We start from the raw sequence: 116,039 nt of genomic DNA, 5'->3' as shown, positions 1-116,039 counted from the left end.
TAAAGACACTACGAATCCTAGAGAGGACAGTTTTGTCATATATATAAGATATCCATTAGCCATTCATGACCAACTTACCCAGGCTAAGAACCCACGAAGTTTCTCACGCAGGAACACTATCTTTAATTCATTCCATTTTCTTCCCCTTTTTAACAAAAAAACCCATAGCTAAGGGTCAAATATCGGTACGCTTTCTGCCTCGGACGTGGGAAGATTTTGGTCTTACAGATAGTGGCCAATGGGGTTGGGCCCCGTAAAGACGCAGAGAGAGAGAGAGAGAGAGAGAGAGAGAGGTGTTTTGCTAGCGATGGGTCTTCCGTTTGCTGCAGCTTTGTTGTGTTGCGTTTTGAGTGGGGGACGGCCATTTGATTGTTGTCATTTGTTTAACTTGAGAAATTATACAGTGCGCACTGCCCCATCACTGTCACCCTGTCTATTAGTCATCACTTATCAGTTTCTAATTTCTTGTATTTATCAGCTTTTAAAAAAGCACTTTTAAAGATTTATTTTATTTTTATTATTTAATTAAACTATTTAAAGAAAGTTAATTTTTTTCAACTGGGCCTTCGTTAGAATGCCTAACGATGATCTTGGGTGCGGTTGCGTGCACCTATTATCTGATGTATAGAGTTACACGCTACGTTCAAATAACATGAACCATGCGATTATGAGATTTGATCTTATTTTTTATTGAGAAAATGGTAGAGTGGATGGAAGTTGAAGCTTTGGGCATTTAAAGCTACGAAGGGATGCCGGCCATGTCAGGAAAGTCACGTGAGCAATTAAAAAGCAAAAAATACGCGAGTTTTTTGAGACGTGGCCTGCGGTCACTGGTTGGTGCCCACTTGAAAATCACCGTCTGATTCGAATAAAAAATTATATTGTAGATCACTAAATTTCAAATTTGTAAGAATTCAGAATGTAAATGAAATCTAACTATTTAGAAAAAATTATTTAGTGATTTTTTTACAATGATTTTTTTCTTTGTAGGATTTTTTTTTCTCATTGAATTTTTATTGACTTACTGGACTATGTATAATTGCTAAGTAGTTGTCTTTTTCTAATAATAAAAAGAAGTTAAAAAAAAAACAGTAGCAGGACGTGAGTTCTGCTGATGGTAAAGTGCGGTGCATTAGTGAAGGGATGAAAATTGATGGAGAGTGGAGATAATATCACAGCCGAAAATCTCGAATAGATCCTACAACCTTGCTGACAGTTGTAAGATCGCCCTCGCCCTATACTACGGATCAGCTTGCTGACTCTTGCGGGGCCTCGAAATAGTGACGCGTGTTTTTTTATTTTTTGAAAATTTAGATGGGCATACTGGTGCTGAATAGCTAATCTTGTAAACGGTTTTCTGCTATTTTATGCATGAATTGCCTTTAGTATTAGTTTTTTTACATCAGATATTGATTGCTTGCTTCATGGTGTATGACTATAGGTTACTGCTACTGGTGAAACAGCTAGCACCACCACCAAGAAGTCGAGAAGAAAGAAGGTATTGTCATTTAGTTCCCATTTTAAAACCTCTTGACTTGCCCTGGCTAATTTGAAGCCTTTTTTGTTTTGTGGTGTATTGCTTCTTCCTTTTACAATTGGGGTCTATTTAATTGGCACTTCACAATGATGTTTGATGTGTTGTAGTCCTAAGAATTACAAAATAATTAAATAACTCTGTTTTCAAATCCTTTTTTTTCTCTCTCTAGAAGCAGATTTCTTCCTTCTTTTGGCTCTGTAGTTGTAGTGCGTGGTTCATATAAGTTCAATGGAAATCATTTTATGAGTTTAACACCTTGCGATCTCCTAACTCAATTGACATTTTCCAGACGTTTGCTGAACTTAAAGAAGAGGAGAGTGTTCTGTTGAAAGAAAGGATGCATCTCAAAAAGGTTTGATCATTAAAATCTAAATTATTGCCTTTCCCACTTTGCTTCGGCTTATTTTTCGTCGCTGACTTCTTTTGTGCCAATTGAACAGGAATTAGCAACCATAAATGCCACATTTAAGGAACAGATAGAAAGAAATGAGAATTTAAAGCGATTGAAGGTATAATTTCTTGCTTTCCTCCGTGTCTTATTTTCTTCTCTCACAATGTATTTATGTTAGTGCTGTAAAACTGAAATTCTTTTCTGTTTTTTAGATTGATTTGAGTTTGCAATTTGCAAAGACCTCAAGTTCACTCTCTGATTTACTGGACAAAGCAATTTGCAACCAGCCCTGTAAGAGAGAACCCTCTTCTCCCAACCACATTAGTTCAATGTCGAATATGCATGCTCAAGATGATGACAACACTGAGTCGGATTCTTGTGAAAGACAAGAGACAGTTTCAAACCATGATAGATCCTTCTTGTTACCTGATTTAAATATGATGCCATCTGAGGATCCTCACTCTGAAACTCTTCCTGTACTGAGATGACAAAAATGTGTAAGCAGTCCTCCGCACCTACTGAGGATGTGAAATATCAGATCAGCGATGTGGTAGTTACTTTGTGCTTGGACAAGGAGCTATTTGCTGTATGCACATTCAAGATTGGCATCCCAGAACAGCAAACTTGGTCAAAGCCTCAGAAGTGATAGCTTGGCCTTGATCTATAAACAGTTTGCCCAAGCCAAAAGATGTTAAATCAGTCACGAAGAAGCTTTTAAGGATATTGTGGAGACCATGGCTAGTCGTAGATGTAGAGATATTCTTGATTTCTTGGAGACGTCTACATTCCTCTGGAATTTTATGGGGGTAAACCCTTATTGGTTCTATTTTGGAATTATGTAGAAATAATTTTTCATTTTCTTTTCTTGTGTAGGTGAATGGCTGCTGGACTCCATTGTTAAATGGCTTTTTGCTACTAATTTTACAATTTTGTTTTAGGTTCTAGTTTCCATTTCCACATTCTTTTATTGGGGAAAAATTATGGTGAATAGAAGTGACTAATGTTCATGTACTGCCATTGCCATTGGAAGAACAGACTTCTCTGCAGGAAATTTCAGGTCATATGCAGCCCAATCGTGTAAATTGGCTTGCAGACTTTGTTTTGCTTTGAAAAGTATCATCTCGCAAACAAAAATAATTATCAGATCCCGGGGTATGTTAGAACGAAAGATAGAAGAAAGGACACAGCATGAGGAAAAGCTACCTTGGATGACAAAGCTGCCAAATCTAGTATTTGAATTACTCGGATATCAGTATGGCAAAGATCATTTCTCGTGCCAAAGGTGAGAGATGAACTTTTCCAATATGGGTTCATCTTATAGTTTTCCGCATTTCTTGTTTCGTTTCACTGCTTTCCGTATGGACCTGGGAAAAAAAAGAGTAGTCAATCAAACATAGATATGTATGAAGGGGTATAGAATTATAATCTACATGATTTCAGAAGCCGAATTGGTATCAGGCTTCACATATCGTCCAAGCCTCCAAAGTGCAGCAAATTCTGCAAAACTTGTGGGGGAAAAGTTTAGAGAGAGGGAACTGATGTGGGCTTGGAGGGGATTTGAGAGAAAGGCCAGTGTCGACCGGGAATTGGAGGAGGAAAGGAAAAAGAGGATGATATTCGAGGAGAAAGCTTCAGATGTCAAGGCTGATTGAGTTTGCAAGGGAAACTATCCAAAATTATCTTTCATTAATCATACTATTAGTTGAGGGCCCAACTCATCTCCAAACTATAATATAATGTTAAAAAAGCTAAATTATTTTTTTTTTAAAGATTAGAGCCTAAAATTTTATTAATAATAATAATAATAATAATTGAAAAGATACCACGTGGACATGCTATGAAAAGATGGAGGTCCGCCCTTTTGTACGTGAGTACTCTCAAAATATTTGGAATATTCTCGTATTAATTTTTTTTTTTCATAATTCTCGTATTAGTAAGAGTTGAAGAACACATGTTTCATGATGAGATAGAAATACAAAAACATGTATTTTGAGATCAAGGCCAGTATAAAATTATTCATAAATTTAGAACTCTAAAAAAATAATTTTCATATGTTAACAAAAATATTTTTGAATTCTAAAGAAAGAATGTCAATCTCCTGTATGCACCGGAAAGCTGGAATTTCTGGTTGATTTTGAAATCTTAACCCCAAAAAAAAGAAGCCAAGGAGCTTTACTTCGTCCCTTCCCTTGGCAATGGTTTTTTTTTTTTTTTTTTTTTTTTTTCTGTTATGGGCTTCTGGAGAGTCCTTCAATCGAACAATAAAGTAATTTCTGTTTCAACTTCTTCGTGTTTTTTGTGGTTTTCTCGTTGGTGGGCCTGCAATAGGCATCAGTGATTGTGCACTTTGCTCTGGCAAGGTGGAACCCGGCGGCATAACTTTTTCACGGTCCCTCATTCAAAGCGCAGCTCTAGGGTTTCTTCAGTTGTGGGCCTTGTGCTTCTTACGAATTTAAGTTTTCTTGCGGCTCTCTCTGCTTCGAGCTTTTACAGCTGGGCCTGAGAAACATTTTCTTAGAAGATCTTGAGCCTCTGATTTAATTTGTTCAGCCTTAGCCCTATTAATCAATGAAGCATTTATATCTTGTGAAAATAAAAGGAATAAAATAAAAAAGCTATCCCCTTCACTATATCGCAAATCCGACCAGAGAGTATCCGTTGCCTTCTCTCCCTTGCACAATCGCGATGACGGACCGAAGACCAGTCTTAAAACGACATCGCTTTACTATCCCCTCTTTCCTTCCTTTATCTAGCGCTCTTTCGCGGTTTCACTGAACCTGCTTCTCCACTTTCTCACCGTCACCGTCTGCTACCGAAATGGAGCCAGACGTAAGCATCGAGACATCCTGCATGATCCGCGTCGCAGTCCTCCCTATCGGTCCTGTCCCGCCCAACATCCTGCGCGACTATTACTCCATGTTCCTGCGTTACCACACGATTTCTCTCTCCTCCATCAGTTCCTTCTACACTGAGCACCAGAAATCCCCCTTTGCCAATCAGCCATGGGACAACGGCTCTCTTCGATTCAAGTTCATACTCGGAGGCTCCCCTCCCAGTCCATGGGAGGATTTCCAGTCAAATCGCAAGATCCTCGCCATTATCGGCGTCTGCCACTGCCCCTCCTCGCCTGATCTTGACTCTGTCGTCGATCAATTTACCGCTGCGTGTAAAAGTTATGCCTCTGCGCTTGTGACGCGGTGTTTCTTTTGCCCCTGCGATTCTCAGGTTGGCTTTTGAATGTTTCTCATGGTTTAATTATAAGCTTTATTACCTAATATTTGTTTTCTATAATTTCCCGCTTTTATTTCTATTGAAGCTGGAGGATGGTGCAAAAAAGGGAGAGAAACTAAAATTGTTTCCTCCGGCAGACCGCCAAACGCTGGATATCCACTTGCAAACTATGATGCAAGAAATTGCCGCTTCATTGTTAATGGACTTCGAGAAGTGGGTTCTACAGGCTGAATCTGCTGGAACTATTCTCAAGACGCCTTTAGATTCTCAAGCCAGTCTATGCTCAGAGGAGGTATATGTCTAGGTGTCCTAAAGATTTGAATTTGAATCTACACTTTTTCCACAGGCCATGCATTGCGTGGAAAAGCTTTAGTAAGTTTATTTTGGTAAAACTGCAGGTGATCAAAGCCAAAAAGAGAAGACTGGCTCGTGCGCAGAAGACAATGGGGGATTACTGTTTGATGGCGGGGTCACCTGTTGATGCGAATGCCCACTATTCCACTGCCTTAGAATTAGCTAGATTGACTGCGGATTTCTTCTGGTATGCTGGGGCTTTGGAGGGTAGCGTTTGTGCATTGCTGGTATGCTCAATTTTTCAGCTAATAGCAAATGTATCATATGTGGATATTGTATCGTTTAGGATGTGTTCTTTTCTTGAGGTTTTATGAATTTGTCAAGGAACCAATTAATTCAATTAATATAGTCATTTGTCTTGACTACATGTAGGGTAATAAAGACGAATATGGTAGTTGTAAAATGTGATGCTGTGAACCCTGTTTCAGTGTGATGTTAGATGCTCAGAATATGGTTCCATAGTTATCTTGATAAATAACTCATCAACTGTATTTAGTATCTACTTTTGTGAATAATGTAATTATGATAATTACACAAAGTGCTGAAATCTGGCTGCTTGCAGAGTGATTGAATATACTATCTGTTCATACACATGGACTTGTGCAATTACTTACCTTTTCATTTTACCTTCTATCAGATAGATCAAATGGGCCAAAAGGATGCAGTTTTTGAGGATGAGGTCAGGTGTCGCTACAGTAGTGTGATATCACATTACAAAAAGTCGTTTACACCAGACAATGCGCAAAGGTGGTTATTGTTCTCTCATTTTGGTTAATGCTGCAATACTTATTTTCTGAGGTGGTTTAATGGATAACAATGATCATAGGCAAGGTGGGTTTTGTTTGGAAATTGCAAGTTTGAATCTATTATCTTTCCCCTATTATCATGTTAGACGAACGTAGACCTCTTCTTTGTTAAATTTTTAATCCATTCTTCTAATCAAATTACTGAATATTAACTATGCCTATCAATTTTATGTATGTTTTAGTTCTAGTATATAATGCCCATGGGACTCATAGTTTTTAGGTCTTTTTTATATTTGGTTATGTTGACTGCAATGTTTTATGATATTTTTCTTGCAGAGTTTCACCTTTAAGCTTTGGACTTGAAGCTACTCTGAAATTGGCAAGATTCCTTTGTAGGTAAATGTGTCTCTTTATGTATGTGGGTATTGTTTATTTCCACAATTGAAGTAGTTACTTCCAATTTTAAAGCTGGGGTGAGATTATGTTTTCCTTATGTTTGCATATTGACCTGATCATATCCTCCTTTTGCATGCCTTTCTCTTGTCATGCCTTTCTCTCGTCCTTTTACACTCATTGAACTTTTTATTGGATTTTCTCCCATCTGAGATTAATTGTTCTGCTTTTGCCTTCCCTGGTTACTCCTCTCGTTTTTCTTATTTCTTTAATTTAAAAGATTTTCTGATTCCAACGTAGAGAACCAACTAATCTTGTATGGAAATGTAAATAAGTTAGTGGTAGAATGCATGAGCAGGAAAATGATGTGGACGAAAGTAGTATAAGAAGACTTGCAACTTTTTTTAATATTGCAATAAAAAAGAGATCCATATAGCCACACCCAACTTGTTTGAGGTTGAGGCGTAGTTGTTGTTCTACAAGATTTTCTGATTGATTGGAAGTTGGATTGTTGTATGATTGTTTTTGAGTTTGATGCTGTTAGTATTGAGTCATGGTAGGATAGCTTCATTTTTTAGCATAGTAGGATAGCTTCATCATGGACACTTGTGAAAGCTGAAATAACTGGAGTAGCTTGAGTCTGTGAATATTTCTTTAGATAGCTTCAATTAAAATAGGACCTTTGAGTCTATGCTAATATCTTGTTTTGGATTTTGAGATCAACTGGTCGGGTTGTGTTCTTCTATGCGTTCCAATTATAGACCATATGGAATTTCTCTAGTGCCTTTTGTTGGAAAAGCTTGAAGTTTGCAATGGAATGGAAGGACCCCTAGTTTCTTATAGAACAATGTCGTGGAAACAATATTTTGTTGTTTGTTGTATTTTTTTTTCTAGAAGAGGAATCACTAAGGATGTGGTGGAGTTGCTAACCTGTGCTGCGAATGGTGCGAAATCCTTGATTGATGCCAGCGATAGACTCATATTGTATGTTGACATAGCTCGCTTATTTGGGTCTCTCGGTTATCAGAGGAAAGCTGCCTTTTTCTCAAGGCAAGTGGCACAGTTGTATATACAACAAGAAAATAGCTTGGCAGCTATCAGTGCTATGCAAGTTTTGGCAATGACTACAAAAGCCTATCATGTTCAGAGTAGAGCGTCCTTCAATCATCCTCGTTCAAGTGTAAGTGCAACTAATGTGGGGAAAAATAATAATGATTGAAAGAACTATTGTATCTGTTTGGTAGTTGGAAAATCAGTTTCCATAACTTACCGTTGCTTTAACTGCATGTTCTGGAATCATACACAATGCCCTCAAATGATCTCTGGAGATTTTTTTTTTCTTGAGCTTCAGTTGTTCTTATATTTATTGTTCTAGACTTTTTTGTAATTTTCTTTTCTTTGCAGGAGGAGATTGGATCAAGCTGTGCTGATAATTGGAAAATGCATCACCCATCAGTAGTCTCTTTATTCGAATCTCAGTGGAGCACTCTGCAGATGGTTGTACTGAGGGAGATACTTCTGTCTGCCATTCGTGCAGGAGATCCCCTTGCTGCATGGAGTGCTGCTGCACGGTTACTAAGATCATATTACCCTCTAATCACGCCAGCTGGACAGTATGGCCTTGCTAGTGCACTTAATAATTCAGCTCAGAGGTTGCCTTCCGGAGCTCGCTGTGCTGACCCCGCCTTGCCTTTTGTAAGGTATTTTCTCCTGTGCATGCATCTTGTCTAACTACCTTCATCTTGTTAAATATAATTTAGGTCCTTGTATAAACGGTTCTTTTATTATTATTATTATTATTTTTTTTTTTTTGGGGGGGGGGTTGTTCAGGACATAAATTTTCTTAGCAGTTTGTCCGGCATTTACAGATCTATCAACAATGAGCAGACTTTGGAGTCATTAAGCATTTCACTTGGGTTTCCAAGTTGGTAATCTTTTTTCATTGATGTTGTCTTTCTTTCAGGTTATATTCCTTTCCATTCCATCCCTGTCAAATGGACATTATAAAACGCAATCCAGGAAGAGAAGACTGGTGGGCCGCATCTGCACCTTCAGGGCCTTTTATTTACACCCCATTCAGCAAAGGGGAGCCAAATGACAGCAGCAAGCTGGAGCTGACATGGATTGTTGGAGAACCAGTCCATGTCTTGGTGGAGTTGGCAAACCCCTGTGGCTTTGATTTAAGGGTTGATAGTGTATGCCTATCTGTTCATTCAGGAAATTTTGATGCTTTTCCTGTTGCTGTAGATCTTCCACCTAATTCATCAAAGGTGATCATCTTATCTGGAATCCCCACGTCTGTGGGGTCGGTGACAATTCCAGGATGTATTGTTCACTGTTTTGGTGTTATAACTGAACACCTTTTCAGGGATGTTGATAATCTGCTTCTTGGTGCAGCACAAGGACTTGTGCTTTCTGACCCTTTCAGATGTTGTGGATCTCCAAAGTTGAGAAATGTGTTGGTTCCAAATATTTCTGTTGTACCTCCACTGCCATTATTAGTTTCTCATGTTATAGGTGGTGATGGTTCAATAGTTTTATATGAAGGTGAAATACGTGATGTCTGGATTAGTCTGGCTAATGCTGGCATGGCTCCAGTTGAAGAAGCACATATCTCACTCTCTGGTAAAAACCAGGATTCTGTTGTTTCAATAGCATATGAAACCTTAAAATCTGCACTTCCTTTGAAGCCTGGTACAGAAGTGATCCTACCTGTGACATTGAAAGCCTGGCAGCTTGGACCGATAGACCCTGATATTACTGGGAGTAAACTTGCCTCTGGAAGTATCAGGAGGAAGGACGGTAGCAGCCCCACATTGTTGATTCATTATGCTGGTATTTCTTCCAACTTAGATTACAATAAGGCTCTCACTTATTATTTGGTTATGTTTATGCAGAAGAACATGCCCTAGTAGATTTTATAATAAGTCTTTGTTTGTCTGCAATTGTGAAATGTCAGCCATATTATCTTCTTTTTTAAGATCAAATAAATGCCATGTTACTTCTTGTAAGAGTAGTTGCACTAAAGATTATAATCTCAGTTGATCTCTTTTAACTGGACTATTCACAACTCGGTGTCACTGTCAGGTTTCAGAATCCTTTGCCTGCTGTTTGCCAGATTATTAAAACAAATAAATAGTTGAAAAGTCAATTGAGTGTTGGTTGTCTGAGACCTGGAATTTGACTTCTAAATCAGTTTCTTGTTTGTGGATGTATTCCATGGAGCACAAATCAGCTTATAGTTGTTTATTCTTAATTTTGAGCCTCTTTGTATCATCTTGTTCATCGGAGGATTGACTTCTCTGAATGTTACTATAGTCAGCTATTAAATCATTTGTGACCCTATTCTGTTTGGTTGTCAGGGCCATCGATCGACTCTGGAGATCCTCCAAAAAAAGAATCTGTTTTTCCTCCTGGTAGACGCCTGGTAGTTCCCTTGCACATTTGTGTTCTGCAAGGTTTGTCTTTTGTAAAAGCTTGCTTACTTTCAATGGAAATTCCTGCACATGTTGGCCTAAATCTTCCAAAACCAGTTTGTGTTGGGAATAATGGTAGTAAAGAAGCTATTGGTTCAAAAAGCAAGATGGATGGATTGGTAAAAATTGATCCATTCAGAGGAAGTTGGGGGCTACGTTTTCTTGAATTAGAATTGGCTAATCCAACTGATGTTGTGTTTGAAATTTGCGTTTCTGTTCAGCTTGCCAACTGTGAGGATAAGTTGGATAACCTTTCTGCTATTGAAGATGCTGCTGAATCCAGTTATCCAAAAACAAGAATTGATAGGGATTACTCTGCAAGGGTATTAATACCACTGGAGCATTTCAAGTTACCCATTCTTGAAGGTTCCTTTTCCATTAAGGATCTTCAGCCTGATGGTGCTTGCAGAAGTTCAAGCTTCTCAGAAAAGAATGCTAAGGATGAATTAAATGCTTCAATTAAGAATCTCATTTCCAGGATAAAGTTGAGGTGGTATTCAGGACAGAACAGCTTTGGAGAACTGAATGTGAAGGATGCCATACATGCAGCGCTTCAGACATCTGTTTTGGATGTATTGTTGCCGGACCCATTGACATTTGGCTTCAGGCTTATTAGAAATAATGTCCCAGAAGAATCTGCCATGCACCATGACTCCAGGTCTGAAGATTCTGTAAATGTTCATGACATGACACCGATGGAGGTCATAGTTCGCAACAACACTAGGGAAATCATTAGGATGAGTCTTAGCGTTACGTGCAGGGATGTGGCTGGAGAGAATTGCATCGAGGGTACGAAGGCCACTCTCCTATGGGCTGGTAAGATTTCATTTTGATTCCTTTCTCCAGATACAAGTCACAAGGCTGGAAAATGACTTGCTTTTGAATATTTATACGATTGAAATTTTTGATGTGCAATGCTGGCTTGCTCTAATTTATTGTAGGTGTTCTGAATGGGATTGCCATGGAGGTTCCCCCACTTAAAGAATCTAAGCATTCTTTCTCGTTGCATTTTCTCATCCCTGGGGAGTACACTCTAGTAGCTGCTGCTGTGATTGAAGAGGTGAATGATATCCTCAGAACCCGTGCAAAAACTGATTCAGTTGATGAGCCGATATTCTGTCGAGGTCCCCCATTCCATGTACGTGTTATTGGAACTGGTTGACTGTTGTACCCAGAATGGTCAAATCCTCTTACTGTAGATTATATCAGTTCCGAAGAGTGCTCCACGAAATTGGCAGATGTTTTCATAGCCTTTCAGCATCGTTATTGATCCACATTGAATGCATTCCAGAAGCGATTCCCTTCTGGTTGATCTGCAGATGGATTTAATTTATGTATATTTAGGATTTTGATGCGCTTGTAAATTTGTTTTCTGCCACATACCATTTCAGCTTTTCCAGTGGGGGAATCAATTGATTCCAGACCTCGAAGGAGTAGAAAACTGGAGGGAGATTTTATTGATATTATTGTAATTTTGTATGATCATTGACATGGGCGAGTACATGTGGGTATGGTTGCGTGATCAATTTATTATTCAGAAAAACAGCATTTGGGAGAAGAATTTATCTTGTAATTCTATGGTTGCGTCAAAATTAAAATGTTACATCATCATTTTAGGCCATTTCTGCTTCAAATTTACGATCCTTTTGCATTAGATCTTGGAACTCTGGATGGATGGTACACCATTTGAAGGTTGGGTGGAAAGAGACTGGACCGCAAGAAATCTCCAGCTGTTTTGCTCAAACATCCAATGGAACCAATGCCTGCTAATGTAGTTTGCAGCTATTGTATTGTGTTGTGTCCTCCCTCTTCAGCCATTGGAGCACTTGAAATATATGCATTCTTATTTATAATTCCATAAATTTAATCTCATTTTTAATAAAGAATTTACTTTTTTTTATGGATTGGTAAGCATTGCACATTTCTATTCTAGAAGTAAATGATGGCGATTCCACAGTGTGTGCTCAAGTATTAATGGGTTGTTTGTCTTGAAAGTGACTGAACGCAACAAGCTTTACTAGGGACTTAAAAAGTCTTGAGACATAATTAACTAGAATTAGAATAATATGGATTTCCGTAAGCGACAACATATCAGATTATTGCATTCAATTTTTCTTTTCAACTCTTTTTTCAAGTGGGATTCATCAGAATGTCAAATTTACCCATTAATTTGGGAAGGAGAATATGCAATTGCACAAGTAACTGAAGTGCTTTTTATTGGTGGGTTCCTCATTAGATTGGGTTAATATTAGAAGGCCAAAATGCTACTGAAATGTGAAGACATAAGGTTAGGAGCAGGCGTAAACCTCCATGATGAATTTGGTTGTTAGGAGGCGACTGCTTCTAAATTAGCACTTTTCTTTTTTTATTTGTCAGAAACCACAGTTTAATTTCTGTTGGTTCTGTATGTGAATATACTTAGGACCTCAGCAAATGTCAATGACAGTGGCTGATTTGATTGATTGGGTGCTTGGTCTTCTTCTTTCTTAATCTTAAATCTATGGTTATAATTGATAATTGATAAGCAATGCTTGGTAAAGAGCACAATTTCTTCAATTAGGAGAAAAAGAAAGGAGAAAAGGGTAGGCAAAAAGCAAAGCTCAAGGTAGAGAGAAGTAGAAATTTCCCCTTATAATTAGTGCAGCCTATGTGTGCAATGTGTCTGTTAATTTTCCTGATATACTAATTTCCATATTCTGAGTTTGCTTCTTCATGTTTCCACCTTCCCAACTGTTAACCATATTCCAACTACCAATCTCCCCAGCTCCCTACTCACCATCAAGATCCTTCCATTGCTTCTATCCAAAGAATGAGCAGACAAAAATTCTTGAACAAATTAACTAAAAATGTAAATTTATTGGAAAATGAAAAAATTATGTATGTTAGATGAAATGGCGGTTGCTACTATTTGCTTCCATAATGAATTATTAGTTTAAATGATAACTAAATTTAACATATAGATCATTCTCTTCGTCTCGAGAGTCAAGATTTTTTTTGAAATTAATCTTAAATTTTATTTGGTTAATTTGGACTTAATCAGCTCCAGTAACCCAGATTATTGCTCCATTGTCCACATGTTTCCACTATAAATCAATCCTGCTATGTCCCAATTGAGCCATGTGGTTTCTGTCCCATTCTGGCAGTGGCAGTCAACATTTGGTTAAAAATTCCCAACCAAATAATTATCATCAAGATGTTTACATGTCCTCACTGTACCAATTGATACCCTCATGCAAATTTATGAAAAGAAATTTCCTCACAAGTCATCAATCCTCTTATAGCTTTACTCTATCCTTCCCTATTGAGCAAATGCTGGCTTTGATTTACTATTGTCAATGTTCAACTTCTCCCTATCAGACAAAATTGTCCCAAAATTTCTCAGCCTTGAGCCTTCCACACCAATTTTTTAGCATCCTTCAATGTCTCTGTTGACAATGAATTTTCACCCATAATGCATCTAAAATACCTTATCTCTTCCTCTCTTTCTTTCCAATTGTGTGTGTTTGAAAATCCCATCAACATCAAATGAACAGGAAATGTTCTCTTATCCAAAGTACGTGTCTGTGAAACTTCTCACTTTCTTCAAGCAAGCAAAACGGTATCACATCACATGACATGAGAGACTGAAAAAAAAAAAAAAAGGAAAAAAAAACACAACAGATCATTAAAACCATGCCTGAATTATATGTCCTTTGATGCCTTTTTCCTCATCTATCATATCACCTACATTAACTGGTGGGGTAGTTGCTATCCTTTACCAATTTTTTGTATTTTCTTTGTTTCACTTCTCTTACAGTTGAAGCTGCACACTGCTTCTCCATAGATTCATACAAGCAATGAAAAAGACCCTCTAACTATTTGAGCCTTAGCCATTAGTTTCAAAGCTTTCAACTTTGTTTTGAATGTCATTTTGTCCCTCCCATTATATCAAATTTAGGAGATTTTATATATTTTTTTTCTTACATAGGACTTCATTTTATGCTTTACCCATGTGGAATTATCTGGTACTTATATATAAGTATTAGAAAAATTAATTAAATTTATTCATAATTCGATTGAATGAAACTGAAATATTTAAATTTTAAATTAGATAACTTAAATGAATAGATTATTGTTGATTTAAATTAAAATATTAAATTAAAATTAAAATCGACTGATATAATTTATTAGTCTAAATTAGAATGAGCTGGTAACGGATCTAGTGTTAACTATTGGCAGAAAGGGATAAAGGGGAGGGGGGCAAGTGGGTGTGTGGTCCAGGGAGGAGAGGGTGTGTCTACACTGGCTTGCTTTGAAGTGCTTGAGTGGTCCATGGAGAGAGAGGAAAGCCTAATTTGAGGGTAGATGAACATGGAAGTGGGAAAAATGCCAAGGAGTGGGCTACCATTGTATAGGGATAAAAACTCTTCAAAATTTTAGCACATTCTCATCCTTTCGAAAAAGCCATCAAAAGCTCTAAAAGTTGAATACGTAATCAATCCGTATGACATTATGCATTTACTAATTACTCCCAATATCTTTTGGGTTGTTTTTGTCATTCATACTCAAAATTAAGCATTTATTTAAAATTATGAGAAATATGCTTTTTTTTTAGTCAGAAGCTGAATTAAAATTTTATTATTAGAGAGATTTTAAAAAAAAATAAATATATAATATACTTTTTCATATTTTTTTCACCGAAAGTCAATTTATTTTCTCCACTTTATACATATTTTATTAATCTCTTCTAACAGAGTTTCCATCTCTAGAATTGGAGCATGACATTCACGTGTTCCAAGTTACAATGATCAGTTAAAAATAAAAAAAAAATAGTATTTTTGTGAAAAAGATGTTGGGAAATTATAAAAGTTGATGAGTTGTACTACTCTTTGTCTAATCTTTACACTGTGTTTAAAGGTGTGATAAGGCCATTGCCTAACTTGTGTTGTCCCCTCTCATCAACATGCAATAAATTAAATAAATGCTTTCAAACTATCTCTTACTTGTATTTCATTCTAAAAATTTTGTGTTTTTGGAATTTGGGACTATTTTTAGATGCCCTAATTTTCTTTCATAATTAAATATATAGAGATCAAAATTTATATTATAAGGTTTTCACTAGTTCTCATTCATTTAAATTTCACAGTTGATTTTTTTTTTATTATTTTTATCAATATAAAATTAATTTTAAATAAAATAAAATTAACCTAATTTTTTTTTTTTTTGCTTTTGGATTCCAACTACATAGGTACTTTCATTTTCAAACACAGTAGTCAAATTGGAATCCTACAAATGTTTCATCTCTTTGTCCATGGAAGACTTTTATTTTTCCCTTATTCTATAAAATATTTTAATTATAATAATTCGATTCAAATTTATTTAAATAACTTTTATATTTATTTCTTATTTAATTAAAATAATTAATTTAAATTATTTAATAATTATTAAATTGGTTTTTGCCCTCGTCTTGCATTAGGTCTGTAACATCCTCTGGGCCCACAACAGTAGATATTGTCCGCTTCGGGTTCGAGGGCCTTGGCCCAGCCTTCCCCTCACGGTTTTGTTTCTAAGGGTTCACGCCCAGGGTTCACGCCCAGCGTCCTTCCCCCGCATCCTTCCCCTTACAACGCGTCTACTGTGATCTATTGGGGCTTGCCCTTATAAGGCTTCCCCCCTCCTTACCTCTTTCCGATGTGGGATACTTTCAATCCACCTGCTTAGGGCTTCTACCCCCCTTACAGGCCTGAGCGTCCTCGCTCAGCACACCGTACTCGTGAGGCCCAGGCTCTGATACCAATTGTAACATCCTCTGGGCCCACAACAGTAGATATTGTCCGCTTCGGGTTCGAGGGCCTTGGCCCAGCCTTCCCCTCACGGTTTTGTTTCTAAGGGTTCACGCCCAGGGTTCACGCCCAGCGTCCTTCCCCCGCATCCTTCCCCTTAAAACGCGTCTACTGTGATCTATTGGGGCTTGCCCTTATAAGGCTTCCCCCCTCCTTACCTCTTTCCGATGTGGGATACTTTCAATCCACCTGCTTAGGGCTTTGAAGGCTGGGCCAAGGCCCTCGAACCCGAAGCGGACAATATCTACTGTTGTGGGCCCAGAGGATGTTACAATTGGTATCAGAGCCTGGGCCTCACGAGTACGGTGTGCTGAGCGAGGACGCTCAGGCCTGTAAGGGGGGTAGAAGCCCTAAGCAGGTGGATTGAAAGTATCCCACATCGGAAAGAGGTAAGGAGGGGGGAAGCCTTATAAGGGCAAGCCCCAATAGATCACAGTAGACGCGTTTTAAGGGGAAGGATGCGGGGGAAGGACGCTGGGCGTGAACCCTGGGCGTGAACCCTTAGAAACAAAACCGTGAGGGGAAGGCTGGGCCAAGGCCCTCGAACCCGAAGCGGACAATATCTACTGTTGTGGGCCCAGAGGATGTTACAAGGTCATTTTTTTATAGTTAAATTACAATTTAATTTCTTTATTTCAGAAAAAAGAAAAAAAAATGTTTTTGAAAGTGACATTGTTGATTAACAAGTATGTGGAGATATACATTTGTGAGGAAATATAATTAAGACCCAAGATAGAGGTCTCTTTCAATTACTTTATTTTATTTTTTTTATAACATTATTGATAAATTTATTTTATTTTTTTCACAATGTAAAATTTTAATTTTCTTTTATGTGTAGAGCTAAATTTATTATACATAAGCTTTCTTTTTTTTGTTTTTTTTTTAAAAAAAAAAACATTAGAAAGAAATTAAGGAAAGAAGCATTAAGAAATAAGTAAGAATAAGATATGAACATCATTGCTTCCAAAAAGCACTACAACTTTCTTACCTTATTACCAACATATATCTCACCTCATTTCCTATATATTAAATATTCAATTTATATTTTAAACTTTAAATAATAATACTAATGTTCAATATTATATTTAAATTTTTCTAATTAAGAATAAAATAAGTTGGTTATTTATTTATTTATTTTAAATAAAAAATTAAAGGGTTTAAAAAATAGGAAGAAAAATCTAGAAATAATTTGTCCTAAATTATAATATACATAGAAAATCATGCTAAGTTAATTAAACATATAAAATAAAATATACTCTATAAAATTTAATAAAAATAGTAAATATTTTTATTCTATTAATTTATCATATGACATTATAATTTTAGTTTTATTATATAATATCTGGTTCTTTCCCCCTCTTAAATATGAATTTTACTTGCACTTGAGCTGTAGCTAGGGGAGCTATGTCTTCTACAACTCCTTGGAAATCCTGTGTCTGAGTCACTTTCCACTCTCTACTACTATCCTTCCCAAATTCAACTGATTTGCCACCCTAATAGCTAGCCTCTATGCACACTAAACTTTCCAAAGACGTGATCATTGGATTAAATTTTTAAATTTTTTTATTTCAAATAAAAAATTAATATGGTTGCCAAAGACATGATCGATCATTGCAGAGTTATTCAGATGAATCCAAGTATCCTCCATCAATCAGCTAGCAACCACTCTTGGCCAAGCAAAGGAAAAATGATGCGTAAGTGTTTATGGTTCTTCTCCATAAAATTTGCACTGGATGACATGTATCTGGGTATAGGAACATTGTTTATTTAGTATTTAATAATCTATCTTCATGAATGATGTCAGGGGTTAGATAATTTATAGTATTAAATTTTTATTACTTTTTTAAGCCAAAGATTAGTCCACGCAACCAATTTGGTTATTACAATAACAAAATCTAGCAACCTAATTTTTTTATTAGTTATTAAAAAATAATAATAAAAAAAAGGAACACCGTGGGCGTTGTCTTGTTGGATCGTGTAAAAGTAAAAGGAGTGGGTCCCAAACGGACCGCCACAAAAAACAGCAGGCGTGTGGTGAGTTTTAATTGGTCAGTGAATGGTGACAATCCCACGAATTGCAAGCTGGGGTAACAAAGGTAGCGGATACCCTACGAAACTCTTAAGACACCCGTCTCATTTGATTCTTTTATTTTATGGCTTTACAGCTGGACACGTGTCGTTTAGCGAACCATTCACTAACTGTTCTCGGATATTTTTAATTTTCATGGGAGTTACTTCACGGCCTTCATCGTCGCGTGACACCACCCTACTCCGGCTCCTAATTATTATTGTTTTAATTAAATTACATTTGGTATTTGATGGATGAAATATCAACTTAAATTAATAGCGTTTCTAGCTGAATTGATTAAACAAAAAAGAAGAAGAAGAAGAGATTAAATTAAAAAGTGCATTGCCGGAAATCGAAAGAGCAGTAATAAATGAGTGGAAAGAAGAGAGAAATTGAAAAAGAAAAAGAGGGTGGCACGTGAATGGCATTTCTCTTTTGTTGTGTTTAATGAAACAGGGGAAAAACATTATATGTGAGATCACACGCGTGGCTATAAAAAGCTAGGCTACTTGCATGATTATTTTGCATTGCAAGTCCAGTGGTCACCGCCGGCCGATCATTTCACTTCAAAGTCTACAAGAGTTCAATTAAAACTATATGATTTTTATTTTCAAAATCTAAAATTTCATTTTAATTATTTTTTCTAAAAACGTGGGAAGTATTCTATGTTTTTGGAACTTCTTAATTGTCATTGTCGAAAGAGAAGAATAACTGCAGGACTAGAATATACCTCTCCTATGTTTCTTTTGTTACGTGAGAACATCTAATAGATCCAATTAATCTATAAATATATATTTATTCCAATACTATATAGTATAATTATGATCGGTAATCCTGTAGGGTAGGTGCTCATTAATTTAAATTAAAGTTCATTTATATCTGATGATTCTAAGTTCAACACAGCATTTAAAAAATAATAGTAAAACGCAGGTTCATGGTAGTTGGAACATCTGGAGAATTTCTTGGCAAGTGTAAGAAGAGACAAGAGCCCAACCCACGCTCCTCCGCATGCCGTTACCCCGACGCCAGGTTCTCACCATCGGAAACGGAGAACAAGTTAGAGAGAAAGAAAGAGAGTACTGTAGCTAGTGAGGGGACCATTCTCATCTCTAATTTTATAGGTGGACAGTTTGCCATAAATACAATACAGTACCCTCTCTCTCTATATGTCTGGTCCCACGCCAATTTTCCCTCATTCGGGACCACACAACAGTCTCCATTAATTAAGCCGGCGGCTGTCAGAGAAGTCAAAATTCTAAGTGGTCCCTACCCATCCGATCCCTACACGTGTACGGAAGTGATACGCTTATCCTCAGCGCGTGCTTCTAGCTGGGGACCACTTGTGGTCCGGTCGACCTATGGCTGACGCGTGTCAGAGGTCCTTTTCCCGCGAGTGGCGGAGAGAGAGGCGACGTAATTCATGGTCCCCTCCTCTCGGTCTCCGCCCCTTTTCTCCATCGACATTTTCCCCTATCTTCTCCCCTCTTCTATCACCGGTTATTACCGGTCGTCACCACCGGACTTACCTGACCAAACCCGTGGGGAGCTGGATCATTTTGTTGTTATTTGATTTTTTTAAAAGTAACAGTAAAAAACAAACTGATAATTGCCACGCAAAGTAAAGTGATGTGGAAAGCACGCTCCAAGTTTAAGGGATGATGATGTACTGATTGACGACTACGCTTTCTGGATACAATCATATAGTACCTTTTCTTTTTTAACGTTGTGGCTAAGTTGTGGTACTATTTTACGTGTGCATGTTACCAGGCAGTTATTGCTGCCCTTCCTGTATTTCACAGCACGTGTAACCCATAAAAATTAATATTTTATATTATTATTAAAAAAAATCTCTGGAAAGTTAAAAAAAACAAACGAATTTGTATTTAATCTTTAATTTCTTTCTTCTGCTGCTATGAAATTCACATTACTCACCACTGGCACAAAATAGTTTCGCCGTAACATGATGGTTCATAAAAAAAACTAATTTGAAATAGCGCCTGTGCTGTGAGTAAAAATAAAAGCCATTCTAGTTCGAAATGAAAAAGGAAGTAGGAAAAAAAAACGTTTTAAATACTATTGAAAAGTCTAGAATAGCATTTAATTATTTTATAATTAAATAATAAAAATTTTAACAAAAATACAAAATAAATATAATACATACCAATGACGAAGAAAATATTTAAATATAAAACCCTGTAGGGAAATATTCAAGTGTTGGCAATTTCCGCAGATTTAAGATAGGAGCCGCTGTTCCTCTCGTACGGCAACCTGGATCCTTGCCACCCACCTACTGATACACTTGGACCGACGTGTAGGCAGAGCGTGGTGGTCACGCGCATATCTTCCCAACTGAGGCGTCACGGCCTGATTGGCAGCCCCAATCAACTGTAAAGAGGTCGACGCATATAAACAAAGCTTTTTTTTCCTAAAAAAAAAAAAGGAAAAAGGAAAAACATGATTAGAATTGGTACTATTAATAATATAAATAAATTATTATGTATTGTGGAAAAATGAAATGATTATAATCCGATTTGGGAATGCTCCGATCCATATGCAACTAAAACGACCATGCCATTTTGTAATTAATATTTTAAATCAAGCCACGTAGGCTCTAAACTTTACCCATTTATCTCTTTCTTTGACAAATGGAGCATTACTGATAATTAATTATAAATATAGATAATCTAATTTAAACTGCTATTAGTTTTGTAACCATTATGTCAAATACTACTTCTCATTTTGTAAAAAAAAAAAATATTCATTTTAAATTTATAAAATTGGATCAATGATTAGATTAATTATAAAGTGAATGACAAAAAAAAAAAATGAAATTTGAAATTTTAAAAATTCACTTCAAACAAAAAAGATAGGCCACCTTATTGCTTTTCTTGAAAATTCGAAAAATTATAGAATAATATCAGGTCACTGTAGATTCATATTCCCTTAAATTTGGAAGTAAATTAGATATAATTGTTAAAGAAAATATAATAATATATTTTTCTAAAAAGTTATTAGTAATTTTTTATTAACTAATAACAGATATTATATTTACCCTTTTTTTTTTCTTAAAATAAAAAAGGGATGATTACATGCTAATAATGGGATGCCAAAATGATAATTTGAAAGGCTAGATGGAAGGTTAGGTTAAATGTTTTGGCAGCTCAACGTCTCATATAAAAACCCATCCTTCTGAAACAAAGCTGTTTACTTCGCCTGAAAACCACTCTTCCAAAACCACTCTTCGCTCTCCAGCTCTCTTCCTAGGTCCCCGTCTTCTCTTTCTAAGAACCCTTCTTCCTCCTGATACGTTTTATTGCCAATCCATATATCATCATCATCATTATCATCTTCTCCCTCTTCCTTGTATCTGTACATACACGGAAGCTGTGATAAAAAAACGACCATGATCTCTGCGTTTCTTTGACTCCCTATAGTCTATGCTTCCACTGTCTCTGCTGCTTCAAGTACATAGCATCAGTCTTCTATTTCTCTTTCTATCTGTGTCCATGTGTTTATAATCAGCTTTTCTTTCTTTGCTTGGTTTTTTTCAGATACTGATACAAAACAAGCAACAATTCAAACATGGCGTTTCATCACAATCTTTCTCAAGACCTTCCTCTTCACCATTTCTCTTCTGAACAAACCCAACAGCAACAGCAACAAAATATACCCGAAAGCAACGCCGCACCTAATTGGCTCAACACTGCTCTCCTCCGTACCCAACAACCACAACCACCATCTCACTCTCACTTCACCGATACTAATTTTTTAAACCTTCATACCACTTCTACTACCAACTCCGATTCTACTGCTTCTCAGAATCCTACCCAATGGCTCTCCCGCTCTTCCTCTATACTCAACCGTAACCACAGCGATGTTATCGATGATGTCACCGCTGCAACCGCCGCTGACTCCATCATCGTGGGTACTATTTCCCATGAATCACCTGATTTGAAAACCAACACAAATAACAACAGTGGGACCATGAACAACAAGAGCGAAGGAGGGGTGGTTGAGAGTGGTGGAGGAGGGGAGGGTGTCGTTAACTGGCAGAATGCGAGGTACAAGGCAGAGATACTGTCTCACCCGTTGTATGACCAGTTGTTGTCGGCACACGTGGCTTGTTTGCGAATCGCCACTCCGGTGGATCAGTTGCCAAGGATTGACGCCCAGCTTGCCCAGTCACAGCACGTAGTGGCTAAATACTCCGCCCTCGGTGGCGGGACTCAGGGCTTGGCCGGTGATGAAAAGGAGCTTGATCAGTTCATGGTATGTTGTTAAGTACCCTGTTTTCTCTCTTTATTTATATTTGAACCTTCTTCATCCGCATCATGAGCTTAAAAGCTCAAACTCTTTCTTATCAATATATTGCTACTCTTTCCAAAGCCTATCAATTTACTGCCTGGTTCCATTTCATGACATGGGTAGTCAATTGAAGTGGATGGAGCTTAACGGGTTCATGAATTTGGATTTCCTTAATTACTTGAAATGGGTTTTGGCTTTCAATAAGTTAGCAATTGGAAAACCTATTGTGTAGCTTTCTGAGTGGAGATGAAAGCACCGACAGAGGATTTTGGGGAAATTTAAGAGTTTTCATGGTGGCTTTGTGGGTGGCTCTTAGGCACTATGTGGGTCTATATCAATGCTTTGAGAAGGTTTGTGACTAAAAAGGTCGCATCTTTGGTCTCTCAAATTCCAGCCCCTATCATAACTGGAAGTGGTTTCTGTTTCAGAGCTCGAATTTGAATTTTGGATATAATGATGCAAATACATTTGAGCTCATGCAAAAGATGTCAAATTTGATGGGTTTTTATTATTGGGAAATTGAAAATTTTTGTATTTTGGAGCTGAGAATGGAGATATATCTATATATATGGACTAGGGCCACCATTGACACGGCTTTAATATTCATTTCTTGACTCTTTATGGCAATCCTGAAGAGAGGGTTTCTTTTACTGAAAGGATATAAGTTACAAGATCAAAGTTTGAAGTTTGTTCTGAATTTTGAGCAAATGGGAAATTGTCACCTGTGATTATATGCGAGAGCTGGGAAATATCTGGTACCAACAGAGTTCAGAATTCTCCAAATCGAAGTTAGGCGTTGCTTAAGCTAACAAGCGAAGGATTAACTTATTGATTAAGTATTACTAATAATCATCCTGCCTCATTACGAAGGTTACTGATTTTCCAAGTCAATGGAATTATTGGATAGGCAGAAAGATTATTCAAAGAGATGGGAAAATAAAAAAGAAAAAGAAAAAAATTCCCTGATGTCCAACACCATGATTTCTCCAGTATTTCTCTGTTTCCAGCTTGGGATGAAATTATGGTTGACATGAAATGGAGATTAATAGATAATTAGCTAGGTCTAGGAGTAAGAAAATAATCTGATTTTCTATACTTCAGAATTTTCCATTTAGAGTAAATGCTGCTAGATTCATCAGTGACCAATACCAATACATTAATAAAAGTCTCAAGGACGAACAATATTTTTGGAGATAGGAGGCGCTGGGCTAATCATGGCCCTTTCTGAAAAATTACTGGATATATTTGGAGTAATACTTCTTACTCATATAAATATGAAAAAAAATTTCAAATTTATTTTTTATAAATTTTGTTATGGATTAGAAATATTTATATAGTAGTATTTTGTTTTATTTAAAATTAAATTACTGTTAGCTTCTTAATTTTTAGTATCAATAAGTCTAGTTATTTTATTATATTTAAAATATTTTATATAGAGTTTATTATTATGATTAGGATTAAAATTAATAAAGATAGAAATTTTATTTTTTTTAAAATTTATAAATTTGTTTTTCTTCCTCTCTTATCATTATTATTATTATTATTTGGTTTCTTCTTGTCCTCCATCAAGAGGATTATTGAATTTTGATTAATGTAATAGAAATTGTTCTCCACCATCACAATCCTAACTATCTAAGAATATTGAGTTTAATTTGTTTTGGCTCTAGGAATCATGAGTTTGTTCTATTGTTGTAAGCTTGATTATTTTCTCACATGATTGTTGCCCATTTATTTAGTCTTTTTTACTCTCTCAAAGTCGCAAATCAAGCTCACAAGGCATCAAGCTTTCACCTTTACATTCCCCATACCGTTGTAATAAATCAACTCTGTTACTTCACAACCCACAGAGTACATTATAATTTAAAAGAGTGAAAGTATTGATATTTCTTTCTTGCTATTGTAGACACATTACTTTCTGTTGCTTTGTTCTTTTAAAGAACAATTGCAGCAACATGTTCGAGTCCATGCAATGGAAGCAGTAATGGCCTGCTGGGAGATAGAGCAGTCTCTGCAAAGCTTAACTGGTAATGTTTCCTTACATTATCTACTTCATTTACTTGTTTAATAAAGTACTTAACTGCTTCATCTTATGAGAGTTATCACTGTTGGAGCAGCTATATTTTGTTTAAAATTCTAGCCATCCCCAGATATTAAGTCCTGATGTTGATTCCTATTTTGCATGACCAGGGGTTTCTCCTGGTGAAGGAACAGGTGCAACAATGTCTGATGATGATGAAGACCAAGTTGATAGTGATGCAAATTTGTTTGATCCAAGTTTGGACGGTTCAGATGCCATGGGATTTGGTCCCCTTATCCCAACAGAGAGTGAGAGATCTTTAATGGAGAGGGTGAGGCAAGAACTGAAGCATGAATTAAAGCAGGTAAAAGCTGGAACTCTATATTGGATTTCACTGAGAAGTATGTATATATCTTGGAACATTTTCAAATATGCTCTATTCTTCCTTTGTTTTGCAGGGTTACAAAGAGAAAATTGCTGACATTAGAGAGGAAATTTTGCGCAAGAGAAGAGCAGGAAAGTTACCTGGTGACACAACCTCTGTTTTGAAATCTTGGTGGCAATCACATTCCAAGTGGCCATATCCTACTGTAAGTATTTGGAGAAGTTCTTTTGGCTTGAATTGGATTGCTTGGGAGCTGCTCTTTGCCTTTGTGGCATGTCTAACAGCTAAGCATCAGCTTTAATCATTGAATCCCCACCATGGTTGTGATGTGTATGGAGACAACTGAAAAGGAAATTACATGTGCCTAGAATTTAGTACAAGCAATTCCCAATATTAGTGCCAAAAAGTCATGAAATTTCCTCCATTAAATTATCAGAAAGATCACTGTAGCTAGATGTGCACATGAGAGGGCAGACAAACAAACAAACAGAGAGTTTGTGAAAACTGATCCTGACAAGACATTAGTGGGTGAGTTGCTGAGGGAGTGGTAGTTAAGCCAAAATCTAGGCTCTCTAACTAAGTCGTACACTTTTATCTTAGAAAAAAACTTGGTAAATGGCATCTTTTGATTATATAATGATGCCTTTTCAGGAGGAAGATAAGGCAAGATTGGTACAAGAAACAGGCTTGCAACTAAAGCAGATAAATAATTGGTTCATCAACCAGCGGAAGAGAAACTGGCACAGCAATCCTTCAACTTCAACAGTCTTGAAAAGCAAACGCAAAAGGTATATTTTGGTTAAAGCACAATGAATTTGTCATCTTTATCATTGATTTTTATGAGCTCTGGCACCAACCTTAATTTGAAAAGAAGTAATGCAGGTGATAGCAGTGGTGATCGTTTCATGTAAATCAAAGAACAACATCTCCTGTGATCGATCAATCTTTGATCATTCTTCTCTGCTCCAGCAATCAATAAAGACATCCAACATTATATATATATAGATAGAATCTGTGGCTGTAGCTGCAGTATGAATTCGAGCGAAGGAACCAAATATTTTGCTTCTAGATAAGAAGGCTAACATAGGGAGACGGTAAGGGAAGCTCAAAACAAGAGCATATATGCAGATGGTAGAAGCAGATGTGATCATGAGAAAATGTTATTAGGAACTTGAAAATTTTCAGAGATTTTATTACTGTAGCTGAGTTAGATAAAGCACCTTGTGGATCTTGATACCTTGCAGGTTTATGATTTTTGTTTATATCTGTGAATAATAAAAAAAATAGCTAGAGGAGGTTATGGGGTGTACAGTGTAATAATCTTTGCATGCTTGATTGTTAAGGCCATTATAAATATTAGATTATTGCTCTTTTCTTGGCAATGTAGATGCATTTGGGATATCTATGAATTTTGTTTTTTCATGGATAACGCGATTTTTTCTATTTCTATATCTAGGATTCGACTAATATCAGCTATACTAATTGGAAGTTAAATTTTATAATAAGGAAAAGTTTGATTAATGGAATCTCGAGCATAATTTACATAAGAACAATTCCTTTCGATTTGGATTTCGACTTAAGACCTCGTAACCTTGAAAACGATTCGTCATTTGAAGTTCCATTATAATGATTCATTAGGTTATTTGAAATATTAACAAACAGAAGATAGCAAATATGCATGTTCAGAGTGAAGAGAAGTTTATAAGTTAATAATTAAATGGAATAAATAAATAAACCCAGGAAACAACAAAATTTTAATCAGCAAAAAATAGATCTAAAAACCAGCTGAATCAAACTCCATTAGCTTTTGGAGTAGCAAATCTAGCTGAAAAATCAGGACATGAATCTTCAACTTCTTTATCAATCCCATTATCAAAATTAAGTGCATAGCTTTGAGGATCATATTGACATTTTATCCTTCTTTTCTTGTTGAATCCATGCACTGTAGTAAACCTGCGAATAAAATTCTTCCACCTGGGACCAGCCAAAATCTCTGAAATTTCCTTTAGTTTCTTTGCTTTTTCAACAAACCAACCATCATTTATCTCCTCTTGTTTGGACAAGAGATATCTATGTGATCCGTCGTTGTTTGTTTTCCAGCAAAATCTGTGGAAACAGCAACAGCCAGAGGAGATAACAGCCTCATAATCCTCACTGAAATGGGTTTCTGCTAATGGTGAACTTTCGCTAATGGGTGCTGCTAGTTTTTCTTGCGGATTGGCCATAAACAAAGTTGCAACATATATGAAGAAGAAAGCTAGCTAGATACACCTCAGAGAAGCAGAAAGGAGCACTGGAAAAGGCTAGAGGAATCAAAATATAAGAAATGAGATTTGTAAAGGAGATTGTGGGGGACAATTTCAATGTTTCCAACCTGTGTTTGACAGCTTAGAAGCTTGATGATAAGTTAGTTGTTTGCTCGTTAGGTATTTGATTAGGCTGCGTTTGCCGGCCAATGGCAAGTGCAGCTGTGGCTTAGCTATATATGATATTGATACATAAATAATAAATAGAAAAAATTATTTTTTATTGCTAAGAAGAAAAATTATTATACAATCAATAAAACAATAAAATCAAAGAAGACTATCCAACTCATCCTAACAGTAGAGGTCCCAAAACTTCAGCCATATGACACCTCCATCTCCTGAGGCATCCATGCTAAACCCATCTCCTTCTGTGATACTAGCTCAAGCCAATCCCGAAAATAAAAGAGTGCATCAATATGCGGAGACCATCACCACACACTACACCATATAACAGCAAATTAAATCCAACAGTAAGCCACCACCCAAAAGATACAGACATTCATATGGCTCTGCTGGATATATAAGAACAAGCAAGAATTCATAAAATTACAATAAAATAAACCATCCAATGGCTTGACAAGAAAATGCCTTCCAACCAGTACCCACCCAAACCAGAGAGCCTAGAGAAAGAGTTGCTCCATTGCATTTTCCTCAGCACAAGCCCTGCAGAAAATTTATATCCATTCGTTCCAGTTTATACCCCCCATATTTGGAGTTTAATTCTGAACCATCAATTTAAATTTGACAGCAGCAACAACTCTTTATACAATCTGATTCACATCAGGCACCGCCTGCTGGAAGATCATTTTGTTCCTCTCCATCCAAATATAATAGACAGCCGCACAGAAAGCTACTTTCCTCACTGAAGCGAGCAACGACTTCCCTGTTGTTTTCTTGGTGAACCAATTCACCTCTCTTCTCCAACTTAGCTTCTGTCTTTTGATAGCACATTTTTCCAAAATAGCAGCCCACACCCTTACCTAGAAAGGAACCAGCTCACCTCTCTTCTCCAACTTCTATCTTTTGATAGCATATTTTTGCAAAATAGCAGTCCACACTCTTGCCGAGAAAGGGCATCATTCAGTACTCTCCATCTTACCAATCTAGTTTTCACAGCTAGTCTGAGCATCAAGGCCAACCAAACAATGAACCTATGCTTAGGAATGTGACTTCTCCCCCACACCAGTTTCCACCATGTTACCCTACTGTGGGGAGTCCTTAACTCCTTCCAAGCACTTGCAATTGAGTAGGTCCCATTTGAAGTAAGGGTCCATATGGTCCCTGTATTTTTTTAACATCCTCCCAAGCTGCATCCGTGGTTTCATCTATAGGGTCAGATAGCCTCCACGTTCCTTCCCTCCAAAGATCCAGCACTTTTGCTTGCCTTGGGATATCTGCATCATGGATATTCAGAGATGGGTATTTATCCACTATACTTTTACCGTCCACCCATGGGTCAAACCAAAAGGATGGATTTCCCTTCCCCAACCTATATATGAAACATTTTTTGAATACATCCCCCAGGTTGCACAAATGTCTCCAGGCCAACTGGCATCCAAAGGTTTTGTGATCCCCCAGAAACTCAATTGCTTGAGCTTAGTATTGGTGACCCAAGTCGCCTATTGCTTGAGCTTAGTATTGGTGACCCAAGTCGCCTACAAAGAAGGCTTACAACTTAGCAAATCCCGCATTTGTTTGCCTACAGCAGCTTTATTCCAAGGAATGATCTACTTTATGCCAAGCCCACCTTCAGTTTTTGGTCTGCATACTCTATCCCATGCCACAACACCTCTCTTTCCACCTGCGGCGGATCCTTTCCAAAGAAAATTTCTGCAGTTTTTATCGATCTCTTACACCACTTCTTTTGGGAGAATAAAGACACTACACCAATAAGTATGCATACTTCTAAGCACCGCATTAATGAGTTGTACTCTCACTGCATATGACAAATGTTTAGTTACCCACGTATTAATCCTGGCAGTGATTTTCTCTACCAACTTTTGACAATGCACTTTTGAGACATAAATAGATACCAATGGCAAACCAAGATATTTGACAGAGAGACTTCCTTCTCTGAATTTTAGAAGTTGTAAAAATTTGAGTCTTGATCCTACTGTCCACCCTGGCAAGATATATAGAGCTCTTATCCTCATTTACACTCAATCCAGACACTTCTTCTAAGTGTTCCAAAGCATCCACAAGAGCTTTAATAGACCCTAGATCTCCATTGCAGAACAAAAATAAGTCATCAGCAAAACGAAGATATTTAGTTTCGAGCGCTCCATTTTTGTAAAAGGCGAATCACATAATAAACTTTATTTAATGATATTGGAATAATTTCTAAGAATATAAGGTCTTAAAGTTGAATTTCAATCAAGTCAATTATATTAAAAAAGAAAAAATCACAATTATGAAATTATATATGTGAGTGTTAGTGAAATGATAAAATCTAAGTTTTGATTTTTTTTAATAATAAAAGTACATGACACTAATTTATTTCAAAATATTTTTTTAAATAAATGCATTCTCGTACTATTTAAGAAAAGTTATTAAATAACTAAAGTAAAATAGTAATTTATTGAATATTTTACTATATAAATAATAATAATAATGGATTAGTCATGCTATCAACTATTTGTAAAAAATAAAAAATAATTTTAAAATATTATATATTTTAACGATTGTGATATAAAATTTCATAAAAACAAAGTTGCCCTTAATAAAATAATTAAGGGTAATTTTATTTTTTTTAATGAAAATTTAACATATAGTAAATAAATTTAAATTATAATTAGCAAAATATAATTATTTCAAAACTTTTTTTTACAATAGGAATTATTATGATTTATATAAGTTTAAATATTAAATAGATTTTAATAGTATAATTCCAATGTTCATTGCATAATTAATTCCAAAAATACATGATTGTAATCTGACACTTGAGGGCATAGTCAGCAATAAATTAAATAATTTTGAAAAATCATTGATAATATGATTAATTTGCTAAATTATTAGAATTTTTATAGTTAGTTCACACGTTTAATAGATTTAGTTAAAGCTTCCTTATACTTTTCTTGTTCTTTTTTCTTATACTCAAACTTATGCACTTTCCTGCAATATGCTGATCTATTTATTAATTTCTAATTTGAAGAAGAAACTTTCAAGTAAAGAAGTTGAGAAATGGAGAAAATTTTTAGATAAATTATTATCAAATTTTTGAATTTTTTTAAAATTAATTAGTTGGTCCATATTTTAAAATCACTTTTCTATATTTTATAAAATTTAACTCTTTAATTTTTCTATTAAGAAAATTGTTAGTTACTTTAATTATTTATATTTATACTATTTAATTCATCTTACTAAAATTAAAATAAATTCACTAATAATTTTTTTTAATAAAAAAATTAAAAAGTATAATTTTATAAAATAGAGGATGTTTTAATTTAAACATTTTAAAATAGAAATAAACTAGTAAATTTTCTGAAAATCTAAAGAGTTGTGGTAATGCTTCGAACTTTTTCTATGCAACAAAAACTAGTAAAATAGTAGGTTGATAAAACTATTGATTGGACAGGCCTTCCTGAGGGTATTCTCCAAAAAATTGTAGAATACATGACTCTCAATGATTAGCAAGGTATGCAAGCCAAGTAACTCGGTTGTAGCAGAGGTATGATCTCTTGTAAACAATCATGTGGGTCACCGTGGTTTGTCGTGGCAGGCGAGCGTACAAGCAAAATAAAGAACTTGCTTCAGCTTACCAGAGAAAAAGTCCTGTACTTGGAGATGCTCAAGTCATCTGATGTTTCCTCCACTGGTTTAATCATGTTTAAGGCCAACAAAGCTTATTATTCTTCAAAGCAGTAGCAGTTTCTTTGGTCTAAGAAAATTCCATTTAAATTACTTGGTAGAGTCCTGTGTTCAGGTTCTACTAGTCTTTGGAATTCTGAATGAGCCTCTGAGAACTACTGCCTTCAAGGTGTATGACTGGACTTGTGCCAGATAGCAGGGGTGAAAGTTGAGATTTGGGGAATGGGGTGTTGTCTGAAAATGATGATTGGGGCATTCTTAGACTAAAGAGTGGATGGGGAAATTTTACTTGTAGAGCAAAAGAGCCCTAGGCAGAACCTCATTGGATTTTTGCACCCATGCAATGGTACTATCCTTTCAAATTTCCTAATTAGTACGAAATTCTTACATACATCTAACTACATGTACTCGGCCAACAAATAAATAATAAATAAGTAAAATCATTGTATATTCCAATAGATAAATAATAAAAAGGCAAAAATCATAGTATGTGTTATATTTAATCACATCATAATGGTGGAATGCACATGCGTAGAATTTGTTTAAAAATTTACTTAATTAATTCTCATCACATACTCAGTTTCATAGTAAAGATCAGACTTTTAGTTATCAGAATTAAGAAATGCAAATTTTGTTTTATAATTTAATTACTTCCTTCTAATTCTCTCGTAGCATCATATTATGGCGCCCACTTCATTTGAATATTTGGCTGGCTTCTGAAAGGCTGAATTATTTATTCATGTAGTTTAACCAATAATGACTAATGTATTAATTTGTTTAGCCAATATTATAGCATTTGCTTGTTTATTGATTTAGGTCTAATGGGTTTGAATATGGAACAATTCCAACCAAGATAGAATTGAAAAGAGAAAAGGTAATTCACAGTAATAGAACAAGTGAGGACTCGAAATGGAAATTTATAGTTCTCTTTACTGCAATATACAGATACACAGCATTAGGTTTTTTCCCCTTGTTTTTCAATTCAGCGATTAGATTCTTGTACATTCAATACAAGCACAGTATTAGAAATCTCAATCTGGATATATATATATGCATATAACACCAAAATCAGATACCATTCTTAATCGTGTCCAGGCAATTAGCTCACCCATCGACGCTGCTACCGCTGACAACTTATCGGGGTGGCAGGCAGTCTGGCCATGAAATTATTGAGGGGCAAATCATCCTCTTGGTTAATATCATCCTGAAAATTAAGCGAGTAACTCGTAGGATCGTACTTAAAATCAGAGGAACAATAGCGCCTCCGGTTCTTGCCTCTTCTACCAATCAGGCCCCAACACTTGTCTCTGATCTCGAGATCCTGTGCCGTGGATTTGAACCAGGCGTAGGGAGATCTAGGAGTGTGAGTCTGTGACCTCCGTCCATCGCCGGAGGCAAGGGTGTAGGAGTCGGAGTGAGCAGCGAAGCAGCTAATGGAGGACTTGAGCCTGTCCTTGAGGGATGGAGAATGGCAATCGTTAATCATTAGGATCTGCATTTTTGTAGTAATGGTTGAATGTTTTAGAGAGAAAACTAAGGAAAGAGATGAGACGAGAGAGAGAGAGCGATGAGTTGGGGAATCAGAGAAGAGTGTGTATATATGAAGGTGTGGATAAGTATGTGGAGAAGAGGAGAAGAGAAACCGTGGGGCGTGCGTGGGAGCGGTTTGCCGTTAAAATACCCGTGTGAACGTGTCATTTCTGGCTTTAATTAGTTAATTTTTTTTTATGAGAATTAAGAAAAGAAAATAGAGTACTGATTTTATTTTCCTCTTAAACAAACAGCACAATTCATGGATGGAAACTGTCAATATGCGAGGAATCCACACCACGTGTTCTTAACTTGATGGTGCTTAAACTCGTAAGTCGGGCTATTCAACTTTATTATAAGACATGCACTGTGACTCCCGTGATTTGAAAACCTGATCCGAATCGATGGTGGCATAACATTAGAAATTTAAGGTTTTTTTTTAAAGATAAATTACAGAAATAATTATTAATATACTAAAATTATATATATAAGATAATGAAATTAAAAAATAATTTAAAATATTACAAATGAATTATTGAATTAATGATTATTTAACTGCAGTGATTAAAGTTATTGTTATTATAATTTTGGTTGATAATAGTTCTAAGTCATTATTTATACTAATATAATAAAGTAAAAGAGTTTCTTTCATATAATAATTTGGATTGATTACTCTTAACAACATTATCAAATGTTGACGAAGCTCACATGGTTGGTCTTGTAGACATAATATCCAAAGGCGTCAATATCAAGTACTAGCAAATTTTTTAAATTTTTTTAAAGAGAGAACCGGTTTGATTTGAAATACCCATTCCAAACTAATCACTTCTCATTGATAAATATTGAACGGATGAATTTCAAAGTTTATCAGTTGAATTTAATTAAGCTCTATTTATTTGAAAAAATAACTCATCCCATAAAATACTACGATTTCTGTAAGCTTATAAAAGTTAGGATTTGCACAAGCGAAAACTAAATTACACTATTTTACTGATAAGATTTGCGCAAGTAAAAACAAAATCATATTATTTTTAATGTTAAGAGGAATGTTAGGGATGTGAGGAAAGTGAGTAAACAAAGTCAGGCTAAGGAACTCAATTTGTTCAAAGAGAATCAGCTGATGCTTCACTCGTCGTGAAGCTTTGTTCAATTTAGTCCCTACTGGTGCTTCATGATAAATAATTCAGAATTTCCTCACTTTCTCGATACACACCACCAATCAAGCAACTGTGTTTACATTTGTAATATACAGTATTCAGCTTAGAGCTCTGGTACTACTTGCATTTACCCGTAATGGAACACAAGGAAAATGAACAAACTTACAGATATACTGGTGTGGATGATGACTTCACTTGCAACTATACATGCACATGTACAATCAGCTGGGTCGACAGAGTATTCCTTCTAGCATTCCGGCCTTCTCTAGTCTGATTAACAAATCAATACTAATTAAAATTGTTTCTATTTCTTGTAGTTGTTCACCAATATATGCAATCGCTACAAGATCCTGGCTAATTAACAAAACTCAATGCCAGCACCAAAATTGTATGAGCGACAAGGGTTCAATCCTTTAGAAATCATCTCATTGTAAAGGTGATGAGCCCTGGCCTTATCACCCTTCTCAAAGTGACCAGTAATCAGTGCATCGTAGATCTCCTCACTTGGATCTAGGCAACGGCCTTTCATAATTCTCAAGTACTTTTCCGCTTGCTCTGGCTTTCCACAATGACACAGAATTCTAATCAAGGAAGTGAAAGCAAGCAACCCAGGATTTAGTGCTCGATACTCCATTTCATAGTAGAGTTTGAGAACTTCCTGAATCTGGTTGTCTCTTGCATAACCAGCAATAAGATGAGAGTATGTGATCTCGTTCGGTAAGAAACCATTATCTAATAAACGAGTTAGCATTGCATTCACTTTCTTCACTTCACCAGTTTCACATAGCTTTGCTACCATCTTATTAAAAGCCATGAGGCTAGGAACGAGTCCTCTCTCAATCATCTTCTCACAGTAACTAAAACTTTCTTCTGCTCTTCCCAACTTAGCAAAACCCTCGATCACAAAGTTGTAGGTCTCATCATATGGCTTCAAACCCATGTTTTCCATTTCCTCAAACAACTGATTTGCTTCTTCAAATTTTCCTCCATTACAATAAGCACCTATGAATGAAGTATACACAAATGAATTTGCACTGAAACCCCGTTTAAGCATTTCCTCATACACCTCCATTGCTGAGTCCAAATTCCCAAGCCTCACTCTAGCATAAACAATCAAAGAGAAAGCAATGGCATCAAGAATCATGTTCTTTTGCAGCATCAACTTCAATAAAGCCATAGCAACTTCAATTTTTCCTTCCTCAAGGATCCTAAGGACAAGACAAACATTAACAATCACTAAAGGGGAGCATCTCTTTCTGTGGATCTTATCCAATATTTCCACATATATTTGTAACTTCCCTTCCTTGCATAAAGCATTGGTCATGATTCTGATTGTTGCTTCATTTGGATAAATTCTTCTTTGAACCATATGCTCATAAATCTTCCATACCAGAGGGCTTTTATCAGATTTTTGAACCACATGAATCAAAATGTTAAAACTTGTCAGGCTCACAGAGAAACCTTGCTCTGCCAAGTAGCAGCAAACTTCAAAGCCAATCTCAAACAGTCTTCGTTTAGCATAAGCCTGAACCAACAAGTTAAATACCAGTGGACTTGAGACAGTAATCTTATAACTATTAAGCAAGGACTCCACAATTAAAAATTTTGAAGAATCTCCTACTCTTCTCTTCAAAACAGATTCAAGCAATGCTTGAGCATCCATAAGCAGTTGTGCTCGAACTAATATATTGACCATCAGACAATAAGTCTGAACCTCATGAACGAAGTTCTTTCTCTGAGCTGACCAATGGAAGAAACCCAGTGCCCTTTTTGCATCAGTTGGTTCCTTCAATTCCAGCAATACATTTTCAACAAGCAAATAATTAAGCTCAACATAATCAAAATTTCTACTCAGAATGTCCCAGCTGTTGCCTCTCCTTAATGAATCACATATGGCATTTACAACTGTATTTGCATCACTAGTAAGGAACCGATTTACCAATAACCGAGGGCTATATAGGCATGAATTGCCAGAATTCTTAACTGACCTCGAGAGCAAATATGGAATAATTTTATGCACTAGAGTCATGACCATTGAAAATGTTTTACCTATTGAATCAGGACAGAAGTTAGGATAAACATGCGCTTAAAAACTAGACAAAGATTAGTAATTCATATGCTTAAAAATTTCAAGGTACTAACTAGTAGCACTACCTTGACAAAAAATTGCAAAAGAGCTACACCATTTCTGTTACTGACTATCGGGTAAACAGAAACATAATAGTTCAGCATCCACAAAGATAAACTGCAACAGTAAGATCAAATACATCAACACAACATGAAAGATTAAATTGCACCGACTTAAACACATTTTTATCTAAACAAACATCAAATTTACAATTTACATTTCACAATTCTACAAATCTACAAATATAGTCACAAATCTTCTATTCAAGATGCAGCGCAGATGCGAGTAAACTTTTACAGATCTGCAAAGCTTGTGGAGCCTTTGAATCTTCAAACCAGGGGACTGTGGCTGGAAGGTTGGGACCCGGGAAGCCTTCTGAAAGCTCACAAATCTTAGTCCTTTAGTCTGCATCACATCAGTCCCTTGCGTGATCACTGATAGGAGTCGGACTCGAGAGAAAAACTGAGGAAGAAGAAAAGGAAGAAGGGAAGGAGACTGGAAATGCAGAGAGAGTGAAGAAACAACAGAAGAAAAGAAATACAGGGACTAATGGTCAATAGTCACCGCTACCTTGGAAAGAAAATAACCAATGAGAGTAGAAAAGTGGCATCTCTCACCTAGGAAAATATATATATCATCTACAACCAAATTCCTCCCCCTCCACCACTGCAGAATCAGAATCAAGCTTTCCCCTCTAGGATGGAGTGCTTTTGTTGGGTTGTTCCTTCACCAGAAAAGGGTAGACATGAAGAGGAAAAGGCTAGCAACTAGTGGTGATTTGCTTTGATCTCTTCTCTAATCCTAAGTATTGATTATTTTTATCTCCTTAATTTTGATTCTACAATGGTTTTTGGGTTTTAATGGGTTGGTCTCATATATAAACCGGAGATTTCCCATTTTTAACACACTCAACCTGCAGAAAACATGCCATCCTGGCCTACACAGACATTTAAAAAATATCTTCCCTTCCCCATTATCATCTTCATTTATTCAAGTCAAGAGAAGAAAAACTTTAACAAAGCCTACTTCAAGTCTGAACCTAGAAACACATTCTATTATTTTAAAATAATTCAATAAAATGACCAAAAATTTAAAATGATTCTGCTTTGAATACGATCAAGCCAGATAAAGTGAAGACATGCTAAATGAACCCAATGAATCAAAATTTACAGTAAAACAGTGGCATTACCATATCTAGCGCATAATCACAAAAGCATAACTAGCCCATTCAAACAGAGACAGTAAGCCAACACTGGTGAAATGCTAATCCTGCAGCAAACTCGGGAGCTGAAATTACGGCACAGAAGGAAAACTTAAAAGACAACAAAAACCTCATTTCGCAATAACTATATCACAACACTACCATATAGATCAGCAACGCAAATTCAATGACATGTAACTAAACAATCTCAAAAAGGAGCATTATAAAACAGTAAATTAAAAGGACAAACTCAGATTTGCAGAACCACAGTCCATGGGAACCAAATGCAAGGATTTGAAATATACCCAGAGCCAAATGTGTGGCTTGAACAGGTACCAAGCTGAGTTGGAGAAGCAGCTGATCTGGAGCGCAGAGAAGGGGTAGCATTCGAGGGAAGCTGGGGCTGTTGCGTCGATGGAGATGGCACCCGGGTCTCCTGGTCACTTCAATCGAGAGATGGGGAGGCGCTGACGTCGCTGGATCAAACTCTGTGGAGGCTACGGAAACTCGAAATTGAAAATGGAACCGGCGTTGAGTGCGTGGGGAATACTGAAATTTGTTTGTTGGGGGGGAAGAGATGAGCGTGGGTTTTGGGTGGACATGGGGCTGAGAGGATGGTTTTAGGATTATTTTGTTTGGATATAAGTCCAATTAAACTATAACTTAATTATCTGCTCAAAAAAAAATTATAACTTAATTAAAATTTAATTGATGTTAAATAAAAGAGTTAATTAGATTTATTTTTATTTATTTTTGAATAAATTATATTTTAATTTTTAAATTTTAATTTAATTAATAGATTAATTTAAAGTCTCTCTGTTTGGGAATATCGGTCTTACCTCTCTGGTAAGTTTTCTAGGTTTTTTAAGGCTTCTCTATGGCATCTGAAGAAGACACGGTTTCTGTGGAGATGGCGGGTCTTTCGGTCGACGGTGATGCGGAGGGTGAAGACGGCTTGGTCTTCGGAATCGACGATGGTGTACTCGACCAGGATGACCTGTCATTGTGTCTAGTGGGGCGGTTCTTAACAAGTCGACCTATCAACTTCAATGCGATGGAGCACACCTTGGCGGCGCTTTGGCAGTCATTTGAGCAAGTCTCTGTCCGTCGGGAGGAGGGTGATCGGTATGTATTTCAGTTCTATCATTCAGTCGATGTGCAGAGAGTTCTGGATATGGGACCCGATCACAAGAAGGTCATTGGGGAGAGGTCCTCTGCGGTACACGGTTCAAGCAGTGCAGGTAGTAATCAGTCAAAAAACGGAGTAGCGGCGGGTCCTGGGGTTCAGGCCCGCCGATCACAATGAGTTGTATTAGTTGGAACTGTCGTGGGCTTGGCAACCCACGAGTAGTTCAGGCCCTGAAAGAGATGATCAGGGTTAAGAGGCCAAACTTTCTTTTCTTGATTGAAACTTTATGTGGTTCTGCTAAGGTGAATGAGATAAAAGGTTTGTTGGGCTTTGATGATTTTTTCAGTGTGGATAGTTTGGGTCATAGCGGAGGGTTGGCTTTATTGTGGAGGTCAGTCTCTTCTATCTCTCTCTTAAGTTCATCGCAACATCATATTGATACAGAAATCTGCATGGATGGTGTTGGTTCTTGGCGCTTGACAGGGTATTATGGTGAAGCTGATCGTGGCTCTCGCCACTTGTCTTGGCAGAGACTGCGTATGCTGGCATCTCATCTTGAAGCTCCCTAGGTGTGTTTGGGTGACTTCAATGATATTCTTTCTCCATCTGAGAAGCGAGGTGGTCGACCCCAACCTCCACGCTTGATCAATGGGTTTCGAAAGGCTCTTTGTGATTCTGGTCTTATGGAATTTCCTATGACAGGATACCCGTTCACGTGGGAGCATAGCAGAAACAGTGGTAGTTGGGTGGAATCTAAGTTGGATCGTGTTCTTACTAATGCTCAATGGCGTGCCAGGTTCTCTAATTCTTCAGCTGAAGTGATGGGTTTCTCTACATCTGACCATCTGCCTATCCTACTTGTAGTTAAATGTTTTGTGGAACAACGTCATGCTCACCGGTTTCGTTTTGAGAATACGTGGCTACGTGAGACCGGTTGCCGGAATCTTATTTTTGATATTTGGCAGTTTTCTTCTAACATGGATGCTGCGGGTAAGCTTGAGGCTTGTCGTTCTGCTCTCAAATCTTGGGGTATAAATCTTCGTCTTAAGCACAAAGTGGAGATGGATGAGTGCCTTGCTATCATGTCCCGTTTACGTGGCTCTCGCCTACAGGAACATATAATTGAGTTTTTACGAGCTAAAGCCCGCTTCTTTCACCTCCTAAATCTCCGTGAGATCTTCTGGAAGCAGCGGGCCAAGCAATTTTGGCTTAAGGAGGGTGATGCTAATACTCGTTTTTTTCCACCAGTATACCAGTGCTCGAAAAAGGAAAAACACGATTGTCAAACTGCTGGATGATTCAAATGTATGGCGGGACAGGAATTCGGGGTTGGAGGGTGTGATGACTGATTACTTTATGACTCTTTTTACTTCCCACAGTTGTAATTCTGAACATGTTTTGCAGTGTGTCCCGACGTTGGTATCACAGGATCATAATGCTTCTCTCTTAGCGCCATACAGTTGTGATGAGGTAAGGTCTGCAGCCTTTTCCATGAAAATTGACAAATCCCCTGGGCTAGATGGTTTCAATCCTGGTTTTTTCCAGCAGTATTGGGATATTATAGGAGATGATGTATCTAGTTTTTGCATTGAGTGTCTGCATTCTGGGTCTATTCCTCTGAAGTTGAATGAGACGGCTTTAGTTTTGATTCCAAAGAAGTTTGTGCCTGAGCGAATGAGCGACTTGCGTCCTATAGCCCTCTGCAATGTGGTCTATAAGATCATCACTAAGATGATAGTTAATCGGCTTAAGTCCCTTCTGCCCACCATCATCTCGGAGAGTCAGAGTGCTTTTATTGCTGGTCGAAGTATTCAAGATAATATAATCTTAGCTTTTGAGGCCTTGCATGGTTTTAAAGTGCATCAAAGGAAAAAAGAGTTTTCTGGGGCCCTCAAAATGGATATCAGCAAGGCCTATGATAGACTTGAGTGGGGTTTCATTCGGGATATGCTTCTTCGGCTGGGTTTTGCGCAACAATGGGTTGCTTTGCTGTTCTCTTGTATCTCCACTGTTCGTTATTGGATCCTGCATGATAGCAAGGAGTTAGGCCCTATTGTTCCTACAAGGGGATTGAGGCAAGGAGACCCCTTATCGCCGTACTTATTTATTCTTTGTGCTGAGGGGCTTTCCCGTCTCCTGCAAAATTGTATAAGCAGTGGAAGCCTTCATGGGTATAGGGTTTCTCGGGGTGGCCCGCATATTTCTCACCTTTTTTTCGCAGATGATAGCTTGATCTTCTTCCGAGCAAGTGTTCAGAAGGCTTTGGAACTCAAGCGTATCCTTCGCATGTATGAAAATGCGTCTGGACAGGTGATAAACCTTCAGAAATCATCTATCTCCTTTAGTAGGTACACTCCTGTGGCTCTTCGGGACTCTGTATGCTCAGTACTTCAGGTTGAGGAGAAACCAGATTTTGAAAATTATTTAGGACTTCTGTGATACCCGGCTAGACTCCGGTATCGGAATTCCTACCGTCCGGTGGAATTACAAATGTCGGAAACCTCTAGAAGGGTAAAACCAGGTTTTTATGAAATGTTTTCATGTTTTTAATGATTTTAAGTATGAAATTTAATGAGTTTTTACATGAAAAATCTTTGGAGGAAAACCCAGGTTCGGCCGCCGAAAGGCAAGTTCGGCCGCCGAACATGCATGCGTTTTGGAGGCACGTTAGGCCCCCGAAAGCATGAGTGAGGGAAGTCCAGGTTCGGCCGCCGAACCTCATGTTCGGCCGCCGAACATGGCATGCATGCGGAGGCACATTCGGCCCCCGAACGTGGTTTGGCCAGCCACTATAAAAGGGTCCCTTAGCCGAAAACGGGCGAGCTTTTCCCCATTTTCGGCCAAGGTGAGCTTTCCGCCGCCCCTCACCCATTTTTGATGTTCTTCCTCTAAATCTTTCAAGGTTTTCACTTGTTTTCACTTGGTTTTGAAGATTTAAGCTTTTGAAACAAGTTTTGGAGCTTTGGGAACTCAGGAGCTCATTTTCGTGGATCTCCAAGTTTAGGTCGTCTCCCTCTCGATCTTCAAGAGGTAAGAGCCGATCTTAAGCTCCTTATGTGTTTTAACTAAGTTTTATGCAAGATCTATGGGTAGAAATGCATGTTAGGGTATATGTTGAGTTTATGGGTTTTGATGCTTTGATGAACAATGTAGCTTGTTTATGTGTTGTTGGAAGTGTTGTAGATGGGGTATAGGATAGTTTGAGACCCCTAGGTGTAATGTATGTGAGGTATGCATGTTTTAGAACAAGTTTATGCATGATTTGAGCTTGGGAGGCAAAATGTGCATAGAGGAGCTGAGTTTCTGCCCTTCGGGAGAAGCTCAGGTTCGGCCGCCGAAGTGACTTTCGGCCGCCGAACCCTCTTTTGTGGAGGCAGCATTCGGCTGCCGAAGTTGCCCCCGAAAAGAGACTTTCGTCTCTGTCTGGGACTTTCGGCCACCGAAGGTGCCGCCGAAAGTGCCTGACTTTCGGATCTGTCCAGGACTTTCGGCCGCCGAAGGTGCCGCCGAAAGTGCCCTGTTCAGCCATTTCATGCATATTTCTATGTGATGTTTTCCTGATGTTTTAGGGGGTTTTTGGGGAGTTTATTAGAGTTATGTTTATGTATGATTGGTCCCTCATTGGAGTCCACCTGTGTAGGTTCGGACCCGAGGAACCGAGGACCTCAGCAGTGAGACAGCTGCTTCAGAGTCTGTAGAGCTTCAGCCAGAGGTGAGTGGAATGAACCTTAAGTTTTTAAATAAATGAAATATAACTTTTGGAGCATGTTCATGCATCATATATGCCATGTGATATCTTAGGTTGTTTGCATTAGTATTCACGAATATGTTGCATTGCATAATATGATGTGGATGCGGATTGGCTATTGGATGATCCTTTAGTCCTCCTATGGTATGATATGATGATGATGATACGGTATGGATTGCCAGTGAGGCCCATTCTACGCCCCTGGACTATGTTAAAAGAAAGACCAGTGAGGCCCATTCTACGCCCCTGGCATATCGGAATGTTATGTTATGTTATGTATGTAAGAGAAAGACCAGTGAGGCCCATTCTACGCCCCTGGCACGATTGGACTATGTTGAGGACTATAGGTGACAATACCATCCTTATGTGATATGTTTGTGATGTGTTGCATTTCATGGAAGCATGAACTATTTAATATATGTTTTTCTCTATTCTGCTCACTGGGCTTTATAGCTCACCCCTCTCCCCTAACCCCAGATGTGCAGGTACAGGGTAGACCAGGAGGTTAGCCAGAGTATGAAGTGATGTTATGTAATAGTTAGATTGTGGACATGAAAATTGTATTATGATGTAATGTAAAAGAGTTTTAAGTTATGTTATGTAATTTGAATGTTGAGGATAGAGTTGTGCTTGACCAATACAGATTGTTAATCCCACTTGTATGTACATGGTCCTTATGTTATGAGATATGAGGTTATGCTTCAACCAAGCTTATGTATGATGAGATACCCCATTGGAGCATTTGATGAGGGCTCCAGTGGAGGTTTATGTTATGTTTATGTTTATGTACAGGTTGAGCTTGGTTGTTATATGAAAATGTTTACAGGTTTATGAGTATTGTTGATCATGTATGGGATTAAGCAGGATTACAGGTTATGTTAGGCTTGCTACGGGTCCCGGCGGCCTTACGCCGATCTGGATCCTAGCGCCGGTAGCGGTCTGGATTTCCGGGCTGTTACAACTTCCTTCTCATGTTGGGAATAATAAGAGGGAAGTGTTCAGTTTTGTTAAGGATAGATTGTGGAAAAGGCTGAATTCTTGGAAGCATCGGGCACTGTCTCAAGCAGGTAAGGAGGTTCTCTTGAAAACAGTCCTCCAAGCTTTGCCAAACTATGTGATGAGCTTATTTTTACTTCCTCGGACTCTTTGTGATGAACTGCAACGCATGATGACTAGATATTGGTGGAGTAAGGGGGCGGATCAAAATCGGGGTATTCATTGGCTGGGTTGGCACAGAATGGCAAAGCACAAATCTGATGGCGGGCTAGGTTTCAAAATTCTTCATAAGTTTAACTTGGCCATGCTTGGGAAGCAGGGCTGGCACATTATCAACAGGCCTCAGTCCTTAGTGGCTCGTGTCCTTAAGGCCCGCTATTTTTCGACACAATCTTTCTTTGAAGCTCTTTTGGGAAGTAACCCTAGTTTTTTGTGGCGCAGCATATGGGAAACTCGGGGTCTGATTCGAACTGGGGCTTACTGGAGGATTGGGAATGGTCAATCAGTTTCAGTCTGGGGGCAACCCTGGTTGAGAGAGCTGCCTGAGTCTCTGGTTTCCACAACCCCTCCTTTGAACTGTGCTAGAGTTGTTGTTTCAGATCTCATAATTAACCACAGATGGAACGAGAGTTTAATTGCACAGATGTTCAACAAAAGAGATAGAAGTTGTATTTTGAACATCCCTCTTAGTCTTTCATCGTGTTCTGATACATGGTGCTGGAAATTCGAGCTCAAAGGTCACTATTCGGTTAAGAGTGCATATAGGTTCCTGGTTGATGGCTTTCGACATAGGGAAGGGAGCGAGATATGGAAACGGTTCTGGAAAGCTAAAGTTCCCCCAAAAGTGCTCAATTTCTGCTGGCGGGCTCTAGTTAATGTTGTCCCTTGCCTCTCGTCACTTCAGTCCAAGAGAGTCCCAGTTGATCCTTCATGCCCGCTGTGTCATGTAGCCCCTGAGAATGTCTTGCATATTCTGATTCAGTGCCCTTTTGCCCGCAGCTGCTGGTTAAGCTCGCCGTTGGGTTGGCCTGCGCCTTCTGCATCTTCTTTAAATGAGTGGTTTTCTTTAGCCTTCTCTTCTGCTTCTGTGGAAAATGCCTCCCTTATGCTAATGATCTTATGGGCTTTGTGGCAAAATAGGAACAATGTTGTATGGAAGGGTCAGGGTCAGACTGCGAGTGGTGTGTTCTTCATGGCTCTGAATTTTTTGCAGCAATGGAAAGCAGCCCGGGTCGTGTCCTCAGTAAGCACCATTGTCGACCCGACTCGCCCGATCTGGTCTCCTCCGTCGCACGGTTGGATCAAGGCAAACATTGACGCCTCTTTAAGTTTGCAACGAGGTTCGGTAGGTTTCAGTTGTGTAATCTGAAAGGATGATGGGAGTTTTGTGGCTGCTAGAGCAGGCTCTTTTTATAGCCAGATGGATGCAAAGTGTGCTGAAACTATAGCATTCCGGGAAGCATTGAGCTGGATTAAAGAGTGTGGATGGGATCGAGTTCTTTTCGAATTGGATGCTCAGGTACTTGTGATGTCAGTTAATTATGTTTTGTTAGATGATTTATCGTCTTTTGGCCTTTTGGTTCAAGATTGTAAACTGGTTCTATCTAGTTATGAGGAAGCAAAGTGTGTTTTTGTTCATAGATCTGCGAATGATATCGCTCATATTCTAGCAACATCGGCTCATTCTGAGTCAGGTCAAGGAGTTTGGATTGATATCTCTCCTCCTCACATTGTTTCTTTGTTCTCTTTGAATTAATGAAGTTTTCTTGTTATTTCAAAAAAAAAAATAGATTAATTTTTATATTTTTAAAATTAAATATTTAAATTTATTTATAATTAATTATTTTAAATCTAATTCATATTTATAATTATGTTAGTTAACGGTGAAAATAGAAATAAATATTTTAAATATTTAAAATGTATTCATAAATACTTAAATTTTACTAACTCAATTTTTTTTTTTATTCAATTCAACCAACCGTTTAAATTTAAATTTATTAAATTTATAAACTTTGATTTTCATATAATTGAATCAAACTCAATTGATTTTTATTAATTTAGTTCAGTTATATTTTAATAATCGATTTAATTTAATTTTTAATATTTTTTAAATTTAATTTTTAATTTGATTTTAATTTTGCATGATTTGCTGAAATAATTTAAAATTATAATTTTTTTTATTTATTATAAACATTAATTTAAAATTTAAACTTTTAAAAGTATAATATTTTTAAAAAATTTATAATATATTTAAAAGTTATTTAATATCATTTAAAAATAAATAAAATTAAATATTTTTAAAAAAATTTAAAATTTTTAAATACTAAAATATTTTAATGAATAAAAATTATTTAATAAAAGTGTTGAAATTTAATTGAATATAATAATTTAAATAAAAGTTAATGATAATATAAATGTTCAAAAAAATTAAAATATTTAAATTTTAATAAACAAAAAAAATAAATGAAATCTAATTCTTAATATTTTTAATTTTAGAAATAGAGAATAAAGATATTTTTATATTTTTAAATTTTAAGAAATAAATAAATAAAATTAGAATTTAAACTAACTGTGTATAAAAAACTTTAAATATTTAATTTTAAAAATATAATAATTCATTTATTAATTATATTAAAAATTAAACATTAACGTATAATTTATTCATTTAAAAAATAATAAATATATTTTTATATTTTTAATAATAAAATAACTTTTCATTTAAATATATTAATGTTAGGTTCCGGTCAAAACTTGTAAAGAAAGGAATTAAATTGAGAATAATTTGAGTAATTTTCATTGATGATTCTAGCTGCTATATAAGCTTTTTTAAATAACAGTAAGACTTTAACAACTCAATCCTATATACAGGCCACTAATAGAGATTATTCCTCAAAAATAGTTAAAAATATGCAAGTCAGTTAAGATATCAACTATGACTTGTTCTTACAAAGAATTATTCAAAAAAATAGAAAAAACCAGCAAAAATATTCAGCAGCAGCAATATTCAACTCAAAATAAAATAATTAATCCAAATACTTCCTATTTGGAACAACCATTCGATTAGTCCTCCGAAACTTATCATTACTTCCCCCATTTTCACAAACCTTGTCCTCAAGGTTCGAAGGAGAAAATCTTGCAAACAGAACTTTTGTGTTTTCCCATGTAGCATCGTCAGTGGGCAAGCCCTTCCACTGAACAAGCCTCTCCTCCTCCAAACGCGATCCCTGTTTAACCCATCTGGTATCCAGTAACGCTTGAGGCTCCAAGACAACATTACCATCATCATTGAATTGAGGCAAATCTGTTGATACTGGGGTAGTTGTACCAACATGTTTTTAAAGCAAAGAAATATGAAAAACAGGATGAACTTTGGAGCCTTCAGGTAACTGTAATTGATAAGCAACTTTTCCAAACTTAGCCAAAATCCTGTAAGGCCCATAGTAACGGCACGCCAGCTTCTGGTAAGCTCTCTTGGCAACTGATTGTTGACGATAAGGCTGTAATTTTAGATAAACCCAATCACCAACTTGGAATTCGACATCCTTGCGTTTTGCATCTGTCGTTTGCTTCATTTGGTGAATAGAACGGGAAAGGGTAGTTTTAAGTTGCTGAAGAATTTCATCACGACTTGTTAAAATATGATTTGCCTCATGAACAGGGGATAAACCCGCATCATATCGTGGAATGGATGGTGGAGGCCTGCCATATAATGCTAAGAAAGGGGTCATGCCAATAGAAACATGATATGAAGTGTTATACCAAAATTCAGTCCAAGGGAGAAAAAGCTCCATTTTCGTGGCTGTTGGGAAGCAAAACAGCGCAAATATTGTTCAAGACACCTGTTCACAACCTCCGATTGGCCGTCCGTCTCTGGGTGATAAGAAGAACTCATGGTCAGCTTGGTGCCAGACAATTTAAAGAATTCACGCCAAAAATGACTGACAAAAATAGGATCACGATCACTTATAATGAATTTCAACATCCCATAGAGCTTGACAACACCTTCAACAAATTTCTTAGCAATTGATTTAGCAGTAAAAGGATGCGTTAAGGCTAAAAAATGAGCATATTTGCTTAAACGATCCACAACAACTAGGATTGCATTTTTTTTCACTAGATAATGGTAGACCTTCAATGAAGTCCATTGTTATATCATCCCAAACCTGATGAGGAATTGATAGAGGCTGTAATAAACCGGCCGGTGAAGATGTTGATGATTTGTTCTTTTGACAAATTGAACAAGCAGCAACATAGTTACGAACTGATTTGTTTAAAGAAGGCCAATAAAACTCGGCAGCAATCCGCTTACAAGTCCTCAAAACTTCAGAATGTCCACCGCTTGGGGAGTCATGAAATTCCTGTAAAATCTGAGTAATTAAGTCAGAATCAGGGGGAATGACAACCCGATTCTTGTAAAGAATTAACTCAGCTCTCCACAAATATGGTTTTCCCGGATTACTGGTAGCCAATTTCCCAATTTGAATCATGTAGGGATGTGTAGTAACAGCTGCCCTTAAAGAATCCCATAAAGAGGTCTGTGGACTGAAGAGTGCATTAAGGCTAGGACTCCCTGCAATTCTTGATAGTGCATCGGCGGCAACATTTTCTTTGCCCGGTTTATACCTGATTTCATAATCATAACCAAGCAGCCTAGAGACCCACTTTTGTTGTTCTGGAGTCACAATCTGTTGTTCCAAAAGGTATTTAAGGCTTCTTTGATCAATTTGAATCAAGAACCGCCGGCCGAGTAAGTAAGGTCGCCATGTTCGAATTGCGTGAACAATGGCAAACATTTCTTTAGCATAGGTGGACCAGGTTTGTTTAGAAACTCCTAAGGATTTGCTCATAAAAGCAATGGGTTTATCCTGCTGAGAAAGGACAGCCCCAATGCCTTCATTCGAAGCATCTGTTGTTATGATAAATTCCTCATTAAAGTTGGGCATAGCCAAAGTTGGTGTGGAGGACATTGCTTGCTTTAAATCTGTAAAGGATTGCTCTACTTGTTCTGTCCAAGCAAACCTTCCCTTCTTTAGCAAATCTGTCAAGGGTCGTGCAATCATGCCATAATTTCGAACAAATTTTCTATAGTAACCTGTAAGGCCTAAAAAACCACGTAAATCAAAGACATTAGTAGGTTTTGGCCAATCAATCATTGTTCTAATTTTTCCTTGATCCACTATTACTCCTTCATGAGACACAATATGACCCAAATATTCAATTTGTTGCTGCCCAAATGCACATTTACTGAACTTAATAAAAAATTGGTGTTGTCGCAATATTTCAAAAGCCAATTTGACATGTTCAAGATGCATGGTCCAATTGGGGCTATAAATCAACACATCATCAAAAAATACTAGCACGAATTTGCGTAAATATGGACGGAATATTGAATTCATAAGGGCTTGAAAGGTGGAGGGGGCATTACATAACCCGAAGGGCATGACTAAATACTCATAGTGACCATTATGGGTACGAAAAGCTGTTTTATGAATGTCATCTGGATGAACTCTTACTTGATGAAACCCCGCCCTAAGGTCAAGTTTAGTGAAGTAGGCTGCCCAATTTAATTCATCTATCATATCGTCAACAGTGGGAATCAGAAATCTATCCCTAATAGTTACAGCATTTAGGGCTCTATAATCTGTACAGAATCGCCAAGGCCCATCTTTTTTCTTAACAAGTAAAACAGGAGAAGAAAAAGGACTTGTGCTAGTTCGAATAAGCCCCAATTTTAACATGTCATGAACTTGCTTTTCAATTTCGGCTTTTTGAAAATATGCGTACCTGTAGGGACGAACGTTAACAGGATCTGTCCCTTCCTTTAATAGGATGCGATGATTAATTTCCCTATCCGGAGGCAACTCAGTCGGATGTTGATAAATATCAGAATACTGATGGAGTAATTGTTGCATATCTAGATGAATTCCGTTTGGAAGTACTTCTTGTTGCATTTGGAAGCAGATTGCAAATATAGATCCCCCATGTCTTAACACTTTCTCTACCTTCTTGGTGGAATATGGTTGAATGAGTTGGCTGTTAATTCCTTTAAGAAATTGGAGATGTCCATTCCAATGGAATTTCATAGTTAGGTTTTTCCAATTGCAATTCACATCCCCCAATTGTTGGAGCCACTGGATTCCTAGCACCATATCCAAACCCATTATAGGTAAAGAATATAATGTAATAGTAAAGGGTATACCTTAAACCAGGAGATTCACATCCTCAAACTTTCCACTGCACTGGACCATTGGCGACTTTCACCTTATTTGGCTTAACCGCCGTTGCCAGTAATTTGAGGGATTCTACCATCTTGCCATTGATGAAGTTGTGAGTTGAGCCACTATCAATGAGGACAATCATCTCTGTGGATCCGATTTTGACCAGAACTCTTATGGTTTGTGAGTTAGACCACCCGGTAAGAGCATGGAGGGGTATTTTTGGCTCATCTTCATCCTCATCCTCAGTGCCGCCATCTAACAAAAGCAATTGAGGTTTGGCACACCTATGCCCAGGAGTGAATTTTGCATCACAGTTGAAACAAAGCCCAGCAGCCCTGCGTTTTTGCATCTCTTCCCATGAAAGGCGTTTTACCGGAGTTGCAGTCTTTTCCTTTGTTGGCGATAGCGAGTTGAGTGGGGTAAATGTTCGAATGGCTTTCTTCTGCCTCTGGAGTTGTTCATCTCGCATTAGAGCATAATTAATGGCTTCCTTGAGCGTCTTGGGTGTGAACATTCTAATTCTATCTGATATCTCTGTTTTAAGGCCGCCCATAAAGGTTCCCACTAGGGCTTTCTGGGTCCACCCCTTCACTTTATTCCCCAGCTGTTCAAATTCCCGTTGATAGTCTCGTAGAGGGCCCGTTTGTCGAATTTTGGAAAGGGACTCATCAAAGTCTTCGCATTCGGTTGGTCCAAAATGGGACCATAATTCTTCGTCAAATGTGTCCCAAGATACTTCCTTGCCTTCTTCTTCGTATGAACGCTTGAGCCATCTCCACCATTGATTTGCTTCACCCTGGAGGTGGTAAGAAGCCAAATACACCTTTTCAGAGGTATCTGTTTTTTGGTAATCAAAGAACTGCTCCATTCTAGTCATCTACTCAGTTGGGTCATCGCCTGAAAATTTAGGGAATTCAATCTTTACGAGTTTGGAAGTAAAAATAGGCTTTCCTCCCTCTCTTGAATCCTCTCGGCCAGATTGATTTTGACTTTGATCTCCGACGCTGCTGGATCCGTCTTTGTTAGAGAAAGACATCTCAGAGAACTTTGAAATAGCTGCCTCAATCTATTGTAACTTACTATTAATCCCATGATCTATTTGGCTAACAGAACCTTGTAACTATCCAACAGTGTTTTGAAGCTGTCCAACTGCAGCTTCGAGATTTTCAATACGTTCTTTGTTGGTTGCCATAAGAAAAGAGAAAAGAAAGGAAATAGAGAAGGTTAGTAAGCTCTGATACCACTGTTAGGTCCCAGTCAAAACTTGTAAAGAAAGGAATTAAATTGAGAATAATTTGAGTAATTTTCATTAATGATTCTAGCTGCTATACAAGCTTTCTTAAATAACAGTAGAACTTTAACAACTCAGTCCTATACACAGGCCACTAACAGAGATTATTCCCCAAAAATAGCTAAAAATATGCAAGTGTGTTAAGATATCAACTATGACTTGTTTTTATAAAGAATTATTTAAAAAAATAGAAAAAATCAGTAAAAATATTCAGCCGTAGTAATAGTCAACGCAAAACAAAATAATTAATCCAAATACTTCCTATTTGAAACAACCATTCGATCAGTTCTTCGAAATTTATTAATTAATTATAAAAATATTTAAATATTTAATTTTAAAAATATAAAAATTAATCTATAAATTATATTAAAATTTAAAAATGAAAATGAAATTTATCCATTATTTTTTTAACGACATTGATAAGCTCATTGAAGCTGACTATTTTGTCCATAAACAACTACATTGATAAGCTCATTGAAGTAGTTGACTATTTTGTCCATAAACACCAACAAGTAACTCCAAATAGAAGAGACCGAGGTTGTACGCGTTAATGTTGTTGGCGGTAGCTTCAATTTCTCTTTCGCAGCTTGGAATTTTAGGGCATGGACTAAAATAAAATAACATGGGATCTTATTATTCTCTTTCAATAATAAAAACAAAAATTAATCATTGCAATATTTCAACTCTAATTATTTTTTTCCATCTACCAAAATGTCTTGCACCTTCAATATAAATTCTCGTATTTATGTCAAAATATTTATTTTAATTAAAATCACATTTCTTTAAAAAAATAATTTTTTAAAATTTAATAAAATTTAGTAATTAATTTAATTAAAATATTTTTAAAATATTAAAAAATTTATTAATATTTTTTAATATCATAAAAATATTTTAATATATTTTTTAAAATCTTATATTTCGAGAAATTAAATACTAAATATCTCATTAAACATCCCACTTTATCTTATATATCTTGCACACCAAGAGCTAGTTCATCTTAACTTTTATTTTTCTCCTCTCCTGTCTCTGCTTCTGTAGGAATTAACATGTATAGAGTTGCAAGCCCATCAGAGTTTCTGGTGATCACCGGCGTCGGTATCTCAGATTTAAAGCTAGCAAAGAAAGCATGGGTCCTCCCAGGCCAGTCGTGTACCGTCTTTGATGTCTCGCCTGTCAATTACACTTTTGAAGTCCAAGCCATGAGCGCAGAGAAGCTCCCTTTCGTCCTCCCTGCTGTCTTCACCATTGGTCCTCGTGTAGACGACGAACTCAGCCTTCTAAGATATGCAAAGCTCATCTCTCCACATGACAAGCTTTCTCACCATGTCAAGGAGCTCGTCCAGGGAATCATCGAAGGAGAAACTAGAGTTCTTGCTGCTTCCATGACCATGGAAGAGATCTTCAGAGGAACCAAAGAGTTTAAACAAGAAGTTTTTGAGAAAGTTCAGCTTGAACTTAACCAGTTTGGCTTGTTAATCTACAACGCTAACGTTAAACAGCTTGTTGACGTCCCTGGCCACGAGTACTTCTCCTATCTGGGTCAGAAGACTCAAATGGAAGCTGCAAATCAAGCTAAAGTTGATGTAGCAGAAGCAAAAATGAAAGGAGAGATAGGATCAAAAGAGAGTGAGGGACAAACACTGCAAAACGCAGCAAAAATCGACGCAGAGACGAAGATAATATCAACGCAGAGGCAAGGAGAAGGGAAGAAGGAGGAGATAAAGGTGAAGACTCAGGTTAAGATATATGAGAATCAAAGAGAGGCGGAGGTGGCGGAGGCCAACGCAGAGTTGGCGAAGAAGAGGGCAGTATGGACTATGGAGGCAAAGGTGGCGGAAGTGGAAGCAACAAAAGCAGTTTCACTGAGGGAGGCTGAGCTGCAGAGGGAGGTGGAGCAAATGAATGCTTTGACCATAACTGAGAAGCTAAAAGCAGAGTTCTTGAGCAAGGCTAGTGTGGAGTACGAGACCAAGGTAATTAACTAATTATTAATTAAATCATTATCATAAACAATATGATTAAAAGCAATGAAAAGTGTCTGATACCATATCTGTTTTATGATATAAAAGGTGCAAGAAGCGAACTGGGAGCTCTACAAGAAACAGAAAGCAGCAGAAGCAATCCTTTATGAAAAGGAGAAAGAGGCAGATGCACAAAAGGCAATTGCAGATGCTGCATTTTACGCTCGTCAGCAAGTTGCCGATGGAGAGTTATATGCTAAGCAGAAAGAAGCTGAAGGAATGATGGCTCTAGCCAAAGCACAAGGAGTGTATCTACGAACTCTTCTGGATGCATTGGGGGGCAACTATGCTGCCTTGAGGGATTTCTTGATGATTAATGGTGGAATGTTTCAAGAAATTGCTAAGCTTAATGCTGAGGCTATTCGGGGACTGCAGCCAAAGATCAGCGTTTGGAGTAATGGGAGTGGTGTAGAGATCAATGAAGGAGCTATGAAGGAGGTTGCTGGGGTTTATAGGATGTTGCCTCCTTTGTTTAAGACTGTTCAGGAGCAGACTGGAATGCTACCACCTCCATGGATGGGCACGTTAACCGACTCTAGCCATCCCACTGTCGACTGAATGATGTTTTTTGCATTCGGATATGCTTCTTCTGCTGTTGTAAAAATTATGCTGAACGATTTTGAAAAAATAAATTAATATTGGAATATATCATAAGATTTAATTTTTTATGTTTTTTTTTTCTATATATATTCTCATCGTGTTTTAGTGAATAAAATGATAAAAGAGCGTATTATCTCCTAATAACTTAATTTTCTTTTCTCTAGTAGTGATTACCTCAATAATACTAAAGTTAATTCCATATACTTAGCCCAAATACACTTTTGTACTCATAAATTTTGGCATGCCATCATAAACTTTAAAAGCATAATAAAATACATCTAAACTATTTAAAATACAATTAAGATAAATATATACAATCCTAAGGTAAACTCCTAATATTTTTAGTGAAACATAAATTTTAATTCTCATATTTTTTTTAATTTCTTTATTGAATTTTTAACATTTTTTATCCAATAAAAAATGCCCTTTAGTATATATTTTTTATCTAAAATATTATAGCCTTTGATTTTTTCATTAAATTTTCAGTCTAGTTCTTAATTTAAATTTACTAGAATATTGATTTTGCTATTGAAATATTTATTCACTATCAACTACATTTAACAGTTAAACTAAAGTGGAAACGAATCAGCATCAAAACCATAAAAAATAATAAAAATATTCCTTTTGGTTTGGAAAATTGTATCACACCACTATCAGATCAGATGCTTATGAAGTTATTCCGGATGAAGCACATATGCTATGCCACTCGAGTCTTCCAATGAAGATATGGATTAACATTGAATCATTGCCATTGGTATATATTCTAACCCCTTCAGGAGATTTTACTCTTCTATTTAGTAGAAGCTTATTCTTTTACATACATATATATATATAACTCGTCGAGGAAATGGCAAAAAACATAGCCTTTCATATGATTAGCTATTGAGCAAGCTAATACAATATAATAAATTAAACATGAACTCTTAATTTTTTTATAAGTATTTTAAATGTATTATTACTGGCTTAAAACACCATGATTATTCAACAGACAAACAATCAAACAAACAACCAACAACAAAAATTGACAGTCTGGCTTAGTCCAATAGTAACTACATCAAAATTGAACTAAGAGATCCGAGCTCAATTCTCCCAATCCCCCTACCCAACTCCTTAAAAAAAAAAAAATTTAAATAGAAATAAGATTAGAGATTTTATTACAAGCTAATAAGTTTCCTAGTCAATCGAATTTGTTTATTTATATGAGTGTTACTTGAAAGACAAGTACATCCTGACTATACTTGAATACGGGTTTGATTTAAATCAAAATCAACAATAAACTATTGCTTGTAAAATTAAACCACAAAGTAGAGTTGTAAATCTTGTTCTTCTCGTGTATATGCTACAGAATAGTTTTCTTGCAAAAACAACTATGTATTTCTTGTAAACACAAATACAGGTGGCATAGTTCTATTACTTACTGGGGCTTGCGTGTAATCCAAACTGATAAAAGCATACATTTAGATTGTAAAAATGTTGAGCAAATGTCGCACCTTCATGCATACACAGTGCACAAGTAAATACAAAGTGATGCCTTGAAATCACCCACCCAAAATTCTTCTATGATCCCCAATTAGGAATGTTTGCTGTGGCTTCATTCACCATTTTCACCAAAGTCACCTGCCAAGGTAATATTTACTTGTAAAGCTCAATTGAGCAAACACCACAATTTCACATTCTCTCTTTCTTGTTTTCTTAAACTTAAAAGCAATGACAAGAAACTTCAAACCGGCACCAAAGCAAAATCATTATACCTTCTAGCGGTCTTTAGATCACAGATCAAGGGAAGTGTTCTACTTTTAACAATCAAAGCAAGCACTCGTGTTCGCCGTGAATATGCAACAATGGAACATGTTTGGTCCACTAAGCCTTAACGAGTAAATTGGAGTAGGAGTGTGCAGTATTCAATTCAAATAAAAAAAATCAACCAAACCAAATTAATTTAAAAATTCAATTCGATTTGGTTTTTATTTTCAAAAATTTATGTTATTTTGGTTCAGTTCAATTTTGGTCAGAAAAAATCGGTAAAACCGAACTGATTAGTGAGCAATAATTTATTATTTTTTTATAATATAGAGAAATTAAACTATAACTAAAGTTGAAATACTTCAATTTAATTTTAGAATATTAAAAATAAGGAGTAAAAAATAAAAAGGCCATTACAAAGTCCAACCGACCAAACCGAATCGAATCAAACTAGTTCAATTTAAATCAGTTTATGTCCAAATCAGTTCAGTTCGGCTTTCACAAATACTAGAACCTCGATTTTCAGTTTATTCGGTGACCGAATGCTCATCTTGGAGGCTGGAGGGGTCATGCCTAAACCACATGCAAGGCTTTCTTCCCACCAAAAATTCCATCTTTAAAGCTGCTATCACATTGAGCCTGTTTTTTTTTCCTACCATTAAAATGGAACTAACTACTGCAATCGAGAATGCTTCTAAGGATTACATGTCTAAGTCTTGTTGTTACATTCAACATAATGGAAAAGGACTAGTTTCATATATTGTCCAAAGCCTAGTCAGAATTTGTGCCACTTAATTAGCATGCCTAAAAGTTAGTTTACACATACTGCTTTTTTAATCCACCACTAATAGCAAAGCCCTGATGAGAATTGAATTTGACTTTGTATGGAAATGCTCTCAGATAGCAGACCTATATGCCAATTGCACACATTGTTTCATAGTAAACAGTAGCAAAATCCAGCATTGTGGGAATTGAAAGGATCTAAATGTGAAAAACTTAAAAAAAAAAAAAAAGAAAAAAGCATGGGCCTTATTTAAAACATATGATGTATCATCAAGGAGGATGAAACATACCACACTTTCTGGAACACCAGGTGGAGGCAATGAAAGGTTCCTAGGGGGTGCAACACTGTCAAAGGATCTTTTGTCAAACCTCCATTCTCCAATCTTTCCATAGGTTAGTTTACCCTGAATAAGACCAGGAAAAGCCAAAACTATCGGTCAACCTAGAAAAAGGCAAACAAATGTGATACAATAAATCCAAAGATTGGAAGCAATTTGCTTCTATTTTTTCCTTTACCAGGAAAATAGACTCTAACAACTCCATCATTTTACTGACAATACCTTCATATCATAGTCACATCCATAAGTGTAATGAATTATGAACTTCTTGCCAATTTCTGTATCCCAAGGAGGCTGAAAATTAAAAGGCAGGGAAAACTACCGGTTAAGATGATATAAAATTTTGAATTCTAGCAAAACAATAGCATCACTATGTTAAGTTGCAAAATAAAAAATTCAGCATGAATTTCAAGGAAATATCCTATGTTCTGCCAGACTTAAAGTAGAGCAACCACAGGAGTTGGTCTAATTAAAACCTGAATCATGAAGTCCTTATATAATATGTTGCTAACACCATGAAGAGCAGATGCAACAGCATAAGCATACCTATATTAAAGAAAGAAAGTGAAAGGGGAAAAAAAAAGGTTAATAACCCGCCATATGGTCAACAAAGTTAAAAAAAGTTAATTGCAAATATCTCACATTTCAAGCACCCAACCGAAAGCTTTATCCGTTTCAGGATCCTTCTTCATTGCCAAGGAAACATTCATCCAAGTGGGGGCAATCTTCTTAAGAGGTTCCTAACAGTTTTTAACAGAAAGCAATATAAGGCTAAGAACCAGAAGGCAAATACACCATTGTTAAGGGTATATTAAAACACAGACCTTCCCAATGATGACAGGAGAATTTCCTATAGGATCAATGCTTGTTATAGGTCCCTTGTCCTCAGGGAAGTACTTTCGGAGGACTGGTTCATACTTCTTAGGCTCAATATAAAAGAAAGGAAATGCAGCTCCCAGACCATCTTTAGATAAGTTTGGTATTGGCTTAACAATTATATGATCCGGTTCTGCCATTAATATGTAACTGGGTACATGGTAAGAATAGCATATGTAAGTCAAATCTACTAAAACACAGATTGCACCATCACAGAAGCTTAAAAGTTTAGTGCTTCGTACTCTTCTTTTATGTCTGCTTGTTGAAGCCATTGCACAAATGCCCAGGGTCTGTTCAGGACTATATAACCCTGTCATCAGGAGATAGTAGTAGATCGTTTATAGTTAACAGCAAAAACCCCTGCCTCATTAAGCATTTAAAAAAAGATCTCGCACTTGCGTCTCCAAAACTGCCGAAATTTATATTTGCAAAATCCAGTTACCAACCAAATAGGGTTTTTCCCATCCTAATTCAATCGAGAAATTTTCCATAATTAAATTCTTATACAACCCCTTTTTCAACATTTTATTAACAAATTACATATACGATTCAATTTGTTATAGAGGTAAGAATGCCAGACAATTTGAGCTTGGAAAACACTTTAAAATATCTTCCCAGCAAATTTCATCCCTCAACTCGCAAACCTAATCAAAACTTCCACAACAACCATCAAACTCTCAATTTAGGTAAGAAACACTGATGTTAACCGTCCAAAGCACGTATAGAGAAAGAGAAAGAAACCCGGAGATGAATACCTGATCCATGCCAGACGGAAGAGGCTGGGCTATGAAGGTCGGGATCTCATCCATGAATTTATCTGGTTTTCCAGAGTGCAAGATCCTGGTGAAGCCACCCATCTCAGAATTAGGTCCATCCTTGAACTTCTTGAACCAGTAGTACATTACCCTACACTGCCACGTGTTATACACTGAATCGGAGGCTGTGACAGCGGCGTGAAACAGCCTCTTCTTGGCAGAACCGTATCGCCTGGACCTCTCCAGCGGCATCTTGATTATGGGGTCAACAGAAAGAAACGACGAAGATGTAGTAGATGGACCTGGAAGGTCTTGCTTGAGAGGTGCATTGGCAGAGATGAGAATATTGTATGTAATCAGAGCTACCGATAAGGTTACTAGGACGGCGAAGAAGAGATTTCCCCAACCCATTTTTCTGATCAAACTGTCTCTGAAGCACTTTGTTTGTCCCTACATAACACACACTCTTCAACTGTTTACAGGAGCAGAAATGAAAAAATCGGCGAAGGAAGATGGCGGCTTCGTAAAAGTCGTCGCGGAGTGGTTGAATAAAAGGTAGCTGAGCTGGTAGATTCCTGTTTGGATATATGTACATAGACAGGATCTCTTCCTTCCGAATGACCTGTCGTTTGAGTTCGTCATAGCTATTAAAATATGTGCAATGTACTTAATACGACATGTCGTTGGCATACCCTGCATAACAACGGTTGATTCCCATTCCTCCGCCCAACTTCACTTAGATCACTTGTCAACTCCAACTCTAGGCTGATTTCACTTCTCAGACAGCCTTAGAAGAATTTCAAAATTTCGCAAAGTCTACAACTTTTCAATCCTTGGGTGTTTAGAGGAAGAAAAACCACCCAGCTCCTCATCCCATGAAGGGAAGTTTCTAAAAAGTTGGATTCTAGCGAAGTTAAAAGATCTCCAGCAGAACAAAATTGGTCATTTTTTGTCCATACAAAAAATAAAATTTCATCCAGACCACAGAATTACTTAATCAATAAGAAGCAAATCAATATAATGTGGTTACAAGACAATCTAAGAGTGGTGTCAAGCTTCAATCACCACCTATACTACAAAGAAAAGAAAAGGAAATAAAAATTGTTAAGATGCAAAATTTTTTTACAAATGGGCATATGCTTTTATCAATCTTCAAAGTAAATGAAACAAGTGAAACAACGAAACTATGTTCCTCTAATTTTTTGTGTCCTAATTTGATACGGCTGTTAAGAGTTTGTGCACGCCGGTGTTCCTTTCTTATGCAGGACTCCCATGACAAATCAATCCCTCTGCATTCACAGATTTATTTAAAAAAAGAAAATCAATTATGAAAAACAGTAATACCCTTCAAAAATTATATCCAACAAAAGAAAGCATTACCCACCTTTTGACGCTTACTTGGACCATCAAATGAAGTGTCACCTCGTGGCCTGGAGGAACTCCCAACATCTGAGTCTGAAGCCTGCACTTTGTAATACCATGGTTACTTCAAATGCAAGATGCCAGCAGTGGATGATAAAAAACGTCAAAGATTTTAACTTAGTTGTAGAAGAACAGTTGTCTATATTCTAGTAGAAAGCATACGTAATTCAATCCTTAGCTTTCCCCCTACGCTCCCATATCCATGTCGCAGAAAAAAGAAATCATATGATATTAGGATTAAAGAAAAACTGAGAATTGAGGAATAAAGCATGCTTACCTGTGTCGAAGCTTCTGTATTAGGAGCATCTCTCCCTGAAGATGCAACTTCTGATCCCAATGCTACATTTTGAGTTATAAAGGGCATCATTTGACGAAGCACATTAGAGAAGAAAGCTCCTTCGCTACCCACTGTTGGTGTTGCCTCTTGTGAGTTGGCAGCAGCCTCATGTGTGGTAGAAATTGTGGCGAGCGTCTGAAAGTCACCATTACCACTAGCATTGCTTGGCACACAAGGGTTCTGGTCACTAGACAACTGAGAATTACTTGTGTTATCCAGAATTTCAGAATTAACATTTTGAGCTCCATCTAAGACTGGATGGAATAAGCCCATTGAACTATGAGATGAATCAGAAAATGTTTGCCTAACTGAAGCAGGAATTGCAGTGACCACAGTCCTAATAGGCATTACCCGCACTTCAGACACCCTGATGGAAGGAGGATTTCCCAACGATGCAGCAGTTGCTTGAGAAACAGAATCTGCGACACCAGAAACTGCTGGGTTGGTTTCTCTGGTGGATGGCTGTAGAATGTTTGAATCCCTTTCATTGGGCATAAATGAACCTACAGTGTTTGCATACGCGAACTTAGATCACTTAATGGATAAAATTACATAAAGTGAAGAGGGTGATAAAGATGGGCACACATGTGTACACAGAAAAGCATAATGCCAAAGATCACACACACACAAAAAAAAAAGCAGCATGGTCTTTATCTTGACACCAAGATGAGATTGGCATCTCATTAGAAAAGACTGAACACAACAATAAACTCACATATCACAGAACAATAGAAGTACCAACTGCCAAGGTGAAACTTTAAATACAAACAGGCACTTTTATTACAACAGACTGAATTGAGTTGATGACATCCCATCATATTGTTCAAAGCTAGTTAAGCTAAAAGGTTCAGAATGGATGGTCACCTGTTCGTATCCTTACGTTGATATTCCTTGTAACTTCAGCAGTTCCAACAGGGGTTGTCCCAAGACTTGTTCCAGATTGGAAGGGGAATGGCTGTTCATGGTTTGTTTGGGGAAAATCAATTAAAATAGAAACAAAACTGGAACTGATTAGAGATCGTCTGAATGCATAAAAAAATAACCAAAAAAGTTTGAGGATATTACCTGAACCATCATAGGATTTGGGCCAAAAGTTGATATAAATACAGGAGGTCCAGCATTCACCATAGCATCAGCCTGAAAAGGAACAAGTCAGCCCATTATTAATGTTTAAGAAGATATCTCAACAACACTCCTCCAGCACGATAACAGAACAATTAACAAACCGGTGTTTGGCCCACTCGTAATGTCATTGTTGTACGACCAAGTTCGAGTATCAAGGCACCCAAATTCTGCAAAAGAGCTCCATATCTAAGACAGTTTGTCTGAAAACTCATCCGAACTGTTGGATCTGTAACATTTGCTTGACCCTCTAGTTGTTGTGCAAGATGCTGCGAGTAAAATAGAGGCCATTCAATGTGTTAACACATAATTCACATTTTGGCACACGTTAATGGTACAACTTTTAACTCATCTACAGCTTTCCCCGTGCTCCCCAGTCCCCACATCATTCCTTGCTTTTAGAAGCAAGATCCAGATATTCTATTTTCATTTTCTAGGACTTCAGGAACTACATTGCACTTCATCTAGAGGAAGGTACGAGTCTTAGAAAGATTTTAACCAGGTCAGGTCAGCTGCAGCTCAATAATCAACCACTTAAGCTAAGTTCATGTATTGACCAAAATCCAAATAATGCTGGACCCTTTACTGTCAAACCTTAAGCTACAAATGAATCCCATTTGGATATGTGAAATGGGTATCACTTAGCTTACTTAAATCAGACAGTTCTATAAATGAGGAAACTCTCTGAAACAGAAGCACATACAGATAGGCAATCAGCAACTTGTTCTATCAATAATTGCCTGGTTGACAACAGCACTTCTGCCAAGGATGCTGGCCTAGAAAGCCCTCTTTGTCCAGCTGTTGAAGGGAGGGCAGAGTCAGCGGTTTGTAGATTGATCCCATGAGTTGCAGCAATGTGGGAATTGTTTCTACTGCCCCCTAAAAACAATTTAAAATTTCAAGAACATGAGTGCCAGAAATTTTTGTGTGCAATATTGAGAAGGAATATATAATATAAGTTGACTAACCACTAGTCCCAAATTCATCTCTCAACTGACTAAGATACTGGGACAATGTTGCCAAAGAATCAGGAACCACCTGCAGAAATAAAAAGTTATGTTATATTCTTCAATAGTGCAAAAGTATTTCATGCGCCAAAGAAAAATGTGCTCCTACCCAACTAAACCACAATAGAACCACCTACGCAAAAGGAAGTATTTTCTGTGCATAACAAAATATATTCCCACCCAACTAAACAACAATCAGAAGTAGTTGATGCAGTCTACACAAGTCCTTAGCCAAACCATTTCATTTAAGAAAAATCTTGTAAGATTCAATTTTCGTACTCATTTTTTTAATCATTCTAGTGCGTGTCATCTATCTACCTCTTCTATACTTGTACTACTATAATTTCACTCACACACTGGTACATTGCACATAGGAAAACATTTAAACAACTCCTTGCCAAATAATTAATTGAGTTAACCACCTCATGCCAACAGATATGGTTAATTTCTCAGTCCTCTTATAGTCATATCTTCTTTCTTCAAAATTCATACATCTATCTTAGCCTTGTCAATAAAAATGCACTTGTTTTATGGGAATACTGATTTTTCACTGCCTAAACTATAATGGTCTAATTTTGGATTCAACCCTAACTCAAATCCAACATAACTGGTCCATGCTTGCATATGAAAGAAGCAGCTGTACAGAGAAAACAGAGTTGAAACATACAGGTGGCTGCAGAGTTGCTTGGTGCTGTTGTTGTCCGCTAAAATCTCCCAATCCACTATTAGAGGGCTCCTGCCAAACAACATCTAGCAGTAAAAATGTATGGACACTCAACTTGAAGTCCTCAAATAGCATGTGGAGGCTTTAAGGATTATGAGCTCAAGGAATGATATCATGTCATCAGCTCTAATATATACACACATTAACTCTAAACACATATCAAGTAGACACTCAATTTCATGTCCTCTAAGAAGCATTTTGAGTTTTGAGGATGATGTCTTATCATTGGTCTCAATAGATAATGGCAACAAAAACACACGCGCACAGACAGACAGGGAGAGAGAGATGATCACTTCATAACTCAACATGAGTTAAAATGATCAACAGATCATCAATTTTCCAAGCTGATTCTAAACTGCAATGAATGATTTCAAAAATCTTGAACTTGCAGGAAATGATACATGTTTTTTGTTAAATTTGGGTCAGGCCTAACTCACCCCAAAAGCTAGCTCAAGGGGGAGGATTGCCTATGGCTCATATAAGGGGCACATTGCCCCTTTCCACAACCGATGTGGGATTCAATACACCCTCTCACGCCCAGATTTTTTAACTGGTGCGTGGCACATTTATGGGGCGCCCAACATCGGATAGGGAGGCTCTGATACCATATTAAATTTGGGCCAGGCCTAACTCACTCCAAAAAACTAGCTCAAGGGGGAGGATTGCCTATGGCTCATATAAGGGGCACATTGCCCCTTTCCACAACAGATGTGGTATTCAACACACCCCTCATGCCCATAATTTTTACTGTCCCCATCCAATGTTGGGCGCCCCATAAATGTGCCACGCACCAATTAAAAAACCTGAGCGTGAAGGGGTGAGTTGAATCCCACATCGGTTGTGGAAAGGGGCAATGTGCCCCTTACATGGGTCATAGGCAATCCTCCTCCTCAAGCTAGCTTTTGGGGTGAGTTAGGCCTGACCCAAATTTAATATTTTTCACCAAAAAAAAAAAAAAAGAAAAGAAAAGAAAAGGCATTTGCATATTAAAATTGTAGTTAAATGAAAACTGTATGCCACAGAACTTGCACTACTACAATGGCTCAACAGCAAAGTCATCCAGCCATTATAGAATAGTCACTTTGTTCAGTATAGTATCAGTTATTTACCCAAGGAGTAACCACTTGGCTGCCACTTCCAACACCAATAGAATTGAGAAAGGCTGAGAGAATCTGTTTGCAAAAATAAGAAAGTCAAGACAAAAGCACAAGACTCATATCGACATGTTCTTCAACTTATATGCATGGAACTAAAGGCTAATTAAATGTGTAACTACAACAGTCACCTGATTAAATGCTGGAAATGCCCCATCTCCATTTTCAGAAATATTGAAGGCTCCAACTAATACACTTGGCTCTCCTCCAATACCTTGACTGTGGAAAGCATTTGAGAGATGATCGGTTTCTGCAAATGACACCATTTACTTTAATTTTTCCTGTAAAATGATGATCAGCCTCGTATGCATAAAAAAGAATAATTAAATCAATTTATCAACGGTGTAATAAATGATAAATATGAGAGCAATCAATAATTTTCTTATGTTTGCTTAATCTATTTCGCTATTTTCTGCATGGATGACATATATTTCTCACAAATCACAAACATGTAAATAAAATCTAATATGTGTACATGCATATTTCAACAAAATTTCATGTGAGATGATCAATGGTTTAATCTATATAACTGAGGTTGAAATCTCCATAATTAATAGGCATCCTTAAAGAACAACCAACCTGGATCGATATTTGGTAAGCTATCTGATGATGGGGGAATTGGTTGTCTAACAACCAAATGCAATGTGTGACCATCTTCCACATCTAAACCAAATGTAGCAAGAAACTTTTCCAAACAGACAAAGCAATATGTAGATAAAATATTAGCATGCAGAACATAAAGTTATTTTTCAGAGATCAAACCTTCTATTTGCTATACACAACTTCAAGCATTACTTGAATTATCTATAAGAAAAGAAAAATATATGGGCTAAATACTTTTGAGAATAAAACTTCCAACATTCGTTTCATAGAAAGATCAAAATTCAAAAGACATGCAAGGGCTGTGATGATAGAGTGAAAAATTATGGCCACAAAAGGCAGTTTGATGGACACATTTAAGGAAATCCATTGGTAGCAGGAAAAATTACAAGAACACAGAGGAATTAAAGAGTAAATTGTTTCAAATGTGCACATGAAAATATTCTTACTTGACCAATTAACAATCAGCCATAGCAGAGAGGAATAAGCTTAAAACAGAAAATATGGAAATTAACAAACATAAAAAGGATGCGGTATGCTGAGAGGAGCTGATCGTCCTTCAAAACTCTTCCACGGCATATGAGGCGTTGTTGTTCAGACAACACACCAGTAACAGTAGCAATTCGTTCCTTAAGCTCAGGTACTGGGACCTGCACAACAAAGAGAGCCTTAGAATAAAAAGCAAATGCACAACATATTTACACACATTCCTAAGATAGTATACAGGTACAGCAAGCAAGCACATAAGATGAACAAATCACAGAGAAAAAGCAGACAATACTTACACATTTATCCACACGCAGAGTATATGTTTGTGAATCTAAAGTTTTTATCTTTATCTCAACAGTTGCCTCAGAGTAATTAGTCCTCTGATTCCCAGAAGCCATAACTTGATCACCACCACAATCTCCCTTTTCTTCAAAACCTGAACAATAACCGATAATAACCTCAACACAACTATTAATATAAGTGAACAAAATTGAATTTCTATAGCTTAAAAAGAAATGCCCTCAAACTTCAAACACAAGAAGTAAATGTGTAATGATGAGAAGAAGGATAAAAGAGTTACATGTAATTAATTCAAAATGCATTTCCAAACCAAGAATATATAATGGCGAGAATAAATAAAATCCGTCTCCCCAGTTGCACCCGTCTCTACTTCTCGAGAAGTAATCCATACACTCAGAAAGTCAGGTAATATATGATTACATGTAGTTGTTGTATTTGATAAGCAGAGAAAAGTAAAATACAATAAAATCAGAATTTTAAAAGAGCGACCTTTATCCATTTACCAAGTAAAAAAATATAGCACCTAATACAGAAACAAACCAGGAAAATTTTAAATATAAAATGAAATCTCGAGTCCATTCCCTCCCCCCCCCCCCCTCCCAGTATTCTCAACAGCAGATCAGTCATTAAGCATACAGCCTTGCTAAAACAGTTTTGCGCAGGGTTCTTACTGTAGCGTAGGAATAAGAAATGAAATAAAACCCGTTAAACTCAAATGAATAAACATTCGCAAACTGAGAAAATATCTTTCAAATTCAACTCCATTAATTCTAATGCATGCACCTACGGTACAAGTTCACAAAAAAGAAAGACTTCCAAATACAATTGCATTTGTCAGTGGCTAAATTCGACAAATACTCATAGAATTAGTCCTAGCATTGAATAACAAGAAATCGATTAGCCCATCAATTACTAGGGTTCAATGAGTCATAAATGACAAATATAAGACTAAAAAACAAAATTGCTTCAACAAAAAAAAAAAGAAAGAAAGAAAGAAAAGTGCCTATGCCAGAAATGAAATGATAAATAGACACCGATTATATATGACCGATTTGATGAGGAGGAAGAGAAAGAGAGGGTAGAGCATCGGACTGAGGTATTTACCTGAAAAGGCCTGAAGTAGAAATGGATTGTGGTGATGGAGAATTTTGCGAGCGAGGGGTTTAAGGAAAATTCTGTATAAAAAATGGTAAGCTGCCTGCTGATTTGTCTCTGTTGTGTCAGTCAGTCTGTAGATGCTATTTAAACGTTTCAGTCGTGTTCTGTTTGACCGTTGGATGAGATTACTTTCTCTCTACTTTCTTCAAACCGTTGGATGAAATTCACACTTCAAATATCGTAGTTTATAAACTTCCAAAACGCCGCCATGCCGTTCATAGATATACTCAAAGTTCTCCTAATTGTTTTTTAATTTTTATTATCCTTATTATTAAAGATTAATTAGAAATAAAATTCTAATACTATTATCTTAAAATCATTGAAAAAACTATAATTTAAATTAAAATGAGATTTTTTAAAAAATAAAATATTTATATCATTTAGGCAAATTCAATTGGAGAAAAAAAAAAAGCAATTGCTTTGATTTTAATATGTTTCATCTTTTTTGTATACTTTATTAACTTTTAATAATTTATTAGATGTATTAAAAAATGTTGTATTTAACAAAAAAATATTTTTATTTTTTAGTAAATATTTTATTATAAAACCCTAAATTTATAATAATTAAATTATTGAAGTTACATTAGTATAAATTTTTAGAATATAATGTTGATATTTAGGGTGAGTAGTATTTGATTTAAACTGATAAAATTGATCGAATTAAATTAATTTAAAATTTTGATTTAATTTAATTTTTTATTTTAAAAATTTTAAATTATTTTAATTCGATTTGATTTTAATTAAAAAAAATTAAAAAAAATTAAATTAAATCGATTAGTGATAATAATATATTATTTTTAATAATATGGAGATTAAATAATATTAAAGTTAAAATATTTTAATTAAATTTTAAAATATTAAAAATAAATTATAAAAATAAAAAATTTATTAAAATTTAAATTAAATTGATGGATTCAATTTAATTTAACTTTTAATTAAAATTAATTTATTCAATTTAATTTAAAATCGAATCCACCCAATACTAAGTAAATAATTTTATCTTAATTAAGTTAAATAGATAAACAACTTAAATGGGCCTTGATGTTTTTCTTATGGGGCTTTTATATTTAAATAGAGATGTACAACTGTTGTTCAACATTTTAGGTACTAAGCTTTCTCATTCCTCCAGCTGCAGGAGAAGCCCACAAATGTATCCTATTATATGAAAACGTTTTTTAAACATATTAATTAGAAAATATAAAAAATAACAATTAAATAGCTTTTTAAATATAGCTTCTTAACTGTATTTCTTACTTTCTAGTTGTCTTTAAAATAATATTTACTAAAAAAATGAAAATACATATATAAAAAGAAAAAGAAAAAGAATGTTTTTTTTTCTCCCAATTTGCAGCTCCATGCCCAAGAAAAAATCATATAATTTATCTAACATCAATTGTCGTTGGCCGTCTCACTGTTTTCTGGGCCGAGCCAAAGTTTATGAGAATAAATCAGGTTCAAAATTCAGAATGATTTTAGATAGGTCTATCCGTCAGCTTCAATTTAGACCATCAAATGCTCAGCGGACCGGATCGCATTTGAACCAGATATAATGGTAAATAAATCGATTCAGTCCTTCCATAACCTTTTTCTGCATGTGCACTGAAAAAAATTAAATGACCTGTCTGACATAAATATAAAAACTGACACTTCTGCACATATGAATCTAGACGGGTGTCAGACGTCACTAACAAACAAGGAAAATGACATAAAAGAGAGAAACTTTTTTTGATCAAGTTTACTTAATTATTATAAACCCTATTTTTTCTATATCTCAAATCCCGTTGAATGTATTACAAATTACATTTAAAATTGTTAACATTAACATAAATTTATCCCTATTTAGATAATTTTTTAAATAGAAAGGAAAAATAATAAGTGTAAAACGGATAACATTTCTATTTGTTTTTTTCCCTTCTTTCTCAAATAAGACAAAAGTCACTCTCTCTCTCCATACTTTTCCCAATTTATTTTTCATTACTTTTCATTTATAACCAGAGAGTTCAGTGTGTATGCCTGACTAAACGGTGATGGAATGGCCGACACACTACACTACTATTTTACAGTGACTTTATTTGACTTTTGAGACTAATCATCCCCTTTCTTTTACACATTCAATAAGAATCACTGCAATTTTATAATCGTCAATGTCGATTAGTGGGATCAAAAAAAAAAATTTATACATTCTGAGTGTATAAAATACTTAGCTAAATTAAAAGGCGGGAAATGGAATCATTGACCGAAAGCCAAGAAAATAGCCGGAAATTATGGGAAACAGGAAAACTCCATTGGTTTGATTTCCAGTATGAAGAAAAACGAAGCATACAACAGTGGTTTGTTTCATCGGGGAGCGCGCTCTTTTTTTCGGGGGCCTATCCAGTTGTTTTCCACTTTGCTGCAGACTTCCATTTCAGCCGACCCCATGGGCTTCGATGTAAGAGTTTTCGCAGCAAATATAAGAGAAGAGAATCATTCTATACACTTTCATAATTTCCCCACAATCATTTCGCCTCTGTCCTTTGCTTTCTTTCAATTTCAGGGTTTCTTTTTTCCCCACATAGTATCAGTACTTAAATTAATAAACTACAGTCAGCAGCAGTTTAGATTGAATCAATTTCATTTCATTGATTAAGATGAATCAAATCGTATTTATGTCTCTGTCTGTCTAACTTTTTTGTCAATAATTGTTTATGCTCACACAATGCTTGATATAATGTTTAATGCAAGATCTGACAAAAAAATTGGGAATGCAACGTGATTTGGGTGGAAAAGATGAACTTGCTACCTCTGTTTTGAAATTGTACCCAGTTGAAATTTGCACCACATAATCAGATGTGAGTACAATTTTGACATGCTTGTGCAAAAGTTTAAGTGGGAGAGACTTTATTGTAGATAATTAAGAGGAAATTACGTTATTTTGTATGCATTTATGTGAAATTTATTTTATATATTTTATAGTGTTTCATGTATTTATGAGTGTAAAGATTAAGAACAGTGTCTACTGTTTAGGGTGAAATGAATTTATGGTTTGCACTTTGCAGGCCACTGGTAAAAATGTCCAACGGTCCTCTTTTTCTTTGTTCTTTCACTTGCTACATACAGTTATCGTACAAGTCTCTTTCCCTTCTCTCTCTCTCTCTCTCTCTCTCTCCCTCGAAACTAAAGAAAACTCAGTGAAGAAACAAACATAGCTCGCTTTCTTTTTTTACATTATCTGTGTTATGATGCTCTGTTACAGGTTGCTCTCACTTCCTCTTCTTCTCACCTTTCTTTTCTTTTCTTCTTCAACATTCCTTCCCTTCTCTCATGGTGCTACTCATTTCTACTCCTTCCATGCTCTACCCCCTGCAGGTAATCACCCCCCCCCCTTTTCCCTGTTGATTTTAATGCTCGCTTAACCTGTGTTTGGTTTCCAAGAAAATGTAAGGGAAAAAGAAAGTCCTTTTTTCCGTAAAGGAATTACATTTCCAGTGTCTACATTTTCTTTCGTGGGTCCGCACTCCAATGTACCTGCTGGAACTTGTTGCCTTAATATAGATGCTAGTTTTATGTTTCTTGAAATGCTAAACAACGCAAATGGTTGGTGTTTTACAAGGAAATTGCATAGCATATGATTGTTCACTTTCTTGTTGATCTTCCAACCAACAGGTAGGGAAAATGAGGCAAAATATGAACTGCAGTTCTCATGGGGAACTAGGAGGTCTTTTGTGGAGGCACCTCTTAGTGAACCCGTTGAAAGCTCAACACTTGTGTTAGCTCCAAGGAGGACTTACAGAAAGGACCCTTTAGATGGGTTCAAAAGGTACACTGGAGGATGGAATATCAGTAGTCGCCATTACTGGGCTGTAAGTTCATCAATCCCATAAAAAAACTATACTTTTTCTCTTTTGGGTACTACATTTTGTAATAGATTATGATAAATGTATAGTGTTTCTGCCTTAAATTTCCACTCAGCATTTAGGATCTCACACATAGATGGAAAGCAAGTTGATCAATAATGTGGTTATGATGATGCTTTAGAAATTAGGAAGTGAAGGTCGCATTAGTTAGTAGACTTAGTTAAAGTGGTTAAGCTCAAAGATCATCTCTCTCGCTCGCTCGCTCGTTCATGGAAATAGTAAATTTGTTTTTTTCCAAAAGTTCAGATTAGTTTAGGCCTTACATCATAGTTAAGTACATGTTAGTTATGAATTTCAGATTAAGACGTCTTTTATCACTATCCAAATGTTTGTTATTATGTGCTGCCCAGTAATGGCTAGAAGAAGAAAGAGGTCATCTTTTTTGGTTATACGATGCAAGTTAATCCGAATATAATCATCATAAACTGACTAGTTATTTACAGAAAAATGAATGATAAATCTTCATGAATTTTCTTGGTAACTCCTGAATTCTGTTTGAATGCAGTCTGTAGGATTTACTGCAATTCCACTGTTTGCCATAGCCTCAGTCTGGTTCCTGGGCTTTGGGCTGTGCTTACTTCTTCTCTGCATCTGTTATTTCTGCTGTGGAAAGAAGTCTTATGGCTACTCTCGAATAGCTTATGCTCTCTCTCTTATTTTCCTCATTCTCTTCAGCCTTGGTGCTATGTAAATAGTCTCTCTCTCTCTCTCTCTCTCTCTCTCCTCCACGAACACTTTCATGTCCACAAAGGAATACTAATGTCTAATTCTGTTGTTACAGCATTGGATGTGTGATTTTATATACTGGCCAAGGAAGTTTTCACAGAAGTACAACTGAAACTTTGGAGTATGTGATGAATCAGGCAGATACTACCGTTCAGAAACTAAAGGATGTGTCAAACTTTCTTGCTTCAGCCAAGCTAACTGCAGTTGATAAAGTGTTTTTACCTTCCAATGTCCAAACTGATATCGATCAGATTGAAATCAGAATTAATTCTTCCACTAGCATCCTTTCTGATCGAACAGTGGAGAATTCGGGTGACATACGTGATCTCTTGGATTCTGTGTAAGTTTGGGATACTAAGACTTAGTCCATGTGCTTCAGTAGTTAAATGCTTTGCAAAGATACTTCAGTCATAAGATGAACGTGTTAGTATTCATGCAGGAGACTGGCACTCATTGTCGTTGCTGCTATTATGCTTCTCTTGACATTTCTTGGATTCTGTAAGCCCCTTTCGATTTGCTTGATGAACTTTCGTTTGTGTGTAGCACTCGTTTATTAATGTTTGAATTTTTGTTCTTCAGTATTTTCAATTTTCGGCATCCAACTGCTAGTTTACATGTAAGTTAGATAAGTGATTTTCAGACTTCAATCTTTGTGATCTCTAGTTTACAATTCTCATTTTTCTGCATTTGATTGTTATTATTTATTCTTTTTTTTTTTCTTCTAAATGCATTGTTTTTCCGATAAATTATTACAGCTTAGTCATTGTTGGATGGATACTTGTTGCTGGAACATTTATATTATGTGGTACATTCCTTCTTCTCCATAAGTAAGTCTTCTGCTGCATAATTATTCATAATAATCCAGATTTATATGTCTTGTTCTTTTGCAAGACTACTGCCTAAGAATGTCAATGTCTTGTGATTCTACTGAGCTAAAACTCTTTCCAAGTTCTTTGTGGAATTGATTTTACTTCGAAAAACTGCAGTTTAAAAACTTTGTTTTGTTACTTTGTGTGCTTATCAGTAAAACATGCATATTAATATTTCATACCCTCTACTAATATATTTAAGAACATAATTTTAACAACAATGGCAAATATTTTTATTCTACATGAGATAATTTAAAATACTTGAATAGTTGAATTCATCTCTTTGTTTACAGTCACCTCCACCAAATTAAAGCAATTGCTTTATTGGCCAGTTTCCTGTTCCTGTTGATGTCAGATACTCAAGGCTGCAATTTCCTTATAAACAAATGGAATGTTACTTAGGCTAACGTCATGATTCTGTAAATAGTAGCCATTACGAATTATGAGAAAAAGGAAAGTTTGAAGTTGGAAATTGTCGTATTGCATTGATTCATCTTTTAAGAGGATCTCCCCTTGATATACTATGATTATTTTCGCCATTTTCTTCTTCTGCCCTTCTCCTCTGTGTTTAGTAAATAATGCTAGTTTAACTTAGTTTGTCTATTTTGTTATTGTTTATAATTTTATTACTGAACTTCTCTAAATTGTTCTTTCTTCTGTTCTCCGTCCCAGTGTGGCCGGCGACACTTGTGTTGCAATGAATCATTGGGTACAAAATCCCACTGCTCATACAGCATTAGATGACATACTGCCCTGTGTGGATAGTGCAACTGCCCAAGATACCTTACTACGAAGCAAAGAAATCACTCTCCAATACGTTGATTTGATTAATTCAGTTATCACCAATGTCTCTAATATTAATTTCTCCCCCAACTTTCCATCAATGTACTTTAATCAATCTGGTCCATTGGTGCCAATCCTCTGCAACCCATTTTACCATGACTTCACAGATCGACCTTGCAGCCCTGGTGAAGTAAACCTGAACAATGCAACACAGGTAATCTTTTGAGCCCATTTCAATAGTATTGAGTTTGAGCCGAGCTCTTACCTCCAATGGAAGAGATGTTTAACATTGTTGGTTCATCTTCTACAGGCATGGCAGAGCTATGTCTGTCAAGTTTCATCAACTGGTATATGCATCACAACAGGACGTTTGACCCCCACCATATATGATCAAATGAATGCTGCAGTGAATTTATGCAATGGACTGGAGAATTATGGACCTTTCTTGATTGATTTAGAAGACTGCACATTTGTAAGGGAAACATTCAGCGAAATATATAGGAATCACTGTCCTAAACTGCAGAGATACAGCAGATGGATCTACGTTGGACTGGTGATGGTCTCTACTGCAGTTATGCTCTCAATTATCTTCTGGGTTATATATGGGAGAGAAAGGCGTCATCGTCTATACACAAAGCAACTCCAAGCTGAATCAACCCAGGGACATGAAGAAGACAAGCAGTCCCAATCCTAAGAGAAAACTCAATGCCTCATCAGCCGGCCTGAGTTGGAGACTTTCTTCACGTTAGGCTTGGTTTGCGTTTCTGAATTTGTAAATCTTAGTTTTCCCTGTATGTAACGATGATTCTAGCTTTCCAAGAGGAGTGAAGGTAAAGACATATTTTTTTATTAAACTTATGCCTTTGTTTGGTTGGTTGGGATCAAGTTAACTAATGAATTTCAAATTCTCATGAAATTGATATATTCGACTTTTGTACTGGTATTTTCTCGAAGTTAAAGAAGCTACTTCACTTTCAGGGATGTAACTTAATGAAGTGGAACTAGCCACGGGCCGGAGCTGCGCTTCATCTGACTTCAGAATTCAAATTGGTTTGATTCGAAGCTGTTCTATTTCAAAAAGAATTTCAGTTTAAAATTGATACGATTTGAAATAGTTATGAATTAAAATAATTAATTTTAATTTGATTCGGTTTTGCTTCGATTAGAGTATAATTTAAAAAGTTTTACACTTTATATATTCATTTTTAAAATTTTAATTTATAATATATTATTTATTTAGTTTCTATAATAAAAAATAAATTAAATTAATCAATAATTAACTATATATATTTTTTGGAATTGGATGATTTTTTATTGTGAACTACGAATTAGAACTGCTAATTCTGGTCCTAATTCAATGGAAAAGGCGTATAACCAATCCACTACAGGTCCTAATTCTTTATTATTTCATTTTGATTTAATAGGATTCAAGACTCTTCGATTCAAATATGGTTCTATTTTCCATTTTTGGACAATTTTTTCATTAAAAAATCAGTCATACTTAAAATTATTATTTAAGTTTTAAAATTGGTTATTACTGTATATTATATTATATACAAATTTCTATTTCCAAAAACATAAAAATATTATCATAAACATATAATTTAATATGTACTTTATTTACTTATTGATTTTATAATATTTAATTATAGAGTATATAATATTAAAAAATTTATAATTTAATCCTTAGATATTACCATTATTAACAAGTCAATTCTTACATTTTCAGAAATATGTTAAAATATTCTTATCTTTCATCTCAGCCAACAAAATAATCATTTCGTCTATTTTTATCGTTAAAAATAAAGTTAAAATATCAAATTACCCTTTTTTTTTCCTCCTCCTCATTCTTCTTATTCTTCTTCTTGATCGATTCTTCCTTCTAGTCTTCTTCTTCTTTTTTGCTTCTTCTTTTTTTTTATTTTTTTTTATTCTTCTTTTTTAAAGAGGAAAAGAAGGTGATTCTTCTCTTATTTTTTTATCATTATCTTCTTTTTCTTTTTTCTTTTTATTTTTTTTTTCTCCTTCATCATTATTATTTCTTTTTAAGGGGGATGAGAGACTATTTCGTTGACAAAAATAAACGATAATAATATTTTAATCTATATGAGAAAAATATAAATACGTTTTAATAGATTTTTGAAAATATAAGAACTGATTTGTTAATAATAGTAATATTTAATAATTAAATAGAAAATTTTATTTGAGAGTAAAATTAAACCTTAAAATTTTTTCTCTCACCCTTTATTTATTTTTAATAGAAAAGATAATGGAAATATTATTTCGTTAACGGAAATAAAATATAAAAATATTTTAATAAATTTATAAAAATATAAAGACTTACTTATTCATAATGACAATATTTAAAAATTAAATAATAAATTTTTTAATAATAAATAATTATATATAAATATATATAATATAATAACTAACTTATATTTAAAAATAATAAAGTGATTTAATATATTATAAATAAATTTATAATGAGAAATAAATGAATAAAAGATAATAATATTTTATAAATTGTTTATATATATTTTATAAATTGTTTATATATATATATATATATATATTTCTGGATATAATTTTTTTTATCTGTTTTTAGACACAAAAATCGTATATATACTTAGTTGATATTAATAATAATATTAGTCATATCTATAACTAATTCTAAATTGGAATTAGTGTCAAAATCAAATAAAAGTCATAATATTTATAAAATTAATAACATTGTTAAGCCATGTTTTAAATTTAATTAAAATAAAAATAATTACGCGCCCAAAAAGGATCACATTCATAAATCGGGGACGCTGGCCTTTGATGGAATCAGGGGACGGACTTCCAATCTTCCAGATGTGTTGAACCAAATCTTGTTGACTTTTTCTAACCACAAAAATGAAGGTAATATAGTTGACTAAATCAATTATTAATTTTCTTAATATTCCTTTAAAAAAATAAATCCACTTGCTTTTTTTTATTATTTATTTAAAATATTCAATATTTATTAAAATTTCAAGTAAACTCCAAGTGATTCCTCTTTTGACTGTTTTTTTAACTTACGATTATACTTCTCTTTCATAACGTAATTTTATAAATAAATTTAATGAAATTATTATTGTTTTATGTTAATTTAATTAGTGAGATCACTTAATATATATATATATATAAATATTTTAATAATTAAAAATATATATATATTAATATATATATGAATATATAATAGTAAGCACGTATCAATAAATTTAAGAAATTTTAGATTTTATTTTTTTAATTTTTAATTTTTAATTTTATTTAAAAATTAATTTATTAAGAAAATAATTTTAAAGTTATTAATTAAATAAATTAATATTTTTTAATATATTTTTTAAAATGAATTAATTAATTTTTCAATAAAAATTAAATTATAATTTTTTAAAATAAAAATTGAATTTATTGTTCATTGGTGAGTTAGATGGACGAATTTTGACCCCATGCCATCTATTATGTTTAATTGGGGGAGGGGGTGGGGTCCATTTGATAGGCTACCTATGTGACTAAATTTAATAAGTTTGGGCCCACAGCTTTAGGCCATACAGGCTTTCATATCTTTCAAGAATATCAAGCACTCGAGAAATTGCTAACGTGCCCATCCATTCATCATTTCTTTGTTATTCAAATTGGAAACACACATCTCCCACTTCATTAATTCCAAGTAAATATTTTTTCTTTTTTTTTTTTTTAAATTAGAACATCCTAAGCGTTTTTTCTTTTCAACAAATTATAACGTGTTAAGCTATGTTAGATTACTCATAACATATAAACTCAAATTACGAGATAAAATAGTAATCTTGATAAAATAACATACGTAAAACAGATTCTGTAATTTTTTTTATGATTTGCAATTTATTTTATTATAAAATATTACGATTACATTAATAATTATTTATCGTATTAAAGGAATACAGTTTTGGTCATATTTAATGAAAAGTGAGTTTACCCTAGTGAAGATGCAATTGGGAGCTTTAGAAAAAGTCCCAAATGTGATGAGAATAACTTGATCTATAAGCATATTGGAATTGCCATATAGAAAATCTTCCAAGAAAAGGTAAGATGGGAATACACTTTTCCTACATTAGCTTTAATTTGGTTTGGTGGCCAAAATGATGGGTCCCATTGAGTTAAGTGTTGCAATCTTTTTTTTTTTTAATTAATATTTTGTTAGCTGAATCCAAATCAAAATCACTTCAATTTTACCAAAACAATCCAACCACATTGATAATCCATGTTTCCCTCTTAACCAACCACTCTTTATTCTCCCAACTGCTACCCATGTCCATGTGAGTGTCGCACTCCCTCTTCCCCAACTCACTTACAATTTTTCCTTTATCCTGCATATCACCCAATTCATGACATTAACTCCTCACTAATAATAAGATTTTTATAATAAGATATTTATTTAGCGAATAAAGAAATATATTGAGGTAAAATAACTATATTGAGCGAATAAAGAAAATAATAATGCTTAGAATCAAATTGCTACCTAATTTCCTTTTGTTTTATCTTTTTTTTTTTAAAGTTCGGTATTAATTTCTTAAAACACAAGTTTAAAATGATATTGTAATTAGTCTTAATTAATTAAAATCATTTTCAATTATTATATATATAAAAGAAAAACCTGCTATAGGTGCCATTAAAGAATTATGGTCAGCATCATTATCACAGCTGTCATGCTCCTAATCTACCTTGAATTCTCCACAGTTTATGCCTCAATTATGGATCAGTTCATTTTTCAATACAAAAAAAAATTGATTAATTTTTCTATAAATTTCAATTTATTAGTTTTTCAAAATAAAACTGAAATATTTTAACCCCTTAATGATGAGTTTTATTATTCTTTTAAATTATATTATAAATAGAGGCACATTCAATATAAATTTAATTAATTTTTATATAAAAATAAATAAAATTATAAAATACTCGGAACAGGAAGTATTATTGGAGTTCGTAGTTTTAAAAACTAATGTTTAAATTTGAGGAGACAGGTAATCCAATAGGCCTATACAAAGTTACAAGCTGCTGCCTGTTAGGGCTTATCACACACCCTTAGTCTGGTTTCATTGGAATTTACCATATTACCCCTCAGCTTATCACCTTAGCTTGTTAGGGTTTATCACACACCCTTAGCCTCTTAGGTTTTTTTTTTTTAAATTGATTGAAAATCAAACAAGACAATTATTTGAGAAATTTTATTTAAGGTACTGTGGCTGACCAAATACTATTCCATAATCAAAATTTAACAGAATAGTTGAAAAAAAAAAAAACAAAAGACAGAGAGAGGAAATCTGGTCCGTTGACTTAATGGCAAAACCAGTGTGCTATGGCCTGTGTGATTGAACATTTGAATCAGTCTAACCCCTCAGCCGGCAAACTCATTTTATTTGCGGCACCTTAGCTTCATTAAAACGATTTTGTACTCAATATTAATTTGTCAAATTGCCTTTTATAATTATTTTCTTTTATTAATCCGTTGATTATTGTTGAATTTATTTTTGCATAAATAAAATATTTTTGTAGGATCTCAAACTCAACTAAAAAATCATATCAAATTTAAATAAAAAATAAATAAATTTAATTTAATTTTAATATTTTTAATTGAAAAAAAAAATAAACTGAAACTTAAATTATTAATATTTAATAATGATGACGATGATATTAGGTACTGTTCTGAATACGACATAGCATTGCGTTTCATTTTAATTATAAAAAACGTGAAATCACTTTTATGATTTATTAATTATAAGCCTATTTATATTATATAACATATTTATTTCTTTTTATTTTGAAAAAAAAAATGTAAACGTATATCTTATAATAATTAAAATATACATCTTTATGATATTTCTTATATTAATATATAATTTTTTTTTGAAGTCATTAATATATAATTTTAAAACTCAAATAACAGTTCATACAGTTAATACGTGATTTGAATTTTAATTATGGACTTGCAATGTCCTTCACGCTCATTAGAAAAAAAAAAAAAAAGCTTTGATATTAACACACTGTTTGTTTTACATATAATATTTTTTAAAAAAACTATAAATATTTTTTAATATTTTGAAATATTTAAAAAAATTAGTTAATAAAAAATCAATTATTTAAAAAAATATTTTGTGCAATTTAATAATCTCATTAATACTGCACTCCAAGACTTAGCCTGGTGGAAAGTGTATCATGTAGCCTTGAAAGGTCTAAGGTTCAACTCTCCCAACCCCTATTTCAAAAAAAAAATAATCTCATTAATACTATTATATATAAATTTATTAATCTATTTATTTTTTAAAATTTAAAACAATAAAAAATAAATTACATTGTTGGATATTTTTTTATAATAAATAGAAATTATTTTCCGAACTCACACCAAAATTACATTCACGTTTTTTGGGCAAAGGATGAATGTTGCAGGTTGTGCCAATTCGATGGTCAAATGAAAATTTTGATTCGGACTTAAAGGTCTCAAGCTAGTTTCAACCAAGTGTATACTTGGAGTAATGAAGTATATACTTCTTATTATTAAAAGAAATTTACAAAACTAGTATAAAGTATTTTTAATGCGTCAATGTTTGAAAAATAATCATTTAAAGCATTTTTAAAAAAATTTCCTCAATACCCTATTCTATGTATATATAGACGTATTCTATTTAAAAAATATTTTTTATATAAAATACTTTTTAATAAGACAATTTATTTAATTTTTCTCAGAATAACTTAATTTTTTAACTATATCGATTAAATTTTTTAAAAATTTTAAACGTGAAAAATATTTTTTATAAAATAATTAAAATTTAAAATACAAAAATAATATTTTTATTCCTTATTTAAAACCAAGAATTCACAATTTTATAAAAATTGTGTTGAATTCTTTTAATATACATTGATTATATTTACTTAAGTCATATGTTGTTTTAATCATATATGATTTATAGATTTACTCGTTTAACAAATACATTATAAAATGTAGAGTTGGTCACCATTTAATTTTGTTTAGATATAAAAACCAAAATTTATTTTTTAAAAACAATTTTTTTACCAATGCAGTTTTGCATCGGCTCCGCGGTCCAAGATCAAGAGACGAGAGTCAAAATCAAATCCACAAACTACAAGCATATGGCTCAAACCCAACTCATCGGCGAAGCAACCATCGATTTTCAACTGTCCCACTGCCTCCAGATGTATCAGCATCACATCGGCAACACTGCCGCTGCTGCCATCAGCTGGAGAAGAAAAGGAAGAACGAAACATCTAGAAGCAACCTGCAATCCAATACATGGACATGCAAGCCAAAAGAAGAACATGCACTCTAACACAAGGACTAGCAGCAAAGAGAAACCCAGAAAATACAGGGAAAAAGCCAGAAAACAACTAAGTTCAACCCTCGCCAAACCAAATGCATACCACTAATCCCCAAATCAAGCCTCGAATCCAGATAAGGCTGAGGACTCCATTACCTCACAAAAGAGAGCGACGTGGCGGAGTTCACAGCTACGATAGCCTTTGGGAGCGAAGATCGCCGGACGCAGCGGCATAGTCCCCAGTTGCCGGTATCAACAACAACAGTAACTCCTCTCTGGATAAAGACAAAATCCCTAAAAACGAAGGTCTAAACTTTCGCTCCATTGAAAAAAATAGATGGACGCTGACGACGCTCACACTTTCTCTCTGTTTTTTTTTCTTCTCAAAAGTTTTTTAAAAAAAAAAACTTTAAGTTTAAAATATGTTAACTAATTTTAATTTTATAATATATCTTTAATATTGTTATTGTGATTCACCTTTTTCTCACCATCTCCCTCAAAGTTAGGTTGCTTCACACAATACGGCAGTCCAGAAAGGAAAGTTGCATTCTGATTTCAATTACGCTATTTAAAATACTTTAAAACTGCAAAGCCTTTATTCTAATTTCTAAATTTATAGATTTATCATTTATTACTTTAAAATATTCCCAATCATTATAAAAAAATAAATTGCACAAATATTTAATATTATATAAAAAAATTATATAAAAAATAATGAAAAATACTAATAAGAATTGGTCCAATACTTCTCCGATTTAAAGATATTTATTATATTAATAATTATTATTTTTTTATTAATTGATCATTAATTATTATATATTTTAATTAATAAAATAAAAAAGATTAAATAATCACTTTAAGCTGTCATTAGCGTTTTTCAAAAATAATTTACAAAATTGTATTGGCTGAAATTATTATTATTATTATTATTATTATACAATTAATTTCAATTTAGACTTAAACTAAAGATTACATTTTTGAAAATGATTCACAAATAAATGCGCTAAATCTAATTAGTTGAACATAATGTTATTAATTTCCGGCAAAGAAAGCTTAATGTTATTAATTAAAATAATAATGACCCCTTAAACATCAAATAGTTAAAAGGATAAATGTATCATATTGTAAAAATATTATGATTATTTCGTAATAAGTGAATTTTATGAATTTTTTTTTAAATTTTTTAATGACAATAATAATAATAATAATAAAGTAAGTTTTTTCCTCTCCTTTTTCCGGAACATTTTAGGCAATAGAAAAGCAGAACGGAATGGCATTTCGTAATTACAAACATTCAAATGCTATATTTTGGTACTTCTCATTGCGACCGTTTCCAAGGAACTTTACACGTGGTAGCTGTCCAGTCTTCCTAGATGGCCATAACAGCTGTCAGACAAACGGCCCCTTCTTTCGTCGTCTTGTGCAGTCCGCTTCACATCAGCCGTTGGATCAGAATCCCCAGGCCTTAACTACATCCTGTAGTCAAACCGACCCTATACTAACCATGGTTAACTTGACCAACAACAGCACCACAACATGATAACCCATCCGAATCCCGTTATTTACCACCATACCCTTGTGTTTCTAATCTATAAATTTAGCCCTCGAGACTCGTTAGGTTTGCCAAACCAACAAGCCTACGGGCCTTATAGAAGAAATTCCCAAAAAGCCCCTCTTCTTCTTCTCTCCCTTCATCCCCTTTTCTTCCTTCTCAGAAATGGCTACAAGCTCGGAGTCTAGAAGATCTAGCGGACCAGTCCTCCGTTCTCTCTCACCTTGTGGAAGATTTCCAACTCTTCATACGAATTCTTATTTAACATCGTCTTCATCATCCTCTGCCTTTGCTTCTTCAACTAGCTCCAGTTTCTATTCCCCACCTACTGCATTTTTTAATGCTACCCACCATAGATCAGCCTCCCCAACCCGCGTTAATCTCTACACGACGTCGTCTCCCCAGTCTCATTCCTTTCGTTTTTCTATTGGCAGATCTAGTTCTCCTAACAGGTCGATAACGGTTACCAAGCAGAATAATCCGATCTCTCTTCCGAAGAAGACTTGTATGTGTTCTCCAACTACGCATCGGGGATCGTTTCGGTGCAGTCTGCACAAGAATACTGGTCACAGTCATGGAAGCGGCTCTGCACATTATACGCCCAACGGGCTGAATATGAGGCGATCGGCGATGACTAATTCGCTCGTTAGGATCGGTGGCGTTGAGGGTGAGTGGGTGAAGAGAGCGTTGACAGCGTTGATTCGCCCGTCTTCACATCAGCAAAGGCGTCGTGCAGATTTCCGGCCCAGGCCAAGTCGGCTGTCGGTTATGTTGAGAGCTGATGATATCTGATTATGGTTGGAGCCACAGGTTGGTTATTGTTTTGGTTTTATTTCAACAGATTCCGGCAACATATGCTAGGATTCGGCAAAGGTGTGCATGGATGAGTCAGAAACAGAATCGACTCAGACGAGTTTCGGTTTCTGGTAGAGGTGCCGTGTTGAATCGGACGAATGGAGTTTGATCCGAGGTGGGACTGAGTCAACGCGACGAGTTTGTAAACGGAGACTCAAAAGGCTAGAGATTTTTGTGGGAGACAGAAATTTGGAAATCCTTTGTACATATCAATTGCTATGGAAGGAGATTTTTGGGACATTAAAAATATAATCTAATATCACCTTAATCAAAATTAAAATTAAAATTAAAATTGATTTAATCCTGTATACTTAAATTCAAACAGAACTTGCAAATCATCGTCTGGTTTGACTTCCGATGCGTTTGTTGTGTTGGCAGCGTAATGGGTATGGGAGAGCCGTTATATGTGACGTTAACAGACCCGCTAGGGTTGGGCCGATTAGTTCACCGTTACCGTTATTCGTCATCCGTGGCTCGTGCCGTCACCGAGCGTGCTAGGTATATTCTTTTCATTGCGTTTATTTTTTTTATTTTTAAGAATTTATGATTTTTCTGTTCTTTGTTTCAGGTCTGACGCCTTGGCCCCGTTGGACAGTGGAAATTGGGGAAAAAAAAATACATAATTTAAATTGATGAGAAAATAGAATGGAAAGGCTGGACAGTGGAAATAGAAAAAATCATTTAAATAATCGAAAATTTTAAAATAAATAAAGGCAAGGGGATTGCTTGTTTGCCGGAGAAGGAAAGCATTTCAAAATGGTTAGACAGCTGGCACACAATATGTCTTACATCAGGGGAGAATAATCCCGAAAAGAAAAAGAAAAAGGAGTCCTCTGTAATTGTTTGCGTAACCCTATAACTGATGATGCGGGTTTAGCGATGATGAGAACTGAAGAGATTGAAAAGGGATTTTGTTGGAAGAAGTGAGAAGTTTATTGTCGCTAACGTGACTTTTTACGGAAGGAGGCCTAAATTTTGAGACATAAATTTTACAATCCTCGGTTATAATCCGATATTTATAATAAAATTTATACTGGAAGAAGGGACATCTTTAAGGTAAATTATTGAGTATTAATGCATTATATAAACAAAGATCGGAAAATATATCATAAAAAGAAAAAGTTTAGAGGAAATTCCCGAAGTGCACACACAAGCGGCTGCGGGAAATTGGTAACATTTTGCAAAAATTGCGTGTGGACGTGCTACATGTAATTGGAGACTTGGAAGCATTTGCGAGATTGGTTGTCACGGGACGCGTGTAGCATCATGAGAGGTTGACATGGATATCGGATCACAGACCGGTTGGAAGACAAATAAACAATTCCAGAGGGTGAATTTTTAAAGCCACTCATGACTTGGGGAATCATTCTTGTACATGTGACTGGAAACTCATAGAGGAATCATCCCATTGATAGAGATCGCGGGTTCCCTTTCAGTTGAGACCATCCTTTTAGAAGCACAAAGATAAGATGACCTGCATTAACTGATATTGTTTGGCAAAACTCGAAGCAGGTTCTCAGGCACACAATTACTTGTTTGGATTGATGGATATCATGTGACTAGTGTTCTTCACAGATTGGGCGAGTTTAAAAACTTGGCCAGATTATCAAACTAGATAAACCAACTCCTTTACTTTGTTAGGAGCTAGTTTAGCTTGAGAATAAAAACGGCATTGAAAATCCAACTTTTTTAGTTGGAGTGTAAGGACAAATTTCAAGCCCGTGAACACATGTCCATCTACACGTAATTAATGGAGGAAAGGGATGGACCACACACTTAATTTCTCGCCAGATTGATCCACAGTTGAGATAAGAGGTGAGCTTCAGCCGCAGATCCTGGATAAAATCGACAAAGGAATGGACACATTTTTTTTTTCATTACTATTTTTTTTATGAATAAAATCAGACTTCAGCCTATCAAAACTCAAATGCTACACTTCGAAAGTAACAGATAAGGCTGCAGGTTTGGTTAGATTCCAAATTAGCGCCAGCCAGTCTCGGCTCGGTTGATAAATGACACTGAGTTATCCTAGATGACTCAGGTTCAACTCTTATTTTCCTGCTGGTAAAACTAATGTACTATGAATTGCAGACGGGTAATGCAATGTGCTTATAATTTCATAAATTCAAACAGATCAAAATTGTACTGCAGATTTGTTTTGTCTTAATTTTAATATTTTTTACATTGCAAAATTTGATTAAATTTCCTAAAACAGAAAACTCAATTTTAACTTGATACTGATTTGAATTAACTTCAATATGTTGTAAAAGTGAAAATGTTTCAAAAGCTTTCTACCTTATAATTCTTGCATATAGAATTGGACTGAAAAATAAATTGCAATTCAAATTAATCTCTCTATGTGTGTTAATAAATTGAAGTCTAAAATTTTTATTTTTCATATGTTTGAATTTTAAAATTTATCCGTAAACAATTATTGTTTGAGTTATTCAAATTATTTTAAATCAAATACAATTTTATTTTCAATTTTTTTGGCTGTTAAAAATTTTTAGCAGTTGAATATTTTGCGTTGGGGATTTTTAGCTGATGTCGGAATTTTTCTTTTCCCTAATTTTACTACAGTCTCAACAGTTATATTTTTTCAACTATAAAAGACTTTCACTTCTACAAAATTTTGTACTTCTCTTTTCTGCTCCTTTTGCATCTTCATTATTGGGTTTCTTTGTTTTATTTCTCATGTTTTTATGTTTGGAGAATTTAAATTCAGAAGAATTTATTTAATCAGGAGTTGTGAAATAATCTTTAAAGACAATAAATATACAATCTATTTTCTCTTAATTTAATTACTATTTCTCAACATAATATAATTTTTGATTAATTTAATTTAAATAAGTTTCAATTAAATTAAATAAATAGATTATGAAAAAAATAAGTAACAACCTATTCGATGAGAGATCACTTTCGGAAAATAAAATTAGAAGATTCAGATTCAAAACATTCAAGAAAACCAATCAAATTATTCTATAAAATATGATTTAAATATAAAATTAAGATATGATTTTTCGTTTTTTAATAGGACACGACAATGAGAAAGTCCATTTTGACATAAACATGTCACTCCCAAAATACATGTAATATCATTCCTAAATTATGCTTTCGTATTTTCAATTGGGCTAGTGTGAAGGCCCCCACTTTACGAATTACCCGACCCATGTCCAATGGCTGTCGGGTTGGCCCAATCCACACATGCTGAAACGACGTTATATCAGTGAATATCGCAAATCGAATAAGGAACCATATTCCCCTTCTCACTTCTTCGCTTTTCTGTTGATCTGTTACCGAAGGATTCGCCATGCCTGCCTTGCCATCTCTCAAAAGATCTCGACCGTCTATTCATCAACTTTACTTAATCCAACGGCTCCAAGCTCGCCAATACTCTACTACAGAACCATCCTCTGCTACTTCATTGTCTCTGATCTACTCCTCCACACGCAATGAAAACGAAAATCACGCTCATGGATCATCCTTCAGGAGATGGTTTTCGGGGATCGCAGTGGGCTCCGCCTTAGGCTTATTTCACTGGCTATCCAATTCTGCTTGTGATTCTCAATCCTCATTCTTCAAGAGATCGTTGTTGAGTTTTGCCGACTGGCCGACTGGATCGACGGTGGAGAAACCGTGCTCTGCTTCAACATTTGGCAAACTTTCGTTGCCGGACTATAGCTCAAAATTTATATTTGGAGGTGGATGTAGCTTATCACTTTAGATTCTCCATTAATTGATCAAGTTTTTAAGTTTGAATTCCTGAAACTGGTCATTGCAGATGCCTATAGGAGAAAGGTTTTCTTTAAATACGAGAAGAGGATAAGGCTGCGGAGTCCTCCTGAGAAGGTTTTAATTTTTGGTTTTTTTGGTCTAAAATGATTGTTTTAGGCATTAAACCTCTGGATTGGCCATGTGAATTCTCAAGATTTTGACGGATGTATTTCATATTTTCCTTGGAAGGTTTTTGAGTACTTTGCATCTTTCCGAGCACAAGATGGTGAGTTACGAATGAAACCAGCAGATTTGATGCGGGCGGTTGTTCCTGTTTTTCCTCCTTCTGAATCCCACCTTGTTAGAGAAGGATATTTGAGTGGGGAGAGGAGGCCTGGCGATCTAAGATGTCCTCCATCCGAATTGTTTAAGCTATTTGATCTGGACAGTGATGGGCTTATATCATTTAAGGAGTGAGTTGTCTATATATCACTGTTGTGCGTTGCATTCATTTTCTTGTTTTGGGAAAAAACTTTTTGGTTCTGTTTCAAGTATCTGGCTTTCACTTATATTTAAATTGTGCTTTTAATGCTTTTTGGGTAACGCATTTCCTCTCTACTTGTAACAGGTATATATTTTTTGTAACATTACTTAGCATTCCAGAATCAAGCTTTTCTGTGGCATTCAAAATGTTTGACGTTAACAACGACGGGTGAGTATATATGGAAACCTTGGACACAGAGAGATGATAGTATCTGCTAAACACGCACGCACTCACTGTACCCTTTCCTATTATATGTCTACAGATTGTTTGAGTTGATAGATGTGGCTTAGCAGTCTGGGTAACTTTTGCTGCATGTCAAACTTGGACTTTAGGCTTGTCCTCTTTTGCCTTTTATTGATTATTTGTGTTTGTCTCTGTATCTAGAGAGATCAGTAAGGAAGAGTTTAAGAAAGTTATGGCCTTGATGCGAGCTCACAACAGACAAGGGGCTGTCCATAAGAATGGACGTCGAACAGTGTTGAAAGTTAGTTCTTCTGTGGAAAATGGAGGTTTGGTGGAGTACTTCTTTGACAAAGATGGAAATGGTCGCCTCCATCATGATAAGTTTGTCCTGTTTTTGAGGGATTTGCATGATGAGGTAAACCTTTACCTCCCCTTTATCTCCTAAATACCATATAAACATGGTGCGCATTCAATGTGATCTTATTGTTGCAATATTTTAGGTGCCATAACAAAGAACGGTTGTTGCATGTTGCATTTTTAAGTTTCGGTAAACGTGTGGCCAATGGATAAAATTGAGCAAGAAATAGGAATTCAAAAGCCATAAAGGCCCTGCCTCTACGTGAGTTGACTTTAATGCGACATTAGATAGCTTAGTGTATTGTTTAGAAGTAGAACTTGAATGTTGTCAGTGTCACCTGACACCTCCAGGATTGTGTTTCCAAACCTAGGGCAATATCCCATAACTGATCGACTGCGGAAGAGTAAAATGTCATAAAGATATATAAAATCAGTTCTTCGGTCAGCTGCAATTATCCCTTAGATGTTTAAATTAAGTCTGATTGTCACTTGTAATGATGTACACAGATGGAGACTGATGGTCAGTCTCAAGGAATTTAGATTATTTTAGAAAAAGACAACCTTGCAGCTTTGCACCTAATTTCTTGCGAGTTCCTTTATTTGTACTGTACTAGGTATGTTTTTGCATTGAACAGTGGTCAAATAGTTGCAATAAATATGATAATGTTTTTGAAACAGTGAATGGACAGGGTGGATTTAGATGGATGTAAGATATGTTAAATGGTTAACAAGCAAAATACATTTGCATTTTCTTTTCTCTTCTTATTCTTCCTCTCTCTCCTGCTGAATGCTTTGTTCTTTGGGAATTTCATATCATATGGAAAGTATATTGCGTGAAATTCATGTAACCTGGTTCATGTGTCTGGTTTGACTAGGTCAGCAGGAAAGTAGCCTTCTCTCCCAACCCATAGGTGCACACAACTCGTGCAGGGCAGGGAAAGGCTTATGACAGTTTGATATCATGTTCAATCAAGTTGAAATGATTGTTTTCACTTATGGTATGGTTGGGCAAGTGATCCATGCATTTGAATTGCCCGGAAGTGCTATTTGTGATGCGCAGCAGTTTAAAATCTCATTTTGGGCAATGTTAGTGGTAATATTCTTATATGATTACTACTGTCTTTTTTGCAGATATTGAGATTGGAATTTTCACATTATGACTATAAATTACAAAAGACCATATCAGCTAAGGATTTTGCATTGTCAATAGTTGCTTCTGCTGACTTGAGTCACGTAGATAAGTTGCTTAATCGGGTTGATGAAGTGAATAATGAGGCACACCTCAAGGACATTCGAGTAACATTTGAAGAATTCAAAAGTTTTGCTGAATTGCGGAAAAAGTTGCGTCCACTTTCTTTGGCCCTCTTTAGTTATGGGGAAGTAAACGGCCTGTTAACAAGGGAGGACTTCCAAAGAGCTGCATCCAAAGTAAGATACTTGGCCTTGCTTTATGCCTGTAGCAATTTGTTCTGTGTTTATATGTGTGCCCGTATGTTGAGATCTGCTATGGATATGTGGAATATTATTAAAATGGGCTTAATCAGGTTCCACTATTTGTGGATCTCATATTGGTTCATTTAATTAATCTACTTCAATGGGAAATAATCAGGTGGAGCTTTTCTGTCTTTGGATGGGATAACAGTTTTGTTCACCATGCTACTTTTTGGCTCCATTCAGAGTTAAGTAGCTTAAAAAAAATGTTCTCACAAATCCTAGGTAGGTTGAAGCTGATGTACAATTGATAACAATGTAAAGGATACAATTGTTCTTATAATTGTTGTGAAATCTTCTGAAGAATAAAGTAGATATTTATGTTTTTGAACGATTTTCTAAATCTTCTGATGTTTTATTTGGTAAAAATCAGGTTTGTGGCATCACACTCACGGACAATGTGATTGATATCGTTTTCCATGTCTTCGACTCAAATCGTGATGGGCATTTAAGCACAGATGAGTTCATAAGGGTTTTACACAAACGGGAAAGAGACATTGCTCAACCTGTAGAATCTGGATTCTTGGAAGTTCTGTCCTGCTGCTTTAACTACGGAAATGACCTGACTTTAAGATGGCTGTTTGGGTAATCCACTTGGTTTGCAGGCCCTGAAGCTTACAGCTCGAGTGCTTCGCTTGTTGCAGAGACTCAAACTTGCAGAATGGACCTGCTAACTTCGGAGCGAGTTTTTCACCGGAAGTATATCTAAGAAGTTGAAGCTTTTTACAGTTGTGGCAATTTTGCAAAGGGAAAAGAGCTACTGCCTAACAGGTTATCTTAGATGGTGTCTCCCTTTGATTTCCTCGCAAACCTGGCTGGCTATGATATGGAGGCGATGCCTGTTGCCATCAATTTGTATATATGTATGTACCCTTTTGGAAAATCTTCTTAATATGTGAAGAAAGTACACTTGAAAGGTTTATTTCCTGTCATGGCGACTCACTCTCGCCCAAAATAACGCCTAGCTAGTACTCGTACAAGGAGGTGGTGAACATTTGAACATTTATTATTATTATTATTATTATTACTTAATATAAATAACTATTGGATTCATTCCGAGTAGGATTGTTAATTGTTATATATATAATAAATATATTACCAATAAATGTATTTATTATTATTAATAAATTCGACTTATATTTCATCTCTGGTACCTTGAAACACGATGGTAAGGTATATTTTTATCTTTGGATGTTGGCTTGAATTGTACTTCACCTATGAACATGTGACGTGGCACTCTTTTTGTTCTTAATTTATTAGTATTTAATGCAAACGTGGGGACCTGGTTTTGTGACCTTGTCGGATAATTTAATAAAGGAATAATACAGTTAGGAATAGAACGTCTACAGCTTCTCTTGCCGGCTTAGCGTAGTACTGGGTCAGTTATTCTGGTCCCGTCCCGTCCCGTCCCGTCCCGCATCACTTAAAGCGCGTGGCTTTTTATTTCTATTTTCTCTCGTACTTTCTCTAATGAATTACTCCGGTCAACCTAATAGAAGTAAAAGATTATTCCAAATTAAGAAAAACATTTGGCGCATGGCTATTACTTAGTATCATAGCATGTTTTTGGCATGCCACTACTCCATCCGATATTACGTTTTATCTTATCTAACTATAATTTCTTTCCTATAAAAAAAATGATTCCTTTAATTGCAATATTTTTTTAAATCTTCCACTACAAATAGAATAATTAAAAATACAAAATATTATAAAAATTAATTATATTTACCTAATTTTTTAAAATAACAAATAATTTTAGACAACAAAATTTGTAAAAATTGATAGATAAAAATTAAATTGATAAAAAAACTTAATATTCTTATTTATAGAATTACAAGAACTTTAAAATATTAGTTTGATGAAAATAAATGTAAATTATGATCACGAAATTCCATTCCTCGTACTGTGAAAAATTTTGTTGATTATTTTATTTGTATTAAATAAAAGAAATCATGAAAATTGAAATTTAACTGATAAATTCTTTTTCCCAATAATCGGGCTCTTGTGCTTTTGTTGTCCCCAGTGAATGCACGAAATGATTAAAATCCATTTGCGATACAGATTAGAAAGCAAATTGTTGCCAGCCCACGACTCATGGCATGTCGGCACTAGGCACCAGGTACCCACAGCGTGCATACACGCGCTCCTATATGAATGGAGTTTTGGCATTTCTTCTGCCTCGGAACGTTGACCTTGTTCTTCTTTCTTGGGAGGATTGAATTTGAAACCCTAGCCAAGAAGAAAGCCGCTGTAATGTTTGTCTGTCTTCCCATTTCTCTCTGCAACCAAATCCTCCATTCCTACCTTCTATAATCCTTGCTTTACCTGATAAAAAACGTTTCTTTTTTCTTCCCTTTTTAGATAAAACACATAAGAGATTGGAGATTGAACGCTAATCTCTCTCTGCGTCACTTCTGTCGTATTCTGGTTATAGAGAGACAAAAAAAAAACAGATTTTTCTTTTGTTTTCGTATTGTGGTTTGTTTGGGCTCTTGTTTTCAATTATTATAGCTATATGATTTTTTATTGTATTGTTTTCCCCCTCCCGCTTTCATGGTCGTTTGATGGTTATAAAGAGTGTTTTGATTGATATTTAATCAGAGTTTGCACTTAAAGAGCTTTGATTTTTAAAGGGTTTCTTTTATCTATTCATTTATCTTAGAATCTATCAAATGGGAAAGCCAATTGGGAAAAAGAAGAACCCGGATTCACCCAGAACCGGTGACGCAAATAGTAAGCAGAGCAAACTCATGACGGATCGGACATCGAAGGCTTTCGATGAAGACACAGCAATTTTTATCAACATGGCGCAAGACCTCAAAGAAGAAGGGAACAAACTCTTTCAGAAGCGCGACCACGAAGGTGCCATGTTAAAGTACGAAAAAGCCGTCAAGTTACTTCCCAAAAACCACATCGATGTCGCTTATCTTCGAAGCAACATGGCCGCTTGCTATATGCAAATGGGTCTAGGTGAGTATCCCCGAGCTATCAACGAGTGTAATTTAGCTTTAGATGTTTCTCCCAAGTATAGTAAAGCTTTGTTGAAAAGAGCTAAGTGTTATGAGGCTTTGAATAGACTGGATCTGGCTTTGAGGGATGTTAATAATGTTTTGAGTATGGAACCCAATAATTTGACGGCGTTGGAAATAATGGAAAGCATTAAAAAGGCTATGACTGAGAAAGGTGTAAATTTTGACGAGAAATTAATTGGTTTGGCTAATGTCGAGCAGACTGGCGCCGCCCGTTTGCGTAAGGTGGTGGAGAAGGTAAAGAAGAAGAAGAAGAAGAATGATAAATTGGTGAAGGGGAAAGCAGATGATGAGGATAAGATAGTTGTGGAGGACAAGAAGGTGAATGCTGTTATTAAGGACAAAGAGGTAGTAACTAAGACTATTGAAGAAGATAAAGTGCTTGCAAAGGATGTCAAAGAGGAGAAAGTGCTTGCAAAGGATGTCCAGGAGGAGAAAGTGCTTACAAAGGATGTCAAAGAGGAGAAAGTGCGTATGAAGGATGTCAAAGACGAGAAGGTGATTACCAAGACAGTGAAGTTGGTCTTTGGGGAGGATATCAGGTGGGCTCAGTTGCCTGTCAATTGTAGTGTTGGACTGCTGAGGGATATAGTCAGAGATAGGTATCCCGGCTTGAAGGGTGTCCTTATGAAATATAGGGATGCAGAAGGAGATTTGATTACAATAACTACTACAGAAGAGCTAAGGCTGGCAGAATCATCAAGTGATTCTCAAGGGTCGCTTAGGTTCTATGTTGTCGAAGTCGATCGTGATCTAGAACCAGTTTATGAGGGGATGAGAATTGAACAGGAGGTGCACAAGATTGATAACAAAATGAGTGATGCTGTTGAGAATGGCAATGTCGGGAAAGGTGTAGATGTTGAAAAGAGACCAATTACCATAGACGATTGGATTGTCCAGTTTGCAAGGTTGTTCAAGAACCATGTTGGCTTTGATTCTGATTCATACTTGGATCTTCATGAACTTGGTATGAAATTATATTCAGAGGCAATGGAGGACACTGTGACAAGTGAAGAAGCACAGGAAATTTTTGATATTGCTGCGGATAAGTTCCAAGAGATGGCAGCTTTGGCTTTGTTTAATTGGGGAAATGTTCATATGTCCAAGGCAAGGAAGCGGGTATTCTTTTCTGAAGATGGTTCAAGGGAGTCTATGCTTGCACAGGTTAAGAATGGATACGAGTGGGCAAAGAAAGAATATGACAAGGCAGGAAGAAGGTACCAAGAAGCTTTAAATATTAAACCAGACTTCTATGAAGGCTTTCTTGCACTTGGGCAACAGCAGTTTGATGAAGCCAAGCTTTGTTGGTATCATGCTATTGGAAGCAAGCTGGAACTAGAAAAAGGGCCGTCTGAGGAGGTCCTTGTTCTTTATAACAAGGCTGAGGACTGCATGGAGAAAGGTATGCAGATGTGGGAAGAGATGCAGGAGCAGCATCTGAACGGGCTTTCCAAATTTGACAAATACAAAGACCAGCTGCAGAAATTTGGGTTGGATGGGCTATTGAAAGATGTATCTGCTGAAGAAGCAGCAGAGCAGGCAGCAAATATGGCTTCTCAAATATACCTCTTATGGGGTACCATGCTCTATGAGCGCTCTGTTGTGGAATATAAGCTAGAGCTACCAACTTGGGAAGAATGTTTGGAGGTTGCAGTTGAGAAGTTTGAACTTGCCGGTGCTTCTCCGACAGATATAGCTGTCATGATAAAGAACCATTGTTCCAATGAAACTGCTCTTGAAGGTACATAGAGTATAAATTACCAGCATCTATGCTATTTGTGTTATTTTATACAATTTACTATTAAGATGATAATTGCTACCGCTTTGCAATTGCTGCAGGATTGGGATTCAAAATTTATGAGATTGTACAGGCATGGAATGAGATGTATGACGTTAAAAGGTGGGAGACTGGTATTCCATCTTTCAGGCTGGAGCCATTGTTTCGTCGGCGGGTTCCAAAACTTCATTATATGTTGGAGAACGTTTGATTTTTTGTTGCTGATGATTGAGCATTCTTTAGGAGTTTTGGCAATGCTTCCGCATTCAGTAGTTCTTCTTTCCAAATGCTATGTTTCTACCAAGTAAGATAGGTAAGTCAATATTACTCTGTCTATTGAATTAAGGGGTTCCAATTTTATCCTATCTTCTAACTATTTTATGCTGGGTGCATTGATGCAGCATAATTTAGTTATACTATCCCCAAATTAAAATGTACTAGACTGAGCTACAATTGGTTGAAAGAATGACAAATCTGTTATTCAAACTTCAAGTTCTGTAAGAATTTACATCCAGAATTGGAAACAAAAATTTTAGGAAGCTTATTCTTTACCAGGATATGATTTATTTAACATCCACTGCTTTACAACATATGGGACAGTGACATGTTGGAGTAAAAGAGAAGTACTTCAACATCACCAGGGGTAACCCAAAGAACAACATGACTGGCATTATGTATTATATTTTAACTTGCCCTCTTACTATAAGGAGCTACTTTTTTATCCAAACCTGTTGTTTATTATTCTCATTTCAACATGATGTATTTAATCTTCGATGAAGAGTTTGATTTGGTAATTTTTCATTGGATGAGTGTAATATTGGCTTCAAATGTCATTTTGACTAAGGGCAGATTAGAAATGATAATGATTTCTCTAACTTTGGGTTCAGGATCATTTGATTAATGCTACATTGCTTTGTAGGAGTTCCTTTCAGATTCGAGGAAACCAGACATTATTTTTGGAAAATCATTAAGCTAACTGGGTATTGAATTGTTGGAATTGATCATATAATACTGATTTTATCCTATTTTGATAGCTATCCTTGCATACAAAAAGTGTCAAACCGACTGTGTTGTATTACGTTTGTTATTGAGTTCTGCAAGTTTCTATTTGAGATTCTTTGCAGCCCTCAAAGCTGGGGGGTAATTTTTCTTCTTTGTTGAAGGAATTCTTCCTGGAAATTTTATTTACTACTTGTGTATATTTTACTTGCTAAGCTGCATTTAGTCTTTGTTAAAGTCTGTGATGCCTACTATTGTACTATAAATATGACCAACACTGAAATAGTAACACCACTTGCATTGACTCTTGATTTCTTCTGGTTGCAGGTTAATTTTTCTTATGAATTGTTTTGCGTCCTGAGTTTGTTGTTTGCTTTGGAGGTGAAGAACAGAAGTTCCTCTCGTGTCTGTTTTGGGATGAGACCGAGTTAGTGATTGGATTTTCAAGGTTTATGCAAAAAGGAGTCGTCGAGCTGGTTGTATTATACTCATGATATTAATAGTTTTTTTTTCCCCTCTTCCATATTATAGTTGCTGTAATTCACAAGTTGATATAGTGGTATATGATTGATTTGTTCATACCAGAGAATAAGTGGTAAAACAGAAGGTTTGTTATTCATGCTGGCTTGTCGCCTGTTACAGATTTAGGTTGTCATTTTGTAACAATTTGTTGGATTTGTACGAAATAAAGGAGTGTTTTTCCAGTTTCTCATGATCTTGAATTTTTGGTGCCTATTCTGATATTGTAACATCTACCTTGATTTGTTTTTTTTCGGACGGAAATGCACTATAACTGCCTGAGCTTGACGAAATCCCATTGCAGTAGCAGAAGCTCTTACCTGTTTCGAGTAAAAGCTGAACACTCTTGCTATCCCATTGCCTAGATGAAACAGATTTGCATGCTCTTTTCCTATGTCACATTGGTTTTTATCTCTGTTCTCTAATGAACTTGCTGGAAGGTCAGAGTACAAAGCAGATATACTAACAAATGGCAAAAAATTTGCAAGCGTTCTGGGATGATGATGATGATGTGCTGCTTATGGTCCCTACTCAATAGAAAACGTGGAAAGCAAGTGGAAAAATACTGGGATGCTGGTTGCATCCTCTTATAAGCTATCAAATAACAACGATACCTTAATCTTAAATCTGCATTGATACTCACTTGTAAATCCTTTAATACTAATCCTGAAGCAAAGAAAGCGCATGTCATAATCCAAACAGCTAGAAGATTATGGTGACTTGGATGCTGGTAACCAAGCGCTGAACAACAAGGTAGTTTGAGTGTAGTGGCTATGGCCCATGAACAATCTTAGAGATACTAATGGAAATAGCAGGTTATGCTAACCAGGTCATGGCGGCCACGGAAACAAAGCGAAAGAAAAATTAGGATTTATTTGGTTGAAATGGGTTATTTTTGAAAAATTAAATTTATAATTAATAATTTAATTGAGTTAGAGAAAACTAAGAAAAATGCGAGGATAAAATTTTAATATTTCATCATGGGCTAAATAATATTAAGGACTAAATAATTAAGAAATATTGGGACTGGTTAACATACTAAATGTTATTATTCCCAAGTGGGAATTTATCCCAGGAAACGTGGCAGCTGGTCAGGTCTCAGTCTCTCTCCTCTTTTCTTCCTTCCTACTTCAGTTCTTCTTTCCAATCAAGAAGTTTCTTTTATCAGAATTAGGTCATTTTACGGCATTTAGAATCCTTGAAAGCTCACCAAGAAATCAAAAATGGAGCAAGTCAGAAGAGCATCGCATGCTGGCTCCTGGTACACCGATAATCGTAAGTCTCGCAAGACTCACATCTGGAAAATATATACTCAAAGTGAGAAAAAACTAAACTTAGAGTTCAATATTACTTGATCAAATGATTTTTTTAAGTGCAATTTTTTTTTCTTGGATTTGATAGCTTTATTTAGGGTTTATATAAGATGTGATTCTTCTCCAAGTCAATTAAATAGCGCCTAATTATAACTAGATATGTGACGAGACGGTGAAGTTTAGGTAATTTTACATCTGAAGCAAATTCTTAAAAGCTTAGGTAATTTTGTATCTGAAGCAAATTCTTACTTGACGAGTAGCTAAACGAGTGGGAAGGAGCAAAAAGAAGTTTCCATGTAATATTACCAGTCCTAAGAGATGATTTCATTTTATTGTTTCAGTACATTTACTAGGTTTGGTGTTGTTGGGATGTAATAGTGTTGCTTAGCCCATTTTCAGCTAAAAAACTGGACGAAGAACTTGATCGATGGATCAAGGCTGCTGCTCTGCCTAAATGTCCTGATGTTCGAGGCGTAATTGCTCCGTAGGCTATTCTTAATTCTCTATGCTCTCTCTCTCTCTCTCTTTCTCTCTTCTTTGAGTATCATTGTATTTCGATGTTTTAATATTCTTTTCTTTGTTCATTTTCTTGTTGGCTCTGGTACTGCAGGCATGCAGGTTATTCGTATTCAGGTCGCGCTGCTGCTTATGCATTTGGAAATATAGACCCAACAAACATGTAAGTTTCATGTATTCTATTTTGCATCTGTTGAACGATTGGTCTCATTTTATGTACTAATTTGATCTTAAGCAAATGCTTGATCAGCATTTGTGGTGATTATGTTCCAGTAAACATGCGTTGTCACATACCTGCTTTTTGAAATTTAATTTTCAGCTGGCTAAAGTTTGCTGATATGTGATAAGTTTACATTTCAGTTCTCGGATTTTCTTGCTTGGTCCATCACACCATTATTATACTCCCAAATGTGCTCTTTCAAAAGCGACAGTTTACAAGACTCCAATAGGAGACTTGCCTATTGATTTGGAAGGTACCATTTCTACGCATGAGAGTGAACTTCATTGATGGATGCACAGCCGCTTCTGTTTATACTTTCCTTTTTTTGTTTATCTTCTATTGATTTTATTCATTTTTGTTTTGGGTCTAGCTATTTATTCTCTACTTTATTTCCTTAAGGAGAACATCGCTAGGTTATTCTTATGAGTGATGAATGTGGTATGTTTATGTAACATGCATAGCTCCATGGATCACAAAAATAAGGGTACAAGCATACTTGTTAAATACACATATGCTTATTCATATGTATATCCATTTGTTTATCTAGGTGGGAAGATATGAATGCCTGAATGGTGAAAAAGGAATTCACAAGTTCCTTGAAGTGGTTGGATTTAATATGAATTGAATTGAGTTGATACATAAACATTAGATGATTTCTGAAATCGTTAGTTGTTTAAAGTGTAAGTACTCTAGTAATTAATGGGTAGTGTTTTTGTGCTTATTTCCGTGATTGATCAATTTTCCATTCTCCGTCTTTCAGTCATTGAGGAACTTAAAGCTACAGGGAAATTTGAATTGATGGATCTTCGTGTTGATGAAGCTGAACACAGCATGGAAATGCACTTGCCATATCTTGCAAAAGTTTTTGAAGGGTAATATCTGTTGTATGGTGAACTTGTATTTATTTTTCTTGTGGCTGACTTGGTAATATTTATTCAGGCATCAGGTAAAAGTTGTGCCCATATTGGTTGGTGCTCTTAATGCTGATAATGAAGCTATGTACGGACAGTTGTTAGCAAAATATGTAGATGATCCATCTAATTTCTTTTCTGTCTCCTCAGATTTTTGTCATTGGGGTTCTCGGTACGTTTCACATGCAGACTTATGCAGAGTTCAATTTTTGTTGGTTTCTTAGCTGTGTTTTCTCCTAAATAAATATCTCTTTTATGTTTATGCTCCAATTCGGGGATTCATACAGCTCTTTTACTGTCTTCCTTCACAACCCAACATACATTTATTGATACATGCATGTGATTATGCAACATTCTTTTAGGTCTATCATCTAGTTTAATTTTGGATTCATGAGATCACTTGGAAGAGTTTTATGGGACATCTCATACAACTGAGCTGGATTATGAACTGACTTTAGGATCCTTGAGATTGTGCTTTGTACCACCTGTATCCTGTTTGGACGTGACCTTACTCCAGTCCTTGCAAAGTAGTGAGCCTCATGAGCTGTGCCTTTTTTTTTGGAGACATGCTTATAACATGGATATGTTCTTTTTGTATATGTACTTTGTAAATTATCATTCAGGAGTTTCTGTAATAATACCTCTCCATCAGAATATCTTAGCTTTGCATGTCAATGTAACTACTTACTATATTAACCATCTTAAACATCTTTTCATGATTTTCTTGCGTTTAGGTTTAATTTCATGCACTATGACAAGAAATATGGAGCTATACACAAATCTATAGAGGCGTTGGACAAGATGGGTATGGATGTAATAGAAACTGGGGATCCTGATGCATTTAAACAGTATTTACAGGAGTATGACAATACAATTTGTGGGCGTCATCCAATTAGTGTTTTCCTACATGTAAGTTCCTCAAGCTTCTCAGGTAGCCAATTAGCACATGCCCTGTTCTACTGCAGGATCAAGTAGGGTAGTGTTTTTCTCTAGCTCTTTCTCCCGTTGATTTGTGCTTTTAATCCTTGTTGATGGTTGCTGTTTATGATTTATTTAGGCAACTGCGTTAAACTGGATTACTGACAACACCCCCCCACCCCAATATTATTCTGAATTACTTTCAGATGTTAAGGAATTGCTCAACAAAGATAAAGATTAAGTTTCTACGGTACGAGCAATCAAGCCAGTGCAAAACAACGAGGGATAGCAGTGTCAGTTATGCATCTGCAGCAGCAAAGGTGGATGCTTGAAGCTATATTAATTTGCATTTCAAATGTGCTACTGTTGGAAACAATTAACGATCTAAACTTTTTTCAATTGAATGTATCATCTAATTTGATCACTCGGCACTTGCAAAAATCTATCATGCTGTCAATTTCCTGTTTACGGATGGAAGACCAGTAATGAAACTCGTTGCCCAACTGTTTACTGCTGTGGACTTCTTTAATATTATGCTTCTGTGGCACACCTGAATATGTGCTCATGGCAGCTGAATGGTTGGTGGAGTCTTGGAGTAGCATTGTTGCCATGTGCCTTGAAGCATAGTTTTTGTCTGAAACAAGGACATGATAATAAAAATCTGATCCAAAAACCGTGGTTGTAGGGTAAGATTTCAGCAAAGGTGCTAAATAGGTCCTACATGTCACATATCAAAGCCAGAAGTAAACGGAGGTAAAAGGCTAATGCAATAAACTTTTAGTTATCAGAATTCATTATATCCAAGTTTGTCACTTGAGGACATGTATTGATTTGATGCTGAACCTTCTGCCTCGACTCTTGATATTATTTGTCAGCAACTGAGGGCGCTATGCCTGAAAACAGCTCGTATTATCTCTGACAAAAGTAGTAGTAAAATTGTGAAAATTTGTAATACTTATGGCTGCTGCCCCCTGATAATGAAAGCTAAGCACGGTCGCTAAAGCATCTGAATGGGTTCTTTGCAATATCCGGCTCAGTAAAATTTCCTTTCAAGTAACAGCTGTTGCCCTGATTATGTTCATATTAACCATGAAGAGTATAAGTCTGGACGGGTAGCGCGTTACATCAATTCTATATATCAATTTCATTATTATTATCATCGTCGTTATTATACTTGCGACTCCCCGAGCTGCTGCTGCTACTTGTTCTATCTGCTTAGAGGGAATCCCAACCAGGATTTGGCTATCTGAACTATCAAACATGGCGGACAAGGCAGTAACGATTTGCACAAGGAAGTTCATGACTAACTGATAGGCGGTTGTCGAAGCCGTCAAAAATAAATCTATTAAACAATCAACAAGAAATTTGTAGATAGTGGCAATAGGGTCGAACCACAGGGAATTGACACTAAAGATCTTCCTAATAATAACCAAGATAAGTAAATAACAAATAAGTAAAAGAGGGGGGTTTTTGAATTGATGATTAAAACTAAATAGCAAAGGAGAACAATAATTTAATTGAAAAGGAATTCCAACGAGAAAGAGATTCTAGCTGAAGTGTGAGTCTAATTCAGTTTGTTCAGAATTGATCATTGATTATTAAAGACTCCTATTTGATTTCAATAAATTAGTTTTGGTTGTGGAAGACGCTTCTCACAATCCAAATTCCTCCTTAGTTCTAGTTTGATTAGGAAACGTTCGCTAATCAAACACTAATCAACAAGTTGCCAAGGAACGTCCTTGGGGCATTGTAGCATCGAACAACTGTTGATTGCATTAAGACTTAGAGAAACCCAATTCTATCATTGCCAACCGCGTGGTCAAGTTTAGATTATGCAACCTGATTAAATGTGAATTTGAACAATCAAAGCAATTACGGACCTAAACCATTCAAACAATATTACTAAGCAATTTAAAAGCAATGGGCCCTTATTGATTCTAAAAGCAAAGTAATATTTATAGAAAAGATCAGATTGCATAAATATTGAAACAAACAAGAGTTCAACAATGGAGTATTAAACCTCCCAATTCATCACAAATCTGAATATTCTCAACTTCAACTAGAAAAGAATGAGTTTAGCCACTCATGGTGACTAAAATACACAAAAGATGAAAAGAAAGAAAAAGAAAGAACAGCTGAAGAGTTTCTGGCGAGGGAGAAGGTGCTGAGTTCCTGATCAGAAGATGATGTCTTGTTGGTTTGGAGGTTGCCCCTTTTATAGCTGAAGAAATCTCTCCTTCTAGGGTTTTGAAATCCCTTTTTAATTTGGCTTGTGATTCCTCTTTTGATGTTGAATTTAATTGCAACTGGAATTCCTTAAGTGAGAAACTCTTTCGTGGCTCTTGGAATTGATTTGGTAGTGATTGAGTTGGATTTGGACTTCTGAAAACTCAAAATTCAGTTTCCAGTTGTTTTCCCGCCTCTGCTGTCAAGTTCTGCTGTCAAGGTGATTTGCCCAGTTTTTCTGAGAGTGATTTGGGCAAATCACTGGGCAAATCGCTCTCTGGGATTCAGTCCAGTTTCTGTCTCTGTAGTTCTACTGTCAAGGTGATTTGCCCAGTTTTTCTGAGAGTGAGTTGGGCTAATCACTGGGCAAATCACTTTTGCTGTCATTTTCTGCACTTTTTCTCCAACTCTTCAATTTCTTCCTTTTCTATAAAAACATAACAAAAACACAATTTAAGCTAGAAAAATATGTAAATAAACAGTAAATAATATATTAAAAACATGGCTAAATTATGCTTGGTCAAATACCCCCACACCTAGCTTTTTGCTTGTCCTCAAGCAACAAATAACTTAGCCAATCAAGCCCTCCTTTTCTTTTGAGCCTAAGCACCACTTAATCAGCCCTCCCTAGACTCCTAAATTGAAGTATCACAGTATAGAGTACATGCACCAAGGTCATCCTCTCCTTTCCTTGTTTCCCTTCACCTACCATGGTCAAGAGAAAGGTTTTTGACTCAATCATGCTTATTCTTTTATGTTAGGTTTAATGCAACCCCTAGGAGTGACTTGCCACCTTCTCTCTTTCTCCTTTTTATTTTATTTTTATTTTTATTTTCAGCAGCACTTATTCTTATCCTTGCCTGAAAAAGTCACTAACCTTTTTACGCGATTGTGTACATGGGTGATACACCCCCGGTTACTCAGTTAGTCACTTGTTCAAGTGGCTATTAGCTCTGTTCATAGTCTAGACCATCGAAACTTTATTTGCTTGAAAAAGTTACTGACCTTTTTACGCGATTGTGTACATGGGTGATACACCCCCGGTTACTCAGTCAGTCACTTCTCCAAGTGGCTATTAGGCTCAATTCATAGTTTTAGACCATTGGAACAGGTTTATGATTTGTGCTTTGTGCTGGTTTTCCATGATAGTTTGGGCAAATCAACTCATAGGGGATTACACTAGCTTTTAGTTTACATGTATTTGTATTTTTATTCCCCTTGACCTTAGCAAATTTAAGGATTCAATTCAAGAGAAAAACTCCCTAAGTGAAGGTAACATACTGTGAATGATTCAATTTAGGCTTAAAGGGGTGGCAAATCAATGGGGTCATGAGATAAGGAAGCTCTTTTAACCTTGTTATCTATGTTGAGTAGAGAAAAAAGCTAAGACAAAATTCTGTGTGTGTGCAAAAAGGGGTAAGAATAATGCAAAAAGAAACAAAAAGAAACAAAAAGAAACAAATAGATGATGGAATCAATGCAAAAGTAACCTAACAATACCCCCACACCTATGACAAACATTGTCCTCAATGTGTAAGCATGTATATAAAAAAATTAAGAAGAAAAGGGAAAAGGACTTCCTGGCCTGTGGGTGATTTGGCTAGTGATTTGGGCAAATCACTGGTCAAATCACTGTCTGTCACCGTGGTGGGGCAGAAAAATGTTGAACCAGCAGTTGCAACATGCTTTCCATGTGCTGCATCCTGTCTTGAGCCTCCACCGAATGGTCTTGAGGTGCCTTTTATGTCCTCCAAGGTCCACCCAATTTCTTTTTTGTGCTTCCTTAACACATCAAGGATCTTTTCTTCTTCTTTTTGGCTGAGCTGGTTGGAAATATTTACTGGAAGTGTATTTCCAGCTCCCAAGTAGGCATATTTGAGGTGGCTAGGCAAGGGTTTCAGATCTGGTGTATCTGCTGTCTGCTGGTTTCCTGTCTGCTTGATGTCTGATTTGCCCAGTGATTTGGGCAAATTTCTGGGCAAATCACCTTCTGTTAAGTCTGTCTGCTCACTGATTTGGGCAGATTGTCTGGGTGATTTGGGCAAATTGCTGGGCAAATCATCTGTAACCAGCTGTGAACAGTACTCCATCTGGTCTGTCTTGGTGTTGCTGTTCACTTCTTCTCTCCTGCAAAGACCTTCATAAAGTAAGTTTTCTTGATCAAAATAAAAAATTTCTTGACTTAAATCATCAATTATATCAAGGCCATAAACAGGAGAAACATCATTGGGGAATTTCATGGCATCATAAACATTAAATTTTATAATTTCCCCTTCAAACTCCATGGTCAATGTGCCATCATGCACATCAATTTTTGTTCTTGCTGTGCTCAAGAATGGTCTCCCAAGTAAGATATCAGAGGTGATGTTGCCCTTATCCTCCTCCATGTCAATCACATAAAAATCAGCTGGGAAGACTAGTTGGTCCACTTGCACCAACACATCTTCAAGCACTCCCTTGGGGTGGACAATGGATCGGTCAGCCAGTTGGATCACAATGCTGGTGCCCTTGAGTGTACCTGCATTTAACAAGTTAAAAATAGAAAGGGGCATAACATTAATTGAAGCTCCAAGGTCACACATGGCTTTCTTTATCCCCACATTGCCTATCTTGCATGAAATGGCAAACATTCCTCTATCCTTGCATTTGGTGGGAAGTTTCCTTTGAATGACAGCTGAGACACACTCCCCCACACTTACCTTTTTATGTTCAGCAAGTTTCCTCCTATTGGTGCATAGCTCTTTGAGAAATTTAGCATACCTTGGTATTTGCTTTACAGCATCAAGTAGGGGTATGTTGATTTCCACTTTGCGAAGTGTCTCTAATATCTCTTTCTCCTCTTTCTCCTTTTGGGACCTTGCAAATCTCTTTGGGAAGGGAGGAGGTACCTTGAATTTCTCCATAGGTTGTTGTTTCTGCCTTTGACTGGATTCTGCCTGGTCTGCTGATTTGGGCAGATTATTTGGTAATCTGGGCAAATCACTGGGCAAATCACTTTCTGGCAGATTCTCATCAGCGACCTGTTTCTGCAATTTTTCAGACTTTCTGTCTTCCAGCTCTTTTCCACTCCTCAATGTGATGGCACTAGCATTTTGTCTTGGATTTATCTCAGGTTGGGAAGGTAGCTTTCCTTGTGATTCAATTTTGTTCAAGGATAAAGCCATTTGCCCCATTTGTTTCTCAAGATTCTGCACAGTACTTGCCAAATTTTTCACAATCTCTTCAAGAGATGCATTAGAATTCTGAGGTGCAGCTTGAGCTTGGTTTCTTTGCTGGTAGCTTGGATATTGCTGTCCCCTTGCATAACTGAAATTTGGATGGTCCCTCCAACCTGGATTATAAGTATTTGCATAGGGATCATACCTTCTTTGCCCATTAAAGCCTCCAATAGCCTTGACTTGCTGGTCCTCCTCTTGAAGGGAAGGACATAGGTCAGTAGGGTGGTTACTGGCACATATTCCACATGTATTGGGCTGCTGAATCTGCTGGACTTGTTGGGTTTGACTCACAACAAGGCTTCGGACAACATTGGTGAGTTCAGAAAGTTGGGATGATAAAGTGGAATTACTCACCTCATTTACATTCCTTGTTGGCAGCTCTTGGTCTCCAAATTGTTGAGAAGCTACAGCCATGGAGGAAATTAAGTCCCTCATCTCTCGAGGTGATTTTTTTTCAATTGTTCCTCCACAGGCTGCGTCAATAAATTTTCTCTCCGAGGGTAGCAAACCTCCATAGAAGTACTCGATGAGAGATTGGTCAGAAATATCATGCCGAGGGCAGCTTGTGCACAACTTTTTGAACCTCTCCCAGTACTCATACAAGCCTTCAGAGTGCTTTTGCTTTATGCCACTTATTTCTCGACGGATGCCTATGGCTTTTGAGGTTGGAAAGAATTTTCTCAAGAATGCTCTTACCATATCAGCCCATGATGTGATGGATCCGGGTGGCAAGTAGAATAGCCATTCTTTGGCATAGTCTTCAAGGGAAAAAGGGAAGGCTCTAAGCTTGATATCATCTTCTGGAATGCCTTGAGGTCTCATGGTTGAGCACACAACGTGGAATGCCTTCAAATGCTTGTGAGGATCTTCATTTTCTAGGCCTCTGAATTTAGGAAGGAGATGAATCAGACCTGTCCTTAGCTCGAATGGTGCTGTCAATAGGGGATATTCAATGCATAAGGGTGCTTGATCTCCTGCTGGTTCAGCCAACTCTCCGAGAGTTCTCTCCCGTGGCTGTGGTTCTTGGATGGGCACGTTTCTTGCTTGATTTTCAGCTTCTACATGTGCAGCAGGTGGTGCTGCCATTGCTGGATTTTCTGCCATGTCCAGAAATTCAGTTTCGGGTAGAAATTCTGCTGTAGCAGGTGCGGTGATGGAAGTTTCTGCTGGTGCAGAAATTTCTTCAGCAGGGGCAGTAGGTGGTCTGTGAGATGGTGTTGTTGATGAAGATGGTCTTGAGGCTTGGTTCCTCAAATTTGCTTGCTTCCTTAAGCTTTTGGCAGTTTTTTCAATCTCCGGATCGTAAAGAAGAGTGTCTTTACGGCCAGATCTGGTCATAAAGGGAAAATACGTTAGTTTAAATCAATTCCCCGGCAACGGCGCCAATTTTTGATAGGCGGTTGTCGAAGCCGTCAAAAATAAACCTATTAAACAATCAACAAGAAACTTGTAGATAGTGGCAATAGGGTCGAACCACAGGGAATTGACACTAAAGATCTTCCTAATAATAACCAAGATAAGTAAATAACAAATAAGTAAAAGAGGGGGGTTTTTGAATTGATGATTAAAACTAAATAGCAAAGGAGAACAATAATTTAATTGAAAAGGAATTCCAACGAGAAAGAGATTCTAGCTGAAGTGTGAGTCTAATTCAGTTTGTTCAGAATTGATCATTGATTATTAAAGACTCCTATTTGATTTCAATAAATTAGTTTTGGTTGGGGAAGACGCTTCTCACAATCCAAATTCCTCCTTAGTTCTAGTTTGATTAGGAAACGTTCGCTAATCAAACACTAATCAACAAGTTGCCAAGGAACGTCCTTGGGGCATTGTAGCATCGAACAACTGTTGATTGCATTAAGACTTAGAGAAACCCAATTCTATCATTGCCAACCGTGTGGTCAAGTTTAGATTATGCAACCTGATTAAATGTGAATTTGAACAATCAAAGCAATTACGGACCTAAACCATTCAAACAATATTACTAAGCAATTTAAAAGCAATGGGCCCTTATTGATTCTAAAAGCAAAGTAATATTTATAGAAAAGATCAGATTGCATAAATATTGAAACAAACAAGAGTTCAACAATGGAGTATTAAACCTCCCAATTCATCACAAATCTGAATATTCTCAACTTCAACTAGAAAAGAATGAGTTTAGCCACTCATGGTGACTAAAATACACAAAAGATGAAAAGAAAGAAAAAGAAAGAACAGCTGAAGAGTTTCTGGCGAGGGAGAAGGTGCTGAGTTCCTGATCAGAAGATGATGTCTTGTTGGTTTGGAGGTTGCCCCTTTTATAGCTGAAGAAATCTCTCCTTCTAGGGTTTTGAAATCCCTTTTTAATTTGGCTTGTGATTCCTCTTTTGATGTTGAATTTAATTGCAACTGGAATTCCTTAAGTGAGAAACTCTTTCGTGGCTCTTGGAATTGATTTGGTAGTGATTGAGTTGGATTTGGACTTCTGAAAACTCAAAATTCAGTTTCCAGCTGTTTTCCCGCCTCTGCTGTCAAGTTCTGCTGTCAAGGTGATTTGCCCAGTTTTTCTGAGAGTGATTTGGGCAAATCACTGGGCAAATCGCTCTCTGGGATTCAGTCCAGTTTCTGTCTCTGTAGTTCTGCTGTCAAGGTGATTTGCCCAGTTTTTCTGAGAGTGAGTTGGGCTAATCACTGGGCAAATCACTTTTGCTGTCATTTTCTGCACTTTTTCTCCAACTCTTCAATTTCTTCCTTTTCTATAAAAACATAACAAAAACACAATTTAAGCTAGAAAAATATGTAAATAAACAGTAAATAATATATTAAAAACATGGCTAAATTATGCTTGGTCACTAACCGTCTGTTATTCCAGGAAGCAATTCACAATTGATGGTCTTCATCCTGGAAGACCCAATGTTTCCGAGGCAGAGCTGAAGGAGAAGCTAGCAAGCCTGTGTGAGGTGAAAGATCCCAATACCATTTTCGTGTTTAAGTTCAGGACTCACTATGGAGGTGGGAAATCCACTGGCTTTGGGTTGGTTTATGAATCAGTTGAGAATGCAAAGAAGTACGAGCCCAAGTACAGACTTATCAGGAATGGAGTTGATACTAAAGTAGAGAAGTCAAGGAAGCAATTGAAAGAGAGAAAGAACAGGGCCAAGAAGATTCGCAGAGTAAAGAAGACAAAGGCTGGTGAGGCTGCCAAGGGAGGAAAGAAAAGGTGATTTTTCAGGATTTTATTATCTACATATTGCCCATATCCACATATTGGGTTTTCTTTCTCTAGCATTTAGGGTGAATTTTGAGCACTTTGCTAAAGACGAGTTTTGAAGTAATGAACAGTGACAAATTTTCAGTTATATTCGGTCAAAAAAAAATAAAAAAACACTTGCGACTCCCAATGGGTGGCTGGGAAGCACCAAAGACAAATGGGTTGGTTCTTCTATAGAACTCCCAAGCTTGCATGGCCTAGTTGGCTGCTACTAAAGAACGAAACAGATTGAGAAGAAGAGACGTGTACAAGAGTTAAAATCTCTAGTCATGGCGGCATGAGAATGGCCCTTCTAATGAAATCCATTGGAAGTTCTAACAGAAAACTGTGGAATAGAGTATGATTCTCAAAGTTGATGATATCGAATCACTTTCAGCTTTCAACCTTTAGTTTACAATTTCAACTAGAGTTGACGTAACATGAGCTTTTCATAACAGCAAAACAGCCAAATATTAGATCAGCCAGAACAAGAGGAAATTACGATTTCCTCTAACAACGACGCGGCTCTTATTAGCAACCGAGTAAGGTCTATGCCACCAAAAAGCATAGGAAGCACAAGCACATAAATATTTTTTATTTATAAGTAGGCATATACATTTCAGCCAAGGAAGTATTGTCCAATTCGTCCTTCCTGTGTAAAATGTTTAGTTTGATCGAACTCTGAAATCATTGAAATCAGGCTGTGAGGAACCGCAATCATCATTATCAGATTCGACAGACATGGCACCTGCTGACCCATCTTCAAAAGGCGGGAACGTACTCCACTTGCCAGTAGGATTTAGAGGCTCGAATACAATCACCCCACCATTTGATAGCCCCACTGTAAATTGATTTGGTTTCTGTGGATGTGCAGCAATAACTAGTGGATAAGCATCATCACTGCAGCAAAGAAAGAAACTATGAGATCATATCATTTGCCAATAGAAAATTAACATGAGCATGGGAAAAATGAAGAGACTCTAAAGATTAACTAGAGCATTGCAAACAAAACCCAGAAGAATAAGAATGAAAATTCAGGAGGATGAAGAAGGAAAACATGTTTCAATGTTCAGGAACTACTCGAGATGACAACAATAGATATTGTAAAAATACTAGGTCTCAGAAAGCAATGAATAAAAAAGAGTAATGAATGACAACAAACACATGCTTTTCTGAGCATGGACAATGTCACTAAAGCTGTTTTATGGCATGAAGCAAGTGGCATACCGTGAACCAACAGGAAGGTAGGCAGTGGAAGTAATTCGACAAAGTAATTGAAGATGCGAAGCACCAAATATCGACACACTTCCATCCATAAAGCTGGCATATACCATTTGGCTATCACATGAGAAGGTTGCTTGGGAGATTGGTGCAAGATCTCCTCGTCCCCACTGGAAGCATAAGATAAACAAGGTTTTCAATTATATACACAACAGAAAGACAAATAGAGAAAACCTGCTTAAAAAACACAATTACCTCCTTTAAACATTCTAAATTTCTGGCTTCATAAATTGTGAGATGCCTCTCATTTACAGCAAGGAATTGTGTTTGATCCTGATGAAACTGGATGTGGGTGTCCAATAGTGCCACAGGCTTTTTCTTGTCAGGAATCTCTAAGAATCTGCTTCTGTGTTTTTCCCACCCTTCAATGTTCCACACTAAAATCTGCAGAAGTACAGGAAACACAAGAACATGATTAGAGAACAAAAGTCCACGTATCTATATGAAATCACTTGCAATAGCTGTGCTGAACATGAATACATTCATTGCTTAAGCAAACATTAGAAAAGCAAAGCCCCAAGCTTCCATATATGTTTGTTTATTGGAACACTTGTGCACTGCAGGAATTTACACTTGACATTGCATAGAGAATTAACTGCTACACAGCAAGCTGTGCACTAAGATATGTGATGCCAGATATCCGTTCTATATCATTTAAATACTAACCTGGGAATCTGCTCCAGAAGAAACAAGCACATTCAAGGCTTCAGAAAAGGCAACGCTAGATACTCTCTTGGAATGACCCTCAAGCTTATGAATAACCTGCACGAATTAAGTACGTAAAAGGACTTGCTTGGATTTCTTTAAACACACCATTGGTACAAATTAGGAGCAGAACATACCTTAGCTAGACGAACATTATATATTAAAATTGTCGAGTCATCCCTCCCTATAGCAACTATATTGTTATCTTGAGGGAGAAAAGCAAGGCTAGTTGTGGCAGGTGGTGGAGGCATGATGCACAGCATTTTCTGTTCTTATCCAACAAAATTCAAGAGCAGTTGGTTAGATCTTATCATGATTGAGAACAACAAACACATTGATTTGCTATGAAAATTACAATGTTACATGCCAACGGATTTAGTTCAACAAAAAAGCAAAGATCCTACCAACAAAGAACATTAGGGATTTCAAGAATAAAAATTTAGCTGCATGTAGAATATGAATGAGTCAAATTTGCAAACATTTTCCATACTAAATAAATTCAGGAGAATACAGTAGTGTTATATATATTAGATAGTGCCAAACTAAATCAACCATGAATAATTAAAGGATGCATGATGTAGAACCATTAAATTTGAAGAAATTGCTACAGCGGACAACCTACTGCAGGTTACCTTGAACGACATTAAGTTGAACAGGGATATTTTTCCTCCTGATGCTGACATGAGATAGGAATCATTCTTGGACAAAGCAAAACAAGGAAGAGTTTCTTCATACTTGGTGCCTGTAAGGTCATTTATCATCAGTCTTGAGCCACATTTTGGTTGCCATTGTTGAGGGAGAACTTCTGTAGTTGCCTGCAATTAATGTCTCGTTACAGTGGCATCTTATCAATTACCATTACAAGAATTTTTACAGAATAAATTCAAATGGAAAAAATATATATGTTAGGTATGCCCCTGGTTTGCTCACCTTGCCACTTGCATTAAGGTCAGTAAGTTGCCATTTCCAGAATAGATGAATACCATTTGATACCAATGCCAAAATGGCATCGCCTGCATTGTTGTAAACCAATTTTGATATCTGCATTTTCAGAGGGAGTTATCAGTACTCCAATTTTTTTGGACCAATGATCTACAAGTGTGCAAAGTCTTAAAAGTCTCAAACTTTTGCTATTCAAGCAAGTCTACATCTTTCGCAAACAAAAATATTATATTGCTTGCTAGTTACTAATATAACCACCTTAAAAATATCACAGGTATACAGAGGATAAAACTGACGGGGCAGCAGCCTTATGAACTTCTACACATGTATTGGAAGATCTATTTTTCATAGAATTCAACACAAAAAATGGTACTCATACAATTGGCACATATGAAAAAACAAACAAGAAGCTTAAACTACCCATAGCATAAAAGGAACTAAAATTTCCATATTTTGCAATATAGTAATAGTCATTTACCTATTCCCCAGTGCAACAATATGATAGTAATTGATTTTTTTTTTCATAACAGAGAATGTAAAACATGTAAAACAAAAGGAAAGAGGAGTGAACAACAAAAGAAGAAAACAACATAACTTTATGTATAGGAAGATCTAACCTTGTTTGCTTTTACATACGAGGAAGGGAGCCACAAGGTCCGACACTGAGAAGGCTTGTTTATTTCAAAGAGTTTCCTATCAGCTTTCCCAGTAAATTCACATTTCACAGCCTCCAAGCCCTTTGATTCCCAATTCTACAAGAAAATAGTTTATGTATGATGGTATCTCAGATGCAATTTTTTAAAGTATTTACCATGGCAATAAGGCCTACATTGAATCAACAAGTAAACAGAAATCCAACTGAGCTCATAGATTTTGCCATTGCGAGATAAGATAATAAATTATACTAGACAAATCAACCCAGAAGCACCCACCGTCAGTGCTTCATCAGCAATTCCAGCACAAGAAACAGTTGAAGGTGTGTGAATGGCAAGCTACATAAAAATAAAAGTATCAAACAGGATAGATTTTTCTGTGCAAGTATAATAGAGCACATTAAATATACTGACCTTCATAAAAGTATCAGAGAGAACTCTAGAGGCATCAACTGAGCAGTTTTCAGATATGGGTTGCAGCTGAAGACCCCTATCAGTAGCCAAAATCTTGATTCTGTTTTCATTTGCAAAAACAGCCAACAATGTGCCATCTTTGTTGAACCGAATACATGGATTTTCCTTCATATAATAAGAGAAGAGAACTCAATGATTAGTTCTACCACCCTTCTTTTCGTTGGAATACTTAATTGAAATTAATAAAAAAATCCTCCCTTGAATTGTTATGGGTGGAATATTTAATTGAAGTTCAATAAGAACTAATAAACAGAAATATAAAGGCCATCGAGCTTGTCCATTTACTAATCGTCAGAGTCAAACTGAAGCATAAAAACCAACACTGAGGAACTTACCGGTAATCCTCCATCTGCATCAATAGTTGAGAAAAGATCAACCTTGTCCATATCCCAAATCTTAATTACATGCTCATCACCAGCAGCCAAGAATTGATTCTTCATTATATCAAACTGCACTACAGCCAAAGAATTCTTCTGCAATCCACTGTAGACCCTCTTTATTGTACCTTCACTTTCATTCCATTCAACAAGAAATGACTCTCCACATTTATTGGTCCCACAAGAGAAAAGCCTGCAAAGTTATTCATTGCAAAATTGACATTTTTATTCATCATTAGATATAACTGGAACCCAAAATGTTTGAACTTTTCAAACCAAGTAAATGAGACCTTCTATCATCAGCATTATATGCCAGTGATGTACACCCCAGACCAGGAGCATCAATATCAACTCTGGCTCCACAATTATCATATAGCCATGCTTTTATATGGCCATCCACTGATGTTGAAAAGATAAACTGATTCAGAAAAGCAAATATTGAGTACAGAGTGTCAAGCAAGAAAAACATCAAAAGCTCCAAACTAGCACTAAAATCAGCCACAAGTAGGATCAAGACTTATTCTTACATGGATGTTTTCCTTGCTATGAGGGCAGATAGAATAAACAGCAGAATCATGACCTTCAAAGCTATACATTCTGACACCAGTAGTCACATCCCATACCTAATCATCAGAAATATATCATCGAACTCTCCATAATTTAAGACAACTGGTTATATAACATAAAAGAAAGCCAACCTTGATCATCTTATCATCACCACATGTTATGACCAAAAGTTTGTTGGCGACGGCAGAGAATGCTAGATCATTTACACCACCAACATGAGCATCAATCTAGAATGAGAAATGTATAAACAAAAAAAAAAGAGATAAAAATGATTTCTAGAGACAAACCAAAAAAAGAAAAAAGAAATATATATTAGTAAGAGAAAAGATGTTATAAAGGTACCTCCATTTGCTGCTGAACATCATACAGACCAGCATAAGAATATAATTGAACTATGTGTTTTGAATATGCAGCACCTGGTTTAGGGAGGGTAACCAAGTTATGTTTATATGAAAATCCAGAATAACTGGCTATTGTTTCCACTTGAGTTTTTAATATCTTTCAACTTACCGAACAAAGAACCTTCAGGGCTCCAAGCAATACAATTAACAGAAACACATGGATCCTTAAGAAAAGCTGTCTGCTTATTTGTGAGATTGATTCAGATTTTACTCACATAATTGTTTTCCCAGCTAGTATAAAATATAATATAGGGGACAAACCTTGAATTTCATTGAGCATGCTCCAATATCCCAAACCTTAAAATTCCTCGAAAGCAACTTCTCCCCAGAACTAACTTTCCACAGTCCTATATCTCCCATATTAGTTCCAACTGAGGCATCAAGCCATCAAATTCCACAAGTAAACATCAGCTTCAAATAAGCTATTTATCCTAAAATGCATAGAAGAACATTGAAGTAATCCTTGTGTGTAAACCTAGAAGAATAGTCTGTTTAACAGGATGAAAGTCCATGCTCATTGGAGATGACGCCTCGGTCAATATTCTTGCAACATTCTTGGGCAAGTCAGTGTTGCTTATCTGTCTGTGACTTTCAAATGAATTGTTTTTCTGAGGACTCTCGGGCAAGTCATCAAGAATTCTGAGAATACTTTGATCAGGATGAATGGTAGATGAGAAATCATTGGCATTGTCAAGAAAGCTTTCACCAGGATGTGAGACAGCTGATGTTTCCTATACAGAAGAATGGAAACAATAGTCGAAAAGAAAAAAGACTCGATTTCAGCAAGTTAGGTTGCAATAAAATTTCATCTAGCTTACCTCATTAGAGGTCTCAGAAGGAAAATATTCAGATACACCATTAGTCTTCAAACCATCTGTATTTGTGGAAAACAATTAGTAGCACATTGATGAGACAATGGCTCATTTTTTCACATGATTACATATTTACAATAATAGGACTATACATAAGGTCAAAAGAAATACCAACAGTAACTTAACATCAATACCTAGGTTTGTTGAACCACCAAGACAGATGGTTCCACTCCAAATTTCAGAATGAGAGACAGTTGATGGGGTAGATATTGAACTGGCTGGGGATTTTGGAGCTGTCATTGATGTGGTCTGAGAAGTGGACATGTGAAAGTTGAAGCACTTTGAAAAGGATATTTAATATAAATAATATTAGATGGACAATCAAGCTGGCTTGATTAGGATTAGAAAACATACTAAGCCAATTTTCTGGAATAAGAAAAAGAAAAAATACCAGCTTTCATTTCATATCATACCACTAGATTGTTATCACTTGATGTTGAAAGTAACTGATCCTCTGGTGGTAGACAAACATGATCCACAAAAAGAGTACTTATATTAGGATTTGGCTGAGGATGTGTACAATGTATATGCTGCCAGTTCAGGCTGTCAGATCAAATACTGAAATAAGTTAACTACAAAAACTACTTAAATCTTCTAGAAGATGTGGAGTATCCAAGATGCTAAAGCAACAACAACAAATTTAAAATTCATTTAAATTTAATGAACCGTTAATCAAATTCACTTGGTAGTTAACGATATTTACACATATATTTAATTAACGGTATGATACTCAACTATGGATCCATCATCTCTCTCTAGGTGTATGCATGTACTATTTAAAGTTGCAAATGAAAGAAAGGAGAAAAAGTTTTTTTTCAAAAAAAAATACCCTTGATTTATGAGACGGCGTAATCTCTGACTTCTAATGCTGGGAAATTTCAACTTGTCATGTAAAAGAGGGTTCGCCTCTATAACTTTCTTAACCTCAAGTGTCAAGATTTTCCTTGCAGATTCTGTATCTCCATACAAGGAGAGTGAGTCATTTTCCCTGTTTAACTCACAGAATTTAAATTAAGAATTAAGCTCCTCTTTAAATCCTAATGTGACCAAAATTAGGTACTGGGGCAAAAACTAGTAACAAATTGTACCTTATATCATTTAATGTCAAAAGTTGAGTCATTTCCTTGAAGAGGACCTCATTATCCGGGGCAAAGACTTTCAAATCCTTCATAAGGATGTCTAAAGCCTTGGCGCGTTCATTCCTGTAAACAACCAATCAATAGATTCAATGCTTGTTCAGTCGTGCTTAAGGCAATAATATTTACATAAGGCAAACCATGGAAAATTTGAAAGGCAATCTCACTTGTCCAATTGCTCAAGGAACTTCTGCTTCCGGATCTCAAAAAAGATCTTGGTTGAGTATCTATTGTCATCTAACTTGGTGAACCCGGCGAGATACTTCTCAGCCTCATCCCAATGACCATTAAGTAACATCTCCTCAAAAAATTCCATGTTGAAGTAAAGCCCAGTTTCATTCTCAAGCCTATATACATCCAATGGGATTGAAAAGTTACACACAAGCAACATATGAGATTAAAGGATGGGCGTTGGGCAACCACAGTGTTTGCGATCAGGAAAGAGGGGAAAAGAACATTACATGTGAGCAGCTCCTTTTAAACCTTCCTCATCGAGGAACTGCAAAATTAAGAAGACAAGCTCTTTATTGAGAGTAGACATCTATCCACCGCAACCAGAACCTTCAAAGCAACAGCAAAATCAGAGATTTAATATGTTAGAATTGACGAAATTAAGCATATAGGCTGTGGTCAGAATTAAAAAAGGAAAAAAAAAAGACTCCGATGATCAAATTCCTGACAAATAAAGGAACAAACTTGAGGTCTGATAAACAGAATTCAATTAATCAATCGAGAAATTCAGGTTTTCATCCAATCACAAGATCAAACTTACCTTAAAATTAATGAAAATAAGCAGAAAAAACCTGGAAGAAAAGGAAAACAAATTCACAAGGTTGAACAATTATTAAAAAAAAAAAAGCCCACCTGACAACTGATAAGCCAGGAATCAAGACGATTCAGCGAAAGAGACCTATCTTTATAAACACAGAACTGAGCTGCAAAGGAGATTGTCAGTCTCTCTATCTCAGTCTCCGAATGGTTACCGTCAGAGAAATTAGAGCTAGTGGGGGGAGACAGGAGAGGGCGTTCGCATATAACAGTGGCGATATATTCGAGATGATAGGCACTAGCGCTTATCGCAATAAGCAATTCAAAATAGGGGTAAGCACTGTTCAGTAGAATAGAAATAACAAAAAAAAACGATTTGATTTAATAATTAGTTCGGTTTTAAAATAAAATCAATTCGATTTGATTTTAATTTTTGAAAATTTCGAGTTGATCAGTTCGATTTAATTTTGAAGATAAAATAATTTAATTGAACTAAACCGACTGAATTTAACCCTAAACGCTGGTGATTCGACACTTCCTATCCCGCATACAGCCATCTACTTCCCTCTTTCTCAAACCTCAGTCTCAATTGTAGCACCCTAACAGTCGTGAGACGACTCCTCACCAATCATTAGCTGTCGTTCTCTCTTTTCCTTTCTCGTCCTTCAGTTCAGTCCCGCACTCACGGCCACCCACCCTCCCAGTCGTCAGTCCCGCAGCCACCCACCCACCCAATTGGTAAAGCCAGAGTCTCTTTTCTCTATCCTTCGCGTCTTCACCCACCCACCCAGTCACAGTCCCGCAACCACCCATCCACCCACTTGCCAAAGCCAGAATCTCTTCTCTCCATCCTTCGCGTCTTCAGTCCCGCAGCCACGGCCACCTACCCACCCAGTTGCTAGTCCCGCAGCCACCCACCCACCCACTCGCCAAAGTCAGAGTCTATTCTCTCCATCTTTTGCGTCTCTCACTCTCGGCCATCGCTTGCAGCTCGCGTCTCTCTCTCACATCCGTCACTCGCT

At 36.1% G+C, this 116,039-nt stretch overlaps 15 protein-coding genes across 42 annotated transcripts in view; 10 read left to right on the top strand and 5 right to left on the bottom strand.

Annotated features, from left to right (window-relative positions):
* The window catches only part of LOC110603959, a 4,005-nt gene extending 1,133 nt beyond the window's left edge, over positions 1 to 2,872 (top strand). For both annotated transcript variants that reach the window (XM_021741966.2, XM_021741967.2), the window contains exons 2-5: positions 1,442 to 1,498; positions 1,827 to 1,889; positions 1,978 to 2,046; positions 2,141 to 2,872. In XM_021741966.2, the coding sequence (XP_021597658.1) occupies positions 1,442 to 1,498; positions 1,827 to 1,889; positions 1,978 to 2,046; positions 2,141 to 2,416 (465 nt within the window). In that variant the 3' untranslated portion in view covers positions 2,417 to 2,872. The remainder of the gene's footprint in view (positions 1 to 1,441; positions 1,499 to 1,826; positions 1,890 to 1,977; positions 2,047 to 2,140) is intronic.
* A 1,580-nt stretch (positions 2,873 to 4,452) lies between these two features.
* On the top strand, positions 4,453 to 11,749 carry LOC110603908 (trafficking protein particle complex II-specific subunit 120 homolog). The gene is made up of 10 exons (XM_021741914.2): positions 4,453 to 5,153; positions 5,245 to 5,451; positions 5,558 to 5,740; positions 6,151 to 6,260; positions 6,596 to 6,655; positions 7,547 to 7,832; positions 8,057 to 8,352; positions 8,616 to 9,487; positions 10,015 to 10,944; positions 11,070 to 11,749. The coding sequence occupies exons 1-10, from the start codon at positions 4,746 to 4,748 to the stop codon at positions 11,288 to 11,290; spliced, it is 3,573 nt and encodes a 1,190-aa protein (XP_021597606.1). The 5' UTR covers positions 4,453 to 4,745; the 3' UTR covers positions 11,291 to 11,749.
* Positions 11,750 to 21,142: 9,393 nt separating this feature from the next.
* Positions 21,143 to 26,124, top strand: LOC110603636 (homeobox protein knotted-1-like 3). Of its 3 annotated transcripts, XM_021741437.2 has the most exons (7): positions 21,143 to 21,482; positions 21,570 to 22,287; positions 24,227 to 24,347; positions 24,511 to 24,704; positions 24,799 to 24,930; positions 25,377 to 25,513; positions 25,597 to 26,124. In XM_021741437.2, the coding sequence occupies exons 2-7, from the start codon at positions 21,601 to 21,603 to the stop codon at positions 25,634 to 25,636; spliced, it is 1,311 nt and encodes a 436-aa protein (XP_021597129.1). In that variant the 5' UTR covers positions 21,143 to 21,482; positions 21,570 to 21,600; the 3' UTR covers positions 25,637 to 26,124. The 3 variants fall into 3 exon arrangements, with proteins under 3 accessions (XP_021597129.1, XP_021597130.1, XP_021597131.1); XM_021741438.2 differs by having other exon boundaries at positions 21,144 to 22,287; positions 25,600 to 26,124; XM_021741439.2 differs by having other exon boundaries at positions 21,145 to 22,287; positions 25,608 to 26,124.
* Positions 26,125 to 26,515: 391 nt separating this feature from the next.
* Positions 26,516 to 26,950, bottom strand: LOC110603320. Its single transcript, XM_021741014.1, has one exon. The coding sequence runs from the start codon at positions 26,948 to 26,950 to the stop codon at positions 26,516 to 26,518; it is 435 nt and encodes a 144-aa protein (XP_021596706.1).
* A 6,417-nt stretch (positions 26,951 to 33,367) lies between these two features.
* LOC110604218 (pentatricopeptide repeat-containing protein At1g66345, mitochondrial) lies at positions 33,368 to 37,480 on the bottom strand. Of its 11 annotated transcripts, none has more exons than XM_021742361.2 (4): positions 37,160 to 37,480; positions 36,843 to 36,940; positions 35,680 to 35,770; positions 33,368 to 35,574 (listed from the first exon to the last, which is right to left on the bottom strand). In XM_021742361.2, exon 4 carries the CDS (start codon positions 35,558 to 35,560, stop codon positions 33,884 to 33,886), a length of 1,677 nt encoding a protein of 558 aa, XP_021598053.1. In that variant the 5' UTR covers positions 35,561 to 35,574; positions 35,680 to 35,770; positions 36,843 to 36,940; positions 37,160 to 37,480; the 3' UTR covers positions 33,368 to 33,883. The 11 variants fall into 11 exon arrangements, 4 of the variants coding, with proteins under 4 accessions (XP_021598053.1, XP_021598055.1, XP_021598054.1 ...); XM_021742363.2 differs by having other exon boundaries at positions 36,843 to 36,922; XM_021742362.2 differs by lacking the exon at positions 36,843 to 36,940.
* Positions 37,481 to 51,207: 13,727 nt separating this feature from the next.
* On the top strand, positions 51,208 to 52,903 carry LOC110603419 (flotillin-like protein 4). The gene is made up of 2 exons (XM_021741143.2): positions 51,208 to 52,209; positions 52,306 to 52,903. Exons 1-2 carry the CDS (start codon positions 51,283 to 51,285, stop codon positions 52,813 to 52,815), a joined length of 1,437 nt encoding a protein of 478 aa, XP_021596835.1. The 5' UTR covers positions 51,208 to 51,282; the 3' UTR covers positions 52,816 to 52,903.
* Positions 52,904 to 54,111: 1,208 nt separating this feature from the next.
* LOC110603603 (hydroxyproline O-arabinosyltransferase 1) lies at positions 54,112 to 57,941 on the bottom strand. Its single transcript, XM_021741387.2, has 8 exons — positions 57,353 to 57,941; positions 56,840 to 56,907; positions 56,546 to 56,747; positions 56,364 to 56,461; positions 56,198 to 56,267; positions 55,944 to 56,015; positions 55,674 to 55,787; positions 54,112 to 54,474 (listed from the first exon to the last, which is right to left on the bottom strand). Exons 1-8 carry the CDS (start codon positions 57,761 to 57,763, stop codon positions 54,415 to 54,417), a joined length of 1,095 nt encoding a protein of 364 aa, XP_021597079.1. The 5' UTR covers positions 57,764 to 57,941; the 3' UTR covers positions 54,112 to 54,414.
* Positions 57,942 to 58,331: 390 nt separating this feature from the next.
* LOC110603602 (ubiquitin-like domain-containing protein CIP73) lies at positions 58,332 to 65,750 on the bottom strand. 7 transcript variants are annotated; one of them, XM_043951834.1, is made up of 16 exons: positions 65,612 to 65,750; positions 64,504 to 64,643; positions 64,251 to 64,368; positions 63,698 to 63,781; positions 63,250 to 63,368; positions 63,074 to 63,136; positions 61,908 to 61,976; positions 61,202 to 61,271; positions 60,937 to 61,112; positions 60,338 to 60,502; positions 60,177 to 60,248; positions 59,976 to 60,066; positions 59,421 to 59,614; positions 59,052 to 59,306; positions 58,737 to 58,814; positions 58,332 to 58,641 (listed from the first exon to the last, which is right to left on the bottom strand). In XM_043951834.1, the coding sequence occupies exons 2-16, from the start codon at positions 64,603 to 64,605 to the stop codon at positions 58,633 to 58,635; spliced, it is 1,665 nt and encodes a 554-aa protein (XP_043807769.1). In that variant the 5' UTR covers positions 64,606 to 64,643; positions 65,612 to 65,750; the 3' UTR covers positions 58,332 to 58,632. The 7 variants fall into 7 exon arrangements, with proteins under 7 accessions (XP_043807769.1, XP_043807770.1, XP_043807771.1 ...); XM_043951835.1 differs by having other exon boundaries at positions 59,052 to 59,291; XM_043951836.1 differs by having other exon boundaries at positions 59,463 to 59,614.
* Positions 65,751 to 67,836: 2,086 nt separating this feature from the next.
* On the top strand, positions 67,837 to 72,863 carry LOC110602897. Of its 2 annotated transcripts, none has more exons than XM_021740482.2 (9): positions 67,837 to 68,096; positions 69,311 to 69,507; positions 70,067 to 70,248; positions 70,343 to 70,627; positions 70,727 to 70,785; positions 70,867 to 70,903; positions 71,043 to 71,114; positions 71,829 to 72,153; positions 72,250 to 72,863. In XM_021740482.2, exons 1-9 carry the CDS (start codon positions 67,889 to 67,891, stop codon positions 72,631 to 72,633), a joined length of 1,749 nt encoding a protein of 582 aa, XP_021596174.1. In that variant the 5' UTR covers positions 67,837 to 67,888; the 3' UTR covers positions 72,634 to 72,863. The 2 variants fall into 2 exon arrangements, with proteins under 2 accessions (XP_021596174.1, XP_021596175.1); XM_021740483.2 differs by lacking the exon at positions 67,837 to 68,096 and adding an exon at positions 68,648 to 69,013.
* An 8,019-nt stretch (positions 72,864 to 80,882) lies between these two features.
* On the top strand, positions 80,883 to 82,400 carry LOC110604145 (uncharacterized serine-rich protein C215.13). 2 transcript variants are annotated; one of them, XR_006349055.1, is made up of 3 exons: positions 80,883 to 81,632; positions 82,056 to 82,175; positions 82,246 to 82,400. XR_006349055.1 is itself a non-coding variant. In XM_043952116.1 (2 exons), exon 1 carries the CDS (start codon positions 80,988 to 80,990, stop codon positions 81,612 to 81,614), a length of 627 nt encoding a protein of 208 aa, XP_043808051.1. In that variant the 5' UTR covers positions 80,883 to 80,987; the 3' UTR covers positions 81,615 to 81,632; positions 82,056 to 82,400. The 2 variants fall into 2 exon arrangements, 1 of the variants encoding a protein (XP_043808051.1); XM_043952116.1 differs by having other exon boundaries at positions 82,056 to 82,400.
* A 2,517-nt stretch (positions 82,401 to 84,917) lies between these two features.
* Positions 84,918 to 89,019, top strand: LOC110603809 (calcium uptake protein, mitochondrial). 2 transcript variants are annotated; one of them, XM_021741733.2, is made up of 7 exons: positions 84,918 to 85,378; positions 85,459 to 85,526; positions 85,641 to 85,864; positions 86,020 to 86,103; positions 86,320 to 86,533; positions 87,607 to 87,903; positions 88,340 to 89,019. In XM_021741733.2, the coding sequence occupies exons 1-7, from the start codon at positions 84,988 to 84,990 to the stop codon at positions 88,553 to 88,555; spliced, it is 1,494 nt and encodes a 497-aa protein (XP_021597425.1). In that variant the 5' UTR covers positions 84,918 to 84,987; the 3' UTR covers positions 88,556 to 89,019. The 2 variants fall into 2 exon arrangements, with proteins under 2 accessions (XP_021597425.1, XP_043808012.1); XM_043952077.1 differs by lacking the exon at positions 88,340 to 89,019 and adding an exon at positions 88,085 to 88,163.
* Positions 89,020 to 90,068: 1,049 nt separating this feature from the next.
* LOC110603585 (protein PHOX1) lies at positions 90,069 to 94,483 on the top strand. Its single transcript, XM_021741352.2, has 3 exons — positions 90,069 to 92,736; positions 92,835 to 93,085; positions 94,099 to 94,483. The coding sequence occupies exons 1-2, from the start codon at positions 90,639 to 90,641 to the stop codon at positions 92,981 to 92,983; spliced, it is 2,247 nt and encodes a 748-aa protein (XP_021597044.1). The 5' UTR covers positions 90,069 to 90,638; the 3' UTR covers positions 92,984 to 93,085; positions 94,099 to 94,483.
* Positions 94,484 to 95,323: 840 nt separating this feature from the next.
* LOC110602808 (protein MEMO1) lies at positions 95,324 to 98,671 on the top strand. 5 transcript variants are annotated; one of them, XM_021740370.2, is made up of 9 exons: positions 95,324 to 95,380; positions 95,459 to 95,565; positions 96,003 to 96,087; positions 96,214 to 96,282; positions 96,480 to 96,592; positions 97,100 to 97,211; positions 97,279 to 97,422; positions 97,985 to 98,159; positions 98,375 to 98,671. In XM_021740370.2, the coding sequence occupies exons 2-9, from the start codon at positions 95,514 to 95,516 to the stop codon at positions 98,498 to 98,500; spliced, it is 876 nt and encodes a 291-aa protein (XP_021596062.1). In that variant the 5' UTR covers positions 95,324 to 95,380; positions 95,459 to 95,513; the 3' UTR covers positions 98,501 to 98,671. The 5 variants fall into 5 exon arrangements, with proteins under 5 accessions (XP_021596062.1, XP_021596061.1, XP_021596059.1 ...); XM_021740369.2 differs by having other exon boundaries at positions 95,364 to 95,565; XM_021740367.2 differs by lacking the exon at positions 95,324 to 95,380 and having other exon boundaries at positions 95,387 to 95,565; positions 95,982 to 96,087.
* Positions 98,672 to 99,428: 757 nt separating this feature from the next.
* LOC110603319 (40S ribosomal protein S24-1) lies at positions 99,429 to 106,849 on the top strand. The gene is made up of 2 exons (XM_021741012.2): positions 99,429 to 99,463; positions 106,464 to 106,849. The coding sequence occupies exons 1-2, from the start codon at positions 99,429 to 99,431 to the stop codon at positions 106,813 to 106,815; spliced, it is 387 nt and encodes a 128-aa protein (XP_021596704.2). The 3' UTR covers positions 106,816 to 106,849.
* A 465-nt stretch (positions 106,850 to 107,314) lies between these two features.
* Positions 107,315 to 115,274, bottom strand: LOC110602807 (topless-related protein 1). 2 transcript variants are annotated; one of them, XM_021740365.2, is made up of 26 exons: positions 115,114 to 115,274; positions 114,711 to 114,810; positions 114,417 to 114,596; positions 114,202 to 114,315; positions 113,943 to 114,101; positions 113,527 to 113,656; positions 113,248 to 113,362; positions 113,060 to 113,115; positions 112,717 to 112,972; positions 112,503 to 112,612; positions 112,351 to 112,420; positions 112,183 to 112,256; positions 111,972 to 112,067; positions 111,801 to 111,896; positions 111,564 to 111,691; positions 111,232 to 111,466; positions 110,837 to 111,001; positions 110,702 to 110,761; positions 110,387 to 110,521; positions 109,758 to 109,868; positions 109,460 to 109,642; positions 108,965 to 109,093; positions 108,789 to 108,884; positions 108,318 to 108,506; positions 108,069 to 108,232; positions 107,315 to 107,741 (listed from the first exon to the last, which is right to left on the bottom strand). In XM_021740365.2, the coding sequence occupies exons 2-26, from the start codon at positions 114,788 to 114,790 to the stop codon at positions 107,507 to 107,509; spliced, it is 3,366 nt and encodes a 1,121-aa protein (XP_021596057.1). In that variant the 5' UTR covers positions 114,791 to 114,810; positions 115,114 to 115,274; the 3' UTR covers positions 107,315 to 107,506. The 2 variants fall into 2 exon arrangements, with proteins under 2 accessions (XP_021596057.1, XP_021596058.1); XM_021740366.2 differs by lacking the exon at positions 110,702 to 110,761.
* Between the last annotated feature and the right edge of the window lie 765 nt (positions 115,275 to 116,039).

This window comes from Manihot esculenta, chromosome 16 (assembly GCF_001659605.2).
Source record: "Manihot esculenta cultivar AM560-2 chromosome 16, M.esculenta_v8, whole genome shotgun sequence".
NCBI lineage: Eukaryota > Viridiplantae > Streptophyta > Magnoliopsida > Malpighiales > Euphorbiaceae > Manihot > Manihot esculenta.
This window is presented reverse-complemented; position numbering and strand designations above follow the sequence as displayed.

What these genes read in the sequence shown, in the direction of transcription:
- LOC110603908 (XM_021741914.2), top strand. Translation starts at nt 4,746, where the DNA reads ATGGAGCCAGACGTAAGCATCGAGACATCCTGCATGATCCGCGTCGCA. An exon ending in TTGGCAAGATTCCTTTGTAG is followed by an intron (nt 6,656 to 7,546) that starts GTAAATGTGTCT and finishes TTTTTTTTCTAG; the next exon opens with AAGAGGAATCACTAAGGATG. An exon ending in GGCCACTCTCCTATGGGCTG is followed by an intron (nt 10,945 to 11,069) that starts GTAAGATTTCAT and finishes AATTTATTGTAG; the next exon opens with GTGTTCTGAATGGGATTGCC.
- LOC110603636 (XM_021741437.2), top strand. Translation starts at nt 21,601, where the DNA reads ATGGCGTTTCATCACAATCTTTCTCAAGACCTTCCTCTTCACCATTTC. An exon ending in AGGAGCTTGATCAGTTCATG is followed by an intron (nt 22,288 to 24,226) that starts GTATGTTGTTAA and finishes TTGCTATTGTAG; the next exon opens with ACACATTACTTTCTGTTGCT. An exon ending in TGAAGCATGAATTAAAGCAG is followed by an intron (nt 24,705 to 24,798) that starts GTAAAAGCTGGA and finishes TTTGTTTTGCAG; the next exon opens with GGTTACAAAGAGAAAATTGC.
- LOC110603320 (XM_021741014.1), bottom strand. Translation starts at nt 26,950, where the DNA reads ATGGCCAATCCGCAAGAAAAACTAGCAGCACCCATTAGCGAAAGTTCA.
- LOC110604218 (XM_021742360.2), bottom strand. Translation starts at nt 37,241, where the DNA reads ATGCTACCCCTTCTCTGCGCTCCAGATCAGCTGCTTCTCCAACTCAGC. An exon ending in AGCCACACATTTGGCTCTGG is followed by an intron (nt 35,575 to 37,159) that starts GTATATTTCAAA and finishes CTGATTCAATAG; the next exon opens with GTAAAACATTTTCAATGGTC.
- LOC110603419 (XM_021741143.2), top strand. Translation starts at nt 51,283, where the DNA reads ATGTATAGAGTTGCAAGCCCATCAGAGTTTCTGGTGATCACCGGCGTC. An exon ending in GTGTGGAGTACGAGACCAAG is followed by an intron (nt 52,210 to 52,305) that starts GTAATTAACTAA and finishes ATGATATAAAAG; the next exon opens with GTGCAAGAAGCGAACTGGGA.
- LOC110603603 (XM_021741387.2), bottom strand. Translation starts at nt 57,763, where the DNA reads ATGGGTTGGGGAAATCTCTTCTTCGCCGTCCTAGTAACCTTATCGGTA. An exon ending in CTCCTGTCATCATTGGGAAG is followed by an intron (nt 56,462 to 56,545) that starts GTCTGTGTTTTA and finishes AAAAACTGTTAG; the next exon opens with GAACCTCTTAAGAAGATTGC. An exon ending in CTGGTGTTCCAGAAAGTGTG is followed by an intron (nt 54,475 to 55,673) that starts GTATGTTTCATC and finishes TTACCTTGGCAG; the next exon opens with GTGACTTTGGTGAAAATGGT.
- LOC110603602 (XM_021741386.2), bottom strand. Translation starts at nt 64,605, where the DNA reads ATGGCTTCTGGGAATCAGAGGACTAATTACTCTGAGGCAACTGTTGAG. An exon ending in GCCAAGTGGTTACTCCTTGG is followed by an intron (nt 61,977 to 63,073) that starts GTAAATAACTGA and finishes GTTGTTTGGCAG; the next exon opens with GAGCCCTCTAATAGTGGATT. An exon ending in AAGTTGCTGATTGCCTATCT is followed by an intron (nt 60,503 to 60,936) that starts GTATGTGCTTCT and finishes TTTTACTCGCAG; the next exon opens with CATCTTGCACAACAACTAGA.
- LOC110602897 (XM_021740482.2), top strand. Translation starts at nt 67,889, where the DNA reads ATGGAATCATTGACCGAAAGCCAAGAAAATAGCCGGAAATTATGGGAA. An exon ending in GTAGTCGCCATTACTGGGCT is followed by an intron (nt 69,508 to 70,066) that starts GTAAGTTCATCA and finishes GTTTGAATGCAG; the next exon opens with TCTGTAGGATTTACTGCAAT. An exon ending in ACATTCCTTCTTCTCCATAA is followed by an intron (nt 71,115 to 71,828) that starts GTAAGTCTTCTG and finishes TCTCCGTCCCAG; the next exon opens with TGTGGCCGGCGACACTTGTG.
- LOC110604145 (XM_043952116.1), top strand. Translation starts at nt 80,988, where the DNA reads ATGGCTACAAGCTCGGAGTCTAGAAGATCTAGCGGACCAGTCCTCCGT.
- LOC110603809 (XM_021741733.2), top strand. Translation starts at nt 84,988, where the DNA reads ATGCCTGCCTTGCCATCTCTCAAAAGATCTCGACCGTCTATTCATCAA. An exon ending in GGGCTTATATCATTTAAGGA is followed by an intron (nt 85,865 to 86,019) that starts GTGAGTTGTCTA and finishes TACTTGTAACAG; the next exon opens with GTATATATTTTTTGTAACAT. An exon ending in TGAGGGATTTGCATGATGAG is followed by an intron (nt 86,534 to 87,606) that starts GTAAACCTTTAC and finishes TCTTTTTTGCAG; the next exon opens with ATATTGAGATTGGAATTTTC.
- LOC110603585 (XM_021741352.2), top strand. Translation starts at nt 90,639, where the DNA reads ATGGGAAAGCCAATTGGGAAAAAGAAGAACCCGGATTCACCCAGAACC. An exon ending in CAATGAAACTGCTCTTGAAG is followed by an intron (nt 92,737 to 92,834) that starts GTACATAGAGTA and finishes CAATTGCTGCAG; the next exon opens with GATTGGGATTCAAAATTTAT.
- LOC110602808 (XM_021740367.2), top strand. Translation starts at nt 95,514, where the DNA reads ATGGAGCAAGTCAGAAGAGCATCGCATGCTGGCTCCTGGTACACCGAT. An exon ending in GTTCGAGGCGTAATTGCTCC is followed by an intron (nt 96,088 to 96,213) that starts GTAGGCTATTCT and finishes CTGGTACTGCAG; the next exon opens with GCATGCAGGTTATTCGTATT. An exon ending in TTTTGTCATTGGGGTTCTCG is followed by an intron (nt 97,423 to 97,984) that starts GTACGTTTCACA and finishes TCTTGCGTTTAG; the next exon opens with GTTTAATTTCATGCACTATG.
- LOC110603319 (XM_021741012.2), top strand. Translation starts at nt 99,429, where the DNA reads ATGGCGGACAAGGCAGTAACGATTTGCACAAGGAA. An exon ending in GTAACGATTTGCACAAGGAA is followed by an intron (nt 99,464 to 106,463) that starts GTTCATGACTAA and finishes CTGTTATTCCAG; the next exon opens with GAAGCAATTCACAATTGATG.
- LOC110602807 (XM_021740365.2), bottom strand. Translation starts at nt 114,790, where the DNA reads ATGTCTACTCTCAATAAAGAGCTTGTCTTCTTAATTTTGCAGTTCCTC. An exon ending in CATGCTCAATGAAATTCAAG is followed by an intron (nt 112,421 to 112,502) that starts GTTTGTCCCCTA and finishes ACAAATAAGCAG; the next exon opens with ACAGCTTTTCTTAAGGATCC. An exon ending in TTGCTGATGAAGCACTGACG is followed by an intron (nt 110,522 to 110,701) that starts GTGGGTGCTTCT and finishes ATTTTCTTGTAG; the next exon opens with AATTGGGAATCAAAGGGCTT.